Source organism: Parus major, chromosome 1A (genome assembly GCF_001522545.3).
Source record: "Parus major isolate Abel chromosome 1A, Parus_major1.1, whole genome shotgun sequence".
NCBI classification, from domain to species: domain Eukaryota; kingdom Metazoa; phylum Chordata; class Aves; order Passeriformes; family Paridae; genus Parus; species Parus major.
In genome coordinates, this window is record NC_031773.1 from 42,764,513 (window position 1) to 42,894,368 (window position 129,856).

Genomic DNA, 129,856 nt, shown 5'->3' on the forward strand with positions numbered 1-129,856 from the left:
AAATAAACTCTCTCTGCTTTTCACCACACCTCGAGCTGTGTTTGTGTGATCCATTCATCTCCAGCGGCAACAGACTTGGAAGATACTCATCAGGTCATTGAGTCCTACTCCTGGCCCTGCACAGGACACCCTAAGAGTCAAACCATGTGTCGGAGAGGGTTGTCAAAACCCTTCTTGAGCTCTGCCAGGCTTGGTGCTGTGGCCACTTCCTTGAAGAGCCCCTTCCAGTCTACAACCACCCTCTGTGTAAAAAAAAATGTTTTCCTAATATCCAATTTAAACCTGCCCTGACTCAGTTTCATGCCATTTACTCAAGTCCTGTTGCTGGTCATCAGAGTAAAGAGATCAGTGCCTGCCCCTCCACTGCCCCTCACAAGGAAATTGCAGACAGTGATGAGGTCTCTCCTGTCTCTTCTTCTCCAGGCTGAACAGACCAAGTGTCCTCAGCCAATCCTCATAAGGTTGCCCTTTCAGCCCCTTCACCATCCTAGTGGCCCCTCTTTGGATGCTTTTTCATAGTTGAATGTCTGTTTTATATTGTGGCACCCAAAACTGCCCCCAGCACTGGAGGTGAGGCTGCCCCAGTGCAGAGCAGAGGGGACAATCCCCTCCCTTGCCTGGCTGGCCATGCTGTGTCTGATGCTCCCAGGACACTCCAGGTTGTCTGGTGCCTCTTGGCTGCCAGGGCACTGCTGGCTCATATTCAGCTTGCCATAGACCAGGACCCCCAGATCCCTTTCCACAGTGCTGCCTCTTGTTCCACATTCTAGACACACTACCAGGATTGCCCTGTCCCAGGGGCACAATCTGGCACTTTCCCTTGTTAAGCTTCATTTGTTTGGTGATCGCCCATGTCTAATTTGTTGTGATCTGTCTGCAGGGCCTCTCTGCCCTTGAAGGAGTCAACAGCTCCTCACAGCTTAGTGTCGTTGGCCAACTTATTTAATATTCCCTTGAGTCCTGCATCCAAGTTGTTAATTAGGTTGAAGAGAACTGGGCAGGGGATGTAGTCCTGCAGAACCCCACAAGTGACTATCACCAGCCTGTCCAGTAGTTCACCCTCTCCACTTCTGTCTGAATCTGCTAGGCTACACATAAAAAGTGACATAGCATCGATCCACTAGGCAACTTCACAAAACTAATGAGTTGTCACCTAAGTCACAGTCCAAACTGGAATTGAGGAGGATACAGTGTGGAAACTTCTTTCAATTACATCAATGCAGTGCCAGTTTCTAGGAGAGGCAGAACCTGTTGTTTGACTGCTGCACCCTCTGCAGCAGCACAAGCAGAGAAATAAGCACCCACATTCAGGGAGAATTTACCACTAAGTTTATAAATTGCTCTGCTAGCTCTGCCTAACAAACTAGTTCAGGGCAGTTCTGGATGTTGCAAAATGAGTTGCAGTGTAACAGCAGATGAAGTCTTGGGTGTCTTCAGCTGGTTTCTGGAACAGTCACACAACTTTGGTTTTTGGAATTATTTGGGACACCAACACAAAGTATTTCAGAGTACGCTGCTGGTTAGGGTTATTTATTTCATACAGTGATTGCTAACATTGCACAGTGGCTGCTTCTTGGCAACAAGTGACACTTCTCTTTCTGTGCTGTTAAACAGGACTGTTGTATTTTACTCTCTGCCTTTTTAATTTTGGGTGTTAAAGCACTTACCAGGGTGTGCTTTGCACTCTCCAAAGCCAGAGTTTTGAGCAACTGAGAGAACTGATGATGGGTGAGGTGCATTTATTTATGTCTGGTTTGCCTGGTTAGTAGGGATTATTTAGCCCATGCAAGAAATGGGCAAAATCATTAGTGGTTGTGGGAGAAGCTGCTGTTTGTGAATGGAGTTAGCCTTAATATAAAAAAAGATCCAGGAATACATGTGAAACTCAGCTTGACAAGACCTTGGAAAGTCTGCAGGTGACACAGCAGCCCCTGCACCATTTTGTCAACAGGATCAAAAAGGAAGTACAGTGTGATTGCAAAACAATCTGTTATGGCAGTATCTGCTCTGTTCTTGGAATAAAAATTACATAATTCCCAATGGCTGCCAGTGGTAGCTGAAAAGACTTCTGCTTTATGAATAATAAATGCAAACATTTTGCTTTATGTCAGCTACATTATTTTTCTGGCACACATGACCAAGGTTTCTGACAATTACATAAAAACACTTCTTAAGTTTTTAATTGTAAGATTAAAAAAAAAAAATAATCCAAAGTGAGTCCAGTTGCTTGGCACAATAGCACAACATTTGCATAGCAAATTTCACACAGGCTTTGGATAAAAACAATGATGATACCTAGTTTGATGTTTGCAGTTCTGCCATGTCACAACTGTAACTGAAACTCAACAGGTTTTGGTCAAAATTGCAGCAGAGCAGAATGCTCAGATTTAACTGTGCCTTGTGCTCAACGGGTTAAATTTATCACTGTCAAATGAATAATTTGCTACTGAGAACGGAAAACTGATAGGGGTTTGAATGATCAGACAAAGTTTAAGAGACAATATTCATCACCAAATAAATGTAAATATTTTTATTTTTATTTTAAAAAATGTTAATGGCACCTTAGAGGCAGTCATGACTACACAACCAAATATACAAAAATTACATTTTCATAATTGAAACTTTCCACAGAGCTGCACACAATGGAAACAGTATGAGAAACATTGCATGTCACACTCCAAGACAATTAACTTTAGTTCATAAAAGCAGACGATTTTTGGTACACCTTGATACTACCAGACCCAGGTTCCCTGGGTAAAAAGGAAAGGTGGCTTTGTGCAAAACTTTCCAACAACACTACAACTTAATATGCTAAACCTACAGCAAATCAACTGTACAAGACAAGTTGACTTGGTCTCATGCAGTCCTTATATACATCATCATCTCAATTGGGTTTTTCAGGGAGAATAAGCACTTTCATTGACTAAAATAAATATTTTCTAAACTCTTTCACTGTTGCAATGCAAAAATGTCTGATGCTTTGTGCAGGATTAGCATCAGAGAGATAATTCCAACTTTATCTGAAAACAAGCCCTTTATAATCTCTGGTACTTAAAGGCCATGTTCTGGCATGATAGTGAATGAAGAAAGCAGACATATATTTGGTTGATTAAAAATAGTGGAGAATAAATTTGCCTGAATGCTAGTCCTAGATGGACTTTCAGAAGGGATTAAATTCTGCTATCAAAATTAAAGTGTTTAATTACATTAATCTCTGTTTATCTTCTGTTGTATCATTGAATGCAGCAGTAAAATGTCTCTATCACAGTGGAAAGGGACTTTGTTCCCCAAACAAAAACAACTAAACAAGAAAATTGGCTCTCGTACCTTCTAAATTAACTACAAGCTTCTGTGTTTTCTTGTTCCTTTCCTGAATTTCTTCAATGATTTTGATTTCAGAAAGCACTAGTTGTTAGTATACAGTTAACTTTGTATCAAACATAAGCCTGAACTAATTCAACTTCAAATGTTGGAGTCCTTGTTTATTACGTTACTCAGTAGCTAATAATTAGCTGGCAGCCCTTATGATTGCAAAACTGAACCTTATGCTTACACTGGATTTGTCTAGCTTCAGCTTCTGGTGAGTGGATCATGTATCTTTCCTACAGCAAATTGTCTTCACCTTTCACATTACTATTCCTCAGATAAGCAGTCATGATTTGTTTAAAGAAAAAGCCATTGGCTTTTAAATATCCTTCCCAGAGTGCAGACATCAGATCTGTATTGATAGGTGTCCTGCAGCAGAGGTACTGCACAATACAAACATTTTGATACTAAACTAAAATGCAGTGAAATTTTTTAGTTCCTCTCTAAGAATTCAGAGAAAATAGACATCACAGGAGTGCAATAAAGTGAGAAGTTGCATGAATGCATATAACGTAAACCAGAAAGAAGAAGGAATTTAAACTGGGTCTCAATCAGTCCGGCCAATCGTTAATTGGACTTCCAACAATAATGGAGTTATAGCTGAAGCTAGCAAAGGGATCCATTAGACAATTTTTAGAGGAAACCTCATTTAGTCTTGAATGCTGAAATAGGAGAAATCAGGAAAACTGTGCTGACTTTCATAAGAAGCTAAATCTCCAGAAACCTCGGAACAAAAAGCTGCCAAAAGCCTATAGAACAGGTTTTAACAACTGAAGGGCTTTTCCATCAGAGAATTACTACCAAAGTGAAGGGAAATACTTGCTTACCAGGCAGCACCAAGCAGAAAAAACACTGTCTGGCAACTTTTTGTTAAGTGGGAGTGTTTTAGAGGCTCATGATGAGTAGGTGTAAGGAGTATCCTAAGATTGTGTGGTGTGCTGTATGAGAATATAAAAGCAAATGCTATCCTGGCAGAAGACAGTTAATTGACTGAGAAGCTGAACAGAGCTCTCATTAGGAGAACTGCAATTCTTTGGGTTGGCCTAGGCATACTTTCACAGGAAGCAGAGCTCAGACTGCAGGCCAGATACACACACTAATATGTAAAATACATAATCACAGCCTAAAGGGGAGAAGTGATGCCCATACTGAAGCTAATGGCAGAGGCATCAGCCCTGCCTAGCTCAGGCACCAGCCTTCTCTTGATCCCGAGTATAGACACAACTGGCTAGCCTGTCCCACCACATGCTGGGGCTGCTTGTATATGTTCCTGTAGGAAAAAGATAGAAAGAACTTTTCTATACTGAAGCTGCCCCAATAATCTGCAAACCTGGAACCCAGTTTTAGGGATAGCTAATGATTCAATGCAACAAGAAGAAAAAAGCTCATCTCCCTTAAAATCCCAGTTTCATACTCATGAGACCTTTTTACCAGCCCTTTAAGCCTAGATGTGGAGAATCATCTACCTCTTTCACCAGGTTTTTCTTCCAGTCTAGTGAGTGAACATGGCACATGGAAGACTTCACCACGTACCAGTGTTAGCACAAGGTAGGAAATGGGAGGGTGAAGACCTCCCTCCTTGGGTGGCCTTCTACACAGCTCAGCTCCTAGCACTGCAGTCTCACTCTGTGCAAAATCACAACAGTTTCACTCAAAAGCAGAATCTTACCCTTCACTTTACATTTTCTATTATTTTTTTGACGTGTGTCACATCCTCCAGTGATTTCACCCCAGCAGAGAAAATAACCTAAAAAACAATTAGGTTGTTTTAATTTACATAACTAACATTATGCAGCCTTTATAGCTTTTTCTGTGTCCTCTGCCAGAGGTAAAGCAAATATGGAAATGCAAGACCTTCCTGTTTCCAATTTATAATTTAGGCCCAGTCAGATTCTATCAAGACAGTGAGCAATCTTTTGTAGAGCCATCGATTTTAAATCCTACCCTCATTTTGCACTGAGGTCATCTTCCAGAATTGTAATAGGATGCCCTTGGAACAGAAGCCTTCACATTCCCAGGTTGTACCACACCAACATCCTTTGTTGTAAGAAAAACACTAAACTTTTCCTGCCTGTCCTTGAGGCTACCTGATGTAACATTTCAACTACATAAAATAGCACTGGGACGATTATATAAATGTAAAATCATGCAATAGGCAAAGGAGTTTTTCTCAGGTAAACATTATTAACACATTATTCCTCTCTTGCATGTCCACCCTTCTGAACCCATTTAACAAAATGCTAAACTAACTGTTTTCTCAAGAGGCCAATGCAGAAGTTGGCTGTGCCAGCTGAATAGAAGGAGATTATAAGAGAGATGGCAAGAAAACACCACAAAGAGTCACAACATTCTTAGGATCAGAACCAGTTGTTGGTCTTGTTTGGGTTCTTGTTTGTTTGCTTTTGGATTCCACTTGACTTCCCTCTTGAGATGAGGTAGGGCTGGGCTAGGATTACATGGGTGTGCCTGATCTGAGCCATTTACAGTGACTGCAAACCAGCACAGTCCTTCCTGATTCTCTGTTCAAAGACTTAGCACATATAAAGAATTCTTTAAATATTTGTAAGCATTTTAATTGAATTTTCTAAATGCTGAGTTATGTCATTATTTATTAAGTGAATTATGTCCTTTCTTCACTTCCTGAAGTTACAAATAGTAACTGTTTATCTGACTGTGGTAGAATGTCAAAGTTCTTCTCTGCTTTCCCCTCACCCACTCCCTTTCCTCAGATTAAGGTCTTCACAACTTCTATACCAACTATTGCACTTGATTAAAAAGAAATATACACATCAAACTATGCCCTCCCTCCCACCCTACCATAATACCAGCATAAAAAATACTGCAACTGAAAAGAAAATATGTCATGACAATTATTTTCACAGTTACTAACACTGAACATCAAATAATTGGAGACACTTTTTTCACTTAATGGAGAGTGAAGAAGAATTCTGTTTGTGGTGGTTTGTTTTGTGGTGTTTTTTGTTTGTTTATTTTTAATAAAGATCTTGTTTTACATCATGGCTGAAAGCCAAGCTGATTTCAAGTTATTTGCAGTTCTTAAATCACACAAAATAAATTCCAGTGGGAAAACAAACCCAACCCTGTCTCCTAGTAGTGGTACTGCATGTTAATCCATTATTTTCAGGAATGTTTGTTGAGAGTGTCTACAGTTCCTATATATACAGAAGTTTAACTCCCTGCTCCCCCTAAGAAGCTGTTCCCTCATGTTTCTGCCACATTCTTTAATCTGAAAGAAGAAAGAAATCCACTGTACCCAGGGTCCCAACACCTGTATGCTTTGCATTCAGTTAGAACACCCCAACAATTCAGTGCTAACAAAGGCTAACCTCCATGTTGCCTTTCTGTGTACTTCTTTCCCCTTGCAGGTTGCAGGGCTTGAACAAGTGAGTGCTTTGGTGTGAATGACAACTTTCTTACCAGTTACTTGCTTCTTAAGTCCTTTACAAAGTTGTCTGGGGATCTTATAATTCAATTCAATCCCTCTTTGGAAGTCTTATGCCACATGTATGTGTTTCCTGAATGTGATAAGGAACAGTGCCAGGACAGAACAACTGACTGGTCAATAATAGTCATGACTGGTCTTATTTACAAACAATAAATTCTGTGCAAAAAATTACTAGCAGAAGCATCAAGTTTTGTTAGTCTTGAAAACTCAAAATCTCATGTAATGTTACGCATTGATTTAGAATTTAGAGCTACTGATACACACGTCTGCATAGTTTGGCTTATCACTCTAGTTGGATTCAGAGAGAAAATTAACTATCAGTCCAACTAGCTGATACACATTATGGCACTCCCTCCTGATCACACTCTTTGCACTCCAGCCTAGTTAAAAGCACACCTGACCAGCAACTTGGAGTTGCTGGGATCCCTCCCAGACCATCATACCATCTTTTGTGGGTATGGGTTTGGAAAGTGGAAAACCTTTTGGATTAAGGCAGAAGACTGACTTAAGTGAGCAGTTCATCACAGATACAGCCAGTTAAACAAAATCAAATTGAACAGGCAACTGACTGCCAACAAGTATACTTTTATATATTTTCACCAGAATTTGTATACACATAGTGCATAAAAAACAGGGAGGGGAAGAAAAGAGGGGGGGGGAAAAAAAAAGAAAAAAGAAAAAAGCAGACAGTCCAACAGCTTCATCTTGGTATAATCATTCTTTCTATAGCACAAATGATATGATCCCAGTTTTTACAAAATATTGCCAGCAGCGTCACTGCAAAAAAAGTGCAGATGATATGAAAACGGCTCTTCATCATAGGAGCAATGAACTTCGCAATAGTAGAAACGCACACTAAGATGACAGTCATGAAGGCCAGGATAACATTTATGCATTTCCCCAGGAGCACTTTGGCATTGACTGTTTCAGACTGCTGTGCTTGCTGCTCTTGCTGATGGAGTTCCAGTTTGGAAACCCGGGTCTGGCATGATTCCAAGGCTTCCTGTAGACAGAAAACAAGAATTAGAGCAGCCATATTTCCATTCAATGTTTCTTCACATTTTAGCTGCTGAGCCATCCATCAGCTATATTAGAAGTGTAATTTATTATAGACTGCTAAAATTTCAATGAACCACCAACTTTTAAAAAAATAAATGCACATGTATGTCTGCATGAGTGTGTCACTGTTTGCTCAGACATAATCAAGTCTAACAACACTGTCCAAAATGTAGGTTTGTTCTTTTTTCATGCTTGAGAAAAAGTATCCTAACTTTAATGTTCATGACAGTTGTTTCCTATAGATACTGTTGATACGAAGTACTAGTGAAGCTGTTGCCATAGCAACTATCACTGCATCAAAACAGCAAGAAAATTCGTTTCTTTGCATATTCTATAGAAAACATTAGTGTGGGCTTGTTATGATACTAATTAAATCTACTTTGCAACATGTAGCACTTGGTTTACACTGCTCTGTGGCCTACGTTAATTTTGCTCTCAAAGCTCCCCATCCTACAATGTTGGGCTTGAGTCCCCTGTGAGATCTGGCCTTCTCCCCCTGTCAGTGTGAAGACAGTGGAACAACCTGTGGACATACTTTTATGGGATTCTCTCTCACATGATCTATTCCGGTTCACAATTTGTTTTAAAGAAATCAGACCTTTCTTTTTTATTTGAGAATGGAATAAAAGTGGTCTTTGAGTAAAATGCTTCCTAAAGACACTATCACCATGCTTAAGTCCTCACAAAGCAAAACACAGAAAAACTTCCAACTGCTTCACTTATTTTCCAAAATGCCAGCTTTTTGCTGGAGGTGGGATTTGGACACCACTGTGTAACATGGTGCAAAGCTATCATTTAATGAGATTCAGCAACTTGACATAATCTTTTACCACTGTATGGCAAAGAAAACCAATGCTCCAGCATCCCTGCTTTCTTCTCCACTCTCAAACTCCAGATATTTTCCTTGCAATAGCAAGATTGCTCACCTGATCACACAGCAAGCTGTTTCAAACAAAACCTCTGTGTATAAACACCCAGAGAGCTATCAGCTTTCCCTTGCTGGGTCAGTTCTTCATTGTTTCAGCATGTTGAACTGGCTTACCAAGTGACTGGCCAGGCACCAAGGTCACCACAGAGAGTGTGGCACAGTGCCTTACACAAGACTGCTTCCTTTCACTGCTCTAGGAATTAATAATATAGAAGCGAGTTCTTAATGTGTGGCACAAAGTCTGTTATGGCTCAGGCATGTTCTCCACTACCCACTAATGAACTTCCCTTGTCCTTCTTCTACTCTGACTGTAAGTTATCCTCAAATTGTCTTGTGCTGCTTTAGAGAAAGTCCAGCTGCAAAAGTCTGATACCTGCAGCTCTGCATTGAGAGGCTGAACATGTCTTTAAAACTATCTGCACACCCTTTAGCAACAGAGTTAGGCTGTTACTCAAAATATCCAGAGCTTAAATCCTTTTACTCTATTTTAGCTAATTTTCCAAAGCCCCAAAGAGATAGGTTTAAATGGGCCCAACTGTACAGAGATAAAAGAAGCAAGGTTGTATCAATATAACACTTCAATTAGGAGTCTCTGACACCCCTCCAGGAATCTTTTAAAATTCTCTGACACTCCTCCAGGATTCTGCTAATGAGTTAGGAAATACTTCACAGTCCTTCTGTTGGACAACTCAGGTTTCATTATGTTTTTACATCCCCAAGATGCCTTCACAAAAAGGAGTCCTCTTTTCTTTAAATCTGTGATAGACCCCTCTTGTTTAAATCTACAACAAAACCTATGATATGCTTAGATTCAGTACTGTCCCTTTCCAACCCTTTCCTGTTCCTAGGAGCTTCCTAACTCACATTTAGGAAACTGTGATCATCCTGCTGCCTGCACTCTCTGTTTAGAAATGTGAGCACAAGTGTATACAGGTCACGTTTTAGGTTCGTTGCCTGTCTGAGCCAATATGAAGACAGTCTCTGAGCATTCTTCACTTGTTCATGAATAGGTAAGGCATAACTGTGTTTTCACTGCTTTTCACCACTTCCTCAGGCTTTGAGTGAAAATATTATGCATTATGTAAGTGCTTGTAATGTATATAAATATTCAAGTACATATAGTAATTATATTCAGGACATACCTGTAGACATTATTACTGGCATATGATTGAAATCAGACATGACTACAACTGATCACTAAGGTGAACACACCCCACAGCTTTGATTATAGAGGTTTTTTGTGACCATGGCTTAAAACTCTTTAATTATAACTGGCAAATCTACAAGTTGATTTATGAATCAGTTCTCTTTTCACCCTAAGCTCAATTTATAATAAACCTTGCTAGTGATGAAACTACATATTGGAGAAAGTCTGAGAAAGAAGTTTGTGTCAGGACATTGTCAGAAGCAATGCAATTCCTTCCTCCTCTGTGAAAGAAATTAAAACAGGCCATTCTTCAACCCCAAGTCTGCCTAAGCCATATCATCAGTTCCAGCAGAAAAAATCCTGAATCCAGAGAAACAAATGGAGACAGTCACTGATTCAATGTGCTGGGTTTTCACCTTAAAACAGAGAAAACATGGGCTTAAATATTTTCACATAATCCTTGTTTAAAAATATGTAGAAAAATGCAAATGTTTCATGGTACAAGATTTCTATAAAACATCTGAAAATTATGATAAGGAAAATAAGTACCTGAACATCTCGTGATCGCTCATAGGCCTGATATGCCACCTTCTCCTCTATGCTGGCTAGCTCTTGTTTCAAGTTTGCTGTCTCATTTTGATGAAGGTCAGTGAGGTCATTTAACTGGTCTTCCAATCTTTCGTATCTTATTAGGAAAAGAAGTCTAGATTTAGTGCCTTCTATTCAAGTAATGTCAAATCATGAAAACAGTTGCACATTTTAAAAGGTAAAACATAAAAATTTCTCAGCATACAATGAATTCATCTGACTGGCACATATAGAAACCAGTAAAAACTTTGCAAACATTCCACTAACATTTATTCAGCAATCTGAAAGCCTTTTTTTAGTGTTTCTTGCTGGCAGTAGGTGCTAAAAAGCAAATATTTGTACATCATTGGCAAATTATATGAAATATAAACAGTGCCTAAGGATATCCAACTCACATCTTTCACTCTTCATTTAGCCAAGAAGATATGGCTTTATAAGTAAGTTTGAGCCAGTTAATAGCTTGCTAGTAATGACAGGAAAAATATGCTCTCTCTCATACACAACTGCAGGGTTCTGCCATTTATGTACAGTCTGTTCTAGCATGCTTTTACATGGTAAAGCAGTTCAAGTAAATCACCAGCAAACTAGAATTTTTTTTTGTGACTTTGTCACTTAATTTAACACACAAACAGGCAAACACTGCAGTCAGCACAAAAATGATGGGGGCAAAATTGTCTAGAAATGGGTAGCAGGAGGCTTGAGATTTTATTGGCAGAGAGCTGTCAGAAAAAGCCACTCTGCCTTCTCCTGAAACCAAGTCATGAGTTCAGTAGGCCACTTTCATTGCTCTTTCCTCCCTATATTATCACATGATATCAAGCCTTTCATTATATTTCAAGAACTATAAGCAAGGAAAATAGCAACATGAAATACTGCCCTTTATATCGAGATTCTGCCCACTGGTGCAGCAAAGACTTCAAGAATTGACTGTCACTTTAACAAGCCATAGGAAAAATGGGATATAGGTACAGCAGGTGAAAGCCCTCTTAGATAGAACATATCATCCACTTCTTACAGAGGATGATAAAGGAATTGATTGTCAAGTAACAAATGCAAGACGAAGTTGTGCCACACTGCTTAAAACTACATCTCCCAGCTGTGTGTTATACCAGGGTACAAGGTGACATTGTATCCACTACATAGCACTGTGTGTGGGAAGTATTTGGACAAGGTACTCGGGAGTTAAGGGTATACTTATCAGCTGCCAGTCAGTTCTGCTACGCCACAGACTGATTAGCTTTTTTGAATCACATTAGATGAGAATCCTTCCACCAGCTACAAAACTATTGGCATCACCTACATGCAGTATTCACATAATTCATATAAAAATATGACAGAGGAGAGGGTTTTCTGATCAGCTTTTGACAAAGGCAAAGGGCACTACCCCATTTGATAGGAAATATAAATATTCTATAATAAATATTCTATGTGTATTTTCAGTTGCTGGAACCAGATATTTTCATGTTGGTATCAGATATTGATTGGAATTATTTTTTCCTCTTGCTTCTGAAATCTCTCTCTCACACATACACACTTTCCAAATAATTTCTGTACCCATTCAAAAGTCTTTCCAAGAGAACAGTTAAAAAAAATACCTATATCTTTCCTCTTGTAGCATCTGAGAAATAAAGCCATAGTCTCTTTTAAATTGGGTTTTTAAATTCTCAATATCATCAGCTAATTGGGACTGTGTCTCCTTGATTTCCCTTAGTTCCTCCAAAATCATGGAAAGCTTTCCTTGGCTGTCCAAGGTACTTGCCACAGCAGGACTAAAGGAGGTATTCCCGTTGCTATCTGCTGATCCAGAGGTCCCACTTGAGCATTCATCATCACTAACGTATTTTGGTTTGGCAACAATGGTGGCACTTCCCCCATAGGTTCTAGAACTCGTTTCTGGCCGAAATTCATCCAGAGTATTTTTGAGATGAGCAATGTTGTCCGCACTACCAAATTTGTTTCGGATCAGGTTGGCAAACTCTCTGGACTTGCTGAAAACAAAGACAGGTGGTGTCAAAGATACACCTGGCACGCCCGACTTGCTGCTCTCCGTTCCATGCCCACTGCTACGAGACTTTCCATGTTGAACATCTTTCAAGTTATCTTTGGAAGTATCCTTGGTAGCTTTGGAAGATCCATTTTGTTCAATATCCTTGAGCTTTTTGTGATACTGTTCCAATTTCTTCTGCAGCTGGGCAATGGAGTGGGCAGATTTCTGGTTCTTTTTCTCAAAGACTTGCTTAATGCGCCCAGCCTGTTGCTTGTCTGCACTGTTGACCAGTTTCAAATATTCAGCCACGTTTCCATCTCGAGCTGTTTGTTCAACCTTGATTTGCTCTGTAACCTTGAGGATTTTCTGTTTCAAGCTATCTGCATTGAGTTTGACTTTGTGAAATTCTAGGACCCCATCTGGTACATCAAAGTTCAGGTTGGTATCAGAACCTCCACGGCGGATGTTAAGTGGTAAACTCAAGGTATTCATGTCATGTCTTTCCACCTGACAGAAAAGAAAAAGAGGGAAATAGAACTTGAATTCTATTTTTTTAAATCAAACTTCCAGTTTACTTTTCCACATATAATTATATCAAGTACACAGTATAAAGTAGCTCATATTAGTAAAGCATAATAAGCTTTTCTTTGAAATTAAGCAGCATTTTTCTTGACTTCTACAGGTTAATAAACAGTCCAAGGAGCTGCTTGTCTCTCTTAAAATAAAGATGAATTACAGAGAAGATTATTCAGAATAGCTTACAGAATCACTGTAAGCTTTTCAGAATCACTTCCAGTTTTCCACAAAATAAGAATAACACCTAGTTAGAAAAGGTTCTTAAATATATGGTTTATTATTAAGAGTTTCAAAGAGATCATGGCTGATAATCACTCAGATTTTTCTCTTAGAAGTTGTCAAACATCAATGGAGATGTAACCAGATTTTTCCCTCTACAGCAGTACTATACTGTTCACTATATTTTCCCTGGTTTAATGCCTTTTTTGATGCATCCCATTCAAATTCCTCCCACAATTCAAAGGTTTTGCAAAACTATCTCAAAGAAAGCTCTTGAAAATTTTGTGTTTGTAGCAAGCTGAAAGCATTTTGGGTTTTTTTTAAAGCAGAGAGCATAGAGAAAGAATTGGCCTGTATTTGACTTTCCAGCTTGATGAAGGTGCTCAACAACTTGATCTGCTGTGCTAATTCTGTTTTAATAGGAGGTTCACTGAATGAGATTTACAGAAAAAAACTCAGGAAAGAAAACTGCATTCAGTTAAGCATAGGATCTGGATGCCTTAAATGCTCTCTGGAAGCACAACAAAAATAATTAGGCAAGTCAGTCACAACACTGACCACAACAGATCATTTTATCTTTCTCAACAGAAAGGCAAGATAGTCTGATACAAAACATTAAAAGTGTTTCCCTATATAAAGTCAAAGTTATGGGGGAGGCATAAGAAGAATGATCTAAACAAAATGGCTTCATCCCTATTATCATCTTGGTTTAGCCTGTGTGACAAACAAAGTGGATTTTGTTGCAGCTGCCACAGTGACATGTCTGTAGAGACTGCTTAACAAATGCTCTAGCCATAGCGGGTTTTCAGAGCTTTAATACTGGGGGAACCAATATAATTCCTCAGGCAAGACTATTGCAGATACAAGGCAGAAACTATATTAAAGTATCTCTTAAAGATCCATTTGTGAAATGCTTTAACTACTTTTTGCTTCAAAATGTCTGAGATACTATGTTAGAAGTTTGATTTCCAAATACAGTGTTTATTATTATGTATAATACTGAAGATCATGCAGCCAGACCTATACGTACATGTCCAGTGATCACCATTCAATCATTTTCTTGAGTAAAAAAGCATAAGCCCATCCTTGTACAGTTTTGGCAGGTTTTTTGGAAATTCACTCCAGGATTCTTGTATTGTCCTTAAAATACAAGCTCAGTAACCAGATAAAGCATCCTACTGTTAATGCCATGCATTGTGCACAGCTTGATCAGGAGAACTACTCTGTCTCTACCATGCTGGGGTACAAACACAGAGTGGGTGATGCACCTATAAATCTGGATCTGACCATCTCAGAGACAAGATCATCTCTGCTACTTTATATGGTTTTCCTTATAGATTACCAAGGATTACAGCGGGGATTTTTCTTGATTTTTCTTTTGCTACTGCACCACTCAGGGCACAAACCAGGTAACATAAAAATTCACATTCACCAATACCTAAAAAAAAGGCACTTAAAAAATGCATACCAAAAGAGTTCTGGAGCCAAAAATTTCTTTTGGAGAATATTGGTTAAAGATGGTTAATGCTTTAAGATTCAGACTCTATCTTGGGTTGTGACCTAATAGATCTACACTTTACCAGTTGATTAAAAACTATTGATATTGGTCCAAATGCTCAGTATAAAACAATAATTTATTGAAACAACCTATGACATTTTTTAGCTAGCTTTGGCACAAAAATGATACTGTAATTAGTCACAGAATTGTATACACACACAAAACAGACCCATCATTGAAGTCACTCAGGACAAGCTGTACATAACTTTCAGGAATGGGTGGGTCTATATCTAACCTTTACACAGCAGTAAGTGTTTACTTCCTCAGTAAAAAATAGTCTAGAAATGTATTGTAATAATTGGATACAAGCCCAAACCAGATCCCCTCTCCCTTATGTCCTCTCCCTCACTGGGCTCTTTATTGGTCAGACTTCTCTGCCTTCCTGAAACCTCAAGGTCACAAAAGCAATACAGATAAAAAGAACAATAGCATTGAAGAAATACATCTGCTGAATGCTGCTGTGCTTTTGGCCATGAGGAAATCTGTTAGAATGGGGCAAAACTGGTCCTTATTAAAACCAATCATAGAGTCAGTTCAAATTCAGTAAAATTTATAAAATAATTGTGTTTAAGTTCCCAAAGCACTGCTAACAGTAGGATTTTTTACTTGCTGGATTGAGACCTCACTAATGTACAAAAAAATCACATATTTTTCTGTCTGATTGTATTTGGACAAAAATGGCAGACATCCTCTGCCATCATGTTGCAAGGCTGGGTCAAGCAACATGATGGTTCTTGAAATCCTCTGCTGATGTATTACACCTTTTAGTTGGGAGGGGATGTGTAGTGTGGGGTGGAGTTACTCCTTTTTTAGGTGGGGGGCTGGTTGGTTGGGTTTTGTGGGGTTTAGGTTTATTGGGGATTTTTGGTTTGGTTATTTTAAATCAGAAGCAAGCAGACAGTGTGGGAGTCGGGTATGTCTAGACAAGTGGTCTGTCACCTTTCTTCTACCTTGAGGATCCATTTGTGACCGGTTTATAACTCAGCACTACCCCAAGACATCAGATTTCCATCTTCAAATCCTACCCCAAACTCTTCTTGCTGTAAGTCTCATCTCATGATGAGAAGAATTAGCTTCAGTTCCTGCTGTATCAAATGTCTCATTCTTTATACTGAGTACAAGGCTGCCAGTAGGAGTCCGAGATGCTTCCTCGTGTCTGCAGGGACTAGTGCCCTCTCCTGGGATGCAGGCTGAAATCCTCCCAGTGCAGGAGACTGAATGCACATCTCCTTCTAACTGTGTGAGTGCTCTTCCATCTATGCTATAGGAAGAAATTAGGAATGCCATTCATGCCTTCCTTTTGGAAGCACTTTAAGAAAAAAGAGTCATCATACCTATCTTATGTTATGGTAATTAATAGGGAGCTGGGCAATAGCAGTAGATAGCAAGCAGCAGTCCTGAGACATGTGGTACCACCACGTAAACAGGAAGTCAAAGCACTAGCTCACAGCCTGAGGAAATACCAGAGACATGCCCTCAATCTGTCTTCTAGGAAAAAACAGGGAAAAAACCAATTTGCATATGGTCCTGGGATAGCTGTAGCTGATGTTAGCCTGAAGAAAGAAACCTGGGCCTCGGAGAGAGACCACTGCACTTTATGGAGCAATTCACATACACACTTTGCTACAAGCCAGTTGAGAACTAATAGTAATGTTTGTGCTGCAGAAATACAAGCTTCTAAGAACTGTGATTTAGGCAAGTAGAGCAATCCAGGCTCCCTGCCAGCATCAGAGCCTAGTACCACAGATGACTAGGTAACTCACAGAGATAAAGCCCCAGTCCCCATTTTTCCAAGGAGCCAAGCAGATGTCCAGCTGCCTGACCATGCTATCCATGCAACCCATCCCAAGCCAAAGTCCAGAGCTTCAGAATGGACAGGAAAATCACTGCTTGGTGCAATGAGCACAGGTGCTCTGCTAGGAGCCCTTCACTGCACATGAATTGTCAGGTTTACTTTCTGTGTTAAATGTAAAGTGGAAGGCTGGGTAACAGGCAGCCTGCCATTCCAAAAGAAGCATTCAGAGCACAACAGTGATTTGAAAACCCGATCATGGGAGCAAGGATAGGGATTTCATTGGCATCATAATAATGCACGTTTCTTCACTTACTCTCTGCAAAAGCAGCACAAAGGTCAGACTTGCAGGCCATGCTATCAATGATCCCAGAGCACAGTAGGACCCACGGTCCCCAGTGCCACAGGCAAGACTATTGGAAAGGGATTCCACATGGACAGGATCTGCTGAACAGGTGAAAATATGTTTAATGGCCTATAGAGATTGGTCATTGTATCCTCTTATTGGAAAATATAAAGCAGACCTAGAAGACCTCATTTCTTCCCCAAAGAGTCTGGGTGGGATCCATCTGGGAGAAAAAATCCATAGTGAAAAGAGCACAAAGGGCAAGCAGCCCACCCTAGTGCAACCCACATCCTACAGGAATTACATCCTGTGTTCCACTGATTGTGCCAATGGCTCTCCACTGACAAGTGAGAATAAGCCTCCTGTGTTTAAGGTATTAAACTGAGATCTACTCTTTAGGTCACAGATTTAAGTTCTTTTAGAAAATATCTTTAAAAAGCATAGAGAAAAAAGCATTTACAAGACAGATGGATATATGCAACAGGCTCCAGAAAGCCCACACCTTTGGGATGCCTCACTAACAGAAAGAAATCATGAAGACATGAAATAATCTACTAATTTAAATAGGCTTAGTTTACAGGTGTTTCCTTCTTTTTCTTTCTCTAAAAAACCTCATTTACCATCACCAGTCATAGCTGTGCAAGTTAAACAAAAGCTTATGATGACAATTTTAATCTATCTTGAAAGAGTTTCTGATGGATGCTTAGAAACAGAATCCTATAAGGAACATACAAAATAGGATTAAGGCAGCTTTAAATCTCTTAGAATTTGGTAATAACAACAAAAATAAATAGGAACAATTATCTTTTTATCAGAAATACGCATATGCCAGAAGCACAGGTGTTCCAATGGGTAAAAGAATATGCAGAGGGGGTTTTAATAAGTTTTCAGTATATCCAAAGCAGAAATGTACTTTGGGAGAGACTTTTACCATGCCTTTCAAGTTCACTGTTCCTTCTAAAATCCACATGAGAATCCTTCATGGAAGTTTTAAAATAGAGCTAAATCATCATAAAACTTTTTAAGTTATGTAAAATTGCAACATTTTTGTGCAGCATATTACAGCAAAACACCTTCAGCTTGCATCCTTTTACAGAGCTACTTAATATCTAGAAGTACTTATACTCAGAATACCGTGCTAATAATCATGCAGAGGGTTGAGAGTATACAGGAATGGAGGAAGTCAGCAAAACTTGTTTCTGCTTTTTACTGGGGTAATGGAAGATCCTGGGTGATTTGTCTGAGATCACCTGGCAAATACTGATGGAGTCAAATAACTGAAGGTTTTTCTTTCACCATCAACAATTCCTCTATTACCTATAAATTTTCCACTTCCCCTCAAAAAATCATTGAAGCTGTAAGGCATCTCAATAGCACACATTAGGTGTTTATTCCAGGTAGGTGTCAAAGGTAATCCCAGATGCCCTTTGGCAAGTATCTGCTTTACAAGATTCAAAGGCTGGAAAACTTCAAGGCCATTCCATGAGTAAGGCATCATACAGGGGGAAAGTAGGCTGCAGAGATTTGAATCCTTTTGCAAATTTTCTGCACTATGCCAACATGGTCTGGTAGTTATAAAAATTCAGTTGTTCTACTAAGCAACTTCAGCAAGACATCAGATATAGACTAAACTACTAAGCATACTAGGCAAGACATCAGATGTTGAATCCAGTCCCTCTCAGGGTCAGTTTGATCACCTATCTTTCCCTCCATTTTAATTAATTAGCACCACAGAGTTGAGATTGTAAGCACAGCCACCTTAAGGATGAACTTGCAATTTTAGCTTAATTTTAAAAAACTCCCAAAATGAAAAGAAAAACACCTAAAGTTGAAAATGCTAGAAAACAAACTGTGTAGAGAAAGCAATTGCAAGAAAGCACATGCACTGAAGCTCTGGTGTGACTTGAAATACAGCTTTTACTCTCTTGATCTAATGTGGTCAAGGCTGAATACTCATGCATAACCTGTGACCCAAACAGTCAACTTCACACCAAAGTTTTGTCTCAAATCCTACAGGCATGCTCAGTTCAAACCAGAAATACCCCAGAAAGAACCTTTTCCCTAGTTTCTATTTCAAGGACTGAACTAAAGCCAAATTTTCTAGGTGACAGCTTATATGTAAATAAGTATTTAGGTATGGTACTATTTCAAATTAGATCAATGGGAGAAAAGAACAATGTGGGAAAGAGGCAGTCTTCTCCTTCACTGGTAACACCAGCTCCTTCAGAACCCAAGAACATCCCCTGAAAAGTCTCCAATGTCATAACTCACACTCAGCCCAGTTCTAAGTTTTGACATAAGCAAACAATACAAACACAAACACAAAATGCTATGCCTGGACACTGAAATATGAAAACAACTTTATAAAAGTAAGCAAGTTACTTTCCATTTACTGATCAGCAGTCAAGTGAAATAAAAAAGAATAAAAATCACTGTCCTGGCTAGAGAAAAAATACAGTGATGAACTAATACTCACATTTACTAAGCTTCAGCTTCTTAAGCAGGCAAAAGGTAGATTCCACACCCCTTGGTTAAACATTTTGCTTCAGATCAGTCCTCCTCTTTAGATAAGCACCAATAATTAAAAACAAGTCAATAAAATACCTTCTCCTAACTCCGATCAAAATAAATGTAAGTCACGTGCATGTTCCTTCTGTCTCAGGTGTACACAGCAACATAAGGAAACTAAGGAGCTCCAGGTGCTAAATGGGTGGTTCCATCAAGCAGTGCTTGTAAGAAGCCTGCATTCTTATTCCCCATGAAAGAGAGTGCCTTTCCCATGACACAAATCCCTCAAAGTACTAACACTATGAAACAGTGTGGGGATAAAATAGTTTTGAAGAGTGATGCCAGACCTTTTGTACCCCTTCTAGATTAATTGTTCAAATTACTTTCAGTGTTTCTAATAAGTGCTCTCCCTTCTTCCTTCCCAGCTTTTACGGATTTTTCTTCTCCTTCCATTCAGTAATAAGCTTTCTTTTACTAAAGATGTCCAAATAGATGGCAGTAATGAAATTTTCCAGACTACAGTGAAACATTCTGTGAAAAGTCAGCCTGCTACACATTTTCAATTACTAAATCTTTTTCCATGAATGAGAATTTGATAAAAAGCCAGCTACATACCTTCTATGACTAATCATTTCTCATAGTTACAGCATATGCTTCTGATCTCTCGCCACTTGTGATTTAGAGTATGCTTTCCTTTGTTTCACTGATTTGTATAACTTCTCATTACAAACTATTCCACACTGATAAAGTTGCAGCAGGCCACCTTCTCCTTCTACCTGGTTCTTTCTGTTTCACAGTCAACTCTTAACTGCATTGCGATTCAGATAGTCTAAACATTTTCTGAAATCCCAGCTCCTGGAACTGTACAATCATATAAGAGAATTCCAGGAAATATTACAAAGTTTCTTGCCTTCAGTTACAGAGAAATAACTGTCACATCAAACTTCATAGTCAACAATTAACCAAGTCCTCCTTGCCCTGAAACAAAGATAACTTTAAGGAAATTTTAAATATGTCATTTACAGACCTACAAAAATCAAACCCACAGCTCAGTGATGATTTTAGTCTAATTAATGACTTTTATTGCTTTGAGCTGGCAACATTACATAAAATCTATTTTGTAACAGGAACATTAAGGTTTTACAGTAGCAGGGAATTTTGAAAGTATTACTACCACTGCGAGACAAAACACTCTAAATCCATATAGACTGGCCATCACTTGCAAAAGACTCAAGACTCGGGGATTTTGTTTGTTTAAACCATGACAAAACTTCTGTCTATAAACAAGAGAACAATAGCTCCATCAGGCATAGGATCTTTTCATTTGCGTTAATGCTGCAGCCGCACATCCTGAGCATATAAACAATCACATCTTGTCCTGTACGTGAACTGAGCTGCTTACTTAAAAGAGCCTGCAAATTCTTCCTTTGCCCCTTGCCCTGCATCTCTCCATGCTGGGCTGAAAAAGTCAAATCTCAAAAATACATATCTGCTATACCAGTAGTTCTGCCTATACTGAGGAGTTTTAGTTAATTTTTTTAAATAAAAAATCTTTTGATTTTTTAATCAAAAGATGGGGTCTGCTTTACTACATGACATGACTAAGCAGCTTATTTACCTCTCCACAATAATTTGGACATCTCTTGACAAAGCACCTTTATTTTATCAAACTTTCATTACTAACATACACAAGTACACTTTCACTATTTGCCACATTACACATATGAGTGCATGTTTTGGCTCCACACCTGAGAGGCGTGTGTTTTATCCAAGGCTTGTATTTGTACCCAAATCACAAATAACCCCAAAGGCAGAAAAATGCATGAAGATTGAGCCACCAAAAATCAAAAACTTTGGCCATACTTCATGATCTACAAAAACTGAAAGAAACAGAACAAAACAAAATACAACAACAAAAAAAAGGAAGCCCAGACAAGAAAAGAGAGAGGAAACACTTTATTTGAAAGACTACTTAAAAAAACCCCTTATTTCATTGGGGAAAATAAAGACAATTAAAATTTGAATCACACAGATGCATATTATGCAGGTCATTTGTTATTCAATACCACTGCTGCAATAGTGATATTTTAAGCCACTATACACAACTGATTAACACTGCTCTGACTTAACTCTGGAGAAAACATCCTAATTGCAGTGCATTAAGAACCAAAATTCTCTGCAGAGTCAATAGTTTTAATTTCCTGTGGATCACAACAACACAACTTTAAAGCATTTTATTATTTAAATTTATGTTTTAAATAGCAAAAATATTTTAGTTTCTTTTATCTGAAGGGGCAACACAAAGCCTTAGGTAGCAGAACCACACTTTCCTGCTCTTTGCATATCTTCCTCCTGGAAGAAAATGTAATGCTGTCCCCCAAGTTAATATAAATAATGTTGTTTTGAAAAGCAGAAACTATGCTGTGACTATGACATTAAAGTGGGTCACAAGTAATGCTTCCCATTTATGAATAGATCTAGAGTTATCCTCATTGTGGAGAAAGTCTTCAAATATTATTTGTATATTCACTATCTTGTTATTTATATAAATATACAAGTGTAAAGATACACTTTGAAAGGTATTTTGTAAAATATACATAAAGTTATTGTTATTATAACTGAGTATTAGCCCACAGAAAATCTCATATTCATGCAGTGTTTCAGCTGCTGTGCACCTTCTGGTGAACCTGCTATTGCCGTGGTATTTTAAGGTTACACCCTAACAATCAACTTAAATAGTTACAATCAAATCTGATTTCACAAAAAAAAGATAACTTCTCCAGTAAAAAGACCCAAGCAGAACACTTTATGAAGATGAGTGGGCCTCTACAAGCAGATGTCCCTGAATCCTCTTTAAAGAGGCTCCATGTGCACATTATAACAATACATCAAAGTAGCACTTCAGCCAGTGCTTTGTGCACCCTCTAGAAACATATTCTCCTGTGCACACAATGCTGAAGTTTCTCATATAATCTTTCTAAATGTTTCTGAGGTGGTACTAGCATGAATCACTCATTGGAAGTATGTCTTTTAAAAAATGTAAGAAACTTTTCTGCCAGTCTATTCTCTCTGAACAAAATTCAGCTAAGACTGTTGTACTGATTTTATAGAATTAATCCACTATTTGTACATAGTCATGAGTCATCTTTATACTCTATTTTTCCTTTCAATTTTTGTCTACACTGTACACTTCAAACACTAATACACATCACACAAAGATCTCAACCCATAAAACTCTGTTGTAGAGAAGTAACATAATATCTATTAACCAAAAACCCAAACTTTGAAAGGCTTGTCTAACTGAAAAGAACATCAATGAGATTCACCCAATTAGTGAAAAATAAAGCCCTACAGTAAAATTTTTATCTAGTCTTCAAAATATTCCTATTCCGAGTACACACTTCCCCAGTCAGTGAGTTTTATTAAACTGAATTACTTTGAGAAACCAATTGAGATGATTTTGGAAGACAAATTAGGTTAAATTACTATTCTTATGTCAACATATTACATGTAATGAGAGTGTTAAATCACAGTTTTTAAAATTTTATGGATAAAGAAAAAAACTATTTTTATACCACTGCCTTTAATGAGGAGTCACTAAATTTTTACGGTATGGTACAAATCCTCTGATGTAATTTTGAAGATGCCTGTGTAGCAACCATTATGTTTTGCCATGGTAGTATTAGCAAATGAAAGCAGACTTTTCCCCTAAGAGATGTTTGCAAACTGAAAATCCATTTATTTCTGTTTTGCCAGAACTAAAATGTCAAGGGTAGAATGAACTCCTGCAGAAGGAAGTCCTGCTGATTGTAAAAGATCATTACAAAGCTCACTGCCCTCTACTCTTAACTACAGGGCACATTTGGTGAACATCTCCTCATGGCGTGTAAATATATAGGAGAATGTGTATTATGCATAAAATTTTAGTCATAAATTCAGTGCTTATAAGCTAAATAAATAAACAAAATAATCCAAACGAAATAAAACCCCCACTCCTTTCTCTCTGCCATCCAACACAAAAACCATTCTCAAAGCCAGGACTGCAAGATGAGAAGCACAGGCAAGACACAGTAGTGACTTTGTTTAGCAGGCTAATGGAAAGTGCTCAGAAACTGCACAGTTGCACAGCACATTAAATTGCTTAAAATATAATAGATTCAGTAGGAAAAATTGTTTTCAATTTGGTATTTCTTAATCTGTTAAAACAATGTTGCTAACATAAAAGTAATTTAATGCAGGAAAATTAAGCCTGCTTCTGTTGCCTGCTATCTGTTGTAATTGAGAGGATATATAAAATATTATAGACCAACTTCATGTAACTTCTTTGCTTCACTAATATGTTTATGCAAAATTTAATTCAATTTGGAACAGATGTTGTAAAGACCTATCTCAGGAGATAGCAGGGCTGAAAAGGCAACACCAACAATGCACCAGCAACAGTAAGACTCACATAAGAAAATGGTAATAAAAGATGGCTTTGCAGCCTGTGTTGCTCCAACTGCATTTTCTTGCCTTTGGATAAGTATCCTTCATATCCAAGGCTCTTAGGGTTTTTGATTTTGTTCAAATTCTCCCTAGGAGGACAGAGGGGATGAAAACCTTTATAATGCTTTTAGAGTCACAATTTAATTTGGATCTTAACATCATTATCTTAGGTCTTTCATTCTAGCAGTACAAAGGATGTGATGGTGTCACAGGGATTATTTATTTAATTGCATAGGGCAATATAAAAGATGTTTGATGGGGATAATGCCTCACAGGAAATTATAAAATTACTCTTCAAATAACATTTGTAGAAACGTGATTAAGTGGTTTATTTGACCAAGATGTTTGTATGGCCAGATGCCACAATTTAGACTAAAGACAAAATATGTCAATTCTTCTCATTAAGAACCACTAAGATTTTTTTGTGAGAGGAAACCTTAATATTTTCATCAGAATATTGTAGTACAGTTAACTTTACATAAATAAAAACATGCATAGCTTGCTACAGAAATAGTATCTACATTAATAATTATGTGCTTATTCATACTCTTTGTACTTTTTTCTTTTTTGTATCTTTCCTCTTTTTTCAATTGCTCAACTAACAGTAGCAACTGCATCTTTTAATCTTAAATTGGTTTGATCATGTTTTTTTATCTGGGGTATATTTTACCTGGTAGAATACTTGCCAAGATTCGCAGAAATTGCCAATCTGTGTATTAATACAGCTTCATTTCATGTGTCTCCTTCTATAAGGCTCTTAAGGCTATCCCAGAACAATTTTTCTTTTTAAATAATAGTGATAATTTATATTACATGACACAAACAATGACTGTTTAGTCTGGATACTGTGAACTCTGAAGCACATGATTTTATGGAATCCATACATTTCAGTTTACATGGATACTTGACACAACAACTGAAAATGCTTAATTATTAAAATACAATCTCAGAACTGCTACATCTTCAGTAACATCTGTTATTAAATCCATAATGATGATAAACCCCCACCATCCTCAAGTTAGGTATTAATACACACCTGTTTTACTCAAGAATCTCAGCACTGCTGGCAAGATTCATATGCTATGAAGAAACATAAAGATACTTATATGGTCTGAACAGAGATGGTAATGGAAGTAATTCATGTCATATCTAACAAAAACTTCATCAAGCCCATAGGTATTTCAGATTCTTATACAGCTGTAATCCACAACAGCTACACCAGGGCAGCATTTCTGAAACAGGAGCTCACACTACTGCTTTTCTGCTTGGTCAAGCTGTCACACACTCACCATCCGTGCCTGAAGTGTCCTGCAAACTGAGTCACAGAGCTCACCCGCCAACTTCCGTGCCAAGCGTGTGAAAACAATAGATGTTTCAGAGCATTTTTAAGAGTTATTTTCAGCTTGTTGAAAGCCATTGCCTCTCTTACCTAACCACAGGGAACTGGGAGAGCCTCTATCAAGCCATGGTCAAACTGTTGCTCTTATCTCTTTGTAAATTTTTTGTATGAAGCAACAGGCTGCCCAACCTAAGTCAGTTTGTTCCCCATGTTCTTTGGCCATTACAGCACAACTAAACTATTTAAAGCAGAATACAGAAGTTCCCCATATAATTTTATTACACCATAATACAACAATATTACAATAATTACAACAATATTACAATAATTACAACAATAAACCTGATGGTCTTTTTAAAGCACCTTGTAATCTTAATTCAGAGTGTTTAAAAAAATTATCAACAGAAAATGGCATTTGTTGATCTTACATTCAAGCTAAACAAACAGTTTCTTCAGAAGTACAGACGTAAATGCTAGTTGCCAATTTTCTCTTAATGCCAGTTCCTACATATTAAACTCATATTAGATTTTTCTATTTTTAGAGTTGTGGTGATGTTAGAGGCCTATTCACCAATATGATTTGATTAGAATGAAACTGAAATCAATATTCTGCTCCTAGTCTGCCTGCCTGCCTCCCTCCCTCTCCTTTGAACTTTATAAATTGATTCTTTTTTTTTCCCTCTCTTAAGTTTCTATTCAAATAGTCAAGAGGATATGCTATATCACATGGTTGGGTGTAAAAGACTTATAAACATATTACCATATTCAGTCATAGCAACAGCACAGATAAAAAGGAACAAAGCAGAATTCAGTAGGAAAGGAAGCAGATAAGAGTCATGCTGTCCTTGGAGTCCAACCATGGTTACTGGCTCTGCCCTGAGCAGGGAGCTGTGTTTGGCTACAGGCTCCAGAATCCTGTTGTAAACAACCTAACATTCAACACAAGAGATCTCATTCCATGACAGTGGAAAGGCAAAGCAAAACCCAAACCACAGTACTCATTTTGATCAAACTGTCTAAATAATTTTTCCCTTTATCTCCCTCACTCATATACTTAGAATAATTTTAACCTAAATAAAGTACCATTAATAAATCTGATTTTTGGAGGTCACAACAGACAGATGAAGATATATATCCATTATTAAACCCTCAAAAACATACTCTTTGTGAGATTACGCCAAATGATCTTAGCCTAATTACACACAGCAGATTAATATTCTAAACAGTTACGTGTTGAAAAATCATTTTTCAGACTCTCTTCCTAAAGAAACAGACTGAGAAATACTCTCACTTTCTGCAGTCAGTTACTTGACAGGTTTGAGAAACAAACAAATCACTTCAAGAAATCATAATGCAAACTGCAAAGAAAATTACTTTAGCTTAAGTCCACTAGGTCTTGGTTTTTATGTTACAAAGTAGTCCGCCTGCAGTTAAGCAAGAGGAAGAAACACATAAATTTGGGCAGAAATTGACCTTAAAAATTAGCTCCTGTAGACTTAACATTACTAATAATAAAACAAAAGTTTGAGAGGGGGTAGAAAAAGCAGGTAGTAAACTAAAGCCAAAATTACCTAATTTTTCTGCAGCTCAAAATGGCCTGAATGTCTTTTATTCTATTTCAGCTAGAGAAGAAGTCATTAGATATGCACACATTCAATAAATGCTCTGGGAAACTTTAATGAATTGCAGTAATTTGGACTGGACAAAAACCTTCCATGCAAATATGGCTATATGGAACTGCAACCTCTCTCAACTGGAAGAGCAAATCACAGCTTTTATCTCTCTGCTCTCCAGATTTAGATTTTAAGTCTGTCCCTATATATGCTTCTGGTACTAACCAGGAAACACTGCAACATTTTAACTTTATGGAATAAAATGACATACTTCCTTATTCATCCCATTTGGTCTGTAGGCTTTTGACGTGTTTTTTATTATCTTTCTTGTTCATTTACTGCTTTAACAAGAGTGTTATAAAAATAAAGGTCAGTACAGAAATAAATGCACCAGGTGTTATGTTCCTCTGCATAATTTAAAAATATTTAGACAATAGTCATATAGTCAGAAAGCTATATGATATAAGATATTGAAAAAGCCTGTTAGGGCTGTGTGCTACCTGAAAGCCAGAGATTCACCAAAATAAATCCATATTTATTCAAACATTTTCAGATGCTTAGCCACAGATACTGGGACCACAGTAGGGTAGCATATCCATGTAACAACTCATAAGAAAATTGAAAAGTTAAAAACACTACTAAAAGTAATTAAAAACAGACTAGTAAAATAGACTAAAAATTGACTAGTAAAACAAATGATTTGTTATTTTTTTGGCTTTTCATTGAAGAGCTCATTTAGGTCCCTTTAATGTGATAAAAGTGATGTTTAGTTTCTGGTACTAACTTCCCAATACAGGTCTGAAAAGAGTCATGCACAATGCTCTGAATGCCTCCTTGTTTAGACTGCAGAGCTGGTGTGGGGGTTAGTAGCATGTAAATAACTGAAAATACTTATGATGTGGTATAATAAAAATTTCATACCATTTTAACACTGCTTTTTCAAATTCTTTAAATGGCTTCTGGGTCACATAAGGTAGTAGATAATAGAAGTTCTTACTATGTTTTAACTATCACAATATTGTGATATTTGACTATCTAATGTATGAAACTTGTGTCAGAACTGATCACAAGTTTCATAAAGTATTACTGTTATCTGTAGGGAAAAGAAAGGAATTATCCTAGAAGTACTTACTGGAAAGAGCATTGTTTCAGAAGGTTTATAGTTTCCTTGTACATAGCAACAACCAGGGAAATTATGTTACTGCCTTGAATGCTGAGACCCAGCTACAAGCAGTTGTCTTGCTGTCAGACAAAATCTCACAGTGTAACTCAAAGACAATGCAAGGGATTCAGTAGATTCACTAACAGACTGGTCTTCTAACAGACTACTACATATGAATGTACATAAAATCACTCCCACAGACTTGGCAGCCTGCCAGTATTACAGTGAACAAGTCTAGCAAGGTCAAAATATTTTTAGAGTAGTATTTTCAGAGTTGGGGTATTTTGAGTCTATTATCTCCTTTTGAAGAGTTAACATAGTTCCCAGTGGAATTTAAAAGTTATAACTGGTAGTTCTAGATACCTGTCTCTGGCACCATGATTTGAGTTGTACTTCTGTGCTGCATAAAGGTAAATCCTAGAAAAACTCTACTAGTTGCAACAGAAGCTCCAGTGACAAACTGTCTCAAAGCCTGCATTGAGATAATCATGCCAGGTGTATTTAATGATCTGTTCCACAGAAAACTGACTTTCTCCCCACCCCCAAAGCATGTAGACACACGGACAGGCAATATGAGCTAGAGATGAAATAACAAAATCTAATCATCACATTGTTACTTCAAACCAATTATGAGTTCTAGAGCTCAGAACTCTCAAACTCAGAGCTCTAATACTCTCGAAGTATTAGAACATGATTTACTTATTTCCCTTTTGGTCAGTGTTTCCTCCTAAACATACTTTGAGGGTGGGGGGAGAGTCTAAATCAGCATAAATTCTTACGATGAAGACTTTGCAATCACCTGTCCACAGAATACTAAGTTCCACAACTTCTTCCATATTGAAACATCCAACGACTCATGATGGGTCAAAAGTAAACAGTGTGTCTTTGACAGCCACAGATACTTGATCTGTGTTTACATTTAGATACCACATAGCTCCTGCAGCCACTTCAGGTGAAATTTCATCCCCAGTCTGATACCACAGGAATCTAACACCTTGCACATAATGATTCTGCTACCTAAAAATCATAACCTAGGCTCTTATGTCTTCACTGTATCTTATGCATGACACGGCTGGCATCCATGAGTGATGATGGTAGCCACTTTGATAGGTGAAAGCTGAACTAGTCACTATTTTGGGTGAAGCAGGAAGGCTTCACCCAAATTTTTCTAAGTGTTAAGATCAGGGAGGACACTGTAGGACCTGTTATGCTCCTTCTTGAAGGATGGGAGGATGCCACATACAGGGACTTTGCTTCAAATCGCAGCTTACTGGCTAAACAAAAGGCTTTGAATTTTATTCATGTGAGCAGAAGTTCATGTGAGTTTTTGCCTCACATGAGTTCAGGCTTTCCCCTTACCTTTTCCCTCCCTTCCTCTAACTCTCTACTTTTATATGAACTCTTCAGCTCTCAGTTCCTTCTCTGCAACTGCTTCCCTCTCATTTTTCTATTAACATACCTTGTAATAGGTGAGTACCTTCCCCTCTCCCAGAACTTCTGTACAATCTACTTACTCCCAAAAATTTCTTGACTCAATTTAGATTTTTCTCACCTCAGACACACGGGGTTTTGAAGCTAGGATCTAATGTTCTAGCAGAACCATGTAATTTCTCACTAGTGGTACAACTTCCTGTAAATCATATCAGTATCCATTGACACTGGGAAATTTGAAGAAAAGAATCTCCCTATCCAAGCACTCTCTTTCTAGTAGGTCATTCTTAGTCTCTCAAAAGATGCCTTATCAAATGTAAAGATACTCTTTAGGTTACACAACTTTACAAGGAAAGGAAGAGCAGCTCTAGGAGTCTAACAGCAAGTTAACTGCAGCAATGCAATGCAGCTGAAGGAATATGAGCCAATGCAAAAGCAGAACAAGCACCTCCAAAAGCTGTGTAACAAGCTCTGTCACCCAGCAATCCTCACAAGCCTGGGAGAAATTTTCCTCTCTAAGCTCTTGTGTCTGTACCTTTGCTTCTCAGAAACACATAAAAGTATGAAAGGGATCATATATAAAACGAAAACAAAACGCAAACAAGCACAGGCCAGTACCGAAAGCTGAAGTGCTAAATTATTATCAGACACAATCTACTTTTGAGGCTATCCAGGCTGCCACTTGCCTGTCAAGCAAAAAAACCATCTGCTTTAAGTTACCACTGCACCATGCTATAGAGACTGAGGGACAGGGATGTTACTGCAATTGTACTATAAAATATACTTCCCTCTTTTTTTGGCCAAACGTTTAACTTGTTTTTAGGTTTACAGAAGTTAATAAATTAAAGGTCTGCGATACCTATATAATGAAAAAAATTACCAACATCTTTTTTTGTCTCTCTTTTGTGACACTCAGATAACAAAGATTGGAAAGATGGTAAGTCATACTTCAAAAGCATTTTTAGCTGATTGAAACAGAACCACGATTCTAAACAACCTACAAGAGAACTACCACAGGTAGTCTGAAGACTTTGTACTAAAATAAATGTCACTTTGCCAAGTGAGATGCATTTAGTAATTTCCTGATTTATTTTTCCTCTATTTCACATACTTTAAAATGTGTGTTCCTGAATAATTTGTTCCTTTCCTCCAGAGATTCCTTTGCAATGACTCCATAATAGTCCACTAATGAGGGCACTGGTACCACAATCTCTCACCAGGTCACTCAATTCAGATGCAAAATGTATCCTAACTTCACTGCAGAAATCAGTGGAGAAGAAATACTTAATCACAGATGAATTACATGTTCAGCTGTATGTGCAAAAGGCAAGGGGGAAGTAGGTTTACTTATCAGCCAAGATTGTCCACCAGGAAATGAACAGTTGGATTCTAGGTTCTCTTCAGCCGAAGATACATCCAAACTCACAGCTTCAAGGCAGACATGCCAACCACAAAACTGACAGCTAAGACAATGACATTCCTCTGCTTTTCCAGAAGAATTAGGGCCCCTGGACCCCGAGATTTGTGGTAAGATTACAAAAGATAGTAAGACAGCAAGGACATGCCCCAGGAAGGGGAAAGCTGTCCTCACACCACCAGATGTGTTTTAAAGAAATGCAGGAGGGCACGCTAGCATGTTGCCTTGCATCCTCGGGCTTGCTTTTTTTTATTCTTCAGCAGTGAACTTGCTGCCCTGATCCCATACAGTGCTGGGGCCAGCTGGCCTCAGGGGGGACAGAGGCCTCAGTCAATTTCCACACTTCAGAAATGCACGTTCCCATGGAGCTCAGCAAACAAGATGGTACAGAATACTCAAGGTCCAACAGAGTCCTTTCCTTTAATTCAGCAGCAGCTTACTTAAGCTGTAGCACTTCCATGACACATGTTAAGTCTAGTTTTTGTCCTATTCCTGCAAAAAATTAATTTTTTACGTACATTATTTATCAGCAGTGTCCAAGCCACACATCTCTCGCATTAAAAGAGCAACTTTCTGTAATTTTCCACCAGCCGCGATCTGAATGGAGCTTATCGAAAAACATCTATAACTACTCAACATTGACAATAACCTGGAAAACAGTCATGCATGCAAAACTAGAGCATTTAAATGGACTGCAGCCACGACCTGCTTTCCATATGTTGTTCTTACATCTTTAGCAAACATATAACAGAACCAATGCTATCTAGTTACCTCTAAAATCATGGTAGACTGAACTGGTTTATATACCTGAATAATTTAGCACTGAAGAGAGGTGATGGCCAGTTTGACTAGTTTGAAATCAAGCCATGAGAGCCTGTAACTGCTGAGATTCTCTGGGTATATCCAGACATTTAAGAGCTTGAGCTGTTGGTTACAACAATTTTAACTGTTCTGGTTGAACACTTTACTTCCTTTTATGACTTTACTGATTTTTTTTTCCTATTAAATATACTCATGAAAGAGATTTTCATCAACTAGACAGAGCACAGCAAGTAACTGCACAATATAGGTTACATCCTTTGGTATGTATTGGACATCCATCTTATTGGACAAGCCTGCTATGTATTGGAAAAGTTAATAGGAAAATTCTCAAAAAAATATTCCTTATTCATCTGCAGCTTCAGTTCTTCTGGTTATGAATCTTAATATGGAAGTCTAAAGTTTGGCAAGCAAAAAATGAACCGGAGCTAAAAAATTACCTGCAGTATCCAGCCTTGTATGCAGCAAAGTCCAATATGTATTCAGTTGTATTTTATTTTTTTAATTGAAAATGCATGAAGTATAGGCAAGCCATTAGAACACCTAATATTTGGTAAGATACCACACAACAATTCATTAAAAAAAAGCAAAATTTTTTATTTTTTGTGAAGGTCATGATTTTCTTGTTTCAGTGGTCATGAAAACGAAGTATTAATGTCATGCACAGGAACAAAGCATACTGAAAACTCCAGAGCTCTGCCAAGACCTCTAGATCAAGAGTTTCAGAAGCAGCAACCAGAGTTACTTCAGTAAAGGCCATTCTTCCACGCCGTGTGGCAGCTAAGCAGTGCAAAAAGTGATTTCAAATATTTGACCAACATCAATTGCTATTTGTGTTCACAAGCATGGATGAATCCAGATTCTCAAAAAAATTATCAGGAACATCACTATACTATGTACCTGAAGACACTGAAACACTGTCAAACAGAATTAAGTGCATCTACTGCCAGAAAAAAAAAGCCCAAATCAAACAAATCACTAGGCAGCAATGAATACAATGTATTCTTGGATAGAGAATTTAAAATATAGATTGACAAGAATTTTCCATTTATCCCTCTACAAGATGAAACATTTGCCCAAATTTAGTTAACTCTAGTCTTCTGTGATTCTTAAATTAGCTCATGAAACATGGATGGAGAAAATGAAGACCAGCAATTGTTTAAAACTAAAGACTAAGGTTTTAGTTTCAAATAAGAAATGCAACCATGGAAATGGTCAAAAAAAAAAAAAAAAAAAAAAAAAAAAAAAAAAAAAAAAAAAGAAAAGAAAAAAAAAAGGGAACTAATCCAACTAAAATTCAAAGATGCAGTCTATATGTATCCACACAAGCACTTCCTACAGTTCTTGTTCTCAATGAAGAGAGCAATGACTTGGTAAGAAAAGAGGCACATCAAAATGGAGTGGATACAGGATTAACTCTGCACATCAATTGTGGCAGGAAGCACTTTGAGTAACACCAAGCACCACACCAAAACAAAGTGCTCTGCTGTCAATATCCGCTTCTTCACTTGACACATTATGCCTTCCCAAAGACACAAATGTCTCATTCTGAAGGCACCTACAGTGCTTTCACAGTGCTTTCTCTGGCCACCTGTTTGCTGCAAAGAGCACAAGAGTTGGTTGGGATATTATATTCATCTCAAAATTGCTTTCCCAATGTTCCTAAGGAATGCTCTTTCTTTCTACACTCCAGCATGAGACGCTAAGGGTGCTAGAACACCTTCACTTATGCACTTTGGAAAGATCATTAATCAAGTTTTCGCTATTAATATATTTTTGTCAATTCATCACTACCTTGATGATATGGAAGTTTCATTCAAATTAGAGTATAAAGCTGTCTTTTGTGCCAGAGCTCCATGGCACAGACAGAGACCCTATCAGGCACTTCAAGGCCAGGCTGCACAGGGCACTGAGCAACCTGGGCTAGTGAAAGGTTCCCTGCCCATGGCAGGAGGGTTGGAAGTAGCTGATCTTCAAGGTCCCTTCCAAACCAAGCCAATCTATGATTCTGTGATCAGAGGGCACACATTACACCTGGTCAGTGGCTGAATAGATCTCACTTAGAGATCTGAGCCTTAGCCCAGCCTGAACAGCAGAATAGAGCAATTGCTGTAGTCCCTTAGACACATGAATTGCTAAAGAGGCAGGGACAGTCTCCTGTAATCCCTCACAATCCCACAGAAACATTAGTTCAGCAAAAACAATGGAATGGGGTAACATATGGCCCTTGGATTTATTTCTTAAAGCAACAACACCAGCAGCACCTTCTTGGATCTCACCTCACCCCTTAGATTCTTTTATGCCCCTAAAACACTATAGAGTATTTTCTGCTTGCTCCAGTGCTCTTAATTGTCCTTTATAATGGCTTCAACTTCAATAGTGTCCGTCACAAAACCTTTCTGGCCCAACAAATGGGCAAGAAAGAATATTCTCTGGATAATCGTAAACTGTCTGCCTGCTGATGGACGGGCATGCCAGCCCAGTGGATAACAGGAAAATTGTCTCTGACTTCCACTCCCTATGGGAATGGAGAGGTGCCTGGTGAGAACACATGAGTATCATTTTCATAACATGTCTGGGCTCATAGCCATTGAAGCCCCTACTCTCCTGTCATATTTAATAGGCAGAATATAATTCACTTAAAAGAATCTGAATGATAAAAAAGCCTCAGGAAACATGTAAAAAAATTTCCAGGAGAGAAACAAAGGACTTAAAGGAAATTCCTTCCTCCTAACATTGAATTACATTCATAAACGTAATAGGCTTCCTTTTACAAAGCAGTAATGTGTTTTTGCTGCTCCTCAAGTTTTGAAAGTAATTTGAAAATAACCATGAATAAAAATTTTATCTTCATTTATTCTCTTTACCTGCAGTTAGATCTTTCTCTTCTACACCCAACTGCTCCTCCTTGTTATTGGCACATAGGTGATATACATTACAAGCATATAAAATATTTATATTCTTTCCATATTTTATTTCTATGCAACTTTTATTTTCTTTTTACAAAAATGAGCACAAATAGAAAGGAAGGATGAATACTGTATTTATCTCAGAAAATCTGACTAATCTTTTCCTCCAATATTTTGTTTGCGGGAAAAAAATATTGCTAAATTATACCATGTGAAATATGTAGAATGCTGTTCTTTTTCTTTTTCTCTGGGACCTACATTTCATACCAGTCCCTGCAGTTTTCCATCTCTGGGCAAACTTTTACAGCTATTTGTAGTTTATCAACATCATCATGAAAGGACAAAATTGGCAGAACAGAGATAAGGGTTATGAAGATTAGGAAGTCGCTGCTAGTAATTCTTCATCTGTGAGCTACCACATTGATACTGGCTCAGGACATATCCTCTTTTGGGATTTAATGACCAGTGTGTATTACAATAGTAACATGTATTATTTTTATTCAAAATGTTAGTATTTCAGTGGCTAAATGGATTCTGCTCTTGCATGATTTTAGCCAGAAGTCTTATAAATTGAATTGCCTACGGTGCTTGCAGCGCTGGTAGTAGAAAGCTGAGCATAGTGTTAGCCTAAGGAATACTTCTGAGCATTCACCATACATAAAAAACAAGCACATCTGTTGTGAAAATGCCAAGGGATTTTTACATTTGGAAATGAGCTGTTGAGTGGACGACGCTTTGTACCTTTGTTAACATGACAGTCTCCTAAATCTTATTGCTGCTGCAAAGATAATGACAACAGGTAGACCTGTCTTCTCCAGGAATAAAAAACATTTAGAGAGCAATGCAAGTTTATCACAGAAGCCTCAGAACTGGATCTTGATAATATGTTAAAAACAACAGTGAATGGTACGAGGCATTACACTCTAAAATCAAAGCTTCCCCAAATTTAGCAAGGAGTAATTATTACAGTTATTAAAGATATGGCTTCATGTGTTGGCTAGTAAAATACATGGGAAGTTCACTGCTCCTTACATTGGAATTTCAGAAGCTCAGTTCAAATAAAATATTTCCAAGGTGCTCTGCAACCTTAAACCACACTGATACAATGGCTCAGTATATTATGACATGAGACTGATCAAAATCATACTGGAAGGAGAATTTCTTTCCATTTTCAATTCACCAACCCTATCTTCACTAAAGGACGTATTTATCAGTCCATCAGACTGCTAGTCACCAAAACAGCCACATCATAGGCAACATATTTGGCCCTAGATAGAAACACACAGTGATAAATTTTAAATAAGAATTCAGACACAGCTATTAAAATTTTGTCTCACTAAACCATGAGGAGTTCACAGCTCTAAAATTAGCAAATTATACTGGGTGAAATCAGAGAAAAAAACTTCCTCTTAAAAATAGAAATTAAGGCACTTATTGCAATATGCAAGGCATATAAATAAAGTGAATTTAACTCTATGTGACTGTGCTGGTTTTGGCTGGGGTAATTTTCTTCCCAGTTGACTGGCATGGGGCTGTGTTTTGGATTTGTGCTGAACACAGGGTCGATAATGTGGAGATGTTTTTGTTATTGCTGAGCAGGGCTTATACAGAGCCAAGGCCTTTTCTGCTTTTTGCACTGGCAACGAGGCTGGGGTTGCACGAGAAATTGGAAGGAGACACAGCAAGGACAGCTGTCCCCAGCTGACCACAGGGATATATTCCATTCCACATGGCATATACTCGCTATGTAAAGGGGGGGAAGAAGGCTGAAGAGGGGAGACATTCAGAGGGATGGTATCTGTCTTCCCAAGTAACTAGTAGGGCTCTGCTTTCCCGAAGGTGGTTGAACACCTGTCTGTCAACTGGAAGCAGTGAATTAATTCCTTGCTTTATTTTGCCTGTTGGCAGTTTTTGCTTTCCCTATTGAACTGTCTTTATCCCAATCCATGAGTTTTCCAGCTTTTTTACCCTTCCAGTTCTCTCCCCAGTTCCACTGGAGGAGGAGGGAACAAGTGACTGCCTGGGGTTAAGCCACAACAGAGATATTTTAAAGTCATTATATAAATATATATATATATATAAATATATAAATATATATATATATAGTATCTTATCAGAGAGTCTATGAAACAATCATAGGCTTTTCTTTTCCTAAAATCAGACATCCTTGCAGTAACAATAAGGTAAATTTAAGAGTCTTCTCATTTTTTCCAAATTACATATCAGTATTTTTTCACCTTTCTTCCTTTATACATAAAAAAGCAATGGGAAGGGAAAGGTAACATCCTGTACTGCCAAATTTCTGAGCAGAGACCAATGATTTTTTTGCATAATGGCAAAGCTGGCAAAAAGACAGTCTTGGGGTTTTTTTTAAGTTTTCCTAAACAATTATGCATAAGTGAAATGAAAAATCAGTAATATTAAGAATGCACTATGTAAGAGGGAGAGCCAGAAAGTTCTTTCTCTTTTCTGCCTAATAAAAAGAGTCTAAAGTCCCACTCAAGAGTAATTTGGCACAGATGTATAGATATTCAGTACATACATCTAGTTCCATAATGCATGAAAAATAGTTCCTTGGGGGGAAAAAAAACTATGGGTGCACAATTTTTAAAATTAAATTTATGCTGCAAGACATAATGATGTCCCTCAGACCGAAAAGCATTGAAACCAGTTTTTTAAATATCAGCAACAGAAGTTTTTCTCAATAGGATTTCTTTTTGCACTAGAGAGAGGATAACAGAGGCGTTAACACTGGAAAGACACAAAGGAATAACCTGATAATGACACATTTCCTTTTACAAGTAGCAATAAGCATCCACCTCGTACAGGCAGTAATGCTCCTTCGTACTTCCCAAGACAAATTACTCATAACCACATACATACAGTTTATGGGAACAAAATATGCAAGAGCCAACAAGTGCAGCCTCAGAATTTCTTCATACAGCTATTGGCAACCATAGGAGAAGCTCTCGCTGATCATCAAACTTTTCACTGTCTTCACTATTATCCTTTTCTTAAATCTTTCTCAGGTTCCCATGCCTCTGGTATAAAGCCCACTAAATCCAAACCATCTGCACGTGACAGAAGGAGCATAACCCTTGTACAGACCACAGGCCCTCACCAGAACCAGCAACACCTGCTTGTGATGATGCCGTGTATCACATGGGCCTCAGTCACCCATCGCATTAATTCACATGAATTCAATGAAGAAAGGGTTCCACGGTAGAGATCTGCACAGAAAGCTGATCAGAACAACAACATAAGAGTATGGCAAACTTGCTGTAAGCCTTCTGTGGACTCATTTTAGCAGACCAGAATCCTGGCAGCTTGAATCAGCCTGCTGACACATACTATCTGGCTTTAAAAGAGACGACCAAGATATCCTTTTAACTCTTATTGTAGGAGAAGGCTGTAATTCTTCTTTTTTTCATCAAGGTGAAACTTTAATTTGCTCCAAAAAAGGATTGGATACGGGTGACAAGATGTAGCCAGATTTCTTCCCTATGCTATGGCAGGAGGGGAGAATGAAAAAAGATAGCCTCTTTCCCTGGATATGGCAGGGATGGGAGAAGAAAGAAATTAGAAACCTGATAAAGTGAAGAGATACTTTACTGTTCTGACAAAACATACCAGGGACAACTACGTCACAGGATTATGTTACTCCCTCCAAAAGCTCTAGTAAAACGAGGATTCCTAACATAGGAAGAGCCACACAATCCCATATTATGCACGTGTATCAATAGCTGCAGTAATACCAAATACTGAAACATTTTGTTTTGAAGTCATCTGTGTGACCTAAGAAGAGGAAAAAGAAAATTACACCTGGCCTTTGGAGGGGGCTCTGTTCTGGGCAGTGACTCCATTTTAGGCTGATCACATGAAATCCCACCTCTATTTCTCTCTTCATCATGTTTCCCTGCTGTCTCTCCATTCCTTGCTATTGCCCTGAACATGTCCCAAGCTGCTGAGAGCTGCCCAGTCACACCCACACTTCCCCTGCCCCTCAGACCCAGTACAGCGAGTGAGGGAGCATGGCCCTGGCCCGGGTGCAGTATCTGTAAGCACAGTATGACCTCAGGGAGGGTGAAGGAGCCCCAGGCTGGGTGTCCCTAATGGACTTGGCACAAGACAGCTCTGAGCAGCTCAAGAAAAGCTGTCAGGGTGAAGGCAGCACCCTGCAGTGCTGCCAACTAGAGAAGCAGACATGAACGAGTGAACAGTCAAGTCTTTGGTCTTCCTTGGTTAAGAAAGGTCCTCACACCTGACCTATTAATTTAATTCTTCTAACACTATAATGTCTCTTTCAGACTAGTACTGGGTTTGATCCTAATAGGTTCCAAAGCTTCCACCTGTCCTTGCAAGCTTCAACCAAAGCTTCTTGTCTACAATAATCCAAAACTCAGTCAATGGCCATTGGAGCCCCACAGCCAGCTCCCATTTCATATGAATTAATTTCCTAGGAAGTGGGGGTGAAGCAGTGAATGTTAGCAAGTCCTCAGCACACCCAAAGTACAGTATGCCACTAAGCTGTACTGCCCTGAATTCGAAAAATGTTAAGAGTCAATTGTAATTGCCCTGTCAGCTTGATCTTTGTACATCACTCACCTGTACAGACATGCTGGTATAAAGCAGCACATTTTCTGCATATTTATATAATTTTGCATTTGAACAATGAGCACTAGCTGAATTCTAATTTCTGTATTACATGTACTGGAATAACTTGGAATAAAGGGAGTGAATGCTGTAAAACCAGAGAAACCTGCCACATCAACTTACCCTAAACAATGCTTCTCTTCTTGCAAGAGCAATTCTTGTAGTCTATCACTTAAAGCCCACTTTGAAATTCCCTTATATTTAATAATCCCAAGACCCCAAAACCCTGACTCTTCATATTTCCTGTAAGCTGTGTTACTTGCTTTTTAGGTGGCCACAGGCAATATCAGGTTTGGTTTGTTTATTTAAGAACAGAAGTCTTGTACTTCCAGTAGCTTTACTTAGTGCTTTTCCTAAAATCAACACCTCTTCTTGTGCATAAACTAACTCCAGAGCACTGCCATCCTCCCTATCTTTAAAACACCAACTTTCATCATAATGCTTCATCTTCAACTGTAAAGGCTTGCTTTAAACAGGAGGAGCAAGTCAATTAAAAAACAAAAATCTTGCTTAGTGCTTGAGAAGCCAGTCACGTCACAGCCTCTTTGAAAGCCAGATTTCTATTAACTTTAACAAAAAAACAAAACAAAAGCAAACAAAAAACAACAACAAAAAAATCACATTACATTGATAATTAGAGTGAATTACAGTGTTTAATTGCTGCTGTCCTTAGATGAACACACAGTGGCTGCTCTTTTTATCACGGTCTTTGCCAGGAAACTAAATAGGCTTCCATACATTTTTATCCAAACCCACCACAAGACCATTTATTTACTTAGCAAAAAACAAAGTTAAAAACCTACATACACCTCCTGGCTTAATATCAACTGGAAGCAATGTCTTCCATCCTGTAAAGAACACTTATATAGAAAAGTTTCCATAAGTCTGTTCTAATTCATCTCAGATTTGTTCCATATGCCCCTGCTGTTAGTCAAAAGTTTCCAATTAATTCAGCACTACCTGAATCACATTTTCATTTTAATCCAATAGCAGAGTGTCAATTTTTCACATCCCCAGCATAACTACTTCATCCAGAGATACTGAAACAAATATTTACAAAGGAAGGCAACTGTTACCTAAGCTGCACACAAAGGAAAAGCCAAGGAAAAGATGCCTACTATAGCAAAGGTTAACTGAGACTTATCAAGAATTGATGCTAAATACTTTATATCAAAGGTCCATTGAAATACGCTGTCCAATACAGAGGTAAGCAAGTAAATATTAGTACCAGTGGTTTCTGAAACTTCTGCCCTCTGGAATTTTATCCAGTTGCAACCCCTAAACAGAACAATAATGAAGTGAGCAAGCTCTCAATATTAAGCTTTTCTGTAAATTTTTTGAAAACAAAAGGCCTCATTTCAGCTTTCTACAGTAACAGCATCACAGTTCACAATTTTTAGGTATTCTTCATATGTCATCCGGTAGAGACATCCCTCCAGTCTCCTTGTCCCTAAATTAAAGCTTAGATTATGTATGATGCTATTAAAAAAATGGTTTAGAGGAGTTCTCACTTGCTGAGTGTCTGGTAAGGTTCAAGGCATTCCAGTACATACTTGGTCTCGTATGTGAAGGCTTTAGATCAGCAGGTTAATTTTTGGCTTTCCATATTAATCCTCCCTCTTTCAGACTAAGGGAACATCAGAAAACTTTCAGTAGTAAATACTGCAATGCTCTTTTGTGAAGTTTCTCCACCTGGATACATAAATGAAAAGGGAGAATTTATGTTCCACCATTCCCCAGTGCTACACAGAAATTCATCTCCCACACAAGTCTTTCCCAAAATCATACTTACTGTGGGGGTGAAGATGAAAGCTGCACACTTGTTAATGTTCCCAAAAGAACCAAAATGGGACAATGTGCAGTGGGAATTTTTTTAGCTTGGACAAGATTAGATGTCAAATCCACTGAAACCTTGAAGGCTCAGCCTCTGTGCAGACCTTGTGCTCAGTGGTGCCTAGGGAAAGCCTTACCTATGGAGATGATGACAACAAGCAAGGCAGGGATCTAAAGCTCTTGCTATCCCCCAGCATCACTGCTGGCAATTTGACAGAAGAACAATTGCACGTCCTTCCAAAGGAAAGCAAATCAGAAGGCTGGCAATTTTCCCCCAGTGACTTTTTTCTACACATATACGTAACATTTAAAAGGTGATAAGAATTCCCCAGTCCTGTAAGCAATACAGGATGGATCAACAGCACAGCAAAGGAAAGAAGACTCTACACTCTTCAGAGATGTGAATTTTCCTGGTGAAAACCAAAAATTATGAAAAGACTAAGATTCCAAACTTAAAATCAGTTTAAACCTTAAAAAGAGGATTCATCCCCCATTCTACTTATTGCTTAAAACTGTCTTCTTGGGTTAGGGAAAAGATGAATTGTGTGAGAACGTAACCTTATAGCCTACAAGTCTACCAAAGATGTTCACCTGCCAGGATCAGGGGAGTACAACAATGCTAAATTAAGCTGTACAGAAACAACTTCCCCTTTTGTTTCATTTTACCTAACCTTGCCTTTTAGCTTTTAGTTGTATTTAATCCCAAAACTAAAAAGAAAAAAATAAAAAAAAGATACCAACTTTGGACATGTCTTAATATTCGTTTCTGGCACTAGGGAATAAAAAGTAAGAAGTTTTTTAAACAGTTCTAAATGGACAAAATAATCAATAGTTTACTGTTTTAAATGAACAACTAGGCTTTTATTCAGTTCTAACAAACTAGTCAGTCTTTTTGGGTTAATATTATAATTATGGCTTCTTTCTCTTATTTTCAGTACCCCTGGATCATGCAGGCAACTCTTCAACAGGTCTCACACATCTCTAATTACACTGTGGATTTATAACCCAAGCTTGGAGGTCCTAGCAAAATAGTCTCATCAGATTATTTTTGTCTTATGTCCAAACCTGAGGGAACTGTGGGGAAAAGTGTGTGTAAGCTCTTAGAGCACAAAATATTGGGAGGTTTGGTTACAGGAGCCCAGAACAGGCATGTGTTCCACAGTGCATTTAAAAGAACACCAGGAGATTAAATCTCCCTGTCTCCTAAAACTGTGGGTGGAGTGGTTTTTTGTTTTGGTTAGACTTGGTGTGTTTTGTTGTTTGATTTGTTTGCTTTGGTGGGGTATTCTGTTTGGGGTTTTTATTTGTTTGTTTTTAATCCTTTCAGGTTCCTTTATGTCATTTCCTTGAAACCTACTAAAGATTGTAGGAAATAAAGGGAATTCAAGGACAGATGATGAAAGCGATTAGAGGCTTAGAAAGACACACATATGAGGAGTGATTATTAAAGTCTGCCTTGCTTGTAGACGAGATGAATGGGAGGGATCATAAGATAGATACGGAAAATGAGAAGAGGCATTCCACAGAATGTTTTTTCATCAATAGAAAGCAAGTGAATTTCTGTTTGTTTTGTTTGGCTTTTTTTATAGTGTAAACCTTTTGTATGTGAAAACATGAGAATCTAATCATCCAAAAAACTACTGATTCTGCTGCTAGTCTCACTAAGGCTGAAAGAACAAGAAGACTGAAATTAAGCTTCTCTATTAATTTTTAAATAAATTCCACCCGTTCCAGGTAAGGTTTTGTGTTTGTTTTAAAAAGAAGAAGGATTCTTACTATTCTAAGTATGTTTTCCACTAATACAGAGAAAGTTCTGAATAGGCTCCGATGTCCAAGAAATCAACTGGGACTTCCTGTGTCTCTCTCTAATGCATCTGGTACTTGTTAAAAGCAAGCAGACTTCTACATAGACTTCACATGGGATGCAATAAAGGAATTTGTGCTTTAGCTGTACTGGAAAAAGATTTTTCTCTTCCAAAGCCATACATATAAATTTATAATCCTGACAAAATACGAAGGATTCTTGTTCAGTAATGGGAAAGACATCAAGAGTAAAGAGCAATGTCCTGATCAGCAGATTAAAAAAGATAGCTTTAATAGACCCTTATAGAGCCTTGAAAGGCAGTCCTGACACAGTGCTCTTGAAGCAAAAGTCAACACAGCAAGGCATAGGTTAGCATAGCCAGGCTAGTTTGAGTATGAGGAAAGTTAACTATTGCAATTACATAGACCTCTGCTGGGATTTACTGAGCAAGAAATACAGTGTAGCCAGAACCTGAACACGCTAATCTTTCACAATGCTTACTGCAAAACCAAGTCCCTGAAGAAAGCACTATGACCCTTTTTAAACTATCCTGCAAGCTACATTCCAGCAAGAGCAGTACTTTGTTCATGACAATTAAAAATGCAATTCCTGTTCCCAAATCTTGTCCTACTTCATATCTTACATCCTGATTTTGAATGTTTTTCAAAGATTTGTATTTGAAGTGTTGCAGGAATCAGCTAGTAGTGGATGTTAAGCACAGTGAAGCTGCAGTAACTGCCATTAGCAAAGAGGAGCAGAAACATTATACATGGCTGCATTGTCCATGGATTCTACCAGCACCACTGGAGCAATTTGCAGTAATCCAGATTATAATGAGCAGGTACTATTGGCAAGGAGAGGCAGGCAAAGTCTCCCAGATTAGCACCCCTCTTAAATCTGGAGATGGATGATTTTCCACAACTAAGGCAACCACATAGCTATAAATCTATACCCACCATGTAAAAGCACAACTGTAAGGCACTAATTCCACTACACTCCAAGTAATAGTGGTTTCATGCCCCACTTAGTACTGCCATACACACCATAGCTGGACTCTCTTGAGATTCATCCAAGTAAGAGAACATCCAAGAAGAGAGAACAGCCTCTCCCTCAAAATATTTGGCCTTCAGCAGCAGCAGAGAGTTTCCTAAATTAAGAATACCTCAACTGTACTTCAATAAAGTATTTTCTCTCTTTCAGCCACTGGGCTGGACTTTCACACAAAAGGTGACATATGGAGAGTTATTAGCAAAACCCACAATATCTTATACCTCCAATGGCCTCAAAGGAGAAGGCATTAAACAGACCTGTTGCTGTACACTGAAAAGGCTTCTTGGCTGCAGAAAAAATGTTTAAATCCCTTCAGACTCTAGCATTTACAAACTCCAAAGGCTATATTCACAGCAAATTGTTCTAGCACTTCTGCAAACTGAATTTAATGATGCCTTCCTACAGTATATACAGTAGCACATTTAGAACTGTCATTTTACCTGTCCAGAAAAATGGTGTCACTGTCTCATAAAAAAATCCTTACATGGGCTTGAAAGACACATACAATAACCTATAGGCTGGAGAATTCCTTTAAAACCCACCCACAAGAAAACTGGACTCTACCCTATGTTATACAGACTAGAAGATCCAGCTTCTACTTTGACACCTCTCTTCCCCCCAGACTTTATTAAATGGATCTCACTTTACTTATAACATGTCCTATGCTGCTATCAAATACAGCTCCAAAGCATTCCTCATACAGCAGATCTCCCTAGTCTGCTCAGGCTCTTGAGAACGCCCCTACCACCTCTATATTGTTGTATTCATGCACTGCATTGTTCTTCTCCATCCATATTTGGGAATGGCAGCTTTAACTTCAGTTGCTTTGATGATTTTTATTCAGTCTAAATAAAAAACAGCATTTTAATTTCTTGCCTTTTTTTTTGCATAATACTACTGGTCCTTGTTGCTTTGGTGTGTGACCATTTCTACCCCTACAGCTAGGCAGTAAGAAAAATGTTGAAGTTGTCCAGGCAATTTACTCAGGAAAAATTCCAATTTGTCTAGACTAAGCACAAATAGATTTACTACAAGGTCTTACCATCACCTGGAACATACAACATGCTGCTACCATACCTAGCAATTATACTACAAGTTCTGTGATATCTGACACAACTTGTAAAGCCCACACCCTGGAGCATCACAATTACATACAACTCTAAACTTGTACAGAGTTGTATTTCTAGTCCTCATGGTCACAGGAAGGGAAGATGACACTAATTCTGATTTAAAAAATTCCAAAATCAGACAGAAGACCAATGCTTTTATAAAATTTAAACATAAGATTATTTTTTTTAATTGTCAATACACAAGTACAATAAGCAACACAGCATTAGCCACAATACTTTATACTTTTAAGCAAATCAACTAGATGACAGAGTAGAGTTTAACCCTTAAATATGCCCAAAATTATGAAGATATGCAACTTTTCTCCGTGGCCACATTTAGGTAGGTAGTACACTATTCTCACAGCAAGATCAGTGAAGGAGAAACTAATCAGTTCAACTTTCAACAGAAAAGAATAAAGGAAATGCATAAGATTGTTAACTCCCATATGACTAGCATGTGTGTCCATTTTATAGTGTGAAGAGCTTTAGTAGTAATGCTACAAATGGGTTACCCATTTTTAAAACATTTCATTATTCTGAAGCAATCTGAATCACACCAACTCCTTTTCATCACTATCAATTAATGGGCTGGAGAGATGGAGAATACTGTTAACGCACAGTACAGGAAAAGAAAATCCCCAAACTCCAAAACCTTTACCTGAGTCAACCCCTAAAAAAGATCTTCCCTCACAAAGAGTTGATCCTTACACCTCTCAAACCATAAAGTTAATTTGTTGTCAGACCCAAGATCTCAGCACAGAAAACAGTATTTCTGCCAATATCCCAAGTCAGCTAGAGCAACCTCATTTTTCCTTTCCTGTAGTGCCTGGGAAGAAAGGGCCACTTTTTTACACGTCTTTGAGCTGAGCATTTAGGTAAGAATTTTAAAGTAAAAAACAAAGTGCCTTCATCAACAGAACACTTACCATAAAAGCCTCTAAATACATGAAAGGATCACGAGCTTTGCCTATACATGTTTATGTTTATATATATATATATCATATGAACTAAACATAAAGAAAGATGAACTTGCCAGGAAAATAAAAGCGATTTCATAAAGCCATACATCACAGATATATAATATATTCTTACTTTATCCCTGGACACACACAGGTGTACTTTTTCCGTCAAGTTCCATTCCTGCCACAGCCCTCTTTTAACTTCATAAAAGGAACCATAGCAATTCTCTGCTGCCAGGTACAATCACCTGCTCCAGAGTTTCACCACTATGATCGAGACAGAGTCATGGCATTAAATCATCGGCGCTGTTAACTCTGGTGAGTAAGTGTTCTATTACACTTGTATCCCTCTAGTTTCGATTGAGGGCAATCCTCGAACATTGGTTTCTATGAAGTCAATATCCAACCTAATTTCATTTTCCTATACCATAAAGCGTTCAGAGTGTGAACATGAAAGAATCACATAGGAGAAAGCCTTTCTTTTAGATCGTCAGCCTAGCAAACGCGGAGACCTCACGGGGAACGCGCTGCAGGTTGGCGGCTGCCTGTCAGAGCTCGGCACCCAAATGGCCCGGGCAGCCCCCGCGGGCCGCCTGCTCTCACACGCCTTACCCTGGTCTTGCGGCGCCGGTGCCGCTCCGGGTCCGAGTACGTCCTGTCCACGGCGAGCGCCGTGTCGCTGCCCGGCATGCTTGTGCTTGTGCTGCTGCTGCTGCCCCGCGCCGGGCGCGGTGCCGCCCAGGGCCGCCCAAGCACCAGCCCCGCGGCCGCGGGACTGAGCGGGATCGGGATCGGGATCGCGGCCGCCTCTCGGGAGCGCCGGGCACGCCCCGCCCGCACGGCCCCGCCCGCGGAGCGGCCGCTCCCCAGCCCGCACACACCCGGATCGGCCCCTCCGCGCTCCGGGTCCCGCCGCACGGACCCTGAGGGCGCCGCGGCTGGGGTGCCCCCTCCTTCCAAAGAGGAAGGACGCCTGAGACGGGATGAAGCGGGGAGAGCTTAGCCAGAGGGACTGGGCCAGACGTCCCTTCGTGTGTTTTATTTTCAAGGCTGCCGTGTCTGAGAGGAGAGCAGGAGCTGGGACACGATGATCACACGATGACACAGAGGAATGGCTGGACAGAGGGATGACAGTTCCTCCTGCTGACCGCCGCTGGTTTGGGTCCCATCCAGGTATTGGAGGGAGTTACAATCAATCAATCAAGCAAGCAATCTCCGCTTGCCTTAAAACAAACCTAGACCGTATGGCTACAGTGAAACCTCACAAAGCACAGCATATTCTAAAGGTTCAGAAGTCCAAAGGGGAAAGAAAGGAAGAAACCAGAAGTATTGTGTTGTCAGTTTTGTGCAGACACACTTGTAAGGTTTTGACTTCGGTAGCATAAGGTACCCTGGACACAACTGAGTACTGCTGCTTGAAAGCCCTTGATACCTAGAGGTTTTCACAATAAAATGGTATAAACATTCTGTCAAACCAACTAAGTAATTACAACTTGCATTTTCCAAAGTGGTCAGTGGAGCACAGCAACCAATTCAGCCCCGTTTTCTTCATTCTACAGATGTGAGACAAATCCTTCAAGATCTTGCCCAGGGGAGCTTCAAGTGATACTTCAGAACACTCAAGGAAAACTTGTTTTCCAGGGCAGGCCAGGCAGGTACATGCCAATGTATTTAAATTCCTAGGAGTTGAGTGGAATATCTGACTGATTTTCACATTCATTCTCAGACTTTCTATAGTCAGGAATGCCTTTAAGTGACACTTAACACACTTTAACCCACTGAAAAGTGAAATATTGTTTTATAATCACTAAGTTGTAGAGGAAATGTACTTCTTTTCCTCTAGAAAAAAAACAGACTAGTTGAGTTACCACCTCTAATTATTACACAAGGAAATCTTGAGTTCCTTCAGGCCAACTCCCTTGTAAAAGTAACAGGACTTCACCTTTTAAGTACAGTTGTTATCATGCTCATGCACAAATCACACTGCTTTTCTTCTCTAGTTGAGACAACAGTCCCAAGGCATGTGGGTATATAAACATACTTAAATATCAACATAGCTAACTATCCTAGGAGGACCTTGTAGCTTTAAAAAATATTTCCCTGTCACCATTTGTTTGGGTTTTCTTTATTGGAATCATATGTTCCAAGATAACTACTGTCAGAGGTTAATTATCTGACATAAGATCCTCCTTGGTGTTTTCAACTAATGATGTCTTCATAAATGAAAGACCTGGCATTCTAAAATAAAAAGAAATACTACACCTCACCTTCTTGGCAGGTGTTTCTTCTTCAACTGTAACACCAGTTTTAACAAAGTTACCCCAAAGTAAACAAAGAGTGGGTTTACTAAAGGAACGACTATTTTCCTAAAGCAGTATTCAAAGTACCAAGCTAACACTAGATACTGCACACAGATGGCGACTTGCCACCCTTCCTATACCTCTTATGAAGTGGAATGAGTTAGCTGAAGTTAAAAGGCTGCTGGGGGGAAAAAAAAAACAACCAAAACCAGAACAGAAATGGAAACTGTTTTTTCAGTCCTTCAGGTCAGATATGAATATTAATTCATGTGCCAGAGGGTAAGGAACTCTGGAGGTAAAGGTGAGTAAAAAATTAAATAGGCAAATTCTGTGGGGCTTGGGGTTTTCACTGAAGAAATAATTGCACATTTCCAAACAGGAATGTGTGGTTTTCAGCACCTAGGATGAAACACCCTTATTTCCTCAGAAACTTTCAGAGTTTTTTTTAAGACTTGCCAGATGCAGTTGATCAAAGCACAGAAAGGGTAAGCAGTTGGAATAGGGACACATAAAACACAGCAACTGCTTGATGTTTTAGTCATAGAAGACTTATTATAAATCATACTTTATTCAAAAGTTTAAGAGTTTTATTTACATATCAGTCTTATTTAAATAGCACCAACAGACTAGCCACAAAATGGCGAAACTTCTCTTCCAGATAAAGAGAAGCAGGAATATGCAGTATGTATTTAGAGGTAGTATCAACATACATACTACTATATTTACAAAGAAAGCTCTGTCCTAATGTAGCCTCTAAGAAGAGAACATAATATAGCTGATCTCGTAAGACCCCAGTGCTGCATGAGTCACACCTTCCAACCAAGCCTGTAGATCTGTTGCTTGGGCACTGCTCTCAGCGGTGCATACCACAAACAACAGCTCCCGGCTCCTGTGCCAGGAGTGCAAGCCCTGGCACTGGGCTGTTCCTGGAGGAGCTGTGACCACAGGACAGCAGGCCAGTCAATTAGGAACAACTGCTGCAAGTTAGAGCGGAGGAGAAATAGCTGCTTGGGCAGAGGCATCTGTCCCACAGGTCAGGAGAGTCCTTCCACACAAGCTGAATTAGAAGCCATTGTAATTTTGATGGCAACTGCCACATCTCAAGAAATGGTTCTTTTCATATTTGGACTTAAATCATCTGCATCTTCAGCATTTATGACAAACCGTGGTGCGATGCAATTCTCTGATCAAAGGCTGCTCTTTTCCCTCTCTTTTCCTTCTCACATATGTGCCACTAGGTCCTTCCTGAGCTGGAATGCGCCATTCTTATCCTATGGCACATTTGCAGAATGCATTTCATTTGTCTTGGCTGAACAAAGACCATCTGCCCTCCTCTTGCACACACAGCTGGTTTGTACAGCTCTCCTTCCTCACTCCAAAACAGAGACAAGACACCCTGAACGTGGCAGAATACTGCACAGCACAGTACTACTGAGAGCTTCACTGGGTACTTCTCTCACTGTTATTTTCAAAAGCCCACAGGAGTTTAAATAAATGTTCTTCCCACACACTGCACCTGCTCTCAACTGAACCTTAACTCCACTGAAGTAAATTCTTCCAGATAGAGGCAGGAGCATGAGGCTGGACTCACAGTGACATAGACAGAAATAGTACTCCATAGATTCATTCTCTCATCCTTTGTTCTTCTTAGAAATTATTTTTTAAATTAATTTCTATGTCTTAAATGAATGATAAAATGTTCAATCATTTTCGCCATCCATTCTGCCAGTTTTAAAGGTCAAATACCTCAAAATCCCTCACTTAGTGCCCAGATGACAGTACCCATTCTTTTCCAGTCCTTTCCCTCATGTCAGCATGCTGGCATGATCCACAATGCTTAACTCTTGGTATTTACATTATTTTGCCTACCTTTTTTAAGTGTTCTTTTAAAGAATGATACCTGTTAGGTCTAATTAGACATAAGATCGTTGCACAGGAGTAGTATTCATCACTGTATTTGATTTTCAGAGGGACAGACATCAATATTGCGCTTGCCTGAATTGCCATGTTTTAAGAAAATCAAATCTCTGGAGGTGCAGCAGAGGCACTGTCCAAAGGAGGCCTGTTAGCTGGAGCCTGAGCTTTCTAGAGATGATTCCTGTCTCACTCTACCCTTCAGGAACTGCATCTTTGCCATCCATTTTTTGTTCCATGACCATGTGTAATACTTGCACAGCAGACACAGCACTCCCACCTGCAAGCCATAAATTATCCATACTGACTTATGCAGAGGCCGCAGAGGGAGCAGAAGTGCCAGTGCACTTGTGCAATTGCCTAACAAAACCCAGCTCCCACACAATGCAATCTCCTAGATGGTGTCATGCACCCACACTGGGAAGTAACAAAAAAACTCTAAACAAACCTTTATAGAGGTGGAAAACATGGAAACTTTCATTTGGAGGCTGGCTCAAGGTTTGACCCCATTCTCTTTCCAGTTTTATTATGAATTGATCTTGGCAATTTACTTTACTTCTTTGGACTTCTACCCTATCTGTAAAAGGAGAAGCACAGCACGTCTTTCTCATTGTGTAGAACCTTGAGCTCCTCCAGAATTAAATATGCTATTATTAAATGTTGTGTTCTGATGTTCAGGGGGACGAATTAAATATCTGATGGCAAAGATATGTTGGCAAAGATACAATCAGGAAGAAGACAAAAGTCCCTTTTCTCATAATGGTAACAGCTGTACTCTAAACAGGATGCTGGGGCTCCTTTTGAGAGACTTTTTAACTTGTCCTCCAAATCTTTTTCCAAAAGGTTTCATCAAGCAGCCTCTAGGGAAAGGGTCTACGTGAAAAGAGACTGTTAGTCATTTCCAAGTCTGAAGGCAAGTGGGATAGTGCCGAGTGGCACTGGTCTTGCAGTTAGCCCTGAGTGCGTTGTCACAGTTCTCAGTTCCTCTGCCAAAGCATGAGCCTTTCACATCCACAGCAAAGGAGATATTCGTCTTATTTGTACCCAGCACAAACTACCATGGGATCACGCTAAGACTTGCAGATTGTATTGCCAAGCTGTGACAAGGATTCAGAAGATGTTTATAAACATTCAGATGTCAAACTAAAATTTTAAATCAACCCCTCTCCTCCCCTGTCCTCTCCTGATTAAGATATGTTTTATGTGCTTTCACAATAGACTAGCTCTGGACACTCTGTGAGTATGCCTTTTCCACACAGTGAAAAACTGCAAAACAAAACTTTCATGTATTAGTGAAATGCACTTATAGGGAGTGAAGTATAGAGAAGCAGGTGAAAAATGCCAGTTCAGGGTAACGGAAGTTCTCCTTCCTTTTCCTTTCCCCTGCATACTATGAGAGGCAATTTCAAGGCCTTTCATCATTCTCATACAACCTAGGAAAATCAAGGCACATAATTCCTCACTGCTGCTGCTGAGTGACAGCAATAGTGCAAACAGTACCTACAGGATGGTGGCAGTGTTTTGCATTTCAAATGTGTGAATAAGAGCCACCTTTCTAGCAGACTGAAATGCCAACTGTTCTGTATACACAAGAACTCACCTGGAGCACAGCTATTTACATTAAAGACAGTCCATGTTGCAGAGGCAAGTAGAGAATTCTCCCTCTAGCAACATGAATGGTTGCTGCTCATCAGCTTACAAATTTTCTTCTGCCTCATAGTATGTGATTTGTGGCTGCCTGAGAATGAATGTATACAGCCTCTTTATCCCAAATCAGCACTTTGACATTGTCACAAGGCATGCAGGAACAACAGCTGCAGCCTGCTGGCACATAAAGGTGTACCCCCTTCCAAAACACAAATATGAACTTGGATCCAAACCATTCAGGCTGTTGCCAGAAGACAAACAGCCTGAATCTCCCTGATATAACCACCAGAATACTTCATATTTTGGTGGTTATATCAGGGCAACATTTTTTATTCTCAAATTAAAACAAGCACACTAGACATGGCCCATGAGCATAAAAATTGCTCTTGGAATGTGCCACCCTAACCCACTCTGCGAGCAGCAGTGCCTGCAATCCCCCTGAGGTGGCATGTAGCTGGGTAGCTGACATCTGAGCTTCTAAAGGCTCTGTAAGGTAATACACTACAGCTTTCACCCTACTGCTCTATGGCCATAGATGCACAGAATCCCAGCTCAGTCTGTGGCTGAGGGCTGCACACAGAGATAGCAGACGGTGCTGGATAGGAACCTGTCAATTTTATTTATCTATGAAGTACCTTGCATGGTGGTGGCTCTGTATAATTTATGTCATGCTAAATGTGCGACATCAATTATTTCCATATGAATTGACAATGTCAAATGCAGAATTAGGACTCTCTTGCCAGTCAACCAGAAAACACAGATGGGTTATGAGAGGACAGAAAAATTAATCATTATACAAGTAATCCTACACCTTGTCCTGGTGAGAGTTGTTGCAACATACGCCTTTGAGTTTTATTACAGTGACTGTCTTCAGGGATGCAAGTTACAGGGACATGAAGCTCAAATTCCCTTACTAATGTAAAAGATAATCACCTACAATTCATCTAACTGTGGAAATTTTCCAAATGCCTGATTTTAGAAACAAATACTTTAAGGGCAAGAAATTGCCAACAAAAAACCCCAAAGCTTAGCATAGATATTTCTATTATGCTAAGTACCTGGGTATCAACCATTTTTTAATAACTATCCAGCAACACACTCCCTTTACATATCTAAATATAGTAATATATCAGGAAGCCACTTCTGGGTTATTACTATATAATTTTACAGGACAGCTTTCAATGAATAAAGTATTTGCTGTATTTGCTTATTTTTTCTATTTTTATTGCTAACAGATATTACATTTTATTTTCATATTATAATGTTTTTACGGCAAAGATACAGGTCCATTGATCAAAGTCTTGCTAATAGCTTCAATATGCAAGGCCTTTATAACATATTTCTGCATGCTCCACATCAGATCCACTCATTACTACTGTTCCAAAGACAGGAGCAGAGTTTTATAACTTCTTCCATATTAATATTAATTCTTAACAATATTAAAACTGCAACACCTATATGCTTTAGTTCCTGTACATGACCATACAATTTTGAGTATTGGAATAATGTTTTAGATTGGAATTTAGATTTAGTGAATTTAGACATGAAGCTATTTGACCAGAGGCCAGCCATAAGATATAACATGACTGTTATTTTTAACTGTCTGGGTGTTATTAGATGCTTCAGAATAGTCTATAAGAGATTTAAGCGGAAAAAAAACCCCACAAATAAATGTGTTTTTAAAATAATATTCATAATGTTTCTCTGGGGCATTTAAAATCATTATTTAGTAAGGTATTATTCATTACAAAATTTGGGGGACAGTTTTTGTCAGGTTGAAGTCTTCTGCTTCATTCTTTTACAACCAATGAATGAGATATCACATACCACAGTACCATTTTCTTATCCTTGGGACCTGAGTTTAGCAGGAATAGATACACAGCAGCTTATTCTGCAATATTTTTGGAAACTGTATCAACACAGCTAGAGTCCTAGTATTTTAGGGGGAGTTTCCCCTCAACTTCCATTACTGGAAAATGTTACAGCATGAAATCACTAGAAAACAGAACAGCAAAGACACAACATTTCTCAATAAAAATTCATATTCTGCTATATAGCAATGCAATTTTCTGGAACAAAATTAATGCCTTCATCATAGCATCAACTGCCAGCATAACTGTAACCAATATTTTCTTCCTAGGATTATATTTATGAAGGGCAAGATTTATTTTTCCTTACCAATACAGCTACAGCATCTTGATGAAGCATCTATACATAAAGCAATCCTAAGGTAACAGAAGCAAAGAGAACCTCAGTGTTCATAGACCTGACAGGACACGAGAAGACGTCCTGCAGCAGACAGGCTGCTCTGGAGATGGAATAAACTGAAACCCTGTTCCCTTTCAGTGCCTACCAATGTACTCATCACCAGCTGGCACTGAAAAATGAAGCTGCCCCTCTTCTTGCCTTAAAAAAAACCAAAACCAAACCAGTTTTGGCAGCAGGGTTTGGGTTGGCCTGATACGGAGGGCTGCATAGCAGTTGCCTCTGCTTGAACTATGAGTAGCTCCCCCACTTCTGTTTTGTAACCACCTCAGCCTAACCATTTTACAGGTATCAGAATTTTCAAGCCCAGACAGAATAAAGGCATAATGTTATCAGCAAGAATCTCAAAGAAAAACACTCATATATCCAAAGAGAGGAAAAAACTGTTATAGGCCTACCAGTGTTCATTTACAAGGTTCCCTTAAATTTATTTGTGTTTGTGTGTGTATATCTCACACATATACACAGCCTTATCAACAACTTTATTTTTAGTATTGTAAGGGGAGAAATTTAATGTTCCAGCTTGTTCATTCTGCTAACACGTTATTTCATGTAGATTTTGAAACACTTGTAAATTAGGAGTCTCAGTAAAAAGTATTGGTGCAATATATAAACTAATAGTAGCATAAAGACCATAAAAGCAACAAGGCGTATATCAATAGTAATGAAGAGTTCTAGGGCACAGGCACACAAAAGTTGCAACACAGTAACACAGCACATTACATAGTCCTATTGCATAAATTAAGACAAACCCTTCAGAAAAAAGTGGTATCACAAACACATGGAACATACTTTGCAACCTGACCCTCACCAATTCCAATAATTTTCCACATTTCAATCACAGAGGTCTGATACAACTACAGAACAACTGAGTATATTCATTTATTCTTCATTCTCACCAAAATCTGGCATTTCTTACAATGAAAGGTTGTCTTTTTTTCTAAACAGTATATTTTCCCACATTTTCTGTCCTTTGAGATATCATATCGTAAACCTTACCCAGTCTGAAAACTTAACAAGAAAATGTTTTAAAAATTATTTTTCACTTCTGCCACAAGTTTTCACAAAAATAACCTACCATTTTTCAGCAGTTCCATTTTGTTACACCGAACTGGCTGGTTGGTGATGTCAGTGTGGAAGCAACCCATGCAAGCTGCCCACGGGCAGTAATTTGGGCACAGTATTCAGACTATATACTTAAGCTGCAACAAAAACCACTGATTGCTTGGTTGACAGAGCTTCAGAGTTAGTATGCAGAACTGATGGCTGGTAGCCTGTATTGCTACCTGACTATGTATATCACCACAGAGAGATGTATCTTTAACGCTTGTGTTTAGTCTAGAATTTTATCCTTTAAAGTTGGCTTGTAATTTAGATTCAACAATGGTGAGCTGCTCTGACAGCTGGTCCAGGTGAGAGCTATTTCTGTCAAAACAAAATAAATTATTACACCGTGAAAATACACATGTCTGAGTTTTATTAGCTCATCTTCTACTGGCACATCTACTCAAGCTGTGGTGTTGACTCAGGAAAGTGGGCAGGGAACCATGCCTCAGGGCAGAAGGCAGAACATAGCAGACGTCAGAAGTAAAAACTAAAGCTGATCATGCAATTACATTCTTAGCTGACAAATACTTAATTGTGTCATAGCATATCAGGTACTTGTGTATCCAAAGACTCTTAACGTAAAAGACATGGAGTCAAATCTTAAGTCATGTGTGACTTATGGAAATTTGTAAAATCATGGGCATCCCAAAATGAACTATTAAACCTTTAAAATGAACTATTTTCACTTTTTTCTTTTTTTTTTCTTTCCTTGTTTTTTTTTTGTTTTTTTTTTTTGTAATAGAACTTCAATAACAGCTTGAATCAGCTAGGCTTTGGAAAAATAGCTGAAGAAACAGCTTCATCCAAGCAAAAACCTAGCAGGAAGCTTCAGTGTGAATTTTCTGGTAGAGCTGAAATCAGCAGTTATATCTGAATATCATAATACCAGCTGCTGAAACTAAGATGAGGGAAAGATGAAAACTAGCAGAACTGCTTGAAGGACCAAAAATGCAAATGTGGCATTAGAACATCTGTGTAGATAAAGCATCATACATAAACAATTATGTGGTTTACAAGAAAAGAGAAAAAACCTTTCTATATAACTAAATCGCTGACCCAGCAGAAATATGCTCATCTTCTCCAAAAATGAGTCATCTCCAGGAGATGCTTCACTAAATCTCTACAAACTTTCCCCTTTGATACTGGTAAGTTTGCTACTGATAAGTTTCCTTTAGTTATCTGGATTTCATACGGTCCAAAACTATAATGCATTTATTTTTCTAAGGCACCCAACAGTATGAAATAAGGGTGTATGTATACACAACTCAGCTTCACTGATGGAGAAAAGAAGTAGGTAAATTCAACTAAATCAGCAGGGAATTCTTGTTTCCTCTGTAGTGAATGGAGACAGCAGCAAATAAACATTAAAAAGTTAAACAATTTCCCTAGGCATTTAAATAGCTTGAAGTGAATCATCTTCTTAAGATGAGAATAAAAACAAACAAATGTTCAGTAACTCTCAGCATGACATCTTCAGCCATCTCTCAAAATCATACAGCAATTTAAAACCAGAAGAGATTAATGGACCCCATATAATCAGGTTTTCTCCCCACAAGGTATGCTCTATATTCACAGATAGTTTTTTATGTTCTCTTTGTATGCACAGAGCTGAACTTGCTGCAGCTTGTTTGCATTGCAACAAACCTTTTTTTGACTTGATTCCCCGAGAACTTCTCAACATAACCCTCCTGACCCCGAGATTAGATCAGTTGTCAGAGTGTGATGGTAATAATGACAACGTCACAGGTGAGATCCCCATATGGGCCATCCACTTCAGAGATGGACTCCATGAGCCTTGTGGATCCCTTCCAACCCAGAATGTTCTGTGACTTTGTTTCCTTTTGTAACTTCTAGACCTGCACGCATACAAATGTGTGTTGGCAAATACATGCACATGAGCATTTCCCACTCTCCTAGTTTCCCAAGATTCCCCAGCAGCTGTGAATGACACTTCAGCAAACAAATCCCTTCATCCTTATCATCAACATTCACATATTGCCCTGCAAGCTCAGAAAGAAGAATAACACTAGACAGAAAACTTTGAGGTTAAAAATATACTGCTCAAGCTCCCTTCTCTTTGTTCATTAGATATTCTACAGACATGCATATGTATAAACACATATTATTAATTTATGCCTCCCCAGTGCTTACAGCATTTCACAAGCAGAGTGAGCAGTCTACACAGTGGGCACAGGGAATACCTACATCATGCCGCCCTGACTTCAGGCTTCCAAAAGGCTGAGCAATTGTCAGCTGGGCACTCTGTTGGATCGACAGTAAAACAGGGAAGAGAGCAAAGAGTTCCTTTGAGAAAGGATGTACCAGTCTTGGTACATTTCTACCCCAAAAAGAAAAAAGTAAGTGGACTTGTTCTGCTTGTTACTGGTTGATTGGAGAGGTTTCCGATCTGATCTTTATAATCAATTCTTGCAAAAGATTTTTAAAATGAAGCTGTGATAAACCTTTCAATTTTTGTGAGCATTATCAATTTTTAACAACTAAGGACCCTTTCAAATCACTTCTGGTATGGGCAATGGGTTTTAATTCTATAAATTGTGGGCAGGCACTAAAGCAAGGAAAAAACAGTCTGGTAATCGGAATGAGCAAGTGCTTCTAGTGCTCTGCAGAACCATTCAAAGGAGTCACACCACATTGGTCTCTCTAGTTTACTACAGTCCTGCTACAGATGTGCATTAAAATTCTGGTTTCAACCACAAGTAAATTTGAAATGCTTTTCACTACAAGTTCCATGGCACTTGGATACCTCTGAATGTTATAAATTGAGCTCTCAGTTACACTTACTTGTGTGTATCAAGCTAGAACTTATATACATAAATCATATATGTGCACATATACACACCAATACATATACAGGTAGTTACATACAAAATAAAGAATATGCAATAGCATCAGTTATTGAATCAGAAATATGAAGTCTTGCAGTTTTAAGACTGAGCAGATGATATGTTTTCATATTACTAGCTGGGCTGTAAGCTCACAGGAGTACTTCTATCAGAACAGTGTCTCAGGAGGCGGGAAGAAATACATAATTTGTTCTAGCTGGCTTTTCCTAATTCCATTTAGTAGGATTTAATTGAATAAGTGCAGAAAATCTACCTAAGGTTTATACCCATGACAACTGTTTGTTCCCTGTAAGAAATTTCAGAAATATGTCTCTAGGTTTCTGTATGTATGTTATTTTCCTGGTTCAAATTTAACCATAGTAATTAAACTGATTTTGATCATCCAGTATTTGATCAGAGTATACTGCCAGTGCTTTGACAAACAGGGATTTCTAACCCTGACACATCACAATTTAGTTAGACCTTTTAGATTATGCTGTCAGTACTGGTCAGCATCAGTCTCTGAAGCAGCTAAGGCAGAACTTAATGCATAGGTAAGACATCTGCTGCAATGGATACTCAGGACTAATTTTTTTGACTTCAAATTTCATGCAGATTTGCAAAGACACCAATGTACTTATGTGAGTACTGACTATACAACAGGTAAGATTGGATGTGACCACTGGAAGTCATCCAGTCCATGCTCCCTGCTCAACCAGGGTCCACTAGAGCACATTACTCATGAGTGTGTTGAAATGGCTTCTGAATATCTCCATAGAAGAAGACTCCACAGCCTCTCTGGGCAGCCTGTTCCAGTGCCCAGTCACATACACAGTGAAGAAGTTCTTCCTCTTTTCAGGTGGAACTTTCTGTGCATCAGTTTCTGCCCCTTGCCTCTCGTCCTATTGCTTGGCACCACTGAGAGGAGCCTGGCTTCATCCTCTTGACACCCTCCATTCAGACACTTATACACTGAAGAATCTGATGACCTTCTCAGATCATGTGGCACATGGTAGAACATGGAAACTATTTCCAAGAATTTAGGAATGCACACATATAAGTCATTGACTTAGTTTATGGCCAGTGGCTCTTTCATAAGGTTATTTCAAAGGCACACTGATATTTTACTAAATTATCCACCACTCAGGGCTATAGTACAAGCACCATTTGTTAAAACTTAACTTTTCCAGGAAAATCTACTTGGTCTTTTCACTTCATTTTTAATCTGTCTTTCCTCAAGAGAGATCTGGAGAGTATCAGGGTGAAGCACTAGCAAAATAATAGAAAAAAACCCACCAGAATAAACTTTCAGACATGGTCCCAGTACTAACACAATAAACAGGGAGCTTGAAAGCTACCCCTCCTGCTGCAACCTTTCATTAACATTCAACCTCAATCTTTCTATACCCTTGGATTTTGTGGTTTACTTGAAGATACATACATAATCAACCATATCAAACATACATTTGATGCATACAGAAATCTCTCAAAGTCTGAAGGATATTTCTTATTTTATATATATGAATTTTTTGAAGCAGTTGTGCTTTAGTATAAACCAAACAAATACATTTTAGTGATACTGCTAAGCATACCTGCAATCATACTCTCCTTGGAGCAGAAACTCTTGAGCACTGTGTTGGGCTCCATACCACCACCAGGTGTATTGTCACGTGTCTTTGCACTGTCAGAACAGGATGAATTTCGCTCCTCAGACAATTTACAACTAATCTCACTTCTGTCAACTTCTCTAAAAGATGGAAGACAGTGGATGGATGCCTGAGACAGCTGAATTTGAAATAAATTGCAAGGAAGATAAGTGTTGTTAACTGGACTCTTCGGCTGAAGGCTGATATCTCAGCTGTGTACTGATGGAAATCCTTTGTCAGCCCAGATTGGTTGTGGTGATGCTATGTCATTCAAATGCTAGAATAAGAGAAATGGGGTTATTTTGTGGCAGCAGCCACTTTTCAAGGGAACTTAAAAGCATGTGAGCATTGGGGAAGTTATAACTGATGTTAAACATGGGAACAAATCTAAGCAATCTGCTGTGTAGGTGATACTGCAAGACAAAAGCTTACCTGAAATAATCCACCCCAGCTGTTGGCATGCTGTAATGTAAAGGTGTCATGTTTTAAATCTGCTCTGAGATTAAAAGACTCTATGTAAACAATCTGCTTATATTTGTGAAAATTTATTTCTCAATGTATATCAATCACTGGCAGCCTAAAAAATTAAAACCAGTGCATAGTGCACATTTTGGCTGCAGTGCTGGCAAAAAAACCTGTGCTTTTTAATTCCAGATGAGGGACAGCAAACTTTCAGTTTGACTTGGCTTCATTTGCTCTGGAGTTATACATCTTATCTTTCTGCCAGCAAGAGCAGAAGATGAGGGGGGCTGGGGTGGCAGATGTCACCTACCATGTACTGAGGGAGTTGACCTGCAGGTGCACATCCTGCTTTGTCCAATCATGGAGCGGGTAAAAACTCTGCTGAGAGACACTGTTGCCTGCACTGATATGATAAATTTTTAAGGAGTTTTTTTTCTGTTTAAATCTGCCTGCAGACTTATTTTCTAACACCAGCTACCCTGGATAAATGCCCAGCAAGAACTGCTTTACACCTCATCATCTCAGGGGGGTAAATAGGTACACCACAGGTAGTTCCCCCTTACTGTTGCTATGTTTTTCAAACATTTTCACATTACAGGACCCCAGGAACTGTCACAAAAGCTATCTGGGCACGTACAATTTGATGATGCTTCTCCAGGTGTATTTTGACAAAATGGACACAAGGATGGTGACAGAGGAACCAGCTCAGCATATGAGACTTCCTTGGGAGCCTTTACACAAAAGCAGAGATGAATCCTATGTAAGCACCCGACAGACAAAACAGGGGAGCATGTGGTACTTGGCATCTGCTTTTGTGCACGGGGGAACAAAAACGGAAGAAGGTATCTAAAACACTTTTCTGCTTCACAGGCAGCCTCCTGAAATAGCTGCTACCTTCACCTTCATCCACACTTCCCAACAATGAAAATAAAATGCATAGCAACAGGAAAGGAAATCTTCAGTAACCTTTCCACTCCCAAGCAACGGGAGTATGCATGAACACTGTATTATGCCTTAAATTTTTTATTTAATTTGAAATGTCTGTGTAGCCTGCAACAGGTCATTTACCTCACAAAAATCTCTAATCCCTTTACAGCTAGAGATATTAATAAAACTTTGAATCAGAAAACCATTCTATTGGTTTTTGTTTACATTACCTTCCATTGTTGCAAACATGCTTCTCCTCTGGAAGACTTAATTTTTAATCCATCTCTTGTACAATCATCTGGAAGTACAGGGAGGAGAAAGTGATAGGATGTGGAATAGCACAGGGGAGGCAGCAGCAGTATGGGAAGAGCAAGAGAAGAAGGAAGAAAAATTCGAGCAGTGACTCTATGCTTGCACTCCTCAGAGCAAAAAGCACACTGTTTTTTAAGTACACAACCATCACTGTTTTGAGTTCCCTGGGGCAGAACTCCTGTTTGGAGCTGGCTGGGCTGCTGGGAGGAGCCCGTAAAACATGGCAGCAGCCCGTGGCACACGCAGCATGGAGCATGCAGCAGCACCAAGTGTGACTTTTGGCTGCCCTGCAGAGGCAGCAGCCTCTGGGGGTGGCAGTGGGGCTGACACACCAGCACTTGGGAGGCTGCCAGCTCCATCAGCGCCATATCTGGAGGATGGATCAGATGGAGAGGTGGTAACTGAGTGGCCATGTCACAGACTGGTTAACTCTGCCAGGGGACTGTGCCATCTTCCCAACAGCTGAAACATAATCTCCTGATCCTTCCCTTAGATAACCTGGAGCACAGCAAAAGACAGCCACTTGTCATGGAGAAAGCTTGAGGCAACACCTCCTAGTGTGCTTGTCCTGGGCACAGTGCCCACCACAGCCCAGGAAGGAGTATCTCCTTGAGATCTACAGGACAACAAGCTGGAATGTGTAAGCACAGCAAACACAGAGGTCTGTAACTTGCTGGAAGATGTTCTGATGTCCCCTATGAACCCTTTAGCTTATGTGAATAATCAGCCCATGCTGTAAAACTGAGAAGGCACAATGAGTTCTGAGAACATTACTGCTGGCCTGTAAACTATTTATCTACATTGTAAAGCACAATTTGCATGGGTTGGGGGCACTCATTTTAAACTGTCTCATGGCATTTTGAAGTCATCATATTAAAAACTCCACAAACACAATAGCACAGATCTGAATCATGCTCATGCAGACACGCAGAGAAGTCAGACTCAGCCTCTAAATAACCCAGTAATTCCTTGCCCAGCGATGACAGCAAAGGCAGTGTTTCTCGGACTCTCCCTTTTTTATGATCATTATGCAACAAAGTAATTGAGGACAGCTGAGGTCATAGTTCTATAACTGAATTCAAACCTTGACAACAGAAACTGGTGTCTGATCTTTGGTTCACAGTGAGGTTTTTAACCTCATTTCCACCCACCACTACTGTTATAAAATTCCTCTTGTGTGTGTTGGCTGCTCATTTTTCTTAACCTTTGAGGGCTATAACGTGGTTACTTCATGAGGCTGAACTCTAAGTCTGCCAAGAAGGCCTATGGTACAAAGTACCTCAGGTAATTTAGGATCAAAAAATTAAATAGAAGACCTATAGGCTTAGTCTTTGCTAGATTTTTCCTTACATGACTACTGAATTCAACTGTCACCCTGAAAACTCAGCTTCTGAGCTTGCTGACATAGTTTTCTAAGACTTTCCCAAGACAGTAACTGTAAACATAGAGATAGGTATACATTCCTTCTGTTACACATCTTGTGATGGACACCTCTCATAAGCAGTACAGTGAGAAAGTGTTATCCTGACCATCCAATCCCCCGGCCGTGGTCAGAAACCTACAAATCCTGGGAGGAAAAATAAACTCTTCTCTTCCTTTAACCACACCTCAACCTGTGTCCACGTGATCAATTCATCTTCAGCGGCAACATTCAACTACCATAAAAGTTTTCTTAAACTATTCCCTGAACTATTTAAGGCTGTAGAACAAAAATAATTGAAAAAACAGGGATGGAATATGTCAAGGATAACAATTTGCTAACCTTACAAAACAACAAGTCTAGTCAGGTATAGTGAATCACAGCATGAGAAATCACAGATGTGCTTGAAATAGACTTTCTTTTACTATGACCTGGGTAACAATACCAACAGATGTGGAATTTTGGGGTTTGGCTTCTGGGATGACTAATACTGACATATCAGAGAAGCAAAGTAGGTCACAGAGTCCCCACCTCACCTGCTGCTCCCAGCATCACAACAGGCTGACTCTGCTTTGCTTTGATTTCACATGTTAGTTTGGCACTTGGAACTATTTCTTTTTGTTAAATAACTCTCTTACATTTTACACAGAGTTTATTTTTCAAACATTTTAGTCAGTGAATTCAGGTGCACAACAAATGGTCCCTGGATTTACCCTGATAAGCAGAAGAGCTGTAATTAACATACCAGTTAAAACGGTAGCACGATTAAAGGGACAATTTTCTCTGAGCAATGGGCATTCACAACCAAATGTAATGATTAAATTTCTGCCAAAATGTTCTTTATTTTGAACTACTGTTAGTCAGTAAAGTAGCTGGAATGCATAAATTAGACTCGCCCAGAAAATAATATTCTGGACAAAGAGTTAATCTAGTGACAACTAGAATTTTGAATGATTTATCATTTCCCCATTTTGTGGAATTTAATAAAAATGCCACCACAGATAACAGACCATAAATAGAGCTTAGGTTTTTCTATTCAGTTAGCATTGCCTCATCTAAGGCAAACTACTTGTGTCAAAGAAAGACCTTATTTAATTTTCAGTGGGCCAATAACCCAAGTAATAATGAAGCAGAAGAAAAATTGTGATAGACTGCAAATTAAGAACCATTTATTACTTAGTGCAGTTGTTCACAATGTTTCTGTAATCCTAGCTGGTCTTTATCCACTGCAGTGGCAAATCCAGTGTATCATAGTGCAATGACCAAATGAAGTAGCTACTTCTGGCACTTTAGCTGTGCTCCCAGTCAAGAAGAGAATTGATAAGGGCATTGTGCAACCCACTGAATGCCACCTGGCATCAGTGGCATTCATCATTTACATTCATCATTCACATACTTTACATTCCTCAATGTAAACACCTGGCATGCTGCTCCAAATCCATTAGCTGTGGACCCAGCTGCACCTCCAAGAGTATTTCCAGAAATTCCATGTTTCAGCAGCCCATATATTAGATGCCTAAGGTCTGTCCTGAGCATACCTGAAACGCACAGCGTGTGAGCCCACAAGCAGCTAGCCCCAGCAGGGTGCCTCATGCTGCTGCTCATGCTCACAGCACCCTTTCTCCCTCACCTGTCCTCAAAGCTGCACAGGTACCATTACACTCTCCAGATATTGCTGTTGTCAGTCAGCACCATCCGTTCATCTCAGAAAAGCAAATGCAGGCTAGAACTTGGGTGTTTTTATTTTGGATACACACCACATTCTGTCCTTCAAATTCATTGGAACCATCTGTAATTTGTGACTATTGTTATAGCTTCTTGTACTGCACATTAACATCATGCTGATAGTACAAATGTCACAGTACTGCCATTAGAAATCCATGTCTATACTCAGTGGCTCAAAATCAATAAATATATAGTTACATAGACAAACACTGAAATTTTGAAAGCCATTCATGACTTTGCCTAAGGTAGATGCTGCTGGTGGTGTGCAGAATCTGACACTCAGATTTGCAGTCAGACATTAGGGACCACACTGCCCCAAGTCTACAGCATCAGTAAAGCAGCTTATTGAAGCAGAATTGCAGAAAGCTAACTTGAAAAATTAACTTGATGGTAACCTATCCATTAAAACCCTCAAATGGCATATGGCTACAGCTTCAGTACTATTGCCACCTACAGATATTCTTTTTATCCTTCATTACAGAAAAATGAAAGGGGAAAAAAGCTATGAAACATGCTGTCCTGGCATTATACTCTGATAAATTCAATCACCACCATGTAATTCACTGATGATTAACATTAATTCTCTGGGTAAAAGCTACAGCTGAACATCTACTCATTTTAATGCAGAAAAAATGTTAATAAATTCAGTGGTAGAAAGACTAAAAATATAAATTCTGCTTAGTTAGGGAAAAAGAATGGAAAAAAAGACTTGTCCTGCATGATCAGACACTGTCTTAGATATTTTCTGCAGAAGGTAAAAAGCTGTGGAGGGCACGTTCAATGGTAGAGCCCAGGCAATGAAGCATGTCAGTGTTCAGGTTTGTCTGGGGCAGCAAAAACCCTGTAGCCAAAGCTAGCTGAGGTCTTTGCTGAATAGCTTGGCAAGTTAGTGGGTTTGGTAACCCCATGCTGCAGCTGAGAACACAAGTGCAAGAATGTGGCTGTCTTTCTTTGCTTAAGACAGGGAGCAATGACCTTAATTTTTCTAAAGTACAGTGAGAAGTGACTTCCAAGCAACCTCTCTAAACTTAGAAGGTTTTTATCTTCATGTGAAAACGTACTTTTTTTTTCTTCAAAAAACAAAAGGTAATTTTATCATAGTTTTTGGGGGTGACTACAATACTTGTTGCTCAGATAATCACCTATGTATGAGTCAATCGCAAATGTTTCCAAATGAAGTACTTAAGCTTATTTGAATTCCTATTTTAGTTACTTGCACTACAATTTTCAGACCAAATGGTTAGCAAAATAGTCAGAATAATGAAACTAACTGCTTTTGGCACATTTCAGTCCTACCAAGCACAGTACTGAATAGCACTGAAAGCATTAGTACATCAGGGTGTATGAGCATGGGTGTGGCACACAAGAGCTCAGAAAACTAAATAATATAACAGTTTCAATTAGAAAAATATACTGAAAACAAGGATCTGATTTTAATAGTGTTTCCCAGTTTTACTGAGGTGTATGGGTTCAAATGCTGACAAAAAGATGAATGTTGCTGTCTGGAAAGGTGAATAATCTGCACAGCCACAGATTTATCTTCACCACTGCTGCCCCACACCACATTAATAGTCTATATATTCACAACACTTCTGGCAGAGCTAAATTGCTGCAAGTAATAATTCAGCTATAGCTGAGATTTGTAATTATTTCAGAATCAGGAAGCCATAACATACCCACTCTGAAAACACAATTATTTAGCACGTGCATGAATACAAATGATGTTGATATATCTTAGTCTTTCATATTAATGGATCATTTCAATCCAAATGTGGATATTTCTTTTGGCATGCCTTTCACCATGCTTATGTGCATAAAAATTATGAGTTGATAAATGAAACACAGACACCACTTAAATACAACATACCAGGTAAACCCAACTGGATGTGAAGCTCCATGCAATAAGGTACAAACCAGGCATAAATTACTACTGGATAAATCCAAAATCCAATCTATTCAGGAGAAGCAGGTTCACACTACACAAAGAGAAATTATAGAAATTTCTTCTAGAAGTACCTTTTTTTCAGTGTTCTATTTCTATAGTAAATGACCAAGTTTGAACTTTACCAGGCTCAGGACCCTTTAATAGATGTCAAAAACGTAATGAAAAAATTATTTGCTTTTCCTCATTTTCTCACACTTTCATTTGACAACATTTGTGCATGATTGATTTCTAGCTATGTCTCCTTGTACAGGATCCTTCCATGGCAAAACAAAGAACAGGTTGTATCTCAACAGCTGAACTAGGGAGAAAGAAAAACACTGAAAAAATTATTTATGCAAGCATCATCTTTGAAGCAATTACCTGTGTTTCTGTATTTAACTATATTTAACCTAATGATATCTAATTAATCAGATATTTCTACTGAGTAATCAGGAAATGTCTCAGAGCACAAAACATACAGCATTTTAACAGATACAAGCAGCTATCGACCATTATATCCCTAGGAAACAACATCTTCCCAATTCCTTCTCAGTCTTGGAGACAGCAAGTTTAGATAAGGCATCAGGAAGAAATTCTTTACAATGAGGGTGGTGAGATACTGGAACAGGTTGCCCAGAGAAGTTGTGGACTTCCCATCCATATCCTTCATCCCTGGAAGAGACCAGGCTGGACGAGGCTCTGAGAATCCAGGTCTAATAGAAGAAGTCCCTGCCCACGGCAAGAGGGTTGGATGAAACCAGATAATTTTTAAGATCCCTTCCAACCCAAACCATTCTATGATCTTTCTGAACTGGAATGAAGGCACTGACCTTAACTATGTGTTAAAAGAGTCACAGTTTCTGTCCTCTGCACCACAAGAGAGGGGCCGTGCAACAGGAGTGAGGGATGGCAAGAACAGCTGGGAGCCAAGGGTTATGCTGATAGTGCCACCAGCTGGAAGGTATGAGATGATATCACAAAAAAGACCCAGCACTTCAAAGACAAGTGAAAAAGGCCTTTTAATGTGACCTTTTTGAGAACAAGCAAGAAGCTGCAGCTTGTAGGCAAGGAGCTCCAAGGTTCTCCCCCACAGGATCTAACATATATTAGTTTTGGCTTTGATATTAATACACATAAGAGAAACAACCAGTGTATCTTCAGATGCTGAATAATCCAAGCTAATAAACCCACATTGTTCAAGCAATAACATCTCCAGTGGTGTTTACAGGCTTATGCTAGTACAATGACTCTTTCCTCACATGTGTGGGAGATTTTCTGGCATTTTGTCCTAAGAGAAAGAACTAGAATTACTTTGCAAAGAACTAATATATGCTTAAACTCACTAGGTAAAGTCTGATTTCACTAAACTATGCAAGAGTTTTCCCTCTGACTTAAATTACACTTTCACCCATTTTCCCCAGTACTGCAATAGGAATCTTCCTTATCTTTTATGCAGATGAAGTCTACCTGTGGCCTGTGACAACATAAAATGAAAGCAGAAGTGTGGTAAAATTTTGCTAAAAGTTTCACTTCCATGTTTGTCAAAAAATGTAAAGTGTTTAACCTTTAAAGTCCTTTTGATTATAAATATGAAGTGGAAACAGTACATTCACTCAAGAGTATGCACATTTTTTGACTGAAGATTTTTTTTACAGATAGTGTCTGAGTTTTATCAAAGTTTTAATGGAAGCGTTTTGGGTCCAAACCTGCAAAGTCTGAGTGATTCAGCAGCTTCAGTCCTACCATCAAAATAACTTGAGTATTTTTAAGAATTTAGCCCTTAACTGCTTAAGTACAAAACTCTCTCAGATTATCTGTTTAATTCATTTGGAATTAAAGCTCTGACTCATTAGTAGATATAGATGAGCTTAAAAAAGCTTAAAATAATTTTATGTTCTAGTAATCTGCCCATTTAAATGCCTGTCTCCCTCCTTACAGGACTGGGTCAGCTTCTAGGGAAGATGGTGCTGTATCATTGTGGCAAATTAATGTGAACTGTCACCAGTTCTGGTCTTTCCTAGGAATGATGTGGTCTTTCCAGCTATGATTTAAGCAGATCTGCAACTGCTGCATGATTAGTGAAGCAATCCTAGCAGCAGGGGCAGAAATCTTCGAAGAACGCAGTAAAAAGCTTAGGGCCAGAATTGCTACAACAGATTTAACATAAGCTGTCCCTATTTATGAGCCAAAATTTTGAGCACTGAAAAGGAACCTGAGTTCAAATGCAATTAACAGACTCTCTTTAGTATCTTTTTTAAAAGAAGAGCATTAAGAACAGGTGAAAAAACGCTAACCATCTTGTTGGCAAATGCAGACATGACCTGTACTTTTAATTCACTGTCGTTTGTCTTGCAAGAGGTCATTATTCTCATTAATTGCTAAGCTGATGGCAGATTCCTTGACATTTTGGATGAAAGATCAATCTGGATTTAATAAAGTGATGAAGAGGAAAGAGGTTATAATTCTCTAGGTTAAAAGGCTGCCAAATCAATGGCATTGTGCAGACTGACATCATGATAGGTGGTAGCTAATTGATACGGGAGTCCATTTTTTAATCATGGTGACAATGCAGTTATTGTCTGGCCTGACATATAATTGCATCATACATGGCCAGGATTTACTGTAAATCTAATACAGTGTCTCTCCTGATTCCTCCTACTTAGAAGTTCAAGGTGGGCAGGTAGGCAGGAAGGTGTGAGAGGATTTACCCAGGTGTGTTTTCATCTGTGAACAAAGAAATTCTGTTACTGGATTGAAGGGTACATTAGGGTACCCTAGGCAAGGGTAGTCTAGCAGCACTATCCATGCTACAAGGACATTTAGGTTCATGGGGTTCTAGCTTTTCAGTCACCATCATTCAGAACTACTAAGAAATTTGACTAGTATCAGATTTGAGCATACAGATATGCTTTTCCAGAGGCTCTCACTAGGAACAGCCTTTGACATGTGAGCAGAGCAAGGGGCTCAGACACTTCTCCAGCTCTGAAATGAGACATGCTAAATGGAGTGTCTTAGACTAAGTGCAATTACCTTTTTCAAACAATGATTATTTTTTTACAGGTAATTTAACCAGGAGAAATATGAACAAATCTTGTTTACTCCGAAGCACAAATCCCATGGCAGAAACATCAGACAACAGACATTCAGGCTGAACTGAAAATAAAACCTGACAGGAGGACTGAAGGAATAATGGTAACATGCTCTGTGTCAGCTTTGGGTGAGTAGGAATTTTTCTTATAGAGACAGGATCTCAGCACAGTGCAATGAATGCTGAAGCACTTAAGTACGTGCAAGGAGAAGGAAATGCCCCAAACTCCTTCTGACAGTACAATGCTTCCCATGTGACCCCCCCCTTGAAAAGTGAAGTTTTACTAAATCAGGTAACTGGATTCTGCCAGGCTGCAGAAGTATCATCAATCATGTATTAGTATAGGGAACTGATTATTTCTAGAAAATTAAATTTAAAAGGCTACACAGCAGACTGATAGATTTAGAATCCTAATGGCATTCACACTGGAGTATATTGAATATTTTAAAATTTTGGAGCTGAGAAGGATTTTGTAGAAATCTCTGCTAAAATTGCACATTTGAAGATGCAGCAAGATACATTAGGAATTAGCAGCATGAAATTGTCTCACAAAGGAAATCACTTCTATCAAACAGTGATAAGCAGGGCAGGAAAATTAAAGATAATGATCAGCATTTTTGTGCTACTTTCTACAGACTGCTCTGTCACTTGTTCTAAGTAAATGAATAAGGAGCTTTCCTCCAGCCAGTGAAACCAAGAATAAGGAAAATCCTGTGTTATCCTAGTTCACTGTGTCTTGATAAATGCAGAGATGAAGCACATACCATTATGGGGTATAGCTGAACTGGCAAATAAGGTACTTACTTTGGAGAAAGGCTCTCTGCATCTCTGTGATACCTGCAAAAGGTGACCCATTGCCTGAGCAGTCAGTCAACCAATCAAGTCCCTCTTCCACCAGTCAAGAAAGCTCCCTGCTGAGTATGGCATATGCTGTTTTTCAAACTTCCACCCCTGCTTACTGAGTAGAGCTCTCAGATCTCCTTGATATGGGACAATTGCTCTGGTATAGTGGAGATTTACTACATTAACTGTGAGCCATGGTTTTCAGGATAAAGTCTGAACATCTGAGGAACATCTGAGCTACTGAGACAGATGAGACTAAAGTCAATTCACTCAATTCAACAGTTAATAAGTGGGCCAGATGAGAGCATGTGGAAAGTTACACACAGTAATAACTGGAAAACTATTCTCTATATAGAACTTAGAATAAAAGCTTGATTTGGGCCAGTGGAATTTTTAGGGCTGGAAATATTGTTAAATAATGCTAATTAGCCATTAAAAAGCATGCTACACCTGCAAACAGCTCTTCAATGGTTAGATACAGTAAGTATTTCTACTCAATATCCTTGTGTTATCTGCATTAGTCTCATTTTTTAGCACTGAAAAATGAGGTCTTTAGATGAGGCACCCCAAATTACAGACAATTATCTTATTTGCAGATGGATTATCAATAGGCATGTGATGAGTCAATGACAAAATTCAGCTGCAAGTCTTTGAGGCTGTGACTTGGGTTCTTGTCTAGTAAAAACTCCCTCCCAGGCAGGAGGAAAGGCAGAAATATGTAGGCAAAATAGACTGATAGATTTTAGCTGATCTGCAGAAGGCTGGAGTCTACAAAGCAGTCCTTTGCAAACAGTGGATTTATATGGCTCCTCATTCAGGTGTCAAAACTCTTACATACACAAAGGAATTTTCTTTACCTGAACTGCCACAAAAAAAAAAAAAAAAAAAAAAGGCAGCTATAGATAGAAATCTGTGGGGAGCTGAAAGATTACATCTACCTCAGTTCTATCTGATCATCCTTCAGAAGCAGCCAAATGGCTGCTACAAGGGGTTTCACACCAGCTAAACTTGCCTCCAGCCTCTTCTCGGTTGTTTCCTCAGGTATCTCAAGCCCACTGGTTATCTCCCACTACTTCTGTGCCACATGCTGGGGATTGCTACTACAAGAGGAAAGTTTACCACCAGAGCAGCCCAGTATCACCTGTTAACAAGACTCTGACGCATACACAAAGCACCTCTCCGATGTAGACCACCATGTCACACTCAGACATGAATTATTCCAGTCATAACTGGAATCTGCATTGCTGAAATGTGTGTTGTCACCAGCTTACCAATTGCCTGAGTCTTTAAATTAGGCATGGCTATGGAGACGACCAGCATCCTTCACCTGACTGTCTTATCCCAGTTTTTCCCCAGTATTTTCATGTAATGAAAACCGTAAATGAGTATTTGCCCTTCTAGAAAAAAAACCAGCTTCAAGAGGGGTTGGCTTGCACTCAACATGAACAAATCAGATCCACAAGGAGAAATGCATAAATATTTTCCCATTTCTTCAAGGGAAAGAAATTGTTACACTGTCATTGGCTATACCTACTTCTGAGAAAAACTTAGAGAATACAGAGACCAGAACTTTGCCAGACCCTTTAAAAATAATCCATGTCAGATAAACATCAAAAATAAACAGTTACCTGTAACCCATTAGGTATGGGATTCCTCATTTTACTTGAAGATACCTAATTTCTTGAGAAAAAGCCGGCTTCATTCAGATTGATAAATCTCTCATTATTTTGTCCAATTCTCCCCTTTTCCCTTTGACTTTCTTTAATCTTCTCAGATTCAGCTATCTTCTCCAAGCATTCCTACTGGATCCAATATGAAGAACAGACAATTCACCACAAAAATATCTTCCCATATATAAAAATATACTAAATATGATACCTCCTGCAAATTTCATCAGAGGCTCAGATCTTCTTGGTTTCTTGGTAATATTAAAAATTTCATTACTCTACTTATCTAGTAGTGTTGAAAAAAAGAAAAAAAGTAGCATCTAAGCAGGCACATCTGACAGCACAGAAGCAGAAGACAATGATCAGCCTCTTCCTTTTAAGCCCTTTTTGCATGTCAAGTGCAACTTGTGCCTCTTCTCCTTGACATCCTTCCCTCTAGGCAAACCACTTCCACAAATACCACACAGTAGCTGGTTGCTGGCATGCAGAGTGGCAAAGGAGAGTTGTAGGAACAGCACATACCTTGTGCAGAAGTGAGAGAGCTGATATGTAGCTGAAGTGTCATTGGGGGTGGGGAAATCAAACTTTCTGAATAGTCAAACACATCTGAGTCTAAATGCTCATGTCTCAACTTCTCCTAATTCCAGAACACAGGTTGTGGACTCCACATGCCTGATAGACCAAAGAGCACATCATAATCAAAATGCTTAAACTGACAGATACCTGGTTGTTGGGGATGTGTTTTTTTAGTACATGTCACTAAGTCTTATCTTTGTTGATTGAAGAGAATACATTTGAGTTCTGCACACAATGCTGACTATTTCCACTCATATGCATCTAAATTAAGGAAGTGAGCCTGCAGTACCAATAAAGGAAATGGCTTTATCATACACATGCTCTTTAGGCAACTGCCTTCACATTTCCCCCAGGGTAGGAGCATCCTGCACCGCATTAAACTACAGAGAAGACGTTCAGCAAGGTGTCAGGCTGAGTAAAGTAACTTAATGTAAAACTGTCAGGATCCACATAAACTGGATCTAGACTGAAGTTCAGCATCAAAGTCTGTGGCAGAGTTCTTGCATATACGGATAATGCTAGAGTAGAGAGATTGCATGAGTTTCTAATGTATGCCATTCCTCATTCTTAGTCTAATGACTTTTCAGCAGAACACAGGCAGCTCCTGAACCATGTGTCATTCAAATGATGCATAGCTCTTTCTTGGGATTAAATACTCAGGTATTTAAAATCAGAAGAGAATATTCACAGCCTACTTAAATCGTGTTAGAAAATACCAATTTCAAATGCAATGCAAACATGGAAATTAAAAAGACAACATTCTACTTTATTTCTGTGGAATGCAAGAGTAATTTTTCTCTTGACATTTTCTCTAATAAATCACTCAATCGATCATTCTCTTATTTGGCCATTGCATAAGAATTATACAATGTTAACAGCATCCCTTTGGTTTTAATTTCTTACTGTAGGCAGCTATGAAAACTTGAGTGGGTCAAAATGTGCAACTACAAACCACTATTACTAATTTTAGATTTTATCCTTGTGCCCCCATAACTCAGACTGCAGTCACTTCAACAAGCAGGTGAGAACTCTCTGAATGCCACCAGGAGCTCTGTCTTGTAAACAGAGTTTTCCTAACATTGCACATTTCTCCATGAAGAACAAGTAAATCCCTATGCTCGCTACCATAGAGGACATTCAGGTACTACTTTCTTCTGTTTTCTTCAAGGACAGATAAACACTGCACTTGTGTCCAGACAAAGGTTAGGTCAGACCATGACATTTCCTACACCTAGAGTAAGAGTCCTCATGGCACCAGCTGTCTCTACAGTGGAGCTGCACATGGGCTAAGTAATCCATTTTTGGCCGGGATTGTGTACAGCTGAGAAGTAGGCAGCTTCCTCAACTCCCCCTCCATGGACAGCTAACTACTAGAGAGATAGGAGTAAGCAGTGGCTGGGATCCCACACAGCCTTTCCTAGGGGACCATGCTTATGGTGTGTGTCTCCTTAGTATCATTTACTTGTCTGTCACTTCTGGCTTGTGCCCTCTTGTGTTCTTAGGTCAGTAGGCCTTAATCACTTGACAGACTTTGATCTCTTGATATCACTAGGAAAGGTGTGTAAGCCTTCCTGTAGGCCTGCACATAGAACCAAGGGAGGGCTTTACTGTCCCATCACAGCCCTAGCAACTATCATAATTTTAGCCAAATTTCATGACATTTAGTGCTTCTCAAAGCTCCCAGTCCTGCAATGATAAAACCAAGTGATATTGTCAACTTCTATATTAAGTGTAAATTTGTGATTACAAAGCTAAAAACTGTCATGAATGTCATCTGACACCTCATAAAACAGAGGGCAAGGAGAAAAAAGCCACTGTTTTTAATCTCATTACTTAGGAAGGTCTGATTTGTGGCTGCTATGTACAAAAATTGGCAGAGAAGACATAACACAGCTAAACGCTGGATTGAAGAAGTTGTACATCCTGCCCCCAAGCTTTGATATAGCTAAAAAATTCATTGATATTTTGGAGTATCTTGGCAGAAACAACTCACTCAAATCAAAAAGTTCAACTACGGCAGGAACTGAACTCTATAGCAGCCCAAGATACCATTGCCTCAGCACAGGCTGAACATGACCAACAGATGATGCTTTTCAAAACCAAACCAACTTGATTGCTTACATATTTTCTGGCTCTGATTCTGGTAAAAAATAAAAAAATAAAAGAAATCAGTGAAGCTGATGGAAACAAAACAGTTGACAAAGTCAAGCCCTAAGAGGTAATTAGTCACAGACATTATTATTATTATTACAACTGCATGTCTAGTTCCCCAGCACTCCCCTGCTCCCAGCCATTAGGTAGAAACAATTTGCACAAAAATCTATTTAGAGAATTCATTAGTAGCAGTCCAAGTTAATTGTGACATGAATACAGATCAACGTTAAGCTTCTAACTAAAATATGCCAAATCTAACTAGATCCTTGAAATATCTTTAGGTTATATGAATGTGTCTGGGGTATGTATTAATGGCAGATTGTTTTGATTTTCTTGCTCTCCGGTCATTATACAAATTGCCTCATTTAAGGCCATTTAAATGAAAATAGCTTTTAGCAACACCATAACAGACACTAGAAAATATATTTAGCAAAGATGGAAGCAGAGTCTTGTATATTTATGAAAAATAGTTATATAAGACACTGTAAGACACAGTTCTATTCTAAAATATTTCTAAAGGGATTCATCTACAAGATATCCCTGTCTGGGAAATAACATCCATCTCTTCTATCAGTCAGGAGAGAGCAGGGGGGAAATGGAAATACAAAGTGTGCTGAAGTTTATTTAACCTTTCAGTGAATTTCTAATGAGTGTCCACAAATCTCCTGTTCTAACAAATAATACTCAACCTTTCTAATAAAACCAGACCTCTGACAGATGCACATACTTTTCATGTTTCCAGAGTAGTATCCATAACAGTGATGAGAAATGAATAAAATTAATATTTTTTTATCAATTGATAACCTGAAAAGTTTTTATTGAATTTAATAAAGTCAGGTGTTTGTAAAGCAATTAGCTTAAAGCATTTATGGCTGCAAGTGGCAATCTTCCAGATAAATTTAGAAGAAACTTCTACACTTTCCACATAACCAGTGGGAGGACAGTAGTATCACTTCTCTCTATGAGCAAGTAGTTAATCTCCCAGGAGGATTAAAAGAAAACCCAGAAAATCCAAAATTCACATCAATGTAAAAAAACATGAAGGAGGCTAAAGTGACACAGTGCTCCCCTGGGGACCTGCAAACTTGACAGATGTTTGTTGACAGAGATGCATGTATTCATCCCTCCTCCCACTGCAGACTGGGGAAGGCCAGAGGCTTTTGAATGGTAAAGATCTGCAGAGAAATGCTTTGGCCAGAAACGTTTGTATGAGTGATAGCCCAGCACGGAATTCTGGAGGGGTGGCTTGCACCTCTCCAGCTGTGCACCGAGAAACCCTGAGCACAGCCAAACAAGTGCAGCAGGAGGTGACAGAAGCAGCTTTCAGAGGAAGCACCGGGCAGTCACCCAGAGTGTTGGGGGTGTGAGCAAGGACACTGCCCTGGGTTACTGCTTACTGATACAATTCTGTTCATTTACAAGAATCTACAAAAAGACCCGATTCCACTGCATTTTTTTTCCCTCCTAGCTGGACTAGTTGAAGTGCTCAGCCTCTACAGTGCATCCAGGCTCATCTCTTGCAGAGATGCCTTCCTGCATGGCACATGTTTCAACACATTGATGGTATCTATTGACATCTGCATAAAGAGAGACCTGATGCATTGAGAAAATGCATGAGAAGCTCATGACCTCTGTGTTCAGCTGTTGAATGGTCTGGACAAGGTCAAAGCACCTCAGAGCCTGTTAAATTCACTTGGATGATGTGATATGCCAACACTGCACTGTGAACTCCTGACTCTCACAGGTAGTGCAGCAAGGACTGGTGAACGTGAGCTGGCAAGAAAATGTTCACCGGAGACTCGTGGATTTCCCACAGAATAACAGGCAGCAAAGGCATTTCCACTCAGCCTGAGTCATTCTGTCATTTGACAGGATTATATTCTGAGAATACAAAACTCACAAAGAAATTTCCCTCCTGCCCAGTTTGTTATTTGGTATCTTCACTAGGCGATGTTGGCTCTATTTACTCTTAGGTTTCTTGCAGGGTCTTGTTGCATCCCAAGGACATTTCGCCTTCCCTTCACAGATATTTCTTGAGCACCCTATATCTGTAACAGTTCCCTGGGGATCAGCTGCCAGCTGAAACCCACCCACATGGTCAGAACCTAAACTGCAGGGTTAGGAAATAGCTTCATACAGAGGAATGAGCAGGAAACAAATGATACTGTATGAGAACAATCCAGGAACAATAACAGCTTATAAATACAAAATTTTTAAGTAATATTAAAAAGTACATCCTCAGCATTGGAGAGGGAAAGGGGAGCAGGCAGAAAAGATTAAGAAGCTTATTTTTGTGGAGACAAGTTATGAAGTACACTCTGTGCTGTATATGTTACTATACTTTTTTTCTGATGCCCTTAGCTGTGATCATAAGTAGAATTAGTGAACTACCAGTGTGATCCAAACTGGTAACTCCTATATGCCTTTAAGGAGTCTGCTTCCTTCACTAAATACAAGTAATAAATACAGAAACAAAAAGCAAAAAACCAGAAACAAACCAAAACAAAAACCAAAACCAACTAAGAGCCAGTAAACCCCAGAAATATCTGCAGACAGCAGTTATATATTGATACGCTGTGAGTGCCTCAGACAGTAATTCAGTTCTTTTAAAACAGACCAACCAACCTACTAAGTGTCATGTAACCTCTTACTTGACTGGAAGCCACATATAACTATAAGGAGACTTGCAACACTGCCAGTAAAATTTATTCTTTGATTCTATCATGGTAAGAACTCTGTAAAAATGAAATCAGGGAAGAATTAAGCATTTTTAAATATTTGCTCAGAATAAGAGTGAAGTTTCATGTACATAAGAATTAATAAATACTCAAAGTCCAAGTATTGTAAAAGGTAAGTTCTGTGTCATGGTTCTGCTTTAGCCAAGGGAAACTAAGATAAAGAATGTTAACTTTCCATTTCTGTACAGAAAGTCCTGATACTTGCCATTATGCCAATGCATCCAGTTAAAACAAGGATACCAAAAGTCACAAGTGTAATGAAGCATTTTTCTAATCTAGCAATCAGCAGGTTATTGAAGCCAGAAGACATAAGGTTGTGTGGCAGTGGTGAGCAGCCTCACTGATATCTGGATCTCATCACACATATCCTGCTCTAGCCACTGCAAGGAAATGGTCCAGCAGATCCAGCCAGTTGTTCTCTTCAACAACAAAAACAATGAGCTTGAGCCCATTTATGTTTTGTCTGTGGCAATATGGCCTGAGAGAGGATTTCTCTCTCATTGTGCGATCCTAGTCCATTTAGGGTTAACATCAGTATTTTAAAAACCTAATGAAGAGACAAGATCCTTCAGTAAGAAGCAAAACACAGTATAATATCACTGAAGTGAGATGCTCCATTTGACAGTGTTGTACATTGCTTAGTCCTTAGTGGAACAAGTAAGGAGCAACTCAGAATACAATTCATTGCAAACATCTCTAATGTGGAAATAACAGCAAATGGTAGCAAATGAACTCAAATGAAATAAATACATAAATGAGCAGATCCTGATTCTTTGCCATATTTCAAAGTTTAACTGAGGCCCCAAGTGGCCTGTGAGTGCAGCCACTGCTTTCATATAAATGGGACAAGCGTATTCAATATATTTTTCCCAAGCCTTTTTTATCTGCACTGAGAATTAGCCAACACACTACTTTCTAGTCTTGACAGGATACTGAAGAACTTGCACAGCTGCATATTAGCCATAAGAAATAGGAAGAAGATATGTGTGACACATCTCTTAACGAAGAAATAAAAAAAGAAGTGAAAACCCATTTAGAGAACTGAAATGCACATATATCACACAAGACCACGGGGAAGGGAAACAATTTCCCAGCTCCCTCCTCAGGATCTCTTCACAGATTAGTAGTTTTCTTGCAGGAGTCCTATCCATTTCCCAATAATCCCTCAAGAGAGGCTGTATGAAGGGCAGATACACTCGCTGGGAAGAACAGATGGGTAATAGATCTCTATGCATCATTAGAAAAAGAAAATATGAATCAGTGCAACTAGTAATACAACTATCACATCCAGGCAGCTAGACAGATGGGCTCCTAGTAAGGAAATTAGAAGCAGCTGGAGTTGTCTCTCTGCACAATATTAATCCCCAAAATGTATTTTGCCACAGAACAAAGGTAGACTGACTTGCCATACCCAGTACTCAATTCTGGAGCTTAGAGGACCCCAACAGGAGTCATCAGTCTTTCATTTTCTAAAACACTGCAGTAGGCTCTTGGTTTCCTCATACACAGCATCTTCTCATGGTGTCCAAGAATATTCAAGAAAGCCAAGACCCCAAAATGCAAGATCTGGCACGAAATTACTTTGAATGCTCAAAGCAGAGCCACAGCAGGAATGTGGCAGGAGAGGTCTCTGCCCTGTGCACCTTCTCACACAGGTGGAAGCAGAGGACATGGGCCAGTGAGAGGAAGGACAGGATGCCCATGTGATACCCGTGAAGTCCTTCTCCTTCTGCCCTCCCAAGCACACTCAAGAAGATTAAAGGGAACAAAGGCACTCACTGTATCACAGAATCATAGAGTTATTAGAAAAAATCTTTAATATAACATCTAGCCACTGAACTAACACTGGAAGTGCACCACTAAACCCTGTCCCAAAGTGTCACATCTACATGCCTTCTAAATACCTCCAGGGATTGAGACTCAACAATTTCCCTGAGCAGGTTGTTCCAGTGTTCGACAACCCTTTCATTGAAGAAATTTTTTGTAATATCCAATCTAAACCTCCTCTGGTGCAACTTGAGGTTGCTTCTTCTCAACCTGTTACTTCTTACTTTGAAGAAGTCAGTCCCCACACCTGGCTACATCCTCCTTTCAGGTAGTCTTAAGGAGCAATAAGGTGTCCTCTGAGCCTCCTTTACTCCAGACTAAACAATCCCAGCTCCATCAGCCACTTCACGTGATATTTGTACTCAGACTCTTCACAGCTCCATTGCCTTTCTCTGGACATGCCCAGCACCTCAATGTCCTTCTTGCAGAGAGGAGCCCAGAACTGGACACAGGATTTGAGGTATGTGTCAAGTACAAGGGACAATCAGTGTCCTCATCCTGCTGGCCACACCATTGCTGATACAGGCCCTAATCAGCTGCAATGAGAGCTGGGGATGAAGTAGCATGAGGTATAGAAATACCTGACAGCTGAGATACATATACATTGTCTACATAGATATACAAATACTCTAGCTGGTGTACATGAATTCCAGAAATTTGGAAAGAAGCTGGTAGATTCACCATACATAAGGTAAGCAGGCTGTGCAGTAGGGGAAATGAGAAGTTATACTAATTACTGAGACATCTCACTGAGGCCTAGAAAATTCACATTTATGCCATTTAGAAATGAAGCACTAAAAGGAGATTATGATCTGCAGCAGTATTTCCTAACAAGGTTAATAGTAACAACTTATTTCCCTAAATAAGAGATATTTCCAAAACTAATTCAAAAAAACCCCTACACCTCAATTTAGCTATTAGCCAAATTTTGTAGGAGGGTTTCTCTTCTGCTTTCCTGTGGAGGGCAGAGTTCAACAATCAGAGTGGAAAACTGACCTCATAAAGCTTTCTGTTCTGTTAGCTGCAGTTCCTTGTTGAAGAAAGACAGATTTTCATTCTGATGAACAACCACATCAGTATTTCAGGCCTCTGCATGAGTGATCACAGGACACTCTCAACAGTGGTATAAATGTCTCTCATTTACCCGTGGAGGAGGCTCAGGTCCACACCCAGAGAAATGAGACTATGATTGCTATAACTGGAGGTGCTCAGGAGTGTCCTGCCTGCATTTTCACCAGATGTCTTAGAATATGTTTGGCTTTTACGAGTCAACATCACAATGTTCAGCCATAAATACTGACTAACTGGTATCTTTATAAAGGTTCTAAACAACAGCTTTTCACATGAATGAATTAAGCTTCATAATACTCCTGAGATTTAAGCAAAAATTAGCCAGCCAGTATAGCTGAAAAAATAACACATTTCATAGAAAAAAAAACTCCTCATTTATTGTTGATACCTCTGAATGCTATCAAATATTTAAAATAATTAAAATTAATTGCAACATCATAACTGGTTAACACCATGCTCTCACTCCCAGAATTTTTTCAAGATGAAACATTTCAAGCATTTCTCTTTCCATGAAAATTTCTCCCCAGATTGAGCTTTATTTTAGAGTCAATTCCCATTTGTTTTCTGATCCTGTTTCTATCCTACTTGCTTAATATGCCCAGGCAACAAATATCCATATTGTAGGTAGCCTCCTGACTTCTGTTTTTCTAGTTCTGCACCCTGATCCTTTTCATTCTTATGTAAGTATTTTCTAAGATTCTAAAATCGCAGATGAAAACTGCCAGAGTTTCTAATTTAGATTTAATTACCTCTCATTCAACCTGCATCTATAAGTAGACTGGTCTGCTCTCTAGGATTTTAAAGTACTAAAAGTTTCTCCTTCAGAATCAAGGACTGTATCTTCAATAGATACATGTTTTTTCTTCACCTGGCTCAATGAATTCTTACACCTAGAGGTGTAAAAGAAAGCCAATTTTAATGATAGTGCTGAGAAAGAAAAAGACAAACCGGCTTCATTTGTGAAAAAAAACAACTTAATGGCATTCAAAGAAGATCTTTGAAATATGAAGCCGCCACATACTTAGAAAGGCTACACAACCTGTGATTAACATTAGCTGTGGCTCAATGATACTACTGCCACCAGAGGGCTAAAGTTGTACTGTTCTAAGAGAAGATACAATTTGATAGAACTCAGACGTTAGCTGTATGGTTGAGACACAGCACATGCCCTAGTTTCTACCCATATTTTCATTAAATCAAGCTTCTTGTTGACCCTCCATAAGGCATAAGCTTGGCTCTTTCTCAGTCAGACTTTAATAGTATTTAATTTACTGACAAAGAGCTCACAGTTTCCATTATGGTGGGTGCTCCCTACGTGACTTGTTTGCATGCTGAGTATCTGATTTTGCTGCAGGTTAAGTGTAAATCCACTCCTTGGCCCAAAGGCATGGCAGGAACTTAGCATTTCAAGCTACCAGAAGGAGATAACAAGCAGAGCCCTTCAGCCTGGGACTGGATCACAGCCTCCACCTAAAGATAAGTTTGTGTAAATACTGGCTAACTGGTATCTCTGTAAGTCTGCACTAAATGTTCTAAAAAACAGCATTATTTTATACTTCAGCATCCTCCTGATTGATGATGAGAGAAATAAGCCACGCAACAAAAACCTGAACAATGTCATATCTAAAAATAGCCAGCAGTTCAGACCAGTGCTGTAATAGCACTGTAATATTGGTACTAATTACAGACCAACAGATTGCAGACCAATTGCAGACCTTGAAGCTAAGAGCAGATTTCTGAAATGAGCCAGAACAAGATGTACTCAGAAAGACAAAACACCCTTGGATACTATTAAGAGGATAGCTGCATCAGATCAGCCTCATACTGAGATACAAGGAGAACCTCTTAAACCATTAGTAAAGCTGCAGGGCCTTATTATTTTTAATAGCCCTTGATATGAACACCAGTGCCAAAGTACTTATAAATAAGACTACCCATTAATTTTTAAGGGCCAGCACTGGGCTCCAGTGCTAGACTTTCATTTACAGGATCAGGCAGGCTAAAACAAAAGCACAGTTAATAAGTCATAGTACAGATTCACCTGCCACACCAAGGATCATCTTCCCAGAGCTGCTCATTAACTACCAACCAAACTTCAGCAAGCACAGGTCAGAGTGCTCCATAATTACCACAAAGCTGCATCACCATGCACTGAATCATGGTGACACAGCACGCAGAGAGGAAAGGTTTAAAAGTGCCCTATAGCACTCTTTGCACAGGAGATGAAGGGAACAGAGCTGGGAATACCATGGGCAGGCAGAGACCCTGCAAGGGAGGAGTGGGAATGAAAAGAGAGGCTTGAATGGACCTTGCAGGGCAATCAAAGATGGGAAAGAATGGCCAAGTGCATTTGCCAGGAAACTAGGGAAAGAGGGTGCTCCTGAAACACAAGAGTGGTCAGCCTTCTCAGGGGAGGAGCAAGAGGAAAATCAAAGGGTGAGAAGGAAGCACATCCTGGAATACATATTTTAAATTTCTGGCTGCCCACACTTCTCCCTGCCATCCTCACTCTCAGGAGTAGCAAGATAAAATTTGTGTTGAAAAGCCACTTGCTTTTGCCTAGGTGAGCTGGACCTGCCATGCTCTACCATGCTTCCCAGAACAAAAAAACACATCCTGGACTTCTACTTCCTCTTGCACAGAACTTGGTCAGAGGATATCACCAAAGCAGTATTTTTGGTGGATGCTGAAGGATATGGAAAAAAAGGACAACGGTTAAAAAAAATGTTGCAGTCACCTGAATGAAGAAAATGGCACTTGCCATTGCTATCTGTCTAACATTCCAGCTGTGTTTTTCTTATTTTATAATGTCACTTTCTAGCCCCTGTACCCTGTATTTCTGCAAGGACGTTACTATTGCATCATCAGAACCCCACAGTTATCAAGCTTTTCTAAAGTTATTGTAAATGCGTTAGAAAATTGCAGGGTATGATTTTAGAGGAGGGGAGATGAGATACACAAATAAGTGTCATATTCATCAAATATTCACCAATTTTGGTTTCACTTTGCACAGAACTTCATAATTTCATAGCACTTGATACATTCAAAATGCATCTTTAATCAATATGTTTTCCAGTTGGATCACTCAGTTCTTCTATACAAATTTTCTAATGAGACAAAGTTCTCTGGAAAGCAGGAGTAGTCTGGCCTACTGAATTCCCATGTCTTATATTTGGGAAGTCTTGGTGATTGTCAGCTCTCACCCAAGTTGTTCAAACATTTTTTTTACGCTTAAGCTTTTCCCAGAATTAAGGCTCCCACCCATCTGCCTTTTGCATTCAAACCTGGTCTAGAGGTAACTGCATGCCCAAAGAAAAGGGCAACATTGTCGCCCTGAAAACTCAGCTTCTGAGCTTGCTGACATAGTTTTCTAAGGACTTTCCCAGGACAGTAACTGTAAACATAGATATGTGTACATTCTTTCTGTTACACATCTTGTGATGGGCATCTCTCATGGCCAGTGCAGTGAGAAAGTGTTATCCTGACCATCCAATCCCTGGCCGTGGTCAGAAACCTACAAATCCTGGAAGAAGAAATAAACTCTCTCTTCCTTTCACCACACCTTGAGCTGTGTCTGTGTGATCAATTCACCTTCAGTGGCAACACAACATCATTTGGACTGGTGATCGAAGTTACACCTTTGCCCTCCCCTCCCAGGCTAGGTACACAAGCACAGCACGCTGTGTCTCTCGGTGCCAGAATCTCATACCTAGCTGCCCCCACAGGAACAGACACTCACCAGCACTAGATGGGGAATTTCTTAACATATAGGCCAGCAAAGGACAAGGGGTGAATGGATATTTGTTAAATGAAATGAATGAAATGTGAAATTAAATGAAATTAATTTCTGGATTCATGTTTTTAGAGCAGAGGGGAGTCTGAAGGCAGATTTGGGAGCCAAATCCCCTTCCCTGAGCCTGTCAGATAGGAGGCAAAACAGTCACATGCCACATCCTTCATTCCTTTCAAGAATAAAAACTACATTTTTCATGCATTACAGAAAGTTTTATCCTTTTTCCTCAAAAGACACCAGGTCCTAGCTGCCCACCAGCCTACTGTCAAAGTCCAGCAAACAGAGAGGACCAAACAGTTTGCTTTAATCTTGCCCTCAAAACAGATTAACCCTTTTTCCCCCCTTAAATTCTAGACAAACAATTCAACCCAAGACAGATATCCAGAATTATCATCTCTGCTCAGACACTTAAAGGGTTGTAAACTGATTATTATAAATCCTTCCAACACACTATTCCAGCTCTCATAACTTCTGGGCCAGTATCCAGATCAGTGTCATCAGATGACCATATCACCTGTCAGCAGAAAAATAACAGTGCCAAACTTGAAAGTTTTTAGCTCTCCTAGAGAAAATGTGAAATGGGATCTCAGTACATCCAACAGCTCAAGAATCAATAGAAGATGAATGAGGAAAGCAATTTTCTTTGGATCAGTATCAGTTTTCAAACAGTTGACATAAGCAATGCTGCTATTTGCCCCAAAATATCAATTGTACAGAATATAACTACACCTGCACTCTAAAAAATTAGAAAAGAAATAGAGTACAGTTGGACCTAGTCATAAATATGAAAAAGTAGATAAATAATGAAGAAATGCTAACCTTACCCCCCTTCCTGTGCCCACTAAAATTTGAAATATGCCTAGTGGTCCTTTCTGTATTATATTTAATAGGCCTTTTTCCATTACATGAATTTAAAAGAATACATTTGAATTCTGCTCGTGGAAAATTCTCTCCCCTCATTGAGCACAATGGCATATATTAAAAACAAAACCAGAACTTGTCAGTGAAAGTCACGCTTCAATTAAAGCCTTTCTTTTTTTACAAAGTAGGATATTTCCATCTTGTAAGTGGAGCCAGAGTCATTTTCCTTTTGAGCCATTTCCATGGCCTAATACCTGATCCTATTTCTGCTCTTTAAAACATGCAAGTAAAAGTTACATTAAAATTAGCAAAGATAACAGCAGCAGTTATTTCTACTGTCAGAAGGAATACAGGTCATTTAGTTTGGGAGTGCAATCCCTTCTTCTCCTCTCTGTGCTGCTAGGAGTTCACCCTGCCCAGAAGATGGAAATACAAGAGGAAAGCATCATAGCTGGTGTGCAGGTTTTCACAAAAAAGAACTCACCCTCTCTCCAGTGCACAAGGCAACTGCTTTTTATAAATGGCAAGGGCAGACCTTGACCTGTGCTAACCTGAGAACGGGAAGGGGATAAAACTTAGAAACAAACTCCATGGAGAAACAACAATATCATGTCCTCAAAGGTCAGCTCAGGTTTTCCAAATGAGATGTAGTAAAATCTGTCAGCACAGGATGTAACTAAGAGTGAGGGTTCCAACTGAGAGAGGGAGCATAAGTCTTGGGGAAGAAAGCTCTACCAAAATGTGGGACACTTTCCTTAGACAGCTGATGAGGGTTCCTTTGCTGAAGCAACATGAAAAGAATCACAAATACCGCTGGAAAATTCACAGTGAACTCACAGTGATGAAGAATATGATCCAGCAGGCTTTCTCTATCTCTTAACATCTCTAACCTAAAATCTACCAGTTTGTAGAAAGGATCATGAAGTGGAATCCAGTCTAGAAAAGACATAAGAAAGTAACCAAAATGCTTTAATCTTAGTTCCAAATTTTGAAAACAAATTATTTTTTTTCCCTTCAGGCCATGTATGCTACTATTTTTTCCATGTCAAGTACTTGTGTGTAACTTTCAGCTTAGCAGTGCATGAAAGCAAGGGTGTGTGGCAGAGGTTTGTTTTTGGAGGTAATGACACCCAACCCACTACAGAGACACACCTATCTCTAAAAGGAATAGTCATAAAACTGAGAAAAAACAGGAAGTAAGTCACTTTATATAGTTTGCTATTTAAAAGAAAAAGATCTAATGAAATTTCTTCAAGGTTTTGGGTACCTTCATGAGATACCACAGATAAAAAAACCAAACTAAACAAAAACCCCATAATCTGAGACTACTCTAGATACAGGAGATTCTGAATGAAGCCTGAACACTTTGATAGCATCTGTCATATTGATAAATTATAAGTGCATACAGTTACCACTACCTTCTAGAAATTGTTAATCTAGAGGACACAAAAGGATCAAAGCACTGTGAGGATGGAATGTCTGGAAGGATCACAAGTACCCATACTTTCCTGTTTCCATTATTTCAAATAATGAAAACTGCAGAAAATTTTTTTTCAGGAATAAGAAATGCAAAAAATCACTATTATTAGCAATATCAACTAAATCCCGTTTCTCCAAAAGGTGGACTCCATTCCTCTTACAAACTTCTCTCTTTCTGCCTCCCTGTTTAATAAGTGGTAAAATCAGTTGGCCAAGTCATCTCAACTACATGTAACACTGCCTGAAGCCTGTAATCAGAAAACAAGAAGAAAGAAGTGTTTTTTACATCTTAGGACTGGTGTAAATTCACAAGGCCTAAATGGTGGACACCATTAGGTTTTCATTTTCCAGAAGACAGACACATATGCAAGCGGGTGTCAGAGGTAGAAACTTCATCATTTCAGTCTTATCTACTTCTTTCCTGTCCTAACAGGAAAAAAAGAACATTTTTTCCCTCAGTAGTGCCAGATCATCTCACCCAATTCTCTCTGACAGGAAGACACCACCAGCTAGAACACAGTCATGCAGAGGTATTTCTCTACACATACTCAAAGCAGCCAACAATGAAGGCAGTAAGAAACTGCTGTGGTGAAAGCCCTGTTTAAGCATTCACATTGATCTGCCAGTGGATTCCTTTACTTTTCTCAAGTATTTTCTGACAAGGCTAAAAATAGCTTAGTGATGGAAGCCATTAATAATTGAGTGAACTGTACTGTGGGATTCCTGTCACATTAACTGTATAAAGAAATAACAGCATAACAAAGGTCTGGTTAATACTGCATTCCCTGCTCAACTCAACACCTAATTAACACAACAAGGGTTTGTGTTAAACTGGGTACTGAGGCAGTCCATTGGCCTTTCTGATAAACAACTGCTCCATTTTTTGGTGTTTTCCCATTCACTGGAGCACAGATATTTTAGGTCAGTGAACACCACAACATACAGCTCTGATCTCCTGCACCATATGGGACACAGAAGTCATTCAGGAATCCCTGCTGTGGAGAGATGACTTCTGAGCCTCATGAACAAACACTGACCTCAGGAGTTTATAGAAGCAAATCCCAGGCTTGGTTATGATTTGCAGTAAGATTGGCCTTCATTCAGGATTTTTTTATCCCACTAGGATAGACTGAAGATGCAAGGAATCAAGTCTCATCCTTCCCAGGCAGGCAGCTCATGCTTTGTGTCCCAACATCTTACTCTCTTAAATGTAATTCGCTCTTCAACATAGATTCTCCAAGGGGCATAAATTCAAGGAAAAGGTAAAATTTCCAGTATGCTGCTATTTGTGACTTGAATCATTACATGAATCTCAATTTTGAGTAGTAGATGGTTAGCGAATAACCCAGCATATCTCTGTCTCCCACAAAGGTATGAACAGATGTATAGTTTCATGAACAAGGCTCCAAAGTCAGATGAGAGACTGAGAAAACTTAACTGGAAGTAAATGCTACAGTCTCAGTGTTCTCAAGAGTAACCATGTCAAGTCAGAGGAAGACAAGAGCAGCTGCTCACTAGTATTTGCTACTGCATTTTTCACTATTATGGTTAATGATCCGTTTTTGTGGATTTGAGACACTGTTTCTTACATCTCCTACAAAGAAAACAAATGGATGACTTAAGAAAGAACTGAAACCTTGCAGCATTCCTTCTTGCAGGGCAGATGTAGGAGAGCACTAGCACATCATCCACAATGCTGGATAAAGACCCCTTACTACAGGTGTGGTGCACAACCTCTACTCTTAGAATCATAGGCTCATTTTGGTTGGAAAAGACCTCCAAGATTATCAAGTCCAATCATTACCCTGACACTGCCAGGTCCACCACTGAACCCTGTCCCTAAGAGCCACATCTACACATTTGTTTAAATACCTTCAGGGATGGTGAGCCAACCACTTCCCTGGGCAGCACTGTGCCAGTGCCTGACAACCCTGATGCAACTTGAGGCAATTTCTCTTGTCCCAAGATCCTAATACAGATGAGGAGCTACATATCCATGAGTGGATGAAACATGGAAGGCAAGCCCAAGTCTCACTCCGTTCCAGCCCATTGGCACACACAGAGAAAACTACTACAACAAGTTAAACCACAGCCATCTTCTGGAACTGACTTCCCAGGTTATTCCTACCTGATACACTGAATAAGAATGAAAGTCACTTGAACAAGAACTGGCTTAAGATACTGAAGCCCATGCATTTAATCCCTGAGTGGCTATCTTAAAACAAGGCCATGATGACATATTGTTTTGTGGAACCTAAGCTTTCCACAGTCTTCTGACAGGATCACCTGGTCCTCTCAGGACACTGTCCTGTGTGGCATCATAGGAGAGCTGCATTTGAAGAAACAGAAGTGCAGGAAAAAGTGCAATATACCATCACAGCATGCTCAACAAACACAACAGTCATTAAATACCACCGTTTATTAAAGAGGATAGATGAACCAACAAAATGAGTTTGCCTAGGGTATGTCTCTGAGCAGGGACAGATCCCACCAGACTGAAAACTGTATGGTCACTGCACAGCCCCAGACTGCCAGGAGAAACACATATTTTGCCAACATATTGACACAGACTAATAACAGCAATATCTAACTGTGAGGAAATGTTCCCTGGAGATCCCACCATGGAGCAGAGAAGAGAGGGCACAGTTAAAGCATTAACAGGAGGCCTTCTTTCAAAGTACCCCTGAGATGCCTGAGGTTTTCACCAACGAGCTGGAGCCTGATATGTTTAGATACCAATAAGAAAAATATCTTGCAGTCCCAGAAGAAAACCAGTCATACACATCCCCTTTACCTCATCATCTGAGCTACCTTGTGTGTGTTTTTCTACGCAATTTAAAGGCTATAAATCATCTTCTTTTAAACAGGCTGTAAGTTGTCTTATTTACATCACTACTTGGTGGCTTTTGTATATTTAAAACCCTTTGGTTGCCATTGGCTATTAGGTGACTGACCTGGGCCGTTCCTTGCTTAAGATTCAGATACCTGTAGTTAGGCAAGGAGTTTCCTGGGCCAGGCAGTCAGTCCCAAAATACACCAAAATAGAGCAGTAATTCCCACTAGGTTGCCCAACTCCCAACATTGTGCTGCTCAGCACATTAAAAAACTAAAAAAACCCAACAAACAACATAAAAACCATAACCAAAAATACATTTTAAAAAACACATTGTGCTTGTCTGGTTGTTTTCTACTTCTGGTATTGTTTCCCAATTCAGTTTTCCCAACTCTTAACCACATAATATCAGCTCTTTTCTGTCCTCTCCATGCATACGCTACTCACGTAAACTCTTCCTATTCCTAATTAAGTTTGCTTTACAAAAATCAGCCTTCCCCTAGCCACAAAATATATTTGTTACAGTTAACCACACAGTCAGGATAATTATGAGAAATAAAACTTGTTTCACTTTCAGGTCATGTCTTCTATTCTGCAAAAGAAGTGCACCATTGAAATGGCAGGTATTGCATTCTCAACTGCTATTCAGAATCTAAAGAGTCACTAAATCCAGAAGAAAGTTCTTGTTTTGAAGAAATCTTCTGTTGCCTTCTCTTACAGTCAATAGAATAAGAATTCACTTACCGTAAGGAGTATCCTGGCTATTATATCAGAAAAGAAAACCATATGACTTTTAAAGAAAGGAAGATGACAACTTTTAGTGATTTAATTTGTTTTAAAAATTAATACTTGTTAAAACAGGCAAAGACTGAATTCTGTCTGTGGGCATTTGAGTCAGCAACAGTGAAAGTGATCTCCTGGCCAACTTTTCACAAGCATATGATATTAAAGTCATAAGTTGAATCAACTGCTAACTTGTCCAATGAAAACTAAAACTAGCAAAACTAACTGCAAAACAGGAGATGAGTGAGGAACACAACAAACATATCTGGAACACTACAAATGCAAGTCTTTCCCTGTTTTTCCAAAATGAAGGATAATTGTAAGTTATGTAGAATCACAGAATATCCAGCTGGAAGAGACCCAAAATGATCGTTGAGTCCACCTCTCTGCTCTTTGCCATGACTACTTAACACTAAATGACATGACTACAACAGTGGTTACAGTAAGAGCTGCAAACAAGAACTACAGAAATACTGATTAACCTATTTTCTGATCTTTCATAAACTTCAAAAGTACAACAACTCCAGTAAATACTGATATTATCACATACAGCTCATGTCATCTAATTAATCACTGGTAGTTATTACTGCCAAACTCTTGACATTTAGGATACAAATACTCCATCCTACGTTAACAGTCACCTCTGCAGGCTGACTACTACTTGCTTAGCACATGCACAGCACAGCTTGCTGTTGTGGAAGTGAAGAGAGCAGAAGACATAATTCAAACTACAGTGCTTGAACATGCAGAGAACTCCTAAACTGCAACCACAGCTGACCACCTAGTCCTGGCTGGAAAAGCAAATAACAGCACTATCTAAATACAGTTAAGTTGTACTCAGGAAGCCAACCCTAAGTAAACCATACAGATAAATTTCTCCCAACAATGTGAGTAGGGTTAAGTAGGTACCATTAACATTGAGAGGTAGATGGTTTCTGCCTTCCTGTAGCAGCTGCAGGAGTTATCCCTGGAGAGAAGCGAAAGCACGGACTAAGCAGCAAGGAACTCAACAACTGAAGTCAGACTGGAAGGTTGTTTCTATTTCTATAAATGCGACTAAGCAGTTGTCTGTCTGCTAAAGATAGCCTGAGAACCTTCCTCAAAACTAGATGATGACTCCTCTTCTTGCATGAATGCAAAGCCTCTTGCACTGCATGAGCATGCACTCACCCTGTCTGTCTAGGATGAGCAGAAGGTGCAGGAGGGCTTGAGGTGCTTACAGTGTTTCTGAAGGCTGCTTTTTCTGACCAAAGACATGTGGGCAATGTTTCCAGGATGAATTTTAATAGCTGAATATTACTGAACAGGCTGGAGACTGCAGGAAGCAGAGACTGCAAGGAGGACCTAGGTTTGCTCTTTTTCCAATTATGTACTTTTTCTTTATAAACTACATTAAAATCCTATAAAAATATGCACACCTGTTTGACTTTTCATTGCAAGGTTACTAAGGCCAATGAAAGAAAAATAAAGCCTTTGTTCCTCCTCCCTACAGAGTCACACACAATCAAGCTTAAAGTTGAACAGACAAGAGTGCTTGCAGATTGGAGATGCCTAAAGCTCTCTCTCCCATTCGTTCCCAGGCTAGCAGAATGAGCAAAAGAATAAACCAAATAATTTTATTAATGCACTTTTTGATCAAACAAGAGAGTAAAGAAATCTTCATTGGTTCTGCACTGCAGAGCAAGCTTTGCTGAAGAAGTGCAACCACCAGCTCATATTTTTTTCATTTTCTATAGTGCTAGTTTTCCAAAATATTCTAGATCTATTATTCACAGCCAGTTCATTCCTGCTCTCTGCATTAGCTGCATCCGAGAGGTGCTGTGGGTTCACGAGCCAAACCATGAGGACACAGCACTTGCTCGCTGCACTGAGTGCAAGGCTCATGCTGCCTCCTACCTCACACTCCTCTTTTGTCAGGTCCCTCTGCCATGCTTGGCACTTGTACTGTACACAGCTCACTGGTGTGATACAGTCTCCTCAAGCCACCAAATCCAACACAAGAGGATGTGAGGCAGGAGAGGGGCTGCAGCGCTATCTTCTACCCTACCTAACCCACAGATATGGATTAGGGTTATGACTGTTCCCTATTCTCATCATCCCACACAAGTTGTCTCTCGACTGGGGAAAAACAATGCTGTGCTTCAACACAAGGTTTTTGACAGCCACTAGTACTTCCCATGCTCCCGTGTTTAGCTGTCCTTTATTCATGCAGCTTGCAGAGGCTTTTTAAAAAGGTATAAGTTTGTCCCCACCTACCTCCTCCTTCCTCACACCATGATCCAGGTAGATTTGGGTGACTGCTGTGGGAGTCAGTAGGAGGAGACACAGGAGGGACTGTCTGTTTTCCTCCAGCACCACCTCTGCTCTCACAAAAGCAGGCACAGGCTGGGAAGGGAGATGTCCAGGCTACCCTCCAGAGAGTGGGGAGAATGGGGTCTCTTTTGTATTCACACTTAAGGCAGTTAAACCCCTTGCCCCTCCTGAGGAACTGTGAAGAACTGTGAGTTCTTGCTTTTGATTTCCAGCATTTGGATCTTACTTTGTTTAGGAAGGGTCAACTAGCTATTAGATAATCCACTCCTTTTTTGACACAAAATGGAAACCCTGGAGCACACATAAAAAGAGCCCTTTTTTATTTTTTTATTTAATACTCTCTAACTCAAAAGGAATTAGATAACAGCTATAATGGCCCCACCTACTCTTGATCCTCTCTGCTGCCAGAATGTTTTGTGTAATAAATCATGAGAGTGCTACATTATTCCAAAGCTAAAAATGGAGCAGAGTCAGGAGGCAGCACAGAGCTCTGAATACAGAATGCAGAGTCGTATTTGATAACATCTGCACTCAGTCTGATTTTAAGTTTCCTCAGGTTAGGATAATGAACTCAAATGAGAGGGGAAAGGTTCACAGGGTGATTACAGCACAGGCTGGCTTTTAAGCCATTTTTCTTTCAACTTCACTTTCACTACATTTTGATTTAGATTGGGTTAGCTCCTGGAAAGGGTTCTGCTTAACAGAACACACTGAAAGCATCCTTTACAATTCCCCAAATCCAAGACAGTTGTTGGAGACAGTGCTGAGAGAGTGCAGGTGAATAGCAGGATGTGATATAACTTTCCCTCAAATCAGAAAGATGAGATCAACTTTTTCCTCTACGCCTAGAGACAGAACTTCTGAAAAAACAGTCCCACTAGCTGTACTGGGGCTAAAATACTGATTTAGACCTCAAAATGAGTAAAAAGCATTGATCACAGGAGTGGACTTGATGAGGCAGCTCATTCTAGCTAAAAGCAGATACATTATTCCAGTTGTCCATTGTTCCAAAGCCCATTCTCAAGCATCATCATGTAAGTAATGGCTATCCTTACTGAGTAAGTAATCAGGCTAAATGTGACACCCACTGCCTTTGCCATGCTAACCTAAAGTGTCATCTGAACTCCTACTAGGTTAGTGGTAGAATGCAACTCTCCAAAGGCTTATTCCTTAGAAGAGGTTTTAACATCTGCTAGGTGAAAGTCTGGTAACTGTCATGAGCAGAAATTTTAGTCTTTAGGCTTTAACAACAGTTTTAGTTAAAACAGCTGATTTTTTTAGATGACTAAACACATACTTTGTAAGCTATCACTAGTTTAGATTGGATAAAACACTATGTTTCATCTATTGAAAAAAAAATAATTTGGGGACAGATTTCAGGGAACGGAAAATAATAAATCAAACAAGAGTTTGGTTTTCTTCCCCAAGTAGTCCTAACATCTAGGAACTGAACTTCAGTGAGAGTTAAATTCACAGGGAGCTAATGAAAGTACAGCTGCAGGCTGTTAGTCCAGGAAGTTTTAACACCCACTGCTGCTGGAAAGCACATGGACCAGCTTACAGATTTCTGGCAGATTTTTACTGCTGCACATTTACCCTGTCAATAACCTTCTGTGATGCAAAAACATCTTAAGGGTTCTTTCCATATCCAGATGGTGTTGTTCTTTCCAGGCCAGTCTGCTAGATATCTGATTTGAAGATAGCCCAGCAGGCTACTTAGATCTTCACATTTTCTTCTGTGACTGATTTACTGGAACAAGAAACAATAAAAAGCAAAACTCAAAATCGCTACTTGTGGATGTGCACAAACTGCAATCATACTGAGAAACCAAATGGAGCCACCTCACTAAGAACTGATCAAATACATGAGCACCTCTTCTAAAAAAGGAAGAGTAAAAAAGAACAGATAATGACTGACATGATTTGAATAAATGAATATTAAGGCCAGCATATCATATTCATCAGCCAGTCTGAACTGCAAAATCGCAGCCAAAGTAAACCTCAGAACTTTTCTGTTTCTACTAAATCATTTTTAAGTCTATACACAGGCATTTATTAAGCATGTTCATTTAGTCCTTTTATCATCCTGCACACCATTCCAGTTTTATTATTTATTACAGATACAGCAAATGAGGAGGATTTTGTTGTCCCTTTCTCTGCATGCTTTAAAAGCAGATTTACAGATTTTTGATCTGCTTTCTGAGGGCACTACTTGGTATTCTGACCACAAACCTGCACCAAACCATAACCCCCTAATGAAGAAAATTTGAGGGACAGCTAAAACATACCAGTAGTGCTCAGCTCACCAGTACTTTCAATCTGTTTTCCACTTCAATAAATTTCCCTTTTTAGAAATAATTTTAGCTGTTTTTCCTGTAAATATATTCTCTGCACTGTCTTCTCTCAGGTGCATACTAACATTGCAGAACACTCTCTCTCTCAAACACTTAAGATAACTGCCAGTTAATAGCAAAGCATGGACCATCAATGATGGCATCATAGTCTTCAGTTTACTCATATAGAACTTATATCTGCATGTCCATCTATTACAAGTAGGCAAGAAAGAAAGAAGAAATGTAACTCAAAAAACCCCCACCCAAACATAAAACCTATCTTTACCTTAACATGAAGCAATATCCCTATATATCTAGCAAACCAGATTCATTAAACCCATGTCCTCCTTCAGTCACTGATAAGCCCAGGAATAGTCCTTCAGTCTTAGACCCACTGGGCTTGAAGCCAGATCCAAAATATATTTTGAGCGTGGGAGGGAAGAAAACTGCAGGGACTAGAAAAGTTCCATGAACAATGCCCTGGCTGCTAGGGTAGAAACAGGAGATGCAAACCCAAAATGATACTACAGGGGCTGATACTCTGCTCTTATCTCAGTTGCAGGCCACTGAGCAGCCAAATACCATTTCTAATAAACACCACAGTCATGAAGACTGTATAAAGGCCCTGGAGATTCTGCAGGCTCCATTCACAGAGGCTAGAAGAGCTCCACAGCCATTAAATCATGACAAAATGACCCAACAGAACAAATTCCCTAGCTGATCTCAAGTTTTACACACAGTTCTCAAAGTAAAAATCGATACAAACGGTCAAGTTCTTGAGCTAGACTTAAAAAAAAATAAACTTATTGAGTTCTGGTACAGGAAGAACATCAGTCTATAAGAAAGATCTCTGCTAAGAGTGAAGGGTTGCTCCTAATTTTTTTACTGTCAGAAACTATTGGGTTTTTAATGGATGGCATGGTTAAGAGGGTGGTAATGGTGCATGTGTGTTGAATCATGAACTCAGTCATGTACATAAAATCCAGAGACAACAGAAAGATTAAACACTATCTCCATTAGGGCATCTTTTGCAAAATATATCCTTCAACCGAGGATATTTTTTTAAATAAAATATTACTGTTACCTCCATGCTGTGGATATCCAGGCTCTTGTTCTAAAAATAATTGAACAGGTTCTCTCCAGTTCAGGAAATTTAATATTATTAAGTGACTGCAAAGAGATGTACAACATTCATAAACAAGTCAGGAAGACTGCAGGCTAATACTGGCACTATCAACTTGTATAATAAAAGGAGAGATTAAGGTTGTTGCCTAAATTGCACTTGTGTAATCGATTTCTTTGGAATACTGAAGAATTGAACAAAATTATGCTTTCATTCAATTTAAACACTAACAAAAATTAACATTTGAACTTCTAGCTAAGCAGCCAGAAATTACTTCCCCTGCTTATAGTGCATTGCTCATACTCTTGCTATAAATAAGTAGCCTAATGACATCCAAACAATCTAATCAGTCAACACAGGGACATAAAATTTAAAAAAAACATTTTAATACTCTTGCCATTTTACCATGCCAAAAGTTAATTAGCAGTATTAACATTCAAGTTTTGAGGCCAAAAGCGAGGCTGGCTTTAATGGCTATAGAAAGTACAAGGCTGCAGAGCAAGGCTAGTCATAACAGAATTTCAGTATATTTAAAAACTAAGAATACCCACGATTGAGACCTTGCTTTAGGAAAACAACTAGCAGATGTTAGATTGCATGCTTTTAAAGCTTTTTTCCTCTGGTTTATGGGTCTCAACACTAATATTATCCCAGAGACTGAGAAAATAAAAATGGTATTTAAATACAAGAAGCAAATGTTACCTTTTCAAAAACAAGACCCTTTAAAACCAGCAGAGTGTAATGAGCATCCCTGTGAATGCATGCTGCTAGTAATACATGCAACTTGTTGAGCTAATATTTTATTTAATATTCATATAATGTCTACCAAGGGAAAAAGATTTACTCTTTTAAGAAAGTTGCTGCATTTAATATTTCTCACAACATAATGCACATGGTTTACTGACATATCTCCAGGAGGCTGTAAGAGGAAAAAAAACAGCCTCTATCCCTCCAAGTGTGAGCTGAAGTACTTCCAGATCCTAGCAGAGAAGGGAGGAGGCAGATACCTGCCATCCCATCTCTTCAAAGTGGCCCCAGCCTCAAGAAATAAGGAGGACAAATCTTGTAAAGAAGCAAGCCCTAGGGGGTCAGCAAAAAGAGAGTCACCTTTAATTCTAGTCCTAGACCTTACTGTTCCTCTGGGCTTTTCTAGTCTCCTCAAACTGACTTTTGCAGCTCAGCAGAGAGGGAGGCCCATGCCATGGCACACTTCAGTCCCAAACTTTGCTGGAAGGCTACAGGAGGTGATGTTCCCCCTCCTGCTTGCATGCAGACTGGCTTTCTACCAAATCAGTATCAAACATGCTCACAGAAGTGACACTGTGACTAGATCAAGGTAAAAAACTCAGCAGCCAGATCACACAGCTCCATGTCCACAAAAAGATCTGGTGCAACCTTCTTCACTGATCCAAAGGACCAGCCCTTCACAGCAAGCTCTGTAGCAGCCAACAAAGAAATCTAGCTAGAAAAACTGAATGGGAGATACAGTGGTCATGCTGAGACTGGGTTTTCTCCCTGTTTGAAAAATTCCAACAGGACCACATTGTGTACATACCAGTTAAACCCTAACTGAGGCTATCAAAAACACCCCTAGGTAAGATGGAGTATCTATTGCACATAAGGTCTCTCTAGAATGATGAGTGCCTACTTGTTCCTACAGGAATCCCAGGATACTTGTCCATCCACCGAGATCATGACAGTTTTTCAGAGTTGTTTTGGATGCCATCTGCTCAACAGAGATCTGTTGTGGCCACGCAATAGGACAGGATTTCCAGCAAGGCCATGGAACCTCCATCCTTGAAGATACTCAAAACCCAACACTGGCCTACCCAAGCCAACTGCTCTAATAGGACCTGCTTTGAGCAGGAGGGGGAAACAGAGGTATCAGGGCACCTGAATCTCTGATTCATCTCTCCTCTAAAACTAGCAAGCTGAAGTTGAGCAAGACATTAATGTGAAAAATAATGAAGGTAAAAGTAAAAATATATTTGGTCAGGCTCAGATATAGATAAATCTTAAGCTGAAAATTTTGGGGAAAGATGAGAACAGGTTTCATTAACTGCTGCTCTGCTGTAATCAGACCAGCCATTTTCAGTTCACCATAGGCAGATACTTATTTAAGAAAAAGGTTTGAAATTTTTATATGAAATAAAACTTGTAAACAGCAAGAAAAATATTCTCAAGTGTCTCAAGTTGTGATTTAACTACTAGAGAGCATCCAAAGGAGAGCAATGGAGATGGTGAAGAGCCTTGAGGGTAAGCCATATGAGAAGTGGCTGAGATCACTTGGGTCTGTTCAGCCTGGAGGAGACTGAACCCTCATTACAGTCTGCAGCTTCCTTGTGAGGGGATCAGGAGGGACAGGCACTGGTCTCCTCTGTGGTGATCTGAGGGACTCCTGGAGGATCTGAGAGAATGGCCTGATGTTGTGTCAGGGGAGGATTAGGTTGGATATTTGAAAATGGTTCTTCCCCCAGAGGGTATTTGGGCACTGAACAGGCTCCCCGGGGCAGTGATCACAGCACCAGCCTGACAGAGCTCATGAAGATTTTGGACAATGCTCTCATGCACAGGGTTTGACTCTTGGGGATGGTCCTGTGTAGGGCCAGGAACTGGACACGATGATCCTCATGGGTACCTTCCAATTTGGGTTATTCTCTGATTCTGTGTTTAGTGAATTATTTTACCTATTAAAGTTCAGTTCAGCTCTCTTTAAGTTGCAGTCCATGCATTAATTTTAGTGCAGTTTGGATCACAACCTAAATTAGTTGTGTCTAATGTGTCTAGAGGTTTGCTGCCAAACAGAAAGGCTGTATTGTGTGTCAACCTGTCTTTTAATCTCAGCATTTTGGGTACCACAATTGTAATCAAAAGAAGTCCTTCTCAGCCATTCCACTTTTAGTAAGGTCCCCATGTTTTTTGCAGGAGGTTAAGTGACTGCATCAATTCATGCAGTAAATCATTGATTTCAAAGTGCATTTACTTGCTCCCTGTTGCCCAAGTTCATCCAGCTGACTTGTTTTCTTTATTTGTGGCACCTAAATCTCTATCCCAGACACTCCTTATATTCTGGAGAAAGAGAAATGAGTTGTCATTTAAAAGCTTCAAATTCTCTGCAGTGAATTTGGGCTGATGTATCTCAATCTCTCAGTAGTAACAGCTACAGGCAGTAGCAATGCTTTTGCGTCAGAGATGGGACTTTGCTCTCAAACTCCCACTCTTTCAGAAAGTAGACTAACACAATTTCCACTGCCATAGTAATTCTCTAAATAAAGGACAGTATATTCAGCAGTGATTATTGAAAGGAACTTTGACAGAAATTTTCCATCAAAAGTATAGATAGACAACACAGTGTCTGTAAAAATGCTGTGAAAATAGAAATTAAATAGATGATAGTTACTTCCACATAAGAGACAGACTCTGGAAACTTCCATTCAGTGGAAAATTTTCTGTCTTTGTGAGAGCAACAAATAATGCTGACTGATCAGAGACTGCCTAGACCTGTTGAACTTTAGTTCACAGGAAACATGGAAACAGGAGAGGAAATGAGCTCTCTCTTTGCAATCACCCAGAAGATTATAGAGTGTTAAGAAAGAACTAATGTGAGTTTATCAGAGATAGATTGTGCCACTCTTCCTCCTATGACAGGATAAAAGGCCTTTCTGTAAGACAGAAGCAGGATATAGTCTACATCTTCAATGAATACACAGCTTTTTTATGCTCTTTCACAATAGAAAACCAGAATTCCCTTCTCAGAGGTTTGCTGCCAAACAGAAAGGCTGTATTGTGTGATACTCACTTAGGGCTCGACTGAGACAGTGAGACAGAGAACATGCATTTTCTATGCACTGTACAGACAGCCTCTGGAAGGGACTGCAAGTACATGGGAGGACAGACTTAGAAATTTAAATTGACTGGAATGGGCTTGAAATAAGATAATACCATATGAACACACCATATGTGCGACACATCAGTTGCACAAATGCAACATCAAAAATGGGTAGATGTGGAGGCTAGATAGTATCAGAAATACGTCTGTGTAATGCTGTTGGAAAAAAAAAATGATGGACAAACAATGACTCTAAAACAAACTCCACCTTGGAATCTATAGACATTTGCTTCACCTGTAGATATTGATGCTTCAACAAGCCTGGGAACTACACTTCTCTGAAAACATACAGCAGGGTGAACAAAATAGAACTCTGACAATTAAATGTAATGAGAGAAATAATGAGTTGTTGCATTTAGTTCAGGATTTTTATGCATCACTTCTCTGCTAGTGCCCAGGATCACTCACCATGTTACATCTTCCATGTATGTGATTTTCATTCACATTACTCATCCTGCATCACAGATGGGTCAGATGAGATTTTCCATATTGCAACATGGGAAATTTTGTTTCATAGAAATCCAAGTTCCTTTAACAACCACATAGCACTGCTCTTGTGGGGAAATGAAAGTTATAAATGGGACAGCCAGCATCAGAACTAGATCTGAGGTGCAGAGTTCAGATCACCCCACTAACAGCACAGCTAGTTTCCTTCTTGCCTGCACCCTTTATTTCAATGTATAAGCAGAACAAAGGAGAGGCTGTAACCTTCAAGGCATTCTCTCTGTCCCACATAATTTGATTGATACAGAAAGGACGGATAAGCATAGCAGTGGTTCAGTAACATTACAACTTCTACTGTAAAGTGACAGGGAGAAAAAAAAAAATCAGTTAAGAGGGAAAAGGAGAGGCAAGAGTGGCATACTTACAGAGACAGAGCAAAAAAAGCCAGTGGCAGAAGAGTCCCTGCTAATTGAAGAACTCCCACTACCTGAGAGTCCTGGTGTCCAAGAGTGCTCATGAGCAACTCTAGCATCCAAAAGAGCTCCAACAGAAATAAAAGCATGTATTTTCCTTTTGTGTTAGTATGAACCAAACATAAAAAACCCCAAAAAAATTTAAAGCAACAGATGTCTTGAAGCAGCATGGAAACTCACAGGGGCCCATGCTTGTTGGACTCAAGCAGTAAGTCAGAAACTTCAAAGACTCAGAAAATACCCACAATATTTTCCTACTGTGTGATACTCCATGTAGCAATGGTTTCAGCTCACTAAAGCTCACTAAGTGCTTGGAAACACTGTCTCTTCAGAAGAAATTAGTTAGATTACTGTTTCAGGAACCTCAGTTCCTCAGGCTTAGGGAATACTATGGAAATGTCTGAAGAAAATAAGTTTGTCTCTGAGCAGACAGCATAAATGCTATGATGACCAGATATTATGTTATGTCAATGCCAGTAGGAAGTTAAGGCCACTCTGCACAGTCTCAGGAAGTTTTTTAATTTACTGGAAGCAGGCAGAGTATGCCCTGCCCACACTGCTCCCTGGGGCTGGTAGCAGTCTCCCTCCTCCCGCTCTGCCATCCCCTGCCTTACATAACCAAAGGTAACCCAGAGGTCACTGCAATTTCTGTCTGAATACATGTCATACAAGATATCTCCTGGCTCAGGAGCCCTTTTTTGTTTGCTGCAGATACTGCTGCCTGATAAGAAAAGCAGAATCATTTCAGCCTTGAGAATGGACTGTGCTTACAAAGGCATCCCCATCTCCAAGTCCTTAGCTGTCAACAGGCACGGGCTGGAGGACAAGCACAAGCCATATCTCCTCCTTCAGTTTGCCATGGAGGCCAAAGTAAAGGGTTTCAATCTTCATCACAAACCAACATATTTAATATGTAGTTGTCAGCAGTAAATTTTTGATCAACTCAACAAAATGAATTAATTTCTGATTTTATGGCTACGGGCTGAATATTTGCTTCATTGGGCACAGGAGAAAGGGGAGACCACAAGGCTCCTCGCTCCTTTTCTCCCTCGATCTCCTCCCCATTAATCAAATCATGCCCAGTCATCTGCATGTATGCTATGGTAGCTACATGACCAAAGAATCTTCCCCTATTTTGGATTTTTTCTCTGTCTGTGAGAGCCATTCTGCAACTCTCCAACAAAAGAAATCTCCCTCTCAAAAGAGAAAGACATCAATTATGCACCAGTCTGTGTTTGGGAAGGAGAGTTTGAAAGACTACAAAACAGGAAAATCAAAGTACAAAATCCACAGGTGTTGAAAGAAACCCAGTAATAACCTGCTGGGAGCACACAGATTCACTGGAATGCGATTATGTGCTGTCAGTTTCCATCAGCCCTTTCAACCTGACTGCAGCATTTGATACATGCAAGCAAGATTCTCAGGCAATGGCAGATGAACACAACTCATTTCTTCCATCATTTGAAAGTCATTAGGATTAGAGCACTGCATGCACCATAAGCATCAAATTAAGCACCCATCACAGGATCAATCCCCGTTATCCCCTGGGTTTTTGCAGATGAACACTGCAAATTAAATATTATAGTGAAAGCACTTATAATTTGTTTTCTTGGTTAGCAATGATTTGTGCTCATTTTTAAAATACAAGATAAACTAAAGTTTGTTTTCACACAGCTAACAAATCAGTATTTTACTCCTCCGTTACAATTGCAAAATTAAGATGTGAATGTAGAAACTAAAATCCCGTTTTAAAATTGTATCTCATTTAGTTGCTATTAAATCCACTATTATTTGCATTACTAAGGATTACTTGAAACAGTAGGAAAGTAAAACTCACAAACAACCAGAAATAGCAGGAAAGTGGGGAAATGTAGCAGTACCAACTTGTAAATATTTTTATCCATCTGTATCATATGCAGATCAAGACATGCTCCAACTTCAGGCTCCCAGCCTGTCACAACATTACATTAGATTGCTAGATCAAGGCATTCAGAAGCACAGAATGGGCTGAACAAACTTTAATGATATTTTGATTTTTTGACCAAAGACACAATCTTGAATACCAGGGCAGCACAAATAACACCAAGCACAGCACAAACAGGCTCTGTATGTTTGCCAAGTCACCTGACTGCTATAATCTTTAACGTGAAATGTAATATCTTGCTTTAGGCTTGCTGGATTTCTTTACGAAGTAAAACAATTGACACTGGGAGAATAAATCCGGGGAATACATCCCCTCATCCGGTATGCCTCAGAGAGATAGCAAAGCTATTCAAGGTGTTGCCATGTACATGAAAATATGCAGAACAACAAGCAGAAAAACACCCCACAGCATATGGTTTATGTAAATTGAAAGAATGAAGTCTGTATACAGAAAATGAGAACAAAATGTAATATTTATTGAGTTCTGTTCACTTGGAACATAAAGCTGGAATTATAATAACAGGTGTTCTCAGATACACGTTTGAATGCCAGGAAATTACTTCTCTACAATTTTTGTCTACTACAAAGTATATGCTAGCAATTTAGCCCAAAATTAGCATTTCTATGTCTCCCAAGACTGGGTTTTTTTTTAAATCCAGGCCAGTTTATCTTCTGCTACCATACTGTGTACACAGCATCTTTCACACAGTATTAATAAAAAAAACCCCAAAAAAACAAACAAACAAAAAACATCCAACAAACTTTTAATAAAAATTTGTAAAAGTAAATCTTTCTAAACTGCAACATCCCCAGAAGCTATTACAAATAACCACTACACATTACCCCACAAGTGAAAAAGGACAGAAGGCAGACTTAAAGTTAGACTTATGTATTTCCAAAAGGACCTATTACCTCAAAGGATTAAATTATTTTCTCTCTGTGAAAAATGTACACAAACACTACTGAAAATAGAACTATATGTTCTTAGCCCCTTCATACCCCATTCTATGCAAGCCACTTCAGAGCAGTGTGCCCCCTCTTTCACAGCTGTACACAATCTCCAAAGTAGCTGGTAAGCCAATAGACTCAGAATATTATTTCTGAAGTTCTTTTTGAACTTCTATCATACTGCAGAGCAGTTGTAGTTCCAATTCCACAAGTCACTTTAGTCCCTAGTCCCAGCAGATCATTAAAATAAGGGAGGCACTTTATACACTTCATCTTTAATAAGTTAGAAGCTATAATTCCATACAAAAAGTCACCCTTGTGGCCCCTTAACAGGCCACATACACTGTCCTAATTACTTCAAGTAACTAAATTCAGTTGTGTAATTCTGAGCCAATTATTTTTTTCCCCAGGTAGGCAGTCAGGATTTTAATGGAAAATGTGCAGATGTGAATATCCAACTGTGTGCATTCTCTATGTATATCTTCACGCTTCATAAACCTTCTACCAAAATTTAATTTTCACTGGATCATAAATATCTGAGGAAAATTGAACTCAGAGGATTTTCACAGAGTAAACACTTTAAACCTCAGAGCTGGAATCTACTCCCTGCTGTTATGCAATGAGTGAAATACATTCTGGGGTTACCAAATACAGGACTTGTCACTTAGTGATTAATTTCTCCATCTTCCCAAATAGGCCACAGTTATTTGTTTCAATCAAGGATTGCATATTCTTATCATCTACCACAGCCAATTCTTTTCCCTAGTCTGCAGGCAAGATACAAATCAAAATTCAAGACAAACACTCCCTAGTGAATCAATACCCACCAACCAAACACCTCTCTTGAGAATGGTTAGGCAGCATATTTGCCCTCTGATATTCCCAGAGGAGTGAGGGACAGCTTTAATTCTGCTTTGCATCGCTTTAGAGCAAACTGCTGAAATATTCAGGTAAACACAAACCCAGCCTTTTGCTCCCACCTCACCTTTTTCCCAGCCAGGGCTGTCTCCCTCAGATAACTCTAGCAAAAGAAATTTTCACCTTTATGGCCAAATCCCAAACTTCTGTGATAGAATTTAAAACTAGCAGAAACAGCTGTTAATAATCCCTTTATAACCTTGCAATGAATTCAAGCCTGAATCTAATTCTGCAATCATTACTTCTGAAGCCACAGGATCTCTTCCTAAGGAGAAAGATCTTTAAAAATATCAGAAAAAGCAGTGTGACTGAATCATGAATTTAAGCTTGTTTCATTCCAAAGGTACTTTTGAGAAGTTTGTGTCTGTCCATGTGCTGTCCTAGGGGAAAAACAAATACAGCAATTTCAACAAAAATAACAGAAGAAATAAGTTTTTGTATTGACTGCAAAAAAATAGCCAAATTCATTCCAAGGACAGAACTAGGCTGGAAACTAACACAAGAATGTTTTCCCAGTGGAAAAAAGATGTTTTCACCCTGAGAAGAAGTCTGAAGCCAAAAACACCTCAGACAGGAATCTTCCTTCAACCAAGAGTCACTGCTAATTTCACACGGCTGTAAATCAGGATCACGTAGATGCAATAAACAGCAAAAAGCTCATATACCAGCAAACAAACAACAACAAAAAACCCAATCAAAATTTTTTCCAAAAGAATATGAAAATGGTATAATCTCTAAAAGATGAAAGGCGTATTTGCACTCCAATTTACAATTCTTTAAATCATGCCTATTTTCCCCGTTATCTTGTTTTCAAATTATTATTTTCCCCAGTCTTCTCAAGAGCTACATCTCTGGGCCCTACATGTAGCCAAGCAAAGTCAATCTGAGTACAAAAAATAGGTGACTACTTTAGTCTCTGAAAAACACAGGTGAAGAAATCTCTTCAGGAAGGGTGCAGACATTTCTGTACTTCTCACCTCTCTAGTGCTTACACACCTTGGTGTCAGCCTCAGGTAGCTTTCCAGACCTTCATCTGTCAGAGTATGTACAAGACACTGTAATAAAGAGACAGCACTAGGCTTCTCACTTGCAGTCAGTGCAACTCCATGTGAAAGGCAGCGGAGCAGATGCCTCAGGCACCCTGCTGAAAGGAAATGAGTTTTCAGGAGCCAGGGAAGACAACCTCGAGGTGCAAGGAAATTGTGAAAAAAGCAAGAAGAAGCCTTTTTTGGGGGCTGTGATCAGAATCCTTTTTCCTCAGAGGTCTATGGGCTATCTCACCCCAGTAATCTGCTGCCACTATGAAGCCAAAGCAGATCTTGAGGATTGTTGTGCTACACTGGTGGCTGCATCTTGAGGCAGCTGGGGTGCCAGAGCAACATGCATGTGAGAAAAACATATGCTGTTAAGAAAGCAACATGATGATCTCCTCCTCTCCCTTCCCATGCAGTATTGGGCACTGCTCATGGTCTGAACACACACAGGTGCAAACATGCTCATTCCTGTCCTGAGTTCTTCCCACACAGAGGCAGAGGTCCCCATGCTTGGTGCTTCCTTGCTGGTATGAGCAGAACCACACGCAGGACTCCAGCTGAGGATATGGAAAAAGCTCCTCTATGAGCATAGGTAAGCAAGTAGGAAAAATGAGCAATGGATGAGAGGAATAAATGTGATGTGACACTGAAATGCTCTGAGATCTCAGACACGGAGATCTGTGTGAGAGCCCCTCAGTAGCATTTAAATCAATTCTTCCTAGCAGCCATGGAACGTGCAACATAAGGATTCCTGCGGGCCTAATTTAATGCAGGTAGAACAACAGCTTTAACACCCAATTAAACAAACTTTTCTCCACCATCCACTTTGATCTGTTGCCTCTAACAACTGCCCCAGCTGCCTGTGGTTAAAAGCCACCCCTGTTGCATGGTCCAGTTTAACTGTGGTACTTGTTGGCCTAGAGGATCAAAGTATAAAGGGGCTAAAAAGCAGAAACCTCATGGAGGCTGTGACAATCAGTAGCAAGTAAGAATGGCAGCTTCCATGTAGGTTTTGGCTCAGGACACTCTCCTAACTGCACTGATGAGGGCTATAGCAGCAGTGACTCCTTCCTTATGTACCTATAACTGTACCCATATATACACACCTGTGCAGCCTGATGCCTAGATTTGTGTTCTAGTATCTGATACTGATTGCCACAAGAGACTTACAGCGTGTCCTGGTATGGCCATTATTCTACCACAGACAGATAATCAATAGCATCTTTTCTCATGACTGCTGAGTGCCTATGGGTGCTTTTTCAGCAGCAGATGAAGAATATACATATCCCCACGATGTCCCAGGCTGCTAACAGCCAGCTGGATCCAGCTGCATCAGTGATGTCCTGAGGCACGCTGCCACCTTGTTGCAGTTTAGAGAGATGACAGCAAGCACCCTTTACTCCAGCTTTCACAGCAATGTTACCTGGCACCCAGAGAAGTGTTGCTGTGCTTGGTGTTGCAGAGGAGATGAAGTGATGAAGGTGCCGGCTATTTATAGTAGAATCTGGGAGTTCTGCAGGACATGACAATTCAGTGTGGATGCATTAAAAAAAACATACTTTCCCCCTTTCAGCCCCTATAGTACAAATGTACTTAAAAACATTTCATTTGATGGGTTCTGGTTTGTCTAGAGCAATACAAGCTTGTCTAAAAACTGAAACAATGTTCCACAACAATCAGGATAACACATCTAGACTGCCTAAGTCAGTCTAAGGACTTTCTCAAAATCTGGACTGTGTTGCTCTGGGTAAATTCAGTATGAAACACTGTCACTCACTACACACAGATGTGCAAAAACACCAACCTATAGGAGGCAAAGGAATGAGGAATTTTAAGAATTAAAGTGAATTTGGTCTGTTGACATATCTGCCTGTTCAGAATATCCTCTGCGCACATCTTGAAGCTTATACACATATACAAGTTTAATGGGTTCAGCTTAAAATAGCCAGTTTTAAGAGCTGTTTTTTACCCACATAGCCCTGGATTAAAATGGCTTAAAAGTATACAGTCATATAGCTTTATCTCCAGTGATACAGAAACATTCCTGAAATTGACACTGCCCGTTATCACGGTCAGTCTCCCACAGAGGTCCTCTCCAAGATACAGGTTGGGCTGCTTATTATTTCCTGAGGTGCTTGTAGAATTTATAACAAGAATCTGGAAGCAATTACCATAAAGAAGACAAAGCAAGAGGGCAAGTTAACTAGTTAAAGAACATGAAATTTAAATCAAACAGCCTTGTTTCTGTGCCTTGGGATAGGATTCCAGATGTTTTATAAAGAAACAGAAGACAAGACAGTAAGACATAAGAAAATCCATCTTAGCAGTAATGACTTGAAAGCTCTATTCTTGTAAAACAGAGTGATACAGTTCAAAAGAAAGGTGTTCAAAAAGGTTTTAGAAAAAAGAAAGGCTACAGGTGAACTAATTTTTTTAGTTTCAATAATTTAAAATGCTAAGAGGATTTATTTAAGAAGACAATATGTTCTGTTCAGACATTTCCTGATATCTTTTTTTTTCTGCTGTCAGCAAGAAGAAAATGTTACCTTATGTCATACAGTCTATTGCTGAGAGACTTGATGGTGCTGTTCATCCCATCCTTTCCTTCACATTAATTAGAATTGAAGACTGAAATCGTGTGACTCTCAACACTCAGGAGATATGTAAATTTCAAGGGGAAAACAGCTAAGGGCTTGCCTGCATGTGTTGCACACCAGATAAGGCAGTACTCCTTCCTTCCCCTTTGCTATTATGGCGTTTCCACTGTAGCATGTTTGGCCACAATAAGATATACAATACTACAAGAGCTATTTATGAGCTCTCCTATCAGTGTACACACAATGGTAACAATACAAGACTGCAATAACCAGGAACATTTTGATACGACATTTTTCTAAAGGAAACCTTATTCCCTTGATTTCTGCAGGAAAGGGAGAAGCTGCTCCAGAGCTTCAGGCCTGTGGTTAAAGCACTGATAGAAGACCAGAGTTTTACCTTTGAAAATGAAATGTCATTTTGGATGCTCATTTAAAATTAGTTTTAATCGATTCCCTTGCATAACAAAGACAGTAGTTTCTGAAAAGTGCTCACCAAAAGGAAATGAAACCACTGACACAATGTGAAGAGCTGAAAACAAAGTGATGCAGCTAACACACTTATCTCAGGGACATGGTGCATCTTGATTTTCTTAGATGGTTTCTGCCTAATGCTACCATGCAAAGGCTCTTCAGAAACCCAGGGATGATTTTCAAAACATCCAGTTCTGGACACTGATACTGAAAGACACTGAAGAGACTTCACCTGTCACAGAATTCTCTAAAATTTGTTCCTGTATCATCTTTTGCTGTTTGAGCAAGATAATAAGAAGAATAATCGCTTCCATAGCACTTGATGGCCTTGGTAAGTGAAAAATTGATTAGTATTTTTATTTTCTCCTACCCCCAAGAGAATTTACAAAGCAAAACCAAGCATTTTCTAAATTTCTAGCAAAACAAAAAATTCAAAGTATTCTCAACAAAATCACACATTATTGTTTAAAACTTTATTTTTAATTAAAACAAAACAAAATAAGGTGACTCAAAAAGCAACTATATCTTGGATTTTCAGAACAAAAAATCTGACTAATGTCTTATGGATGCTTGCTCCAGAGCTAGCATCCATAATGTCTCATTCATATGAAATGTGATAGGGACACCAAGTCCGCTTTATCTCTCAGAAGAGAATCTGTTCCATTTCATATTTTTAAAGATTTAACTTTCTGTTTTATTCCACAAAGGAATTAAACTAAGGTAAACTGGCAGTAGATAATCAGAGGTAGCACCAACACTCAGCAATAACTTGAGCTGATGTGCATTCTTGGTGTTATGAGGAAAGATGCTACTCCACTGCAACATACCCTTCTCTTCTCTTTCCCCCAACCTTATGTTTTTATTTGACCCCTTGTTGTGGACTGATAAAGTTGCATATTTTGTAAAACTAGTTCTTGTGCTTGTAAATGGAAATAATATTTCATCTGGTATAAAAAACCATGCTGAGGAACATACTGTAATTTTATTTTCTTCCTATATTTTTGTGTTGAATACTGTGCTGTATCTTCAGGGGTTTGAGCTCTTACTTCTAGATCATTTGATATAACAAACCAAATAAACAGTCCCCAGATAAACACATGAATGGAAGCTATCACCTTTGCTATTAAAAAAAGGGCTATTTAAGTTGTATAGTACAGAGAAATAAAATGCTTCAGCTCCTCTCAGACACCATTTGGTAAAGAAATATTGTGTTAGAGATAAAAAAGTATAAAGCTTTTACTTGCCACAGTTGTAGCAACTAGGTTTATTGGATTACAAGGTGCTAAAAAAAGTAGCAGAGCCTGTCAGTTTTTAAATTATTTTGTGCCTTTAATGGCAATTTTTATACAGCTGCTCTCAGAGCTTCCTCCTTCTTCACCAAATCACTCTGAGAAATATCACAACAGGAACAAGCAAATCCTTTTAAAACCATACTATGAACATCACTATGAACCACATCTTTAAATAAACTGCTGTCCTCTTTAGAAGGAAGTTCTGACTGTGAGTTATTCTAATGTGAAAGACAACATATGGGGTTTTTTTACTTGTATTTCTTGGGTCTTTACTAATGAGGGCAGCCTCCCAGCCCTCCTCCAAGGACAGTGGTTGTTTATTCTCCGGCAGTGGGGGAAGAGAGACAGTGAAACTACATGAGTGTCTTGTGGGTTACAGAGATAATCTGGGGTATAGGTGAGCTCAGCTCATGGTGCTCACAGCTGTTAAATCCATCTTGTGAACCAAGCCCAGCAACCATTTCTTCCCAGAGAGACTGGTCACTGCTGCTGCCCACAGTGAAATTCTTCAGCCAAACAAAAACTGGAGGGGAAGGGACAAATCTTCAACCCCTTTTTGCCCTTTTCTAGCTCTTTACCTTCTGAAGTTCCTAAACACTTGATTATCAATGGTAAAAACAAGGAGACATATCACCCCCTCCACTTCATAACTAGCAGCATCCAAACAGGCACTGCACCATCACAACAGGAAGTTCTTCTTATGACTTGCCAATGTTATGACACAACAGGAACTTGATTCAGCAGGATCCTCCTCTTTCCAAATCATACAGAAACATTGTGAACTACAGAAATTTAAAATTGCTGCACACCTGTAACTCATCTGTGCCTCAGATGCTGAGCTGGCCCTGCTGTCCTGTAGTGCAGGAAAAAACATCTGGCAATGTACATATTGCCAAGTTGTTTATTACTGAATCATATTGCATCCATACGTATCCTAAGCAATCTGTTGCTAGGTGCTGATTTATTTAATAACTTAATGGACTTTGAATAGTTTCCAGAAAAGAATGCTGGACCTCAAGGTTGCATTGTTATTTTGTTCAAATGAATCAACATTAGCTGAAAAAAACTCTCATGAGTCCTCAGCAGAGGTAGGAAAAAAATAATTCTGCATTGTGGCAGACCTTGAAATCAGATCAAACAGCAACTGTGAAGCACCCTCTTTTGAACTGCAAAAGTAGGCAAAAACAACTATTTACCCTTATGCTCTTAAAGTGAGATTAGATCTACAGTTTGAAGAGACCGGTTCAGAAAAAATCATAATCAACAAATCTTTCACAAGATGTAAACTATTCAGTATACAATAAATTTTTGAACTGGATGATCTTTGGAGATTTATTCTGTCATACCTTCAGTCCTGTAATTTTGCATCAAAGTGAAACTGAAATACCCAGTTTTAGCCTTAGCTAAATGTAAACAGATCTTCCTCTATTTCCATAGACTGTTTTGCACTAGAATATGCCTAAATATCTTGCAGAGTCCATTAAAGTGGCATTCTTTTCTTGCAGGAGAGGAAGGGCAAATGATTCTCAGAAAACTGCAATGGCCCCCCTGGAAGTCACAAAGCCCTCAGGATGCTCTGTGGACTGGGGGCTGTGGTGACTGCAGACCACCAGCCCCTCTTCAAGGTATAAAGACAAGACCTGAGGAGTGTGTTTCTTCTGATGAAGCAGACTTGTGGCTGGTGAGACTGCATGCAAGATAAGGTTTGTTATACCTCCCAAAGGCATACTTTGGAGTCTTCTTGTGTCCACACTAGGAGTCCTCTCACTGCTTCAGGCAGCTGATGTTCCCCCAAGCACCTCCCTCCTGGACATGGGGGTGGTGGAGCATGAGAGTGGAGAATCCCATTGCAAATTAATTTGCCACATGTACTTTGGCACTTTGACACAGGGATGCCTGAAGGACCAAGCTGGGCAGTTGGGCAGGCACTGGAGTCATGTGGCAGGCATGGTGGGTGATCATGAGGGTCACAGAGTCCTATTTAGCTGAGTAAGGTTTCCTGGTTGAGCAGGGAGCTCTGGCATCCAGCCCTTGCCAGCAGGGAGCACAGGGATCTAGCCCATGCATTCAACACACCAGCTTGTCACGGCAGGCTATACATGGGCACAGACATGTTTAGAGATTTCAGAAGTTTTTTATGACCTACCATATGTGTCTAAGGTCACCTCAATCTGGACTGAAATTACTTACCAGAAACTGCTCTAAATGTTGTAGTTATTTTATTTCCCAAATATTTGTCATTTTGGTATTTAGCAGTTTGTGTCACACCAATAAATCCAACATGCGAATACACTGTTCAAAATGTTGATGCTGTTGAAAGATTGTGTCAAGGGCACAGAGAAGCATGATTAAGTTCCATGTCAGTGAGTTCTCTCATTTTTGTATAACACATACTGTTTGATGAAAAAAGGCTTTATTACAATGAAAGGGAAATAGCAACTAAACAGAAATCATGTCAAGCAGAAGCATAAATCACAGGCAGGTCTGACAAACCAATACCATATATTAAAGTTGCTATGGATGCCCTGAGGCAGAGCAGCACAGTTTTTTCAAGTGCTATGAAAATAGACAATGAAGGTAGTTGTAAATTTGTTCCAAAATGTGCTCACCTTCAGCTGGTGTTCAGCATGGTGCTGGCATTGAACCTGTTGCCAACAAAGCTGTAACCGTCTGTTCCCAAGGAAAACCTGACCCAAGTTTGCAAGTTCAGCCATTTAGGAGTAAATGTTGCACTATTCCTTGAACCATGGAAGGCAGTGATGGACAGGATTTCACACAATTTTCCAAAGCCGCTCGTGTAGCACCACCTGCATTTTTTGACTCTTTTTTTCTATCACCATATTCTTCCAGTTTTCAGGTTTGTTAGTTTACATTGGCTGTAATTTCCATACTTCTGACTTGATTTAGTTAGCCTAGCTCCCTATGAAAATCAGATTTCAAGGATCAGTCTGTTTATATGCATGTAATAAACTTCTAATGCTGATTTCAGACCAATCAGACTGATACTGGAGATCTCAAATATGATGAGCTCTCTGTGAATTTTGTAAAACCAGAGTGAAAGATGCCAAGGTTTTGATTTTGTTGGCCAATTAAGTTGAATGAGGCAGCCTGCATGTATCTGCCAAAATATTTGACAAAGGCTGTAAAAAAAAGTATGGGAACTTTATAGGATACATGGTAAAACAGAAAATGGTAGTTTAAAACTGAATGAAAGGGCTCAAGACCACAGGAAACTGAGTTTCCACAGTATTCTCCGTAGCCATAGGACTTGACATACACACCTTTGTGAACAAGATAAATTTATAACAGCAGCAATATTTAAGCTAATATTAATGATGTGATTTTCATTACTAAATAGTCTTCTATAATAAATGGGATTGCTGCTGGAATCTGAGGGAATTTAACAGCCCTGCTGGACTGGCCATCTCTGCACAATGCTCAGTAAAGATGCTATGTAGTGTCTGTGTGCCTAAAAGAAAGAAGAACAGTCTCTATATGTATAAACTAGTCCAACAGAGAGAGTCAAAACCTAACTAATGGCTCCTGGTTGATTTTAAACCCATTGCAATCAGTGGTTGGCTAACACTGGCAGTGGTGATGGTTGTGTGAACCGCACGGAGCAGCAGAGCAATAACAGCTGAACATCAGTCCCAGCTGCTCCCAACACACCTATCCCTGTGTCATTTCTCATTCCAGCTCAAATAGTAATTTCCACAAGAAACAGATTTCTCTGCTTTCAGCAGGGCAGCAAAGAAACCAATATTTCTTAATACCACTTCTGGGACTTCTGCATTGCAGTTGTTGGAAGAAACTGCTAGTTTTAAACCTAAAATTTAATTAAAGTATCTCCAGGATTTTCTCTCCTATAATTTAGTGACACTTATCTCACAGGCTAACCAGAATTATTTGCAAACTGTTATGGCTACTGCAGACAAAAGAGGTCACCAAGCTGCAGCAGTAGCTGTAATTAACACAGGAGCATACGTCAATATATAATTGACTTCTCAGGGAATTCAGAGCAGCCACACAACCAAGCAGCTCTGACAAGCTTTTGGCATCTGGACAGCAGCTACTCCTGCCACAAGCTGGAACAAGAGTAGGAAGAGACAGAGAGGACCAGTTTTTTCTGCAAGGATTTTTCTAAGGTCATCTTCCCTGGATGCACAGTCACATTAGATCTATGAAACCCACCCTGCTTAGGGATCCTCAGTTTAGGTGAGCAGCAGTGATGGCAGAATTTCAAAGCTCTTGGCCAGTCAGCAATTAATTACCATGGCATGAATGAGAGGACTGCAGGACTAGGTATGATGAATATGGGCTGCAGCTACCAAGATGATAGATTGTGCCATTGGGTTGGAATGCAACATCTCAGGCACAAACAGGAGCCTTAGGCAATCATACAAGAAATCTGGAAGGAATGGGCTTGGAGCACAACTTTTTGCCCGTGACAGCAATGTATGGATAATTGTAGAGAGGGAACAGCTCTTCTTTGAGAAGCAAGCTAATAATTGTATTTTTTTCTCTGTAGTTAGTCCTGATAGTGAAAGGTATAGTCCACAACCCCCCGATCAGAAACATGGACAGTGACCATTAAAGAAAGTTAGAGAGCCCAGCAAGATGCATATGGTGTTTTACAAGGGTGGGACACCAAACATCCCTAATCTGAAATGAACCATAAGGTGGCACTGCTTTAAAACATTACCTGAGAAGATTTTCCCTGACATCTTCTATGCTCTACAAAACCCCACAGAGTTTCCACTTTTAATTTAAGTGAATCAAATCATTCTACAGAAACCTCAGTGATACAGTGAGACTGCACATCATTGGTTTAGGAATTTTCACACAAATTATTTTCTCAGAAATTGCTACATTTTGTTCTGAAAACCAAATGTCTCAGATACTTTTGTTCAAACACTGCAACATACATTTTAAAATTTATATTTGTGTGTGTAACAGCCAGACCCATCTTCTCTTTATACAACCTCTGGCATCTAAGACCATAAAGATTTTGCTCTGTCTCAGTTGTGTGGCAATAGCCAACAGAGACATTTTTCTAATTCACATCTAATGTGCAGGACAAACTGTCAGATAAACAGTCTTTGCAAGTGGAGTCACAGGAAGTTCCTAGTGGTTAGAGTAAAATGAACTACAGAGATACCCTGTCTGTTGATTTGCTGTTAGGTTAGACCTGGCCACCATTTTAAATGAATGGTGAAAGAGACCACCTATAAAAAGGAGATTATGGAAGTCTGAGAGAGAATAGCAGAAGACTGTGATTCTTAACAAAATTCCTGAAGAATCTCCAAATCCCATGGGCACAGAGAACCAGCTGTTGGTTTTGTGTTAGGGTACAGTTCCAGTTTTACATAACACAAGAAAAGGAAATGGGTCAGAAAATAAATGCTCACCGACTGCAGAACCTTCTGTTGGGTTGTCATATAAGAGCCTAACTGATCTGAAAATAACAAGGCCATGAGTTCAGGTCCCCCTTGATCTTCTATATCCAGCCAGTCTCCAGTGCCCTGTAAAGAACTCCTCAGCTTTCAGGCAGTCCTTTACTAAGAACAATGCAAGGTCGTCAGACCACTGTTATTTTTGCAGTCTCCACCACAAAGTATGGCTCACCCACCTCCAGCTACCACATGCTATGCAGAACACATTAGAAAGAGAGAGAATAACTACCTGAGCTTAGCTTTAGATATTTTCTTTCTTACAGGTACTTTTGATCTACCTTTACATCTCAGTAGTGACCTTGCACTGGGACCCTTTCAACCAATGGACCAAGGTGTTCAAAAAGCCAGTGAGGTGACCCCTTTACAAGTTACCCGCATGGTGGAATGATGAACAACTGTCAGACTACAGCTGGCTTCAGGATGTGCAATTGCCAGTGAATTGACCTAGGTTGTGTGTTGAAAGACAAACAACATCTATTCATTGATGCATCTCTTTGGATTCATCTATTCCCTCTGCTCACAGAGCAGAAGACATACTCAACACTCAGTCTGGCAGAATGCAAAGCAGTTAAGTTTAACAGCTGGAGAGACACCACAAGTGTCCACACCTATCTACATGAGGATGTTCTCACTATTACCTTACTCATGTTTCAAATGGGAGAACAGGCTACCTCATACCAAGAATGTAAACACAGATCCCATCAGAGTCTAGTGATTCAGATGATTTTGAGTTGACCCCTACCATTCCAACAAGGTAATGGGAAGATTATTTCAACTGCAGTTAGCTGCAAAACCTTCCATACCTTTAAAATCCAAAAGACAGTGATAGTGGGAGACAGGAAGATGGATGAACCTGTGAATATCAGCGTTCTGAGTTAATTAGATTCTACCAGTAAGATTCATATGATGAGTTTTAGTTTTTTGTTTTTTTTTTCCTATTTTGATCATCCAAGATAGTCTTTATTGCAAATATCACCATAGGAGCAGTAATTAATTCAAATGAAGTGGAATTTTCTCTAAATGAGCAAGAAAAACATTCCAAAACATTCTGAGCTTCAAACCTTAACAAAAAAGGTTTTGTATTTATCTTTAAAATTTTAAAATACAACTTCTAAAGAAATCAAGACTTTTTTTATTTTTAAGTCTGCAAGTACACTGTGGAAAGACAGAACACTGGCTCTCTTTAAGAAGTAGGCTACCAAATTCTCCTTTTCTGTCCCCAGTCACAGCTAATTGAAGACTACCAGTGGCAGTGAGAAGCTCTTGGACCTACTTGACTTTTACAGATCTTTTTGAGTTGGATGCTAACAGCAGTTACCAAACTGGAGCTCAAATATTAAATACTATTAAATCCTTTGAATCCAATACAGAAGCACTTCAATTATACAAGCTTTGTGTCATCCCAGATGAGGTCATGATTCTTAAGGCTCATCACATTGAATATTCCTGCCATATTTGGAAAGCTTGATTATCAAAATTATCCTTTGTCCTTTGTGTCTCATGGATAATTGAAGTTTATATGTTTCATGCAGAACAGGTTTTGTACCTCATTAAACAGACCTGTCTGTATTTCCACAATGTAATTCTTGAACATAATCTGTGCAGTTTACATGCTCATGGCTGGACAGCATGATTATCGTAACTATAAGGTAAACTAGGCTTTAAGTCAGAAACTTCTAGAAACCCACATATCCAAGGCTCCAGCTTTGGAAGCAGATTGATTTTCTGTGCTCCAAACAGGCATGCAAAATGGCACCATTTTGTTACGTTACTCAAGCTGTTTAGCTGAACAACGTTTCACTCAGGTCTAACGTACAGTGAGCACTAATCATCACTTGATTTTAGCAAGAGGGAAAGTCCAGAAGGCAAATCATACACAGCTCAATTGGTTTAAACTAGTACTACAAAAATGTGACATGCAGATGCTAATTCTCAGTCTGCTGTAGCAATGCAGGATACTTAAACCGAGTAAGTCCAACATGTGAGTTCACATACCTCCTTTTCTAGATACTGGCAAGGACTACACAGAAGTCCTCAATATGAATTCAACCCCATGTATTTACCCCAAACACAGAAGTACACAGCAGTACCTGTGAGGCAACACTCAGTATATGACACACAACCAAAGTCTGAGGGAAAACCAAACATTTGACTCATTGACCAGACCATCTTCTTGGGAATCACCTACAGAGTTCATAGCTGCCAAAGCATCACAGGAGTCTTGTTCCTAGGTAGCAGCATATACCCCTGGCTAACAGAAAATTCTCAAATATAGCATCTGTGAAAACTGGGACATCACTTGCACCTTTGTTTTCACTAAGAAGAGGATACATTAATGTAATCCTTCACTTTCAGTAATTTTTGTCCCTCTTTCACACCTCATTATCTGAAGGGCATCCTAGAAATATAAGATAGTTGAGAGAGACCTGTACCCAAAGTCCTATTTGCAAGGCAATGAATACCATGCAAAGGTGATGGCTCTGAGGGGTTTTTCAGGAAAGAAGTGGGAAAGTGAGGAGCAGTGAAAGAGAGCAGGAAGAAAATATCTGATATCTGCCTCAGCCCACTGACTACAGAGAACATGGAGCAGCAGTGAAAGCCATAGAAGGGGACCAGAGAGTAAGCTATAAAGGAATTGGGACGAGCAACACAAACTTCACATAGCAGGAGATGGGGACCAGAGCTAAAGAAGCCAGTCATAGAGCCTGGAGGTAATTCTGAAAGGATGCAGCACTGGTAGATGTACTCCAAGAGGACAGCAGTATGATTGAAGGTGGGAGGCAGCATTTGTGGGAGCACTTCCTTTGGAAGGAGAGAAGAAAGGGAAATTCCCACAGTAGTAGTAATTGTGAAGCTACCTAAGGTAATGGAAAAACACCCTTTGTAGCTTCTGAAACAATGTTACTGCAAGTAAATTAACCTGATCAGCATTCAAACAAACTGAAGTGTCATACTGTTCGGAGAAGTTGAGTAGAAATGTGCATCAGAATCAGCAGGGATACAGCTAATGAGTTTTATGCCATTTAAAATACCTCAGAAGGGTTGTTTCATGGATATTTCAATATGCAGATACTTAATTTGATCAGAAATGTAATTATCTGTGTCCTAGTTCTTCACCATACCTAAGTATTTGTCTTACAAGATATTACTCCACATGAATCTCTAGATTTATATAAATACATATATAAAAGTCTTGAATTACGTTCACTGAAAGCTGATCAGAAAACATTAGTGCTACCAGTAAAAGAAATAGCTTACAGTTTTTGCATTAGTAATCCTGACTAGGTTTTCATTTTTACCTTAGCTTTTTATTCATGAAAGAAGATCCTGCCCTCCAAAGAGAGTTATTTTGTACAGCTAGAATTAGTTGACAGACTTCACTTGGTAAACTTAATTCATCATCCTGGTTTCTACCCTTTAGTGGTCTTTACTGTATTTCCACACATGCACTGCTCTAAACCATAAATCCAACTGTGGGAAGGCAGTTTCCATAGGGGTGCCTGGTTGAAGTTGAGTTTAGCTCTTTGCAGGATTAAGCCCTATGAAGCAGAAGTAGTCGGCAATACAGCGGAGGTCAGAGTACAGTAATTCTCTACTTGAGACTGCAGATTATATCTCATGTGGCAGGTTGCCAAGGAGCTGCTAGGAGGAGAGAACAAATACAGATGGGAGGAGGTGGATGCAGCAAGGGTAGAATTACACTGAAATGGCATTGGCTGTGAAGTGTGACAATAACAAACAGTAGGAGAGGACAAAGACCAGGACCTACAGTGACCAGGAAAGGATGCCCCAGCCGAACTAGCAGAAGAGTCCCTGAAGGTCCCAGCAACACTTCCTCCAATGACTGAATTTTCACACCACAGCTCTATCAGGCATCCTCAGCCCCAAACCACCCCACTTCAGCTACTGTCTCCTCCCAGCTATTGCCCAGAGACACAAGGCCCACTCCTCACATATTCTGAAGGTGCTATCCCTTTCCCTCTCCTCCATCCTGCTTTTCAAACTGAGTTATGGGGAAGGAGAACTCACATGAGAAAAGTCTGAAATTGCTAAACAAGCTATAAAAAAAGCCCTTTAGTAAGCTCAGTGATAGATATAAAAATTTCACAGCTTTTCCCAGCAGAATCACTCAGCTATTTCAAAGCTGCACTGGTTTCCCAAGCACTAGTTAAGGAACATTTCTTTGTTAAGGAGAGCACTGATGCATGTGCCTACACAAATGTATGCTTTTACAACACAGCAACTTAGAAAGGCAATTTCCAGTTGTCTTGGATAAGACAATCATTTAAAACTATAGGTTTTCCCCTTGGCTTCTCTGGCAATCTTTGCACCAGAAAATTTTCTCTCTTGCCCTCCCATGTACTGTAGCGATAATATATATTTAAATCACTTCATGGTGGTGTCATGAGGATTCATTAAAGCTTACAAGCACTCTGAAGACGAGAAGTCCTACAAGCATTAAGTTATGTCAAGGCAAGGGTTTTTTAATGCTGGGAGCATCACCATATCAGCCATGTGGTGAGTATCTCTCCTACCCCCTTTGTTAGCATCTCTAAGCTGTTTGCCAAAATCTGTCCTGTGGAGCAGCAGGACCGCTGTATAGGCCCAGGGGACTGAACCATTCAAATGAGTAAGGTTAACAGTGATGATCTCAAGCACAGCAAAAATACTAAGAACACACACATACTTTAAAAATTCCTAAGAAGCAGTGCCAAGGAATAAAATGTGCTTATGAAATCAAAATGGACCCCAGAAGCAAGAAACAAGTGAATTGACTGGGGAAAGTATTACTTTTTCTTCATTTGATTCAATGCCATGATTCCCTCTGATTCAGTGATTTGTGTCTTCCATTTCTAAATTGTATTCTGTCTAAATATAGTTATCACAGAGAACAGAAAACCCAGCCTGAATGCCTGGGCACTGGTTACAGGCAGGCTCTTCTGGAGGTGGTGGATCAGCACACCAGAACCAGCATTCAAAAACCACCTCCAGTGTGCTCAGCATTGCTGAGAATAATGACACCAGCATCTGGTTCATTAGGAAGCTCCTCTTCCTCTCCCCTGTCCCACCTCACCCATTGAAACCTGGTCCACATACAGTCCCTGGACCTAGAGCTGGACACAGAAGCTCTCTGGTTGACTTCTCATGTACAGATAGTCTTTTTTCATCTGTCCCCATAGTGCCACAGTCTGACAGTGATCCTACATTCTCATCTAAATTCACTGAGGAACCACAACTGGGAAACCAGAGCAGGCAGGGCATGTTCCAATAAACTTGAGCACCAGCTCTTGAGGACATATGATGTGAGACACAGCTACCCCCCACCCAAACAGCTGTGGGTTTGTCCCCTGAGCATCAGGATCTACTCTGGCTCCACCAGCTGTGCACAAAGGAGGCACAAGCAGCCTCTGCAAATGCCATAGCCTGTGTTATTCTTACAGCAGCATTCTTATAGCACTGTTCCCTATGCCTAGCTTGTCAAAGCACCAGCTTGCCCTCTCTTGACAGCAGTTCTAAAGCTGTATACCCATACCTGAGAGGTTCTAGTGAAAGAATGTCATAGGAGATCCATAATTCAACATCAAGCAGCGCAAAAGCAGGTCAGGACACCTGCTGGCACTGCCCCGAGCCCAGCTGGTGTCAGGGCGACTGTGGTGTCAGGGACAAGGTTCAACCTGAGTGCAGCTGCCCAGGACTCCTGCAGGTAGCTGCTCTCCCTCCGTGCATGGGTCAGCAGCAAGAGTTGCACTTCTGTGCTCTCTGCCTTGCACTTCTGGATAATGGGGCCCCGGGAGAAAAAAGATTTTAGGCAGCAATGTGGAATTCCAATGTATTTAAGAGCTGGCAAAGAGAATATGGCCACTTGTAAGTCTGAACACTAGTTTGCCACAAGGAGGCTTTATATGATTTCTGCAATTCTAGGAAACTTTTCTTTAATGAAAACATTCTGTCACCACATGTCAGGAATAAATTTAGGCAAAGAAAACAAGACAATATTGAACAAGAAGGCAGGATCTTGCAAAACATCAGAGCTGATTCATCCCTTCCCATTCCTCCCCCCCATCCTACTCCAGGCACCATGCCGAGAATACATTAACTTAACTTGCCTGGGGATTTACATTACATTACTATCCATTACCAGGGACTTCAGATTCCTTTATTCTCCACCAATGCTGTACTCCTTCAAGAGAGTACTGAATAAAAGTAACTTCATTTTTTCTTCAGTTATTCAGTTTCTGTAGTCTGGCAGCAGAGGTGCCAAGTACAAAAGCCTTGACTACTCAGTCCCACCCCTAGAACAGGAATCCGAATGTATTAGGATATAAATCTGTTATTTTTGTCTCAACATGCATGAATTACCTGAGTATTATATATGAAGATACACATTATTGCTTGCTAAATCTGCACTCCTACTTTTTAGTATCTGAAAACAGTAGTTGAAACAAGTCACCTGTTGTAGGACTAAGTTAAAAGCTACTCTTGGACAAAAAAACCCTCTTGAATCACACATTGAAAGAACAAATAATAAATGACTATCAGAAAACTGAGGCTTCTGTTATCACCCAAGGCTATGGATATTTTATTCTTCACACCCTCAACTCATTCTACACAGACATGCAATGACAGCACTCAGGATTGCAGCCTAGAAAGCTCTCTGGCTACACTTTTCCCCAGTAATTAAAAAAACTGATATTTATTCATGTAATATAACACTTATCACCCTTCAGAAGGACCTTTTCCTTGCTCCTTTCCCTCATTCAGTTAGTCTCATGCTGAGCTGCTCTCCTGTGCAGGAGGAAAAAAAAGCACAAAAAGTACAGTTTGCCCAGACAAGTAGTTGACCTGGCAGCAGCAAGTGGCATTGAAAGCCTCGACAACCAGCCCTGCTTTCAACATCAGAGAAGGGAACAGAAAAAAGAAAAGGCCATTGAGTCCAACCTTTGACTAAACATCTCCATGCCAACATAGCTATATCACTAGTGCCATGTCCAGTCGTTTGTTGAACACCTCCAGGGATGGTGACTCCACCCTGGGCAGTCCATTCCAATATTTGGCAACATTTTCAATGAAGATGGCAACATTTTCAATGAAGATATTCTTCATGATACGCAACATGAACCTCCTCTGGTGCAACTTGAGGCTCTGTCTTCTTGTCCTGTCGCTCATTGCCTGGGAGAAGAGGCTGAGCCCCACCTGGCTACAGCCTCTTTTAGATGGTTGTAGAGAGTAATGAGGTTCCCTCTTTGAGCCTCCTTTCCTCCAGGCCAAACACCCCCAGCTCCCTCAGCCACTCATATGATTCACTCTCCTGACCTTTCACCAGCTCTGTTGCCTTCTCTGGGCACTTCAGCACCTCAGCATATTCCATATTCCAGAACTGGACACAAGATTTGTGGTGTGCCCTCACCAATGCTCAATACAGAGGGACAATCACTGTCCTTGCCCTGCTGGCCACACTATTTGTTAAACAGTCTCTAACCCTCAGGAAGATCCAAATAAATTGAATCTAAGTAGTAAAAAAGCAGTAGAAAATATGTATCTTCAGGCTTAAACATAAGAAACTAACAAAAGAATAAAAAAACAACTTTATTTTTGAGCAAGTCAGTATTTATCATACATCCGTTCACACTCATTAACTCAAGTAGGCCAGTACCAAAGGTTTGCCACCAGGGGATATGTCCTTTTTAAACAGTTAATGGAGTTTTAATTAACTGTGTTACCTGAAAATATATCTTGACAAAAAGTAAGATAATTTAAATGCATTAAAAGGTGTGTTTATTCTTCTGTCCAGAAATAAACTCGAAAAGACAAAGAGAACACATAACAAAACAGGTTTTAGAATACCTGAAAAGAACAGAGAACTACTAGGAGACTCACAGATTTGACTACTGGGACGAATAATTGTATGCTAACAAATGCCCAAGATAAACAATAATAAAACAAACAAACCACAACAACAACCACCTCAGACCCAAAAAAACTAATTTACTAATTAGTAATTTAGTAATTAGTCATTCCTACTAATTTAAATAAAAAGACAGAAAGTAGAATATCTGAATCAAACTATCAAGCATTAATACTGTATTGCTGCAGGGGAAAAATTATTTTTCTCCTGGAAAATGTTTTTATTTCCCATAGAGAATGTTTTAGCAGGGCAGAAAAGGGGAGCTTTAGCCATTATTTACATCATCTTACAACTGGAGACTATCAGAGGCTTTTGGAAGTTTTACTTACTCTTCAATCAGCTAGTCTCTCCATTTTTTTCCCTTGCCTGGATTTTTTCATATATGTTTCTTAAAGCTAAGATTCAATCATCTTGTCAGTAGGACAACATTACAGCAGTGGAGAACATATAGAGGAAGGGATGTTAATTGTGCCTTTTGTGCTAGAAAGTGCTTTGTCTCCTCCTCAGAACAAGAGGAAATAGAAATGTTCATCCTGGCCCAGGCAAGCTTTCAAGAAATGTGCAACTACACTTTTCGACCTACCCCTGCCCTGAATGGCAGTCTTGAACAAAAGAAATAACTTTAATCAAATCTTTCTGGGGTTAGTTCAGTGAAGTCTACACGGTTAAGACATCTTAGCCTTTCTCCATTTCCTTTCTCACAACATCAGTCTCAAATTATGTACATGTTCTCTGAGACAACACAGACTCATAAAACTTTTCTCAGCTGACATGCTTAATCAATATCTGACAAGCAAGCTCAACAAAAACCAAAGCTTGGTTCTGTGTTGCTAGATGGTAAGGAACATAGTGGTTCACATTAAATCCGTGCCTGTGACTTGGCCGGAACAGTGGCCAACAGTAGATTTCTTGGGAAGATTCCCATGACTAGAGTAACCATGTAATGCTGCTCTCCAGAATAATTCCCAGCTGTTGGAGATCTGCAGCTCAAGGGGTTTTTGAGCCAGCAGTGTTCATTTTATCCTCAGGGGCTTAGTCTATGTGAATTTGAATCCATGGAAAGTCATGCTTCCCCCAAAACCCAGTGGCCAGGAATCTCACAGCTAAGTTCCTCTGCTCTGGACTTGAGGGGCCTGATGTTTTCATTTGATGGCCCCAGTTCTTTTGGTGACAGAGATCGAGCAATCAGTCACTTTCTAATTCCTCCTCCCCATGTCACTTATGCCTTGCTGTCCTCTCTGCTTATCAACAGAGGTGGCAGATAAAAATATTACCTGTAAAAAAGGCAGCTGAAAGCACATCAGTCATTCACACGCTATTTTTGAAAGTGAACCCAGGGACTTTGATACATAAAACCCATTGACTTTCCATTACATTTTGATTCCTTATTGCCCACCCTTAAAGAAATTTACTCTAGAATCTTAAGAAAATAAATCTTAGGACAGATTTTAAGTAGATGGTAGATATATCTGACATATTCCACTGACATTTCTTTATACCACAATGACACTTCTGACTTAAGACCTTGAAACTGCAGAAAATTCACCCTACCTTTTTAACATCCTATTTTATATGGTTGAGCAGAATTAAATATCCTTCCATCATCTATTGTCTGCCACAGCACACACCACTGCTGAGCCTGAAGTCTCAGCCTCATTGCCTTGGTCCCCTTTATATCTTTGAAGACTTTCAAGTATTCAAGCACTGGAAAATTCCCATTTGGATCTGTTTTTGCATCACAGACACTCTTGGAGAAGAGATGAATCCTGCTGCTAATCAGTTGAATCACAATTCAAGAAAAACCACAGAAGAAGCAGAGATGGGAAAGATGAACTCCTTAGCAAAGAGGAATGCTTGAGGTAAAGGCGGGAAATCCTCTCCAGTCCTTCAAAACCGATGCTGATATCCCACTGAAATCCTCATGCACATCATGAGATCTTTTAGGCACTTAAACACCTGCAGGCACCTAATTTCACTGCAAATTCACTAAAATCTGCTTAAACTCGCACACATCACAGCATGCCCAACTGCAGAAATCTCTGACTGTCTGTCTGTCCTGCTCCTCCCAAAGGCAAGAGCCCCCCCTGTTTGAACTGCCACTGTTTTGGAGCCGGGATTTATTCAGTGCTCCCTCGTGGCAGGGTGGCCTGTGCCTTAGCCAGTTAAATTGACTGCATGTTAACTCAGCTAAATCTATTGCTTAAGTAACTTATCTGTTGTCATGGATTTAACTGCTAACACATTTCATATTCCCTGAGGGTAGTCAAAATAGTAGAGCCTCTAAAATAGTTGAAAAGGAAAATCTCTGTATTACCTCGACCCTGAAATTTAGTCTTTGACTGACAGTATTATATACTATTTGAAGGCAATTTCTGAGCAGATAAATATTACAAAAGGGCATGTTTCTTCCCCAGCAGTGCCACTCTCTCCCATTATCACAAATTGTCCCAGTTTTTGCCCAGCAAGTTGTAAAGACCAGACAATGACAATTTGATAAAAATAAAGCCTTCATTGTGCTCAAACACCTGATGAATAAATTTTATAGCAAGCACTGTTCTATACCTGGCAAGGTATATTTGTCTCTCCTCACTACCTTATGAACTAAACAGAACATTAATAAGCCAGACTCTCTCCCTCCCCTTGTAAATACTTGCAAGAGTAGTCACTGATTACTGAGTATCAGAGCCCAAACCCACCTAAGAGTATTAAATGATACATAATAAAAACAGAAGGAGCACACAATTTCACCTTCATTACAGACTTTGTTTAGCACAGCCTGGATTTTCAGTATATTCTGCTCAAACTAGTTTGTTCTTTTTGTTGTTCCTAAATACTAATTTCTTGATGTATTTGATTTTCATTAATTTCCAAGTGTAGGTACATCTTGCCTGAAGAAATAACAGTGGCAGTATTTGACATGTGAATTTGTTTACCCTAGTGAAAATGAACAAGGAACACAGAGCTGATAATCAGAGAGATAATATAAGCAGACATAAGTGAGAATTTATATCTAATATGTACTTCAGTGATCTGGTGACAGACTGCTGAGACTGAAAAAATTAACTCCTAATATGGTCAATTAAGACAGGTAGGTCATCTGGCAAAAGATACTGAGAGGAACAAATCCAAAGAGACAAGATTGTTGAGGTCTGGAGAACTGGCTTTCCATCTGTTAGCTGGAAATGTAGCCTGACCTCTCTGTTACCACATTTCTGCAATATCAAATAGACAGCTATTCTCCATTAACTACAATGCCAGTCTACTGTAATTGAATGACCAGGAAGGAGGAGGTATGCAAAAACAGGAAAACAACCTCAGGAATTTTCCTCCTGCTTACATATGCATTAGTATTTTCCTACTAATAAGGAAACTAAGTGAAAAGAGAAATCAGATCTTTCATGTGGAGTGAAATCAAATGGCCCAGCCTCAGCTGACATAAGTTACACATCCAGCTGCAGCAAGTACTTGGACATGTCTATGCTATCTATGTCATCTCTAAAAGAGCTTGAAGAGCAAGAGAAGCAGTGGTGGCCAGGAAGATCTGTACACACACCTATCACATTTTTGAAGTCTGAAAAGAGTGTGTAGAGAAAATAAAAGATGGGGGGGATTCTGTCTGGAAAGTCAAATACGGTGTTAGGATAATTAGTAATCAGTTATCTCACTAGTATTCCAAGGATTTTAGGAAGCGCTCCCTTTGTGAAGAACAGGTTGGACACAAGCAGCTGGAGGAGACAAAAGGGGTGGTAAGCAGAGGCAGGCACTTGGTAAGAGCTGTTGAGCTGAGCTCCAGGCCCAGCAGAGAATCTTGAAAGCAGCAGGCTAGCAGAGCATTGCTACTGCCCATCCTTCCCTGTCCATGGTGCTCTCCGTGCCATGCTGCACAGTGCCAGATCTCACTTAGCCTGAATGGCTCTGCTTTCTTCCACAGACTGTGGCAGGGACCTGACGAACACAAGGAGGGTTGGCTGCCTAAGATGTGCTTCTGGAAACAGGAGCAAAAGTGCAGAGGGTGCTGCACAGAGCATCGCTGTGCCACTCTTGAAGCCCCAGGACTGCCGGCCTCTGCACAGCACTGCTGGCCTCAGGTCACCAGCACCTGAAGGACTTCATTCCACTTCAGTGACTGGAGTGTGGGGAGCAGGCAGGCTCCTCAGGGAGACCAGCTCACCTGGGGAGCCAGGGGCCCAGCTTAGGGAAAGCCCACCCCATCCACACAACTCCTCCAGCTCCTCTAAAGCACCAACACTTCACTGATTCCACCCATCTTCACAGACTTATTTTCTCTGCATTACACTTGAAATTCAGTACACACCAAACAGAAAGGGAAAGAACATTATTTCATGTCTCCAGCCACAAACCCCAGGTTTTTGTTATGTTAATGAGGCACCCAAAACAGCTCTTTTACTTATTGCTTCTTTATGAGCATAGATGGCATTGGAAAACATGAACCAAATGGAAAGTGTAGATTTAACACAAAGTTTTTGACCCATACTAAATCCCACACAAGAGCTTGAGCGTTCCAACTCAGTGGTCAGTGCCCCAGCTTTTATGTATTTATTTACTTACTTTTGAAGCAATTACCGAAACAGTAACTGTATTTAGGGACTGCAAATCAGAGGGGTCTCAAATGTTAGGCTTCCTCTTGCTGGCCATAAAATCAAATGACAGAGGAACAATAGAAAAACAGGGGTTTCTCTGTGTTTTGTGTTCTCATTCTCACAGATATAAAAGCAAAAAAAGGGGGATGTTAAAATGGAAATGGTAGAAAATACTCTGGAACAGCAGAGTAAAGAAGAGACAAAGCAGTCAACACTGAAGTTGCATACTCCATCCTAGAGAACCATGGCATGAAATTTAATTTTACTGTTGGTTCAACACATGACTACTGTTTTTCCAAGACAAGCTAAGGACTACGAACTCAGTGAGGAAGGTTGCCCAGCGGGATGCCTAAAGTAGAATCTGAACACTCCTGGTTCAGATCTGCAATTTCTTTTTGTTTCTTGCTCCATTTTTCTAAAGGGAGTTTTTCTTTCTCATACAATGTGTTATGCATCCTTCATTAGTGCTGTGTTTTTTGTGCCTAAAAATTAGGAATTATAAATTTTATCACTTTAAGCCAAAGTTAGCTTAGTTTAACATCTCTTGACAGTGTTCAAGTTGTATACAACAGAGGAATTTAGCACAGGTGGCCCAAAATTCACACGGAGGTCACTCTGTGATGGACAGCTCATAAACATGCAGCACAAAACAGGCTGACAGCATAAACCAACCCTCAAAGCCTGATTCAGCCCTTGAATAGCCACAGAATTAGGTATGAAAAAGAAACAAGGCTCTAATACCTTGTATCCACAGTCCCCAATGTAATTTCACCGTTTAATAAACCATTAAGTTCAAATCTTGAGCACCTCTTCATTTCCTCTCCTTGTACCAAAGGATGGGCAGTGGAAGAAAAGAAAACCAAATAAAGCATTCGTTCCACATTATTCACTAGGAGAGGATAAAATTAATCAGCTTTCTCTTAACCAGCTTGTCCAAACCATATAACAAACACACAATAATTAACACTAAGTGTAAAATACTGCTATTTTTAAAAGATTAGCAATGTAAGGCTTATGGAGTCCAGCTAAGCAGAGGGTTCCTCACAAAACAAAGAGAAATCATCTTGTTTGTTCTGTGTTCCCCAGGCTCTGCCAAACCAAGTGTAGCCTTTGCAACCTGGATCTGTGGCTCAGAACAGCTGAAGAGGATCCCAGGCTCCAACCACTTCATTCACCAGGAAGTGATGGAAGAGATTTCCCATGTCTTTTAACATGAATTTTGAGAGATGTCTTACTACTCCAGTTGTCTGAGCTACTGCACACTTAGGCTAATGGGCCCAAGGATGTAACAACAAAATTTGGAAAGATCACACAAAATGAGAGCAAGACAGGAAAAACAGCGGGACAAGAAGCCTGAGCAGTTACGAGATTCACTCTTTTGATAACGTGCCTTCTACACTGGCAATATCCTGTTACAGCCTGTTTCAGAATGCAGCCCAAGTCTACCTAGAAGGGAAGCTTCCCTTTTTGGAAGGAGAAGTGAAAATTGTGATTGGAGCTGGATGTCAGGGAACGGATCCCTGCCGACTTTAATAGCCTTTGGTTGCAGTTCCAAAGCGGAGTCGGGTTGGATACCACGCTCTCCTCGGCTAAGAGCTTCGGGTTATTTTTCTACACCTTTATAGCAGTGCCTTCGGCTGTCATGAGAGCCTTGCGTTCGCCTGCGCACAGGACCACCAGCGCCGCTGCCTAGTGTGGATGGAGAGCTGTTCCCTTCGCCCAAGTCTATCCGTGCCCGAGATCTCGCAGCCAAGGGATCGTCCGTAGCCGTGCAGGGAACAAACAATAGCGACGGGGGAAGCCCCCGGCC

At 39.5% G+C, this 129,856-nt stretch overlaps 1 protein-coding gene across 4 annotated transcripts; it reads right to left on the bottom strand.

Moving 5' to 3' along the window:
* Window positions 1-2,503: 2,503 nt before the first annotated feature.
* TMCC3 (transmembrane and coiled-coil domain family 3) lies at window positions 2,504-108,360 on the bottom strand. Of its 4 annotated transcripts, none has more exons than XM_033514455.1 (4): window positions 108,273-108,360; window positions 12,150-13,048; window positions 10,516-10,651; window positions 2,504-7,835 (listed from the first exon to the last, which is right to left on the bottom strand). In XM_033514455.1, the coding sequence occupies exons 2-4, from the start codon at window positions 13,031-13,033 to the stop codon at window positions 7,533-7,535; spliced, it is 1,323 nt and encodes a 440-aa protein (XP_033370346.1). In that variant the 5' UTR covers window positions 13,034-13,048; window positions 108,273-108,360; the 3' UTR covers window positions 2,504-7,532. The 4 variants fall into 4 exon arrangements, with proteins under 4 accessions (XP_033370346.1, XP_033370345.1, XP_033370344.1 ...); XM_033514454.1 differs by lacking the exon at window positions 108,273-108,360 and adding an exon at window positions 91,238-91,298; XM_033514453.1 differs by lacking the exon at window positions 108,273-108,360 and adding an exon at window positions 72,175-72,381.
* Window positions 108,361-129,856: the final 21,496 nt, after the last annotated feature.

What these genes read in the sequence shown, in the direction of transcription:
- TMCC3 (XM_015628958.3), bottom strand. Translation starts at nt 46,813, where the DNA reads ATGCCGGGCAGCGACACGGCGCTCGCCGTGGACAGGACGTACTCGGAC. An exon ending in ACCGGCGCCGCAAGACCAGG is followed by an intron (nt 13,049 to 46,735) that starts GTAAGGCGTGTG and finishes CTTTTCTGTCAG; the next exon opens with GTGGAAAGACATGACATGAA. An exon ending in CTACAAGAGGAAAGATATAG is followed by an intron (nt 10,652 to 12,149) that starts GTATTTTTTTTA and finishes TTTCCTAATAAG; the next exon opens with ATACGAAAGATTGGAAGACC.